The sequence below is a fragment of the Squalius cephalus genome (genome assembly GCF_949319135.1).
Source record: "Squalius cephalus genome assembly, chromosome: 21".
Lineage (NCBI taxonomy): Eukaryota > Metazoa > Chordata > Actinopteri > Cypriniformes > Leuciscidae > Squalius > Squalius cephalus.
Genome location: NC_137142.1, coordinates 9,899,012 through 10,043,190, shown reverse-complemented (window position 1 = coordinate 10,043,190; position 144,179 = coordinate 9,899,012).

The following is a 144,179-nucleotide window of genomic DNA, read 5'->3' as shown; positions in this document are numbered from 1 at the left end:
CAGAATGAGTATGTATAGAAAGACCAAGTTTCGAATACTCCTCGGGGACCTCTGAATAGCTGATTTATCATCAGAAAGAGTCTATAACTTTATATAGTTTGAAAAATTTTGAGGACCCTTGACCACAAATAAGTTCAAATGATCAGATATGGAAATCTATATGGGTTTTGAAGCATCAGAGGGAGTCTATGAGTATATATAGAAAACCCAAGATCGAGGACTCTTTGGCCAGAAATAAAGTTCAGGAGTTCAAAAGGGGACCCATGTATAGCTGATTTATCATCAAAAGGAGTCTATAACTTTATATAGTTTGAAACATTTTGAGGACACTTTGACCACAAATAAGTTCAAAAGGTCAGATATGGACATCTATATGGCTTATGAAGCATCAGAAGGCCATATGATGCTTATGAAAGCCATATAGATGTCTTTTGAAGCATCAGAGGGAGTCTATGAGTATATATAGAAAGCCCAAGATCGAGGACTCTTTGGCCAAAAATATGTTCAGGAGGTCAAAACCTTTGAATAGCTGATTTATCATCAAAAGAATTCTATAACTTTATATAGTTTGAAAAATGTTGAGGAGACATTGACCACAAATAAGTTCAAAAGGTCAGATATGGACATATATATGGCTTATGATGCATCAGAAGGAGTCTATCAGTATGTATAGAAAACCCAAGATCGAGGACTCTTTGCCCAGAAATGTGTTCAGGAGGTCAAAACCTCTGAATAGCTGATTTATCATCAAAAGGATTCGATAACTTTATATAGTTTGAAAAATTTTGAAGACACTTTGACCACAAATAAGTTCAAAAGGTCAGATATGGACATATATATATGGCTTATGAAGCATCAGAAGGAGTCTATGAGTATGTATAGAAAGCCCAAGACATCTATATGGCTTTTGAAGCATCAGAGGGAGTCTATGAGTATATACAGAAAGCCCAAGATAGAGGACTCTTTGGCGAGAAATATGTTCAGGAGGTCAAAAGGGGACCTCTGAATAGCTGATTTATCATCAAAAGAATTCTATAACTTTATATAGTTTGAAAAATTTTGAGGACACTTTGACCACAAATAAGTTCAAAAGGTCAGATATGGACATCTATATGGCTTATGAAGCATCAGAAGGAGTCTATGAGTATGTATAGAAAGCCCAATATCGAGGACTCTTTGGCCAGAAATATGTTCAGGAGGTCAAAAGGGGACCTCTGAATAGCAAAAGGAGTCTATAACTTTATATAGTTTGAAAAATTTTCAGGACACTTTGACCACAAATAAGTTCAAAAGGTCAGATATGGACATCTATATGGCTTATGAAGCATCAGAAGGAGTCTTTGAGTATGTATTTAAAGCCCAAGATCGAGGACTCTTTGGCCAGAAATATGTTCAGGAGGTCAAAAGGTGACCTCTGAATAGCTGATTTATCATCAAAAGAATTCTATAACTTTATATAGTTTGAAAAATTTTGAGGACACTTTGACCATAAATAAGTTCAAAAGGTCAGATATGGATATCTATATGGCTTATGAAGCATCAGAAGGAGTCTATGAGTATGTATAGAAAGCCCAATATCGAGGACTCTTTGGCCAGAAATATGTTCAGGAGGTCAAAAGGGGACCTCTGAATAGCAAAAGGAGTCTATAACTTTATATAGTTTGAAAAAGTTTCAGGACACTTTGACCACAAATAAGTTCAAAAGGTCAGATATGGACATCTATATGGCTTATGAAGCATCAGAAGGAGTCTTTGAGTATGTATTTAAAGCCCAAGATCGAGGACTCTTTGGCCAGAAATATGTTCAGGAGGTCAAAAGGGGACCTCTGAATAGCTGATTTATCATCAAAAGAATTCTATAACTTTATATAGTTTGAAAAATTTTGAGGACACTTTGACCATAAATAAGTTCAAAAGGTCAGATATGGATATCTATATGGCTTATGAAGCATCAGAAGGAGTCTATGAGTATGTATAGAAAGCCCAAGATCGAGGACTCTTTGGCCAGAAATATGTTCAGGAGGTCAAAACCTCTGAATAGCTGATTTATCATCAAAAGGATTCTATAACTTCATATAGTTTGAAAAATTTTGAGGACACTTTTACCACAAATAAGTTCAAAAGGTCAGATATGGACATATATATGGCTTATGAAGCATCAGAAGGAGTCTATGAGTATGTATAGAAAGCCCAAGGTCGAGGACTCTTTGGCCAGAAATATATTCCTTGGGTCAACAATGGACTTCTGTATGGTTGATGTAACATTAGAAAGAGTCAACGAGTATATATGGAAAGGTCAAGTTTCGAGTACTCCTTGGCCAGAAAAATATTCAGTATGTCAAATATGGACTTTTGTCAGGATGATATAACATCCGAAGATATCAGTCTGAATGTATTGTATTAATCTTTTAGGACTCTTAGGAAAAAAATATGTTCAGGAGGTCAAAAGGGGATCTCTGAATAGCTGATTTATCATCAAAAGGATTCTATAACTTTATATAGTTTGAAAAATTTTGAGGACACTTTGACCACAAATAAGTTCAAAAGGTCAGATATGGACATCTATATGATTTATGAAGCATCAGAAGGCGCATAGGAGTATGTCAATATGTTCAGAAGGTCAAAAGGGGACCTCTGAATAGCTGATTTATCATCAAAAGGATTCTATAACTTTATATAGTTTGACAATTTTTGAGTACACTTTGACCACAAATAAGTTCAAAAGGTCAGATTTGGACATATGGCTTATGAAGCATCAGAAGGAGTCTATGAGTATGTATAGACAGCCCAAGATCGAGGACTCTTTGGCCAGAAATATGTTTAGGAGGTCAATAGGGGACCTCTGTATAGCTGATTTATCATCAAAAGCAGTCTATAACTTTATATAGTTTGAAAAATTTTGAGGACACTTTGACCACAAATAAGTTCAAAAGGTCAGATATGGACATCTATATGGCTTATGAAGTATCAAAAGTATTCTATGAGTATTTATAGAAAGCCCAAGATCGACTCTTTGTCCAGAAATATTTTCAGGTGGTCAATTATGGACTTCTGTAAGGCTGATTTAACATCAGAAGTTTATAATAGTAAAAAACATTTTGAGGATTCTTTGGCCAAAAATATGTTCAATTGGTCTTATATGGACTACAGTCTGGCTGATATAACATCATGAGAAGTCTGTATAGTAGGAGAAATATGTATAGTAAGGTAAATGTTCAAGGTCTCTGGCCAGAAATATGTTCAGAATGTTAAATATGGACTTCTGTATGGCTGATTTAACATCAGAAGGAGTCTGTATTCGTTTATTGTAGACAACATCCTGTTGAGAACTCTTTTGTCAATGATTTATTATCAGAAGGAGACTTTAACTTTATATAGTTTGAAAAATTTTGAGGACACTTTGACCACAAATAAGTTCAAAAGGTCAGATATGGACATCTATATGGCTTATGAAGCATCAGAGGGAGTCTACGAGTATATATAGAAAGCCCAAGATCGAGGACTCTTTGGCCAGAAATATGTTCAGGAGGTCAAAAGGGGACCTCTGAATAGCTGATTTATCATCAAAAGGAGTCTATAACTTTATATAGTTGAAAAATTTTGAGGACACTTTGACCACAAATAAGTTCAAAAGGTCAGATATGGACATCTATATGGCTTATGAAGCATCAGAAGGAGTCTATGAGTATGTATAGAAAGCCCAAGATCGAGGACTCTTTGGCCAGAAATATGTTCAGGAGGTCAAAACCTCTGAATAGCTGATTTATCATCAAAAGAATTCTATAACTTCATATAGTTTGAAAAATTTTGAGGACACTTTTACCACAAATAAGTTCAAAAGGTCAGATATGGACATCTATATGGCTTATGAAGCATCAGAAGGAGTCTATGAGTATGTATAGAAAGCCCAAGGTCGAGGACTCTTTGGCCAGAAATATATTCCTTGGGTCAACAATGGACTTCTGTATGGTTGATGTAACATCAGAAAGAGTCAACGAGTATATATGGAAAGGTCAGGTTTCGAGTACTCCTTGGCCAGAAAAATATTCAGTATGTCAAATATGGACTTTTGTCAGGATGATATAACATCCGAAGATATCAGTCTGAATGTATTGTATTCATCTTTTAGGACTCTTTGGAAAAAAATATGTCCAGGAGGTCAAAAGGGGATCTCTGAATAGCTGATTTATCATCAAAAGGATTCTATAACTCTATATAGTTTGAAAAATTTTGAGGACACTTTGACCACAAATAAGTTCAAAAGGTCAGATATGGACATCTATATGATTTATGAAGCATCAGAAGTCGTCTAGGAGTATGTCAATATGTTCAGAAGGTCAAAAGGGGACCTCTGAATAGCTGATTTATTATCAAAAGGATTCTATAACTTTATATAGTTTGACCATTTTTGAGTACACTTTGACCACAAATAAGTTCAAAAGGTCAGATATGGACATATGGCTTATGAAGCATCAGAAGGAGTCTATGAGTATGTATAGACAGCCCAAGATCGAGGACTCTTTGGCCAGAAATATGTTTAGGAGGTCAATAGGGGACCTCTGTATAGCTGATTTATCATCAAAAGCAGTCTATAACTTTATATAGTTTGAAAAATTTTGAGGACACTTTGACCACAAATAAGTTCAAAAGGTCAGATATGGACATCTATATGGCTTATGAAGTATCAAAAGTATTCTGTGAGTATTTATAGAAAGCCCAAGATCGACTCTTTGTCCAGAAATATTTTCAGGTGGTCAATTATGGACTTCTGTAAGGCTGATTTAACATCAGAAGTTTATAATAGTAAAAAACATTTTGAGGATTCTTTGGCCAAAAATATGTTCAATTGGTCGTATATGGACTACAGTCTGGCTGATATAACATCATGAGAAGTCTGTATAGTAGGAGAAATATGTATAGTAAGATAAATGTTCAAGGTCTCTGGCCAGAAATATGTTCAGAATGTTAAATATGGACTTCTGTATGGCTGATTTAACATCAGAAGGAGTCTGTATTCGTTTATTGTAGACAACATCCTTTTGAGAACTCTTTTGTCAATGATTTATTATCAGAAGGAGACTATAACTTTATATAGTTTGAAAAATTTTGAGAACACTTTGACCAGAAATAAGTTCAAAAGGTAAGCCATACGCCATATAGATATCCATATCTGTATGGATATCTAGATGGCTTATGAAGCATCAGGAGTCAATGATGTATGTATAGAAATCGATGACTCTTTGGCCAGAAATATGTTACTTTGGTCAAATATGGATTTCTGTATGGCTGGATCAGGAGTCGAAGAGTATGTATAGAAAGATAACATCAGCTGACTGAATGTATAAGTAGATTAATTAATATGCAGTAAAGGAAAATCATTGCACTGGCTTTTGCTTTACAATGGACACAATTAACTCATTCCGTTGGACAACGATAGAATGCACTGAAGAATAAACATATAGATAATGCACTTTTCGCATTGCATTGCACACCAGAACTAACTCCTTCCCATGTTCATTAAAGAGATAACATTTATGTTGTTGCATTGCATTGCACAAACGATCTAACGTTGTCCACTGAACAATAACATATAGGCTATGCACTTCTTGGCTTGCATTGCACACTACAACTAATTCATTCCCATGTTCATTAAAGAGATAACATATGTTGTTGCATTGCATAAACGATCTATCGTTGTGCATCATTGAAGAAAAACATATGCACTTTTATCCCTGCATTGCACACCAGAACTAACTCCTTCCCATGTTCATTAAAGAGATAACATCTGTTGTTGCACAAACGATCTAACGTTGTGCAATGAAGAGTAACATAGGCCATGCACTTTTTGCATTGCATTGCATTGCACACCAGATCAAACTCCTTCCCATGTTCAGTAAAGAGATAATATGTTGCATTGCATTGCACAAACGATCTAACGTTGTAAATTGAAGAATAACATACAGGCTAAATGCATACATTGTATTGCATTGCACACCCGAACTAACTCCTTCACATGTTCATTAAAGATATAACATATGTTATGCAACATTGCATTGCTTTGCACAAACGATCTAACGATGTGCACTGAAGAATAACATTTATGCACTTTTGCATTGCATTGCACACCAGAACTAACTCCTTCCCATGTTCATTAAAGAGATAATATTTTGCATTGCATTGCACAAACGATTTAACGTTGTGCATTAAAGAATAACATATAGGCTAAATGCATGCACTGTATTGCATTGCACACCAGAACTAACTCCTTTCCATGTTCATTAAAGGGATAACTCATGTTGCATTGCATTGCATTGCCATTGCAGAAACGATCTAGCGTTGTGCATTGAAGAATAACATTTATGCACTTTTTGCATTGCATTGCACACCAGAACTAACTCCTTCCCATGTTCATTAAAGAGATAGCACATGTTGCATTGCATTGCATTGCATTGCAGAAACGATCTAACGTTGTGCACTGAAGAATAACATTTAGGGTATGCACTTTTGGCATTGCATTGCATTGCACACCAGATCTTACTCCTTCAAATGTTTCTTAAAGAGATAACATATAGGCCATGCACTTTTTGAATTGCATTGCACATTAGAACTAACTCCTTCAAATGTTCATTGAAGAGATAACATTTTGCATTGCATTGCGCAAACGATCTAACGTTGTGCATTGAAGAGAAACATAGACCATGCACTTTTTGCATTGCATTGAATTACACACCAGAACTAACTCTTTCCCATGTTCACTAAAGAGATAACATGTTGCATTGCACTGCATTGCATTGCAGAAACGATCTAATGTTGTGCACTGAATAATAACATTTATGCACTTTTTGCATTGCATTGCATTTGCACACCAGAACTCACTCCTTCAAATGTTAGAAAAGTTAGTTATGGTGTGCAATGCAATGCAAAAAGTGAATAGCCAATGTTACTCTTCAATGCAAAATCGTACTGAATACATACTGAATCGTTTGTGCATAACATATGTTATCTCTTTAATGAACATGGGAAGGAGTTAGTTCGGGTGTGCAATGCAATACAATGCATGCATTTAGCCTATATGTTATTCTTCAATGCACAACGTTATGCAATGCACAATGCAATGCAAAATGTTATCTCTTTAATAAGCATTTGAAGGTGTTAGTTCTGGTGTGCAATGCAATGCAATGCAAAAAGTGCATAAATGTTATTCAGTGCACAGCGTTAAATCGTTTGTGCAAAGCAATGCAATGTTATGCATAACATGTTATCTTTTTAATGAACATGGGAAGGAGTTAGTTCGGCTGTACATGCAACACAATCCATGCATTTAGCTATGTCAACTATGTCATTCTTCGATGCACAACGTTAGATCGTTTGTGCAATGCAATGCAAAATGTTATCTCTTTAATAAACATGGGAAGTAGTTAGTTCTGGAGTGCAATGCAATGCAATGCAAAAAGTGCGTAGCCTATATGTTACTCTTCAGTGCACAGCGTAAGATCGTTTGTGCAATGCAATGCAATGCAACATGTTATCCCTTTAATGAACATGGGAAGGAGTTAGTTCTGGTGTGCAATGCAATGCAAAGCAAAAAGTGAATAGCCTATGTTACTCTTCAATGCACAACGTTAGATCGTTTGTGCAAAACAATGAAATGTTGCATAACATATGTTATCTCTTCAATGAACATGGGAAGGAGTTAGTTCGGGTGTGCAATGCAATACAATGCATGCATTTAGCCTATATGTTAGTCTTCAATGCACAACGTTAGATCGTTTGTGCAATGCAATGCAAAATGTTATCTCTTTAATAAGCATTTGAAGGTGTTAGTTCTGGTGTGCAATGCAATGCAATGCAAAAAGTGCATAAATGTTATTCAGTGCACAGCGTTAAATCGTTTGTGCAGAGCAATGCAATGTTGCATAACATATGTCATCTTTTTAATGAACATGGGAAGGAGTTTGTTCGGCTGTACATGCAACACAATCCATGCATTTAGCTATGTCAACTATGTCATTCTTCGATGCACAACGTTAGATCGTTTGTGCAATGCAATGCAACATGTTATCTTTTTAATAAACATTTGAAGGAGTTAATTCTTGTGTGCAATGCAATGCAAAGCAATGCAAAAAATGCATGGCCTATGTTACTCTTCAATGCACAACGTTAGATCGTTTGTGCAATGCAAAATGTTATCTCTTTAATAAACATGGGAAGTAGTTAGTTCTGGAGTGCAATGCAAAAAATGCATAGCCTATATGTTATTCTTCAGTGCACAGCGTTAGATCGTTTGTGCAATGCAATGCAAAATGTTATCTCTTTAATAAACATGGGAAGGAGTTAGTTCTGGTGTGCAAATGCAATGCAAAGCAAAAAGTGAATAGCCTATGTTACTCTTCAATGCACAACGTTAGATCGTTTGTGCAAAACAATGAAATGTTGCATAACATATGTTATCTCTTCAATGAACATGGGAACGAGTTAGTTCGAGTGTGCAATGCAATACAATGCATGCATTTAGCCTATATGTTATTCTTCAATGCACAACGTTAGATCGTTTGTGCAATGCAATGCAAAATGTTATCTCTTTAATAAACATTTGAAGGAGTTAGTTCTGGTGTGCAATGCAATGCAAAAAATGCATAAATGTTATTCTTTAGTGCACAGTGTTAGATCGTTTGTGCAAAGCAATATAATGTTGCATAACATATGTTATCGTTTGTGCAATGCAATACAACATCATTGCACCTTATTTCTTTAAAGAAAATGGGAATGATTTAGTTCTGGTGTGCAATGCAATGCAAGAATTGCATAGCCTATATTATTCTTCAATGCACAACGTTAGATCGTTTGTGCAATGCAATGCAAAATGTTATCTCTTTAATAAACATTTGAAGCAGTTAGTTCTGGTGTGCAATGCAATGCAAAAAATGCATAAATGTTATTCTTTAGTGCACAGTGTTAGATCGTTTGTGCAAAGCAATATAATGTTGCATAACATATGTTATCGTTTGTGCAATGCAATACAACATCATTGCACCTTATTTCTTTAAAGAAAATGGGAATGATTTAGTTCTGGTGTGCAATGCAATGCAAGAATTGCATAGCCTATATTATTCTTCAATGCACAACGTTAGATCGTTTGTGCAATGCAATGCAAAATGTTATCTCTTTAATAAACATTTGAAGGAGTTAGTTCTGGTGTGCAATGCAATGCAAAAAATGCATAAATGTTATTCTTTAGTGCACAGTGTTAGATCGTTTGTGCAAAGCAATATAATGTTGCATAACATATGTTATCGTTTGTGCAATGCAATACAACATCATTGCACCTTATTTCTTTAAAGAAAATGGGAATGATTTAGTTCTGGTGTGCAATGCAATGCAATAATTGCATAGCCTATATTATTCTTCAATGCACAACGTTAGATCGTTTGTGCAATGCAATGCAAAATGTTATCTCTTTAATAAACATTTGAAGGAGTTAGTTCTGGTGTGCAATGCAATGCAAAAAGTGCAGCGTTAGGTCGATTGTTCAAAATTATGCAATGTTGCATAACATATGTTATCTCTTTACTGAACATGGGAAGGAGTTAGATCTGGTGTGCAATGCAATGCAAAAAGCGCATGGCTATGTTACTATTCAATGCACAACGTTAGATCGTTTGTGCAATGCAATGCAACAACATTGCAACATATCTCTTTAAAGAAAATGGGAATGAGTTAGTTCTTGTGTGCAATGCAATAAAAGAATTGCATAGCCTATATTATTCTTCAATGCACAACGTTAGATCGTTTGTTGCAATGCAATGCAAAATTTTATCTCTTTAATAAACATTTGAAGGAGTTAGTTCTGGTGTGCAATGCAATGCAATGCAAAAAGTGCATGGCCTATATGTTATTCTTCAGTGCACAACGTTAGATCGTTTGTGCAATGCAATGCAAAATGTTATCTCTTTAGTAAACATTTGAAGGAGTTAGTTCTGGTGTGCAATTCAATGCAATGCAAAAAGTGCATAGCCTATATGTTATTCTTCAGTGCACAGCGTTAGATCGTTTGTGCAGTACAATGCAATGCAACATGTTATCCCTTTAATGAACATGGGAAGGAGTTAGTTCTGGTGTGCAATGCATAAAGTGCATAGCGTGTATGTCATTCTTCAATGCACAACGTAAGATCGTTTGTGTAATGCAATGCAACAACACTTGTTATCTCTTTAAAGAACATGGGAATGAATTAGATCTACTGTGCAATGCAATGCAATCCAAGAAGTGCATATCCTATATGTTATTGTTCAGTGGACAACGTTAGATCCTTTGTGCAATGCATAAATGTTATATCTTTAATGAACATGGGAAGGAGTTAGTTCTGGTGTGCAATGCAATGCGAAAAGTGCTTCATCTATATGTTTATTCTTCAGTGCATTCTAACGTTGCCCAACGATAGAATGCACTGAAGAATAAACATATAGATAAAGCACTTTTCGCATTGCATTGCACACCAGAACTAACTCCGATAATTGTGTCCATTGTAAAGCAACAGCTTGTGCAATGATTTTCCTTCACTGCACATTAACCTACTTATTACATTCAGTAAATGATGTTAACTTTCTATAAATACTCTTCGACTCCTGATGTACGTAAGTACATGTTTGACCAAAGTAACATATTTCTGGCCAAACAGTCCTCGATTTCTATACATAATCGTTGACTCCTGATGCTTCATAAGTCAATATAGATATCCATACAGATATGGCTTATGGCTTACCTTTTGAAATTATTTCTGCTCAAAGGGTCCTCAAAATGTTTCAAACTATATAAAGTTATAGAATTCTTTTGATGATAAATCAGCTATTTAGAGGTCCCCTTTTGACCTCCTGAACATATTTCTCGCCAAAGAGTCCTCGATCTTGGGCTTTCTATACATATAGACTCCATATGATGCTTCATAAGCCATATATATGTCCTTATCTAACCTTTTGAACTTATTTGTGGTCAAAGTGTCCTCAAAATTTTTCAAACTATATAAAGTTATAGACTCTTTCTGATGATAAATCAGCTATTCAGAGGTCCCCTTTTGACCTACTGGACATATTTCTGGCCAAAGAGTCCTAAAAGATTAATACAATACATTCAGACTGATATCTTCGGATGTTATATCCTCCTGACAAAAGTCCATTTGACATACTGAATTTTTTTCTGGCCAAGGAGTATTCGAAACTTGGGCTTTCTATACATACTCGTTGACTCTTTCTGATGTTAGGTCAACCAGACAGAAGTCCATTTTTGACCCAAGGAATATATTTCTGGCCAAAGAGTCCTCGATCTTGGGCTTTCTATACATACTCATAGACTCCTTCTGATGCTTCATAAGCCATATATATGTCCATATCTGATCTTTTGAACTTATTTCTGGTCAAAGTGTCCTCAAAATTTTTCAAACTATATAAAGTTATAGACTCCTTTTGCTATTCAAAGGTCCCCTTTTGACCTCCTGAACATATTTCTGGCGAAAGAGTCCTCGATCTTGCGCTTTCTATACACACTCATAGACTCCTTCTGATGCTTCATAAGCCATATAGATGTCCATATCTGACCTTTTGAACTTATTTGTGGTCAAAGTGTCCTCAAAAATTTTCAAACTATATAAAGTTATAGACTCCTTTTGATGATAAATCAGTATTTCATGGGGCCCCTTTTGACCTCATGAACATATTTCTGGCCAAAGAGTCCTCGATCTTGGGCTTTCTATACATACTCATAGACTCCTTCTGATGCTTCATAAGCCATATAGATGTCCATATCTGACCTTTTGAACTTATTTGTGGTCAAAGTGTCCTCAAAATTTTTCAAACTATATAAAGTTATAGACTCCTTTTGCTATTCAGAGGTCCCCTTTTGACCTCCTCGATTTAGAGTCCTCGATCTTGGGCTTTCTATACATACTCATAGTCTCCTTCTGATGTTTCATAAGCCATATAGATGTCCATATCTGACCTTTTGAACTTATTTGTGGTCAAAGTGTCCTCAAAATTTTTCAAACTATATAAAGTTATAGACTCCTTTTGCTATTCAGAGGTCCCCTTTTGACCTCCTGAACATATTTCTGGCCAAAGAGTCCTCGATATTGGGCTTTTTATACATACTCATAGACTCCTTCTGATGCTTCATAAGCCATATAGATTTCCATATCTGACCTTTTGAACTTATTTGTGGTCAAAGTGTCCTCAAAATTTTTCAAACTATATAAAGTTATAGAATTCTTTTGATGATAAATCAGCTATTCAGAGGTCCCCTTTTGACCTCCTGAACATATTTCTCGCCAAAGAGTCCTCGATCTTGGGCTTCCTATATATACTCATAGACTCCCTCTGATGCTTCAAAAGCCATATAGATGTCTTGGGCTTTCTATACATACTCATAGACTCCTTCTGATGCTTCATAAGCCATATATATATGTCCATATCTGACCTTTTGAACTTATTTGTGGTCAAAGTGTCCTCAAAATTTTTCAAACTATATAAAGTTATAAAATTCTTTTGATGATAAATCAGCTATTCAGAGGTCCCCTTTTGACCTCCTGAACATATTTCTCGCCAAAGAGTCCTCGATCTTGGGCTTTCCTTACATACTCATAGACTACTTCTGATGCTTCATAAGCCATATAGATGTCCATATCTGACCTTTTGAACTTATTTGTGGTCAAAGTGTCCTCAAAATTTTTCAAACTATATAAAGTTATTGAATTCTTTTGATGATAAATCAGCTATTCAGAGGTCCGCTTTTGACCTCCTGAACATATTTCTCGCCAAAGAGTCGAGAAATATATAGATGTCCATATCTGACCTTTTGAACTTATTTTTGGTCAAAGTGTCCTCAAAAATTTTCAAACTATGTAAAGTTATAGACTCCTTTTGATGATAAATCAGTATTTCATGGGGCCCCTTTTGACCTCCTGAACATATTTCTGGCCAAAGAGTCCTCGATCTTGGGCTTTCTATACATACTCATAGACTCCTTCTGATGCTTCATAAGCCATATAGATGTCCATATCTGACCTTTTGAACTTATTTGTGGTCAAAGTGTCCTCAAAATTTTTCAAACTATATAAAGTTATAGACTCCTTTTGCTATTCAGAGGTCCCCTTTTGACCTCCTCGATTTAGAGTCCTCGATCTTGGGCTTTCTATACATACTCATAGTCTCCTTCTGATGTTTCATAAGCCATATAGATGTCCATATCTGACCTTTTGAACTTATTTGTGGTCAAAGTGTCCTCAAAATTTTTCAAACTATATAAAGTTATAGACTCCTTTTGCTATTCAGAGGTCCCCTTTTGACCTCCTGAACATATTTCTGGCCAAAGAGTCCTCGATCTTGGGCTTTCTATACATACTCATAGACTCCTTCTGATGCTTCATAAGCCATATAGATGTCCATATCTGACCTTTTGAACTTATTTGTGGTCAAAGTGTCCTCAAAAGTTTTCAAACTATATAAAGTTATTGAATTCTTTTGATGATAAATCAGCTATTCAGAGGTCCCCTTTTGACCTCCTGAACATATTTCTCGCCAAAGAGTCGAGAAATATATAGATGTCCATATCTGACCTTTTGAACTTATTTGTGGTCAAAGTGTCCTCAAAAATTTTCAAACTATATAAAGTTATAGACTCCTTTTGATGATAAATCAGTATTTCATGGGGCCCCTTTTGACCTCCTGAACATATTTCTGGCCAAAGAGTCCTCAATCTTGGGCTTTCTATATATACTCATAGACTCCCTCTGATGCTTCAAAATCCATATAGATGTCCATATCTGACCTTTTGAACTTATTTCTGGTCAAAGGGTCCTCAAAATTTTTCAAACTATATAAAGTTATAGAATTCTTTTTATGATAAATCAGCTCTTCAGAGGTCCCCTTTTGACCTCCTGAACATATTTCTGGCCAAAGAGTCCTCGATCTTGGGCTTTCTATACATACTCATAGACTCCTTCTGATGCTTCATAAGCCATATAGATGTCCATATCTGACCTTTTGAACTTATTTGTGGTCAAAGTGTCCTCAAAATTTTTCAAACTATATAAAGTTATAGACTCCTTTTGCTATTCAGAGGTCCCCTTTTGACCTCCTCGATTTAGAGTCCTCGATCTTGGGTTTGCTATACATACTCATAGACTCCTTCTGATGCTTCATAAGCCATATAGATGTCCATATCTGACCTTTTGAACTTATTTGTGGTCAAAGTGTCCTCAAAATTTTTCAAACTATATAAAGTTATAGACTCCTTTTGCTATTCAGAGGTCCCCTTTTGACCTCCTGAACATATTTCTGGCCAAAGAGTCCTCGATCTTGGGCTTTCTATAAATACTCATAGACTCCTTCTGATGCTTCATAAGCCATATAGATGTCCATATCTGACCTTTTGAACTTATTTGTGGTCAAAGTGTCCTCAAAATTTATCGAACTATATAAAGTTATAGACGCCTTTTGCTATTCAGAGGTCCCCCTTTTGACCTCCTGAACATATTTCTGGCCAAAGAGTCCTCGATCTTGGGCTTTCTATATATACTCATAAACTCCTTCTGATGCTTCATAAGCCATATAGATGTCCATATCTGACCTTTTGAACTTATTTGTGGTCAAAGTGTCCTCAAAATTTTTCAAACTATATAAAGTTATAGAATACTTTTGATGATAAATCAGCTATTCAGAGGTCCCCTTTTGACCTTCTGAACATATTGACATACTCCTAGACGACTTCTGATGCTTCATAAATCATATAGATGTCCATATCTGACCTTTTGAACTTATTTGTGGTCAAAGTGTCCTCAAAATCTTTCAAACTATATAGAGTTATAGAATCCTTTTGATGATAAATCAGCTATTCAGAGATCCCCTTTTGACCTCCTGGACATATTTATTTCCAAAGAGTCCTAAAAGATGAATACAATACATTCAGACTGATATCTTCGGATGTTATATCATCCTGACAAAAGTCCATATTTGACATACTGAATATTTTTCTGGCCAAGGAGTACTCGAAACCTGACCTTTCCATATATACTCGTTGACTCTTTCTGATGTTACATCAACCATACAGAAGTCCATTGTTGACCCAAGGAATATATTTCTGGCCAAAGAGTCCTCGACCTTGGGCTTTCTATACATACTCATAGACTCCTTCTGATGCTTCATAAGCCATATAGATGTCCATATCTGACCTTTTGAACTTATTTGTGGTAAAAGTGTCCTCAAAATTTTTCAAACTATATGAAGTTATAGAATCCTTTTGATGATAAATCAGCTATTCAGAGGTTTTGACCTCCTGAACATATTTCTGGCCAAAGAGTCCTCGATCTTGGGCTTTCTATACATACTCATAGACTCCTTCTGATGCTTCATAAGCCATATAGATGTCCATATCTGACCTTTTGAACTTATTTGTGGTCAAAGTGTCCTCAAAATTTTTCAACTATATAAAGTTATAGACTCCTTTTGATGATAAATCAGCTATTAAGAGGTCCCCTTTTGACCTCCTGAACATATTTCTGGCCAAAGAGTCCTCGATCTTGGGCTTTCTATATATACTCGTAGACTCCCTCTGATGCTTCAAAAGCCATATAGATGTCCATATCTGACCTTTTGAACTTATTTGTGGTCAAAGTGTCCTCAAAATTTTTCAAACTATATAAAGTTATAGTCTCCTTCTGATAATAAATCATTGACAAAAGAGTTCTCAACAGGATGTTGTCTACAATAAACGAATACAGACTCCTTCTGATGTTAAATCAGCCATACAGAAGTCCATATTTAACATTCTGAACATATTTCTGGCCAGAGACCTTGAACATTTACCTTACTATACATATTTCTCCTACTATACAGACTTCTCATGATGTTATATCAGCCAGACTGTAGTCCATATAAGACCAATTGAACATATTTTTGGCCAAAGAATCCTCAAAATGTTTTTTACTATTATAAACTTCTGATGTTAAATCAGCCTTACAGAAGTCCATAATTGACCACCTGAAAATATTTCTGGACAAAGAGTCGATCTTGGGCTTTCTATAAATACTCATAAAATACTTTTGATACTTCATAAGCCATATAGATGTCCATATCTGACCTTTTGAACTTATTTGTGGTCAAAGTGTCCTCAAAATTTTTCAAACTATATAAAGTTATAGACTGCTTTTGATGATAAATCAGCTATACAGAGGTCCCCTATTGACCTCCTAAACATATTTCTGGCCAAAGAGTCCTCGATCTTGGGCTGTCTATACATACTCATAGACTCCTTCTGATGCTTCATAAGCCATATGTCCATATCTGACCTTTTGAACTTATTTGTGGTCAAAGTGTACTCAAAAATTGTCAAACTATATAAAGTTATAGAATCCTTTTGATGATAAATCAGCTATTCAGAGGTCCCCTTTTGACCTTCTGAACATATTGACATACTCCTATGCGCCTTCTGATGCTTCATAAATCATATAGATGTCCATATCTGACCTTTTGAACTTATTTGTGGTCAAAGTGTCCTCAAAATTTTTCAAACTATATAAAGTTATAGAATCCTTTTGATGATAAATCAGCTATTCAGAGATCCCCTTTTGACCTCCTGAACATATTTTTTTCCAAAGAGTCCTAAAAGATTAATACAATACATTCAGACTGATATCTTCGGATGTTATATCATCCTGACAAAAGTCCATATTTGACATACTGAATATTTTTCTGGCCAAGGAGTACTCGAAACTTGACCTTTCCATATATACTCGTTGACTCTTTCTAATGTTACATCAACCATACAGAAGTCCATTGTTGACCCAAGGAATATATTTCTGGCCAAAGAGTCCTCGATCTTGGGGTTTCTATACATACTCATAGACTCCTTCTGATGCTTCATAAGCCATATAGATATCCATATCTGACCTTTTGAACTTATTTATGGTCAAAGTGTCCTCAAAATTTTTCAAACTATATAAAGTTATAGAATTCTTTTGATGATAAATCAGCTATTCAGAGGTCCCCTTTTGACCTCCTGAACATATTTCTGGCCAAAGAGTCCTCGATCTTGGGCTTTAAATACATACTCAAAGACTCCTTCTGATGCTTCATAAGCCATATAGATGTCCATATCTGACCTTTTGAACTTATTTGTGGTCAAAGTGTCCTGAAAATTTTTCAAACTATATAAAGTTATAGACTCCTTTTGCTATTCAGAGGTCCCCTTTTGACCTCCTGAACATATTTCTGGCCAAAGAGTCCTCGATCTTGGGCTTTCTATACATACTCATAGACTCCTTCTGATGCTTCATAAGCCATATAGATATCCATATCTGACCTTTTGAACTTATTTATGGTCAAAGTGTCCTCAAAATTTTTCAAACTATATAAAGTTATTGAATTCTTTTGATGATAAATCAGCTATTCAGAGGTCCCCTTTTGACCTCCTGAACATATTTCTGGCCAAAGAGTCCTCGATCTTGGGCTTTAAATACATACTCAAAGACTCCTTCTGATGCTTCATAAGCCATATAGATGTCCATATCTGACCTTTTGAACTTATTTGTGGTCAAAGTGTCCTGAAAATTTTTCAAACTATATAAAGTTATAGACTCCTTTTGCTATTCAGAGGTCCCCTTTTGACCTCCTGAACATATTTCTGGCCAAAGAGTCCTCGATATTGGGCTTTCTATACATACTCATAGACTCCTTCTGATGCTTCATAAGCCATATAGATGTCCATATCTGACCTTTTGAACTTATTTGTGGTCAAAGTGTCCTCAAAATTTTTCAAACTATATAAAGTTATAGAATTCTTTTGATGATAAATCAGCTATTCAGAGGTCCCCTTTTGACCTCCTGAACATATTTCTCGCCAAAGAGTCCTCTATCTTGGGCTTTCTGTATATACTCATAGACTCCCTCTGATGCTTCAAAAGCCATATAGATGTCTTGGGCTTTCTATACATACTCATAGACTCCTTCTGATGCTTCATAAGCCATATATATATGTCCATATCTGACCTTTTGAACTTATTTGTGGTCAAAGTGTCTTCAAAATTTTTCAAACTATATAAAGTTATCGAATCCTTTTGATGATAAATCAGCTATTCAGAGGTTTTGACCTCCTGAACATATTTCTGGGCAAAGAGTCCTCGATCTTGGGTTTTCTATACATACTGATAGACTCCTTCTGATGCATCATAAGCCATATATATGTCCATATCTGACCTTTTGAACTTATTTGTGGTCAATGTCTCCTCAAAATTTTTCAAACTATATAAAGTTATAGAATTCTTTTGATGATAAATCAGCTATTCAAAGGTTTTGACCTCCTGAACATATTTTTGGCCAAAGAGTCCTCGATCTTGGGCTTTCTATATATACTCATAGACTCCCTCTGATGCTTCAAAAGACATCTATATGGCTTTCATAAGCATCATATGGCCTTCTGATGCTTCATAAGCCATATAGATGTCCATATCTGACCTTTTGAACTTATTTGTGGTCAAAGTGTCCTCAAAATGTTTCAAACTATATAAAGTTATAGACTCCTTTTGATGATAAATCAGCTATACATGGGTCCCCTTTTGAACTCCTGAACTTTATTTCTGGCCAAAGAGTCCTCGATCTTGGGTTTTCTATATATACTCATAGACTCCCTCTGATGCTTCAAAACCCATATAGATTTCCATATCTGATCATTTGAACTTATTTGTGGTCAAGGGTCCTCAAAATTTTTCAAACTATATAAAGTTATAGACTCTTTCTGATGATAAATCAGCTATTCAGAGGTCCCCGAGGAGTATTCGAAACTTGGTCTTTCTATACATACTCATTCTGATGCTTCATAAGCATTATATATGTCCATATCTGACCTTTTGAACTTATTTGTTGTCAAAGTGTCCTCAAAATTTTTCAAACTATATAAAGTTATAGAATCCTTTTGATGATAAATCAGCTATTCAGAGGTTTTGACCTCCTGAACATATTTCTGGCCAAAGAGTCCTCGATCTTGGGCTTTCTATACATATTCATAGACTCCTTCTGATGCATCATAAGCCATACAGATGTCCATATCTGACCTTTTGAACTTATTTGTGGTCAAAGTGTCCTCAAAATTTTTCAAACTATATAAAGTTATAGATTCTCTCGATGATAAATCAGCTATTCAGAGGTCCCTTTTTTACCTCCTGAACATATTTCTGGCCAAAGAGTCCTCGATCTTGGGCTTTCTAAACATACTCATAGACTCCTTCTGATGCATCACAAGCCATATAGATGTCCATATTTGACCTTTTGAAATTATTTGTGTTCAAAGTGTCCTCAAAATCTTTCAAACTATATAAAGTTATAGAATTCTTTTGATGATAAATCAGCTATTCAGACGTGCTCTTTTGACCTCCTGAACATATCTCTGGCCAAAGAGTCCTCGATCTTGGGCTTTCTAAACATACTCATAGACTCCTTCTGATGCTTCATAAGCCATATAGATGTCCCTATCTGACCTTTTGAACTTATTTGTAGTCAAAGTGTCCTCAAAATTTTTTAAACTATATAAAGTTATAGACTCCTTTTGCTATTCAGAGGTCCCTTTTTGACCTCCTGAACATATTTCTAGCCAAAGAGTCCTCGATATTGGGCTTTCTATACATACTCATAGACTCCTTCTGATGCATCATATGCCATATATTTGTCCATATCTGATCTTTTGAACTTATTTATGGTCAAAGTGTCCTCAAAATTTTTCAAACTATATAAAGTTATAGAATTCTTTTGATGATAAATCAGCTATTCAGAGGTCCCCTTTTGACCTCCTGAACATATTTCTGGCCAAAGATTCCTCGATCTTGGGCTTTAAATACATACTCAAAGACTCCTTCTGATGCTTCATAAGCCATATAGATGTCCATATCTGACCTTTTGAACTTATTTGTGGTCAAAGTGTCCTGAAAAATTTTCAAACTATATAAAGTTATAGACTCCTTTTGCTATTCAGAGGTCCCCTTTTGACCTCCTGAACATATTTCTAGCCAAAGAGTCCTCGATATTGGGCTTTCTATAAATACTCATAGACTCCTTCTGATGCATCATATGCCATATAGATGTCCATATCTGATCTTTTGAACTTATTTATGGTCAAAGTGTCCTCAAAATTTTTCAAACTATATAAAGTTATAGAATTCTTTTGATGATAAATCAGCTATTCAGAGGTCCCCTTTTGACCTCCTGAACATATTTCTGGACAAAGAGTCCTCGATCTTGGGCTTTCTATACATACTCATAGACTCCCTCTGATGCATCATATGCCATATAGATGTCCATATCTGATCTTTTGAACTTATTTATGGTCAAAGTGTCCTCAAAATTTTTCAAACTATATAAAGTTATAGAATTCTTTTGATGATAAATCAGCTATTCAGGGGTCCCCTTTTGACCTCCTGAACATATTTCTGGCCAAAGAGTCCTCGATCTTGGGCTTTAAATATATACTCAAAGACTCCTTCTGATGCTTCATAAGCCATATAGATGTCCATATCTGACCTTTTGAACTTATTTGTGGTCAAAGTGTCCTCAAAATTTTTCAAACTATATAAAGTTATAGATTCTCTCGATGATAAATCAGCTATTCAGAGGTCCCTTTTTTACCTCCTGAACATATTTCTGGCCAAAGAGTCCTCGATCTTGGGCTTTCTAAACATACTCATAGACTCCTTCTGATGCATCACAAGCCATATAGATGTCCATATTTGACCTTTTGAAATTATTTGTGGTCAAAGTGTCCTCAAAATTTTTCAAACTATATAAAGTTATAGAATCCTTTTGATGATAAATCAGCTATTCAGAGGTCCCCTTTTGACCTCCTGAACATATTTTTTTCCAAAGAGTCCTAAAAGATTAATACTATACATTCAGACTGATATCTTCGGATGTTATATCATCCTGACAAAAGTCCATATTTGACATACTGAATATTTTTCTGGCCAAGGAGTACTCGAAACTTGACCTTTCCATATATACTCGTTGACTCTTTCTGATGTTACATCAACCATACAGAAGTCCATTGTTGACCCAAGGAATATATTTCTGGCCAAAGAGTCCTCGACCTTGGGCTTTCTATACATACTCATAGACTCCTTCTGATGCTTCATAAGCCATATAGATGTCCATATCTGACCTTTTGAAGTTATTTGTGGTCAAAGTGTCCTCAAAATTTTTCAAACTATATGAAGTTATAGATTCCTTTTGATGATAAATCAGCTATTCAGAGGTTTCCTTTTGACCTCCTGAACATATTCCTGGCCAAAGAGTCCTCGATCTTGGGCTTTCTATACATACTCATAGACTCCTTCTGATGCTTCATAAGCCATATAGATGTCCATATCTGACCTTTTGAACTTATTTGTGGTCAAAGTGTCCTCAAAATTTTTCAACTATATAAAGTTATAGACTCCTTTAGATGATAAATCAGCTATTCAGAGATCCCCTTTTGACCTCCTGAACATATTTCTGGCCAAAGAGTCCTAAAAGATTAATACTGATATCTTCAGACTGATATCTTCGGATGTTATATCCTCCTGACAAAAGTCCATTTGACATACTGAATTTTTTTCTGGCCAAGGAGTATTCGAAACTTGGGCTTTCTATACAAGCTCGTTGACTCTTTCTGATGTTAGGTCAACCAGACAGAAGTCCATTTTTGACCCAAGGAACATATTTCTGGCCAAAGAGTCCTCGATCTTGGGCTTTCTATACATACTCATAGACTCCTTCTGTTGCTTCATAAGCCATATATATGTCCATATCTGACCTTTTGAACTTATTTGTAGTCAAAGTGTCCTCAAAATTTTTCAAACTATATAAAGTTATAGAATTGTTTTTATGATAAATCAGCTATTCAGAGGTCCCCTTTTGACCTCCTGAATATATTTCTGGCCAAAGAGTCCTCGATCTTGGGCTTTCTATACATACTCATAGACTCCTTCTGATGCTTCATAAGCCATATAGATATCCATATCTGACCTTTTGAACTTATTTCTGGTCAAAGTGTCCTCAAAATTTTTCAAACTATATAAAGTTATAGAATCCTTTTGATGATAAATCAGCTATTCAGAGGTCCCCTTTTGACCTCCTGAACATATTTCTGGACAAAGAGTCCTCGATCTTGGGCTTTCTATACATACTCATAGACTCCTTCTGATGCTTCATAAGCCATATAGATGTCCATATCTGACCTTTTGAACTTATTTGTAGTCAAAGTGTCCTCAAAATTTTTTAAACTATATAAAGTTATAGACTCCTTTTGCTATTCAGAGGTCCCTTTTTGACCTCCTGAACATATTTCTAGCCAAAGAGTCCTCGATATTGGGCTTTCTATACATACTCATAGACTCCTTCTGATGCATCATATGCCATATATATGTCCATATCTGATCTTTTGAACTTATTTATGGTCAAAGTGTCCTCAAAATTTTTCAAACTATATAAAGTTATAGAATTCTTTTGATGATAAATCAGCTATTCAGAGGTCCCCTTTTGACCTCCTGAACATATTTCTGGTCAAAGATTCCTCGATCTTGGGCTTTAAATACATACTCAAAGACTCCTTCTGATGCTTCATAAGCCATATAGATGTCCATATCTGACCTTTTGAACTTATTTGTGGTCAAAGTGTCCTGAAAAATTTTCAAACTATATAAAGTTATAGACTCCTTTTGCTATTCAGAGGTCCCCTTTTGACCTCCTGAACATATTTCTAGCCAAAGAGTCCTCGATATTGGGCTTTCTATAAATACTCATAGACTCCTTCTGATGCATCATATGCCATATAGATGTCCATATCTGATCTTTTGAACTTATTTATGGTCAAAGTGTCCTCAAAATTTTTCAAACTATATAAAGTTATAGAATCCTTTTGATGATAAATCAGCTATTCAGAGGTCCCCTTTTGACCTCCTGAACATATTTCTGGACAAAGAGTCCTCGATCTTGGGCTTTCTATACATACTCATAGACTCCCTCTGATGCATCATATGCCATATAGATGTCCATATCTGATCTTTTGAACTTATTTATGGTCAAAGTGTCCTCAAAATTTTTCAAACTATATAAAGTTATAGAATTCTTTTGATGATAAATCAGCTATTCAGGGGTCCCCTTTTGACCTCCTGAACATATTTCTGGCCAAAGAGTCCTCGATCTTGGGCTTTAAATATATTCTCAAAGACGCCTTCTGATGCTTCATAAGCCATATAGATGTCCATATCTGACCTTTTGAACTTATTTGTGGTCAAAGTGTCCTGAAAATTTTTCAAACTATATAAATTTATAGACTCCTTTTGCTATTCAGAGGTCCCCTTTTGACCTCCTGAACATATTTCTGGCCAAAGAGTCCTCGATCTTGGGGTTTCTATACATACTCATAGACTCCTTCTGATGCTTCATAAGCCATATAGATATCCATATCTGACCTTTTGAACTTATTTCTGGTCAAAGTGTCCTCAAAATTTTTCAAACTATATAAAGTTATAGAATCCTTTTGATGATAAATCAGCTATTCAGAGGTCCCCTTTTGACCTCCTGAACATATTTCTGGACAAAGAGTCCTCGATCTTGGGCTTTCTATACATACTCATAGACTCCTTCTGATGCTTCATAAGCCATATAGATGTCCATATCTGACCTTTTGAACTTATTTGTAGTCAAAGTGTCCTCAAAATTTTTTAAACTATATAAAGTTATAGACTCCTTTTGCTATTCAGAGGTCCCTTTTTGACCTCCTGAACATATTTCTAGCCAAAGAGTCCTCGATATTGGGCTTTCTATACATACTCATAGACTCCTTCTGATGCATCATATGCCATATATTTGTCCATATCTGATCTTTTGAACTTATTTATGGTCAAAGTGTCCTCAAAATTTTTCAAACTATATAAAGTTATAGAATTCTTTTGATGATAAATCAGCTATTCAGAGGTCCCCTTTTGACCTCCTGAACATATTTCTGGCCAAAGATTCCTCGATCTTGGGCTTTAAATACATACTCAAAGACTCCTTCTGATGCTTCATAAGCCATATAGATGTCCATATCTGACCTTTTGAACTTATTTGTGGTCAAAGTGTCCTGAAAATTTTTCAAACTATATAAAGTTATAGACTCCTTTTGCTATTCAGAGGTCCCCTTTTGACCTCCTGAACATATTTCTAGCCAAAGAGTCCTCGATATTGGGCTTTCTATACATACTCATAGACTCCCTCTGATGCATCATATGCCATATAAGATGTCCATATCTGATCTTTTGAACTTATTTATGGTCAAAGTGTCCTCAAAATTTTTCAAACTATATAAAGTTATAGAATTCTTTTGATGATAAATCAGCTATTCAGAGGTCCCCTTTTGACCTCCTGAACATATTTCTGGCCAAAGAGTCCTCGATCTTGGGCTTTAAATACATACTAAAAGATTCCTTCTGATGCTTCATAAGCCATATAGATGTCCATATCTGACCTTTTGAACTTATTTGTGGTCAAAGTGTCCTGAAAATTTTTCAAACTATATAAAGTTATAGACTCCTTTTGCTATTCAGAGGTCCCCTATTGACCTCCTGAACATATTTCTGGCCAAAGAGTCCTCGATATTGGGCTTTCTATACATACTCATAGACTCCTTCTGATGCTTCATAAGCCATATAGATGTCCATATCTGACCTTTTGAACTTATTTATGGTCAAAGTGTCCTCAAAATTTTTCAAACTATATAAAGTTATAGAATTCTTTTGATGATAAATCAGCTATTCAGAGGTCCCCTTTTGACCTCCTGAACATATTTCTAGCCAAAGAGTCCTCGATATTGGGCTTTCTATACATACTCATAGACTCCTTCTGATGCAACATATGCCATATAGATGTCCATATCTGATCTTTTGAACTTATTTATGGTCAAAGTGTCCTCAAAATTTTTCAAACTATATAAAGTTATAGAATCCTTTTGATGATAAATCAGCTATTCAGAGGTCCCCTTTTGACCTCCTGAACATATTTCTGGACAAAGAGTCCTCGATCTTGGGCTTTCTATACATACTCATAGACTCCCTCTGATGCATCATATGCCATATAGATGTCCATATCTGACCTTTTGAACTTATTTGTGGTCAAAGTGTCCTGAAAATTTTTCAAACTATATAAAGTTATAGACTCCTTTTGCTATTCAGAGGTCCCCTTTTGACCTCCTGAACATATTTCTAGCCAAAGAGTCCTCGATATTGGGCTTTCTATACATACTCATAGACTCCTTCTGATGCATCATATGCCATATAGATGTCCATATCTGATCTTTTGAACTTATTTCTGGTCAAAGTGTCCTCAAAATTTTTCAAACTATATAAAGTTATAGAATCCTTTTGATGATAAATCAGCTATTCAGAGGTCCCCTTTTGACCTCCTGAACATATTTCTGGACAAAGAGTCCTCGATATTGGGCTTTCTATACATACTCATAGACTCCTTCTGATGCTTCATAAGCCATATAGATGTCCATATCTGATCTTTTGAACTTATTTCTGGTCAAAGTGTCCTCAAAATTTTTCAAACTATATAAAGTTATAGAATCCTTTTGATGATAAATCAGCTATTCAGAGGTCCCCTTTTGACCTCCTGAACATATTTCTCGACAAAGAGTCCTCGATCTGGGGCTTTCTATATATACTCATAGACTCCCTCTGATGCTTCAAACGCCATATAGATGTCTTGGGCTTTCTATACATACTCATAGACTCCTTCTGATGCTTCATAAGCCATGTATATATGTCCATATCTGACCTTTTGAACTTATTTGTGGTCAAAGTGTCTTCAAAATTTTTCAAACTATATAAAGTTATCGAATCCTTTTGATGATAAATCAGCTATTCAGAGGTTTTGACCTCCTGAACATATTTCTGGCCAAAGAGTCCTCGATCTTGGGCTTTCTATATATACTCATAGACTCCCTCTGATGCTTCAAAAGACATCTATATGGCTTTCATAAGCATCATATGGCCTTCTGATGCTTCATAAGACATATAGATGTCCATATCTGACGTTTTGAACTTATTTGTGGTCAAAGTGTCCTCAAAATTTTTCAAACTATATAAAGTTATAGACTCCTTTTGATGATAAATCAGCTATACATGGGTCCCCTTTTGAACTCCTGAACATATTTCTGGCCAAAGAGTCCTCAATCTTGGGCTTTCTATATATACTCATAGACTCCCTCTGATGCTTCAAAACCCATATAGATTTCCATATCTGATCATTTGAACTTATTTCTGGTCAAGGGTCCTCAACATTTTTCAAACTATATAAAGTTATAGACTCTTTCTGATGATAAATCAGCTATTCAGAGGTCCCCGAGGAGTAATCGAAACTTGGTCTTTCTATACATACTCCTTCTGATGCTTCATAAGCATTATATATGTCCATATCTGACCTTTTGAACTTATTTGTGGTCAAAGTGTCCTCAAAATTTTTCAAACTATATAAAGTTATAGAATTCTTTTGATGATAAATCAGCTATTTTGACCTCCTGAACATATTTCTGGCCAAAGAGTCCTCGATCTTTGCTTTCTATACATAGTCATAGACTCATTCTGATGCTTCATAAGCCATATAGATGTCCATATCTGACCTTTTGAACCTATTTGTGGTCAAAGTGTCGTCAAAATTTTTCAAAAAGAATTCTATAACTTTATGTAGTTTAAAACATTTTGAGGACCCTTTGACCACAAATAAGTTCAAAAGGTCAGATATGGACATATATATGGCTTATGAAGCATCAGAAGGAGTATGTATAGAAAGCCCTAGTTTCGAATACTCCTTGGCCAGAAAAAAATTCAGCGTGTCAAATATGGACTTTTGTCAGGAGGATATAACATCCGAAGATATCAGTCTGAATGTATTGTATTAATCTTTTAGGACTCTTTGGCCAGAAATATGTTCAGTAGGTAAAAAGGGGACCTCTGAATAGCTGATTTATCATCAGAAAGAGTCTATAACTTTATATAGTTTGAAAAATTTTGAGAACACTTTGACCACAAATAAGTTCAAAAGGTCAGATATGGACATCTATATGGGTTTTGAAGCATCAGACGGAGTCTATGAGTATATATAGAAAGCCCAAGATCGAGGACTCTTTGGCCAGAAATATGTTCAGGAGGTCAAAAGGGGACCCATGAATAGCTGATTTATCATCAAAAGGAGTCTATAACTTTATATAGTTTGAAAAATTTTAAGAACACTTTGACCACAAATAAGTTCAAAAGGTCAGATATGGACATCTATATGGCTTAAGATTCATCAGAAGGAGTCTAGTATGTATAGAAAGCCAAAGATCAAGGACTCTTTGGCCAGAAATATGTTCAAGATGTCAAAACCTCTAAAAAGCTGATTTATCATCAAAAGGATTCTATAACTTTATATAGTTTGAAATATTTTGAGGACACTTTGACCACAAATAAGTTCAAAAGATCAGATATGGACATCTATATAAATAATAATAATAATAATACATTTTATTTATGGCGCCTTTCTGGACACTCAAGGTCACCTCACAAAACATACTAGTACAATACATTTATAAATCAATGAAATTGTAAAAAAAAAACAATAATTACAGAGCATAAAATCAGGGTACATAACTAAAAACAAAATTAAGAACGGATTGATCATGTGTGATATGCCAGCTTAAAGAGATGAGTTTTCAGGCGGGATTTAAAAATAGAAAGTGAGTCAATATTACGGATATGGCATATGATGCATCAGAAGGAGTCTATGAGCATGTATAGAAAGCCCAAGATCGAGGACTCTTTGGCCAGAAATATGTTCAAGAGGTCAAAACCTCTAAAAAGCTGATTTATCATCAAAAGGATTCTATAACTTTATATAGTTTGAAAATTTTTGAGGACACTTTGACCACAAATAAGTTCAAAAGGTCAGATATGGACATCTATATATTTCTCGACACTTTGGCGAGAAATATGTTCAGGAGGTCAAAAGGGGACCTCTGAATAGCTGTTTTATCATCAAAAGAATTCAATAACTTTATATAGTTTGAAAAATTTTGAGGACACTTTGACCACAAATAAGTTCAAAAGGTCAGATATGGACATTGTGGTGGATTTTAATTAATCAACGTTAATTAATCAACTAACATTTGTTTTTCTTGCAGGAATAACATTCATATGCTTTTAATGTGTCAAAACTCTTTGGGGAAAAACTTGTGACTGAGTATGTGTCTATGGGTAAAAATAACATAGTTAGGGGAAGTAAAACTAGACAGTCTGTTAGAACAAATTAAGTCATCATTAAAACCTTGTGATAAGTAATCACAAGATCAAAGTTTGCTTTACCTAGTAACAGAGGGGTTTGCATATGAAGAACCAATCAAATAGTGGGGAAATTATGTAATGCAGCATGAAATTTATGCCATACCCTGATTCTATAAAAACTGTTGTATATGTGTTTTTCGGTGGGATTCTCAATGGAATTTGTCTGAGATCCTCCGGCCTTGTTTCTTGGGAGAGATTCCCTGAGAACTGCTCGGGAAGATCTCCTGGCCGTGATTAAAGCATTTAAAGAACATTTGCAGGTCTGTTTGTCAATTTATTCCTGCGCAGGAAGCTAGTTTAGGTAGGAAGCTAGTTTAGAAAACTAATTAGTTAGAGGAACAAGTTAGACTAGGTAAGATATCCAAGTGAGGACGTCGCCAGGAGACGAGACTCAGATATCAGGTGGGGACGTCGCCAGGAGACGAGACCCAGGTACCCAAGTGGGGACGTCGCCAGGAGACGAGACCCAGGTACAGATAGTTAGTTTAGGGAATAATCTACCCGAGTGGGGACGTCGCCAGTAGACGAGACCCAGATAGTTAGGTTTAGGGAAAAATATCCACGACAACATCTATATGGCTTATGAAGCATCAGAAGGAGTCTATGAGTGTGTATAGAAAGCCCAAGATCGAGGACTCTTTGGCCAGAAATATGTTCAGGAGGTCAAAAGGGGACCTCTGAATAGCAAAAGGAGTATATAACTTTATATAGTTTGAAAAAATTTGAGGACACTTTGACCACAAATAAGTTTAAAAGGTCAGATATGGACATCTTATATGGCTTATGAAGCATCAGAAGGAGTCTATGAGTATGTATAGAAAGCCCAAGATCGAGGACTCTAAATCCAGGAGGTCAAAAGGGGACCTCTGAATAGCAAAAGGGGTCTATAACTTTATATAGTTTGAAAAATTTTGAGGACACTTTGACCACAAATAAGTTCAAAAGGTCAGATATGGACATCTATATGGCTTATGAAGCATCAGAAGGAGTCTATGAGTATGTATAGAAACCCCAAGATCGAGGACTCTTTGGCCAGAAATATGTTCAGGAGTTCAAAAGGGGACATCTGAATAGCAAAAGGAGTCTATAACTTTATATAGTTCGAAAAATTTTGAGGACACTTTGACCACAAATAAGTTCAAAAGGTCAGATATGGACATCTACATGGCTTATGAAGCATCAGAAGGAGTCTATGAGTATGTATAGAAAGCCCAAGATCGAGGACTCTTTGGCCAGAAATATGTTCAGGAGGTCAAAAGGGGACCTCTGAATAGCAAAAGGAGTCTATAACTTTATATAGTTTGAAAAACTTTGAGGACACTTTGACCACAAATAAGTTCAAAAGGTCAGATATGGACATCTATATGGCTTATAAAGCATCAGAAGGAGTCTATGAGTATGTATAGAAAGCCCAAGACATCTATATGGCTTTTGAAGCATCAGAGGGAGTCTATGAGTATATATAGAAAGCCCAAGATCGAGGACTCTTTGGCAAAAAATATGTTCAGGAGGTCAAATGGGGACCTCTGAATAGCTGATTTATCATCAAAAGAATTCTATAACTTTATATAGTTTGAAAAATTTTGAGGACACTTTGACCACAAATAAGTTCAAAAGGTCAGATATGGTCATCTATATGGCTTATGAAGCATCAGAAGGAGTCTATGAGTGTGTATAGAAAGCCCAAGATCGAGGACTCTTTGGCCAGAAATATGTTCAGGAGGTCAAAAGGGGACCTCTGAATAGCAAAAGGAGTATATAACTTTATATAGTTTGAAAAAATTTGAGGACACTTTGACCACAAATAAGTTTAAAAGGTCAGATATGGACATCTTATATGGCTTATGAAGCATCAGAAGGAGTCTATGAGTATGTATAGAAAGCCCAAGATCGAGGACTCTAAATCCAGGAGGTCAAAAGGGGACCTCTGAATAGCAAAAGGGGTCTATAACTTTATATAGTTTGAAAAATTTTGAGGACACTTTGACCACAAATAAGTTCAAAAGGTCAGATATGGACATCTATATGGCTTATGAAGCATCAGAAGGAGTCTATGAGTATGTATAGAAACCCGAAGATCGAGGACTCTTTGGCCAGAAATATGTTCAGGAGGTCAAAAGGGGACCTCTGAATAGCAAAAGGAGTCTATAACTTTATATAGTTCGAAAAATTTTGAGGACACTTTGACCACAAATAAGTTCAAAAGGTCAGATATGGACATCTACATGGCTTATGAAGCATCAGAAGGAGTCTATGAGTATGTATAGAAAGCCCAAGATCGAGGACTCTTTGGCCAGAAATATGTTCAGGAGGTCAAAAGGGGACCTCTGAATAGCAAAAGGAGTCTATAACTTTATATAGTTTGAAAAACTTTGAGGACACTTTGACCACAAATAAGTTCAAAAGGTCAGATATGGACATCTATATGGCTTATGAAGCATCAGAAGGAGTCTATGAGTATGTATAGAAAGCCCAAGACATCTATATGGCTTATGAAGCATCAGAAGGAGTCTATGAGTATATATAGAAAGCCCAAGATCGAGGACTCTTTGGCCAAAAATATGTTCAGGAGGTCAAAACCTCTGAATAGCTGATTTATCATCAAAAGAATTCTATAACTTTATATAGTTTGAAAAATTTTGAGGAGACATTGACCACAAATAAGTTCAAAAGGTCAGATATGGACATATATATGGCTTATGATGCATCAGAAGGAGTCTATCAGTATGTATAGAAAGCCCAAGATCGAGGACTCTTTGGCCAGAAATATGTTCAGGAGGTCAAAACCTCTGAATAGCTGATTTGTCATCAAAAGTATTCGATAACTTTATATAGTTTGAAAAATTTTGAAGACACTTTGACCACAAATACGTTCAAAAGGTCAGATATGGACATATATATGGCTTATGAAGCATCAGAAGGAGTATGTATAGAAAGCCCTAGTTTCGAATACTCCTTGGCCAGAAAAAAATTCAGCGTGTCAAATATGGACTTTTGTCAGGAGGATATAACATCCGAAGATATCAGTCTGAATGTATTGTATTAATCTTTTAGGACTCTTTGGCCAGAAATATGTTCAGTAGGTCAAAAGGGGACCTCTGAATAGCTGATTTATCATCAGAAAGAGTCTATAACTTTACATAGTTTGAAAATTTTTGAGGACATTTTGACCACAAATAAGTTCAAAAGGTCAGTTATGGACATCTATATGGCTTATGAAGCATCAGAAGTAGTCTATGAGTATGTATAGAAAGCCCATGATCTAGGACTCTTTGGCCAGAAATATGTTCAGGAGGTCAAAAGGGGACCTCTGAATAGCTGATTTATCATCATAAGAATTCTATAACTTGATATAGTTTGAAAAATTTTGAGGACACTTTGACCACAAATAAGTTCAGAAGGTCAGATATGGACATATATATGGCTTATAAGGCATCAGAAGGAGTCTATGAGTATGTATAGAAAGCCCAAGATCGAGGACTCTTTGGCCAGAAATATGTTCAGGAGGTCAAAACCTCTGAAAAGCTGATTTATCATCAAAAGGATTCGATAACTTTATATAGTTTGAACAATTTTGAGGACACTTTGGCCCCAAATAAGTTCAAAAGGTCAGATATGGACATATATATATGGCTTATGAAGCATCAGAAGGAGTCTATGAGTATGTATAGAAAGCCCAATATCGAGGACTCTTTGGCCAGAAATATGTTCAGGAGGTCAAAAGGGGACCTCTGAATAGCAAAAGGAGTCTATAACTTTATATAGTTTGAAAAATTTTGAGGACACTTTGACCACAAATAAGTTCAAAAGGTCAGATATGGACATCTGTATGGCTTATGAAGCATCAGAAGGAGTCTATGAGTATGTAGAGAAAGCCCAAGATCGAGGACTCTTTGGCCAGAAATATGTTCAGGAGGTCAAAAGGGGCCCCATGAAATACTGATTCATCATCAAAAGGAGTCTATAACTTTATATAGTTTGAAAATTTTTGAGGACACTTTGACCACAAATAAGTTCAAAAGGTCAGATATGGACATCTATATATTTCTCGACTCTTTGGCGAGAAATATGTTCAGGAGGTCAAAATGGGACCTCTGAATAGCTGATTTATCATCAAAAGAATTCAATAACTTTATATAGTTTGAACAATTTTGAGGACACTTTGACCACAAATAAGTTCAAAAGGTCAGATATGGACATCTATATGGCTTATGAAGCATCAGAAGTAGTCTATGAGTATGTATAGAAAGCCCAAGATCGAGGACTCTTTGGCCAGAAATATGTTCAGGAGGTCAAAAGGGGACCTCTGAATAGCAAAAGGAGTCTATAACTTTATATAGTTTGAAAAATTCTGAGGACACTTTGACCACAAATAAGTTCAAAAGGTCAGATATGGACATCTATATGGCTTATGAAGCATCAAAAGGAGTCTATGAGTATACATAGAAAGCCCAAGATTGAGGACTCTAAATCGAGGAGGTCAAAAGGGGACCTCTGAATAGCAAAAGGAGTCTATAACTTTATATAGTTTGAAAAATTTTGAGGACACTTTGACCACAAATAAGTTCAAAAGGTCAGATATGGACATCTATATGGCTTATGAAGCATCAGAAGGAGTCTATGAGTATGTATAGAAAGCCCAAGATCGAGGACTCTTTGGCCAGAAATATGTTCAGGAGGTCAAAAGGGGACCTCTGAATAGCTGATTTATCATAAAAAGAATTCTATAACTTTATATAGTTTGAAAAATTTTGAGGACCCTTTGACCAGAAATAAGTTCAATAGGTCAGATATGGACATCTATATGGATTTTGAAGCATCAGAGGGATTCTATGAGTATATATAGAAAGCCCAAGATCGAGGACTCTTTGGCCAGAAATATGTTCAGGAGGTCAAAAGGGGCCCCATGAAATACTGATTTATCATCAAAAGGAGTCTATAACTTTATATAGTTTGAAAATTTTTGAGGACACTTTGACCACAAATAAGTTCAAAAGGTCAGATATGGACATCTATATATTTCTCGACACTTTGGCGAGAAATATGTTCAGGAGGTCAAAAGGGGACCTCTGAATAGCTGATTTATCATCAAAAGAATTCAATAACTTTATATAGTTTGAAAAATTTTGAGGACACTTTGACCACAAATAAGTTCAAAAGGTCAGATATGGACATCTATATGGCTTATGAAGCATCAGAAGGAGTTTATGAGTATATATAGAAAGCCCAAGATCGAGGACTCTTTGGCCAGAAATATGTTCAGGAGGTCAAAAGGGGGACCTCTGAATAGCAAAAGGCGTCTATAACTTTATATAGTTCGATAAATTTTGAGGACACTTTGACCACAAATAAGTTCAAAAGGTCAGATATGGACATCTATATGGCTTATGAAGCATCAGAAGGAGTCTATGAGTATTTATAGAAAGCCCAAGATCGAGGACTCTTTGGCCAGAAATATGTTCAGGAGGTCAAAAGGGGACCTCTGAATAGCAAAAGGAGTCTATAACTTTATATAGTTTGAAAAATTTTGAGGACACTTTGACCACAAATAAGTTCAAAAGGTCAGATATGGACATCTATATGGCTTATGAAGCATCAGAAGGAGTCTATGAGTATGTATAGCAAACCCAAGATCGAGGACTCTAAATCGAGGAGGTCAAAAGGGGACCTCTGAATAGCAAAAGGAGTCTATAACTTTATATAGTTTGAAAAATTTTGAGGACACTTTGACCACAAATAAGTTCAAAAGGTCAGATATGGACATCTATATGGCTTATGAAGCATCAGAAGGAGTCTATGAGTATGTATAGAAAGCCCAAGATCGAGGACTCTTTGGCCAGAAATATGTTCAGGAGGTCAAAAGGGGACCTCTGAAGAGCTGATTTATCATAAAAAGAATTCTATAACTTTATATAGTTTGAAAAATTTTGAGGACCCTTTGACCAGAAATAAGTTCAAAAGGTCAGATATGGACATCTATATGGATTTTGAAGCATCAGAGGGAGTCTATGAGTATATATAGAAAGCCCAAGATTGAGGACTCTTTGGCCAGAAATATGTTCAGGAGGTCAAAAGGGGCCCCATGAAATACTGATTTATCATCAAAAGGAGTCTATAACTTTATATAGTTTGAAAATTTTTGAGGACACTTTGACCACAAATAAGTTCAAAAGGTCAGATATGGACATCTATATATTTCTCGACTCTTTGGCGAGAAATATGTTCAGGAGGTCAAAAGGGGACCTCTGAATAGCTGATTTATCATCAAAAGAATTCAATAACTTTATATAGTTTGAAAACTTTTGAGGACACTTTGACCACAAATAAGTTCAAAAGGTCAGATATGGACATCTATATGGCTTATGAAGCATCAGAAGGAGTCTATGAGTATGTATAGAAAGCCCAAGATCGAGGACTCTTTGGCCAGAAATATGTTCAGGAGGTCAAAAGGGGACCTCTGAATAGCAAAAGGAGTCTATAACTTTATATAGTTTGAAAAATTTTGAGGACACTTTGACCACAAATAAGTTCAAAAGGTCAGATATGGACATCTATATGGCTTATGAAACATCAGAAGGAGACTATGAGTATGTATAGAAAGCCCAAGATCGAGGACTCTAAATCGAGGAGGTCAAAAGGGGACCTCTGAATAGCAAAAGGAGTCTATAACTTTATATAGTTTGAAAAATTTTGAGGACACTTTGACCACAAATAAGTTCAAAAGGTCAGATATGGACATCTATATGGCTTATGAAGCATCAGAAGGAGTCTATGAGTATGTATAGAAAGCCCAAGATCGAGGACTCTTTGGCCAGAAATATGTTCAGGAGGTCAAAAGGGGCCCCATGAAATACTGATTTATCATCAAAAGGAGTCTATAACTTTACATAGTTTGAAAATTTTTGAGGACACTTTGACCAAAAATAAGTTCAAAAGGTCAGATATGGACATCTATATATTTCTCGACTCTTTGGCGAGAAATATGTTCAGGAGGTCAAAAGCGGACCTCTGAATAGCTGATTTATCATCAAAAGAATTCAATAACTTTATATAGTTTGAAAAATTTTGAGGACACTTTGACCACAAATAAGTTCAAAAGGTCAGATATGGACATCTATATGGCTTATGAAGCATCAGAAGTAGTCTATGAGTATGTAAGGAAAGCCCAAGATCGAGGACTCTTTGGCGAGAAATATGTTCAGGAGGTCAAAAGGGGACCTCTGAATAGCTGATTTATCATCAAAAGAATTTTATAACTTTATATAGTTTGAAAAATTTTGAGGACACTTTGACCACAAATAAGTTCAAAAGGTCAGATATGGACATATATATATGGCTTATGAAGCATCAGAAGGAGTCTATGAGTATGTATAGAAAGCCCAAGACATCTATATGGCTTTTGAAGCATCAGAGGGAGTCTATGAGTATATATAGGAAGCCCAAGATCGAGGACTCTTTGGCGAGAAATATGTTCAGGAGGTCAAAAGGGGACCTCTGAATAGCTGATTTATCATCAAAAGAATTCTATAACTTTATATAGTTTGAAAAATTTTGAGGACACTTTGACCACAAATAAGTTCAAAAGGTCAGATATGGAAATCTATATGGCTTATGAAGCATCAGAAGGAGTCTATGAGTATGTATAAAAAGCCCAATATCGAGGACTCTTTGGCCAGAAATATGTTCAGGAGGTCAAAAGGGGACCTCTGAATAGCAAAAGGAGTCTATAACTTTATATAGTTTGAAAAATTTTGAGGACACTTTGACCACAAATAAGTTCAAAAGGTCAGATATGGACATCTATATGGCTTATGAAACATCAGAAGGAGACTATGAGTATGTATAGAAAGCCCAAGATCGAGGACTCTAAATCGAGGAGGTCAAAAGGGGACCTCTGAATAGCAAAAGGAGTCTATAACTTTATATAGTTTGAAAAATTTTGAGGACACTTTGACCACAAATAAGTTCAAAAGGTCAGATATGGACATCTATATGGCTTATGAAGCATCAGAAGGAGTCTATGAGTATGTATAGAAAGCCCAAGATCGAGGACTCTTTGGCCAGAAATATGTTCATGAGGTCAAAAGGGGCCCCATGAAATACTGATTTATCATCAAAAGGAGTCTATAACTTTATATAGTTTGAAAATTTTTGAGGACACTTTGACCACAAATAAGTTCAAAAGGTCAGATATGGACATCTATATGGCTTATGAAGCATCAGAAGGAGTCTATGAGTGTGTATAGAAAGCGCAAGATCGAGGACTCTTTCGCCAGAAATATGTTCAGGAGGTCAAAAGGGGACCTTTGAATAGCAAAAGGAGTCTATAACTTTATATAGTTTGAAAAATTTTGAGGACACTTTGACCAGAAATAAGTTCAAAAGATCAGATATGGACATATATATGGCTTATGAAGCATCAGAAGGAGTCTATGAGTATGTATAGAAAGCCCAAGATCGAGGACTCTTTGGCCAGAAATATATTCCTTGGGTCAAAAATGGACTTCTGTCTGGTTGACCTAACATCAGAAAGAGTCAACGAGTATGTATAGAAAGCCCAAGTTTCGAATACTCCTTGGCCAGAAAAAAATTCAGTATGTCAAATGGACTTTTGTCAGGAGGATATAACATCCGAAGATATCAGTCTGAATGTATTGTATTAATCTTTTAGGACTCTTTGGCCAGAAATATGTCCAGTAGGTCAAAAGGGGACCTCTGAATAGCTGATTTATCATCAGAAAGAGTCTATAACTTTATATAGTTTGAAAAATTTTGAGGACACTTTGACCACAAATAAGTTCAAAAGGTTAGATAAGGACATATATATGGCTTATGAAGCATCATATGGAGTCTATATGTATAGAAAGCCCAAGATCGAGGACTCTTTGGCGAGAAATATGTTCAGGAGGTCAAAAGGGGACCTCTAAATAGCTGATTTATCATCAAAAGAATTCTATAACTTTATATAGTTTGAAACATTTTGAGGACCCTTTGAGCAGAAATAATTTCAAAAGGTAAGCCATAAGCCATATCTGTATGGATATCTATATTGACTTATGAAGCATCAGGAGTCAACGATTATGTATAGAAATCGAGGACTGTTTGGCCAGAAATATGTTACTTTGGTCAAACATGTACTTACGTACATCAGGAGTCGAAGAGTATTTATAGAAAGTTAACATCATTTACTGAATGTAATAAGTAGGTTAATGTGCAGTGAAGGAAAATCATTGCACAAGCTGTTGCTTTACAATGGACACAATTATCGGAGTTAGTTCTGGTGTGCAATGCAATGCGAAAAGTGCTTTATCTATATGTTTATTCTTCAGTGCATTCTATCGTTGGGCAACGTTAGAATGCACTGAAGAATAAACATATAGATGAAGCACTTTTCGCATTGCATTGCACACCAGAACTAACTCCTTCCCATGTTCATTAAAGATATAACATTTATGCATTGCACAAAGGATCTAACGTTGTCCACTGAACAATAACATATAGGATATGCACTTCTTGGATTGCATTGCATTGCACAGTAGATCTAATTCATTCCCATGTTCTTTAAAGAGATAACAAGTGTTGTTGCATTGCATTACACAAACGATCTTACGTTGTGCATTGAAGAATGACATACACGCTATGCACTTTATGCATTGCACACCAGAACTAACTCCTTCCCATGTTCATTAAAGGGATAACATGTTGCATTGCATTGTACTGCACAAACGATCTAACGCTGTGCACTGAAGAATAACATATAGGCTATGCACTTTTTGCATTGCATTGAATTGCACACCAGAACTAACTCCTTCAAATGTTTACTAAAGAGATAACATTTTGCATTGCATTGCACAAACGATCTAACGTTGTGCACTGAAGAATAACATATAGGCCATGCACTTTTTGCATTGCATTGCATTGCACACCAGAACTAACTCCTTCAAATGTTTATTAAAGAGATAAAATTTTGCATTGCATTGCAACAAACGATCTAACGTTGTGCATTGAAGAATAATATAGGCTATGCAATTCTTTTATTGCATTGCACACAAGAACTAACTCATTCCCATTTTCTTTAAAGAGATATGTTGCAATGTTGTTGCATTGCATTGCACAAACGATCTAACGTTGTGCATTGAATAGTAACATAGCCATGCGCTTTTTGCATTGCATTGCACACCAGATCTAACTCCTTCCCATGTTCAGTAAAGAGATAACATATGTTATGCAACATTGCATAATTTTGAACAATCGACCTAACGCTGCACTTTTTGCATTGCATTGCACACCAGAACTAACTCCTTCAAATGTTTATTAAAGAGATAACATTTTGCATTGCATTGCACAAACGATCTAACGTTGTGCATTGAAGAATAATATAGGCTATGCAATTATTGCATTGCATTGCACACCAGAACTAAATCATTCCCATTTTCTTTAAAGAAATAAGGTGCAATGATGTTGTATTGCATTGCACAAACGATAACATATGTTATGCAACATTATATTGCTTTGCACAAACGATCTAACACTGTGCACTAAAGAATAACATTTATGCATTTTTTGCATTGCATTGCACACCAGAACTAACTCCTTCAAATGTTTATTAAAGAGATAACATTTTGCATTGCATTGCACAAACGATCTAACGTTGTGCATTGAAGAATAATATAGGCTATGCAATTCTTGCATTGCATTGCACACCAGAACTAAATCATTCCCATTTTCTTTAAAGAAATAAGGTGCAATGATGTTGTATTGCATTGCACAAACGATAACATATGTTATGCAACATTATATTGCTTTGCACAAACGATCTAACACTGTGCACTAAAGAATAACATTTATGCATTTTTTGCATTGCATTGCACACCAGAACTAACTGCTTCAAATGTTTATTAAAGAGATAACATTTTGCATTGCATTGCACAAACGATCTAACGTTGTGCATTGAAGAATAATATAGGCTATGCAATTCTTGCATTGCATTGCACACCAGAACTAAATCATTCCCATTTTCTTTAAAGAAATAAGGTGCAATGATGTTGTATTGCATTGCACAAACGATAACATATGTTATGCAACATTATATTGCTTTGCACAAACGATCTAACACTGTGCACTAAAGAATAACATTTATGCATTTTTTGCATTGCATTGCACACCAGAACTAACTCCTTCAAATGTTTATTAAAGAGATAACATTTTGCATTGCATTGCACAAACGATCTAACGTTGTGCATTGAAGAATAACATATAGGCTAAATGCATGCATTGTATTGCATTGCACACTCGAACTAACTCGTTCCCATGTTCATTGAAGAGATAACATATGTTATGCAACATTTCATTGTTTTGCACAAACGATCTAACGTTGTGCATTGAAGAGTAACATAGGCTATTCACTTTTTGCTTTGCATTGCATTTGCACACCAGAACTAACTCCTTCCCATGTTTATTAAAGAGATAACATTTTGCATTGCATTGCACAAACGATCTAACGCTGTGCACTGAAGAATAACATATAGGCTATGCATTTTTTGCATTGCACTCCAGAACTAACTACTTCCCATGTTTATTAAAGAGATAACATTTTGCATTGCACAAACGATCTAACGTTGTGCATTGAAGAGTAACATAGGCCATGCATTTTTTGCATTGCTTTGCATTGCATTGCACACAAGAATTAACTCCTTCAAATGTTTATTAAAAAGATAACATGTTGCATTGCATTGCACAAACGATCTAACGTTGTGCATCGAAGAATGACATAGTTGACATAGCTAAATGCATGGATTGTGTTGCATGTACAGCCGAACAAACTCCTTCCCATGTTCATTAAAAAGATGACATATGTTATGCAACATTGCATTGCTCTGCACAAACGATTTAACGCTGTGCACTGAATAACATTTATGCACTTTTTGCATTGCATTGCATTGCACACCAGAACTAACACCTTCAAATGCTTATTAAAGAGATAACATTTTGCATTGCATTGCACAAACGATCTAACGTTGTGCATTGAAGACTAACATATAGGCTAAATGCATGCATTGTATTGCATTGCACACCCGAACTAACTCCTTCCCATGTTCATTGAAGAGATAACATATGTTATGCAACATTTCATTGTTTTGCACAAACGATCTAACGTTGTGCATTGAAGAGTAACATAGGCTATTCACTTTTTGCTTTGCATTGCATTGCACACCAGAACTAACTCCTTCCCATGTTCATTAAAGGGATAACATGTTGCATTGCATTGCATTGCACAAACGATCTTACGCTGTGCACTGAAGAGTAACATATAGGCTACGCACTTTTTGCATTGCATTGCATTGCACTCCAGAACTAACTACTTCCCATGTTTATTAAAGAGATAACATTTTGCATTGCATTGCACAAACGATCTAACGTTGTGCATCGAAGAATGACATAGTTGACATAGCTAAATGCATGGATTGTGTTGCATGTACAGCCGAACTAACTCCTTCCCATGTTCATTAAAAAGATAACATGTTATGCATAACATTGCATTGCTTTGCACAAACGATTTAACGCTGTGCGCTGAATAACATTTATGCACTTTTTGCATTGCATTGCATTGCACACCAGAACTAACACCTTCAAATGCTTATTAAAGAGATAACATTTTGCATTGCATTGTGCATTGCATAACGTTGTGCATTGAAGAATAACATATAGGCTAAATGCATGCATTGTATTGCATTGCACACCCGAACTAACTCCTTCCCATGTTCATTAAAGAGATAACATATGTTATGCACAAACGATTCAGTATGTATTCAGTACGATTTTGCATTGAAGAGTAACATTGGCTATTCACTTTTTGCATTGCATTGCACACCATAACTAACTTTTCTAACATTTGAAGGAGTGAGTTCTGGTGTGCAAATGCAATGCAATGCAAAAAGTGCATAAATGTTATTATTCAGTGCACAACATTAGATCGTTTCTGCAATGCAATGCAGTGCAATGCAACATGTTATCTCTTTAGTGAACATGGGAAAGAGTTAGTTCTGGTGTGTAATTCAATGCAATGCAAAAAGTGCATGGTCTATGTTTCTCTTCAATGCACAACGTTAGATCGTTTGCGCAATGCAATGCAAAATGTTATCTCTTCAATGAACATTTGAAGGAGTTAGTTCTAATGTGCAATGCAATTCAAAAAGTGCATGGCCTATATGTTATCTCTTTAAGAAACATTTGAAGGAGTAAGATCTGGTGTGCAATGCAATGCAATGCCAAAAGTGCATACCCTAAATGTTATTCTTCAGTGCACAACGTTAGATCGTTTCTGCAATGCAATGCAATGCAATGCAACATGTGCTATCTCTTTAATGAACATGGGAAGGAGTTAGTTCTGGTGTGCAATGCAATGCAAAAAGTGCATAAATGTTATTCTTCAATGCACAACGCTAGATCGTTTCTGCAATGGCAATGCAATGCAATGCAACATGAGTTATCCCTTTAATGAACATGGAAAGGAGTTAGTTCTGGTGTGCAATGCAATACAGTGCATGCATTTAGCCTATATGTTATTCTTTAATGCACAACGTTAAATCGTTTGTGCAATGCAATGCAAAATATTATCTCTTTAATGAACATGGGAAGGAGTTAGTTCTGGTGTGCAATGCAATGCAAAAGTGCATAAATGTTATTCTTCAGTGCACATCGTTAGATCGTTTGTGCAAAGCAATGCAATGTTGCATAACATATGTTATATCTTTAATGAACATGTGAAGGAGTTAGTTCGGGTGTGCAATGCAATACAATGTATGCATTTAGCCTGTATGTTATTCTTCAATTTACAACGTTAGATCGTTTGTGCAATGCAATGCAACATATTATCTCTTTACTGAACATGGGAAGGAGTTTGATCTGGTGTGCAATGCAATGCAATGCAAAAAGTGCATGGCCTATGTTACTCTTCATTGCACAACGTTAGATCGTTTGTGCAACAACAGATGTTATCTCTTTAATGAACATGGGAAGGAGTTAGTTCTGGTGTGCAATGCAGGGATAAAAGTGCATATGTTTTTCTTCAATGATGCACAACGATAGATCGTTTATGCAATGCAACAACATATGTTATCTCTTTAATGAACATGGGAATGAATTAGTTGTAGTGTGCAATGCAAGCCAAGAAGTGCATAGCCTATATGTTATTGTTCAGTGGACAACGTTAGATCGTTTGTGCAATGCAATGCAACAACATAAATGTTATCTCTTTAATGAACATGGGAAGGAGTTAGTTCTGGTGTGCAATGCAATGCGAAAAGTGCATTATCTATATGTTTATTCTTCAGTGCATTCTATCGTTGTCCAACGGAATGAGTTAATTGTGTCCATTGTAAAGCAAAAGCCAGTGCAATGATTTTCCTTTACTGCATATTAATTAATCTACTTATACATTCAGTCAGCTGATGTTATCTTTCTATACATACTCTTCGACTCCTGATCCAGCCATACAGAAATCCATATTTGACCAAAGTAACATATTTCTGGCCAAAGAGTCATCGATTTCTATACATACATCATTGACTCCTGATGCTTCATAAGCCATCTAGATATCCATACAGATATGGATATCTATATGGCGTATGGCTTACCTTTTGAACTTATTTCTGGTCAAAGTGTTCTCAAAATTTTTCAAACTATATAAAGTTATAGTCTCCTTCTGATAATAAATCATTGACAAAAGAGTTCTCAAAAGGATGTTGTCTACAATAAACGAATACAGACTCCTTCTGATGTTAAATCAGCCATACAGAAGTCCATATTTAACATTCTGAACATATTTCTGGCCAGAGACCTTGAACATTTATCTTACTATACATATTTCTCCTACTATACAGACTTCTCATGATGTTATATCAGCCAGACTGTAGTCCATATACGACCAATTGAACATATTTTTGGCCAAAGAATCCTCAAAATGTTTTTTACTATTATAAACTTCTGATGTTAAATCAGCCTTACAGAAGTCCATAATTGACCACCTGAAAATATTTCTGGACAAAGAGTCGATCTTGGGCTTTCTATAAATACTCACAGAATACTTTTGATACTTCATAAGCCATATAGATGTCCATATCTGACCTTTTGAACTTATTTGTGGTCAAAGTGTCCTCAAAATTTTTCAAACTATATAAAGTTATAGACTGCTTTTGATGATAAATCAGCTATACAGAGGTCCCCTATTGACCTCCTAAACATATTTCTGGCCAAAGAGTCCTCGATCTTGGGCTGTCTATACATACTCATAGACTCCTTCTGATGCTTCATAAGCCATATGTCCATATCTGACCTTTTGAACTTATTTGTGGTCAAAGTGTACTCAAAAATGGTCAAACTATATAAAGTTATAGAATCCTTTTGATAATAAATCAGCTATTCAGAGGTCCCCTTTTGACCTTCTGAACATATTGACATACTCCTAGACGACTTCTGATGCTTCATAAATCATATAGATGTCCATATCTGACCTTTTGAACTTATTTGTGGTCAAAGTGTCCTCAAAATTTTTCAAACTATATAGAGTTATAGAATCCTTTTGATGATAAATCAGCTATTCAGAGATCCCCTTTTGACCTCCTGGACATATTTTTTTCCAAAGAGTCCTAAAAGATGAATACAATACATTCAGACTGATATCTTCGGATGTTATATCATCCTGACAAAAGTCCATATTTGACATACTGAATATTTTTCTGGCCAAGGAGTACTCGAAACCTGACCTTTCCATATATACTCGTTGACTCTTTCTGATGTTACATCAACCATACAGAAGTCCATTGTTGACCCAAGGAATATATTTCTGGCCAAAGAGTCCTCGACCTTGGGCTTTCTATACATACTCATAGACTCCTTCTGATGCTTCATAAGCCATATAGATGTCCATATCTGACCTTTTGAACTTATTTGTGGTAAAAGTGTCCTCAAAATTTTTCAAACTATATGAAGTTATAGAATTCTTTTGATGATAAATCAGCTATTCAGAGGTTTTGACCTCCTGAACATATTTCTGGCCAAAGAGTCCTCGATCTTGGGCTTTCTATACATACTCATAGACTCCTTCTGATGCTTCATAAGCCATATAGATGTCCATATCTGACCTTTTGAACTTATTTGTGGTCAAAGTGTCCTCAAAATTTTTCAACTATATAAAGTTATAGACTCCTTTTGATGATAAATCAGCTATTCAGAGGTCCCCTTTTGACCTCCTGAACATATTTCTGGCCAAAGAGTCCTCGATCTTGGGCTTTCTATATATACTCGTAGACTCCCTCTGATGCTTCATAAGCCATATAGATGTCCATATCTGACCTTTTGAACTTATTTGTGGTCAAAGTGTCCTCAAAATTTTTCAAACTATATAAAGTTAAAGTCTCCTTCTGATAATAAATCATTGACAAAAGAGTTCTCAACAGGATGTTGTCTACAATAAACGAATACAGACTCCTTCTGATGTTAAATCAGCCATACAGAAGTCCATATTTAACATTCTGAACATATTTCTGGCCAGAGACCTTGAACATTTACCTTACTATACATATTTCTCCTACTATACAGACTTCTCATGATGTTATATCAGCCAGACTGTAGTCCATATAAGACCAATTGAACATATTTTTGGCCAAAGAATCCTCAAAATGTTTTTTACTATTATAAACTTCTGATGTTAAATCAGCCTTACAGAAGTCCATAATTGACCACCTGAAAATATTTCTGGACAAAGAGTCGATCTTGGGCTTTCTATAAATACTCATAGAATACTTTTGATACTTCATAAGCCATATAGATGTCCATATCTGACCTTTTGAACTTATTTGTGGTCAAAGTGTCCTCAAAATTTTTCAAACTATATAAAGTTATAGACTGCTTTTGATGATAAATCAGCTATACAGAGGTCCCCTATTGACCTCCTAAACATATTTCTGGCCAAAGAGTCCTCGATCTTGGGCTGTCTATACATACTCATAGACTCCTTCTGATGCTTCATAAGCCATATGTCCAAATCTGACCTTTTGAACTTATTTGTGGTCAAAGTGTACTCAAAAATTGTCAAACTATATAAAGTTATAGAATCCTTTTGATGATAAATCAGCTATTCAGAGGTCCCCTTTTGACCTTCTGAACATATTGACATACTCCTATGCGCCTTCTGATGCTTCATAAATCATATAGATGTCCATATCTGACCTTTTGAACTTATTTGTGGTCAAAGTGTCCTCAAAATTTTTCAAACTATATAAAGTTATAGAATCCTTTTGATGATAAATCAGCTATTCAGAGATCCCCTTTTGACCTCCTGAACATATTTTTTTCCTAAGAGTCCTAAAAGATTAATACAATACATTCAGACTGATATCTTCGGATGTTATATCATCCTGACAAAAGTCCATATTTGACATACTGAATATTTTTCTGGCCAAGGAGTACTCGAAACTTGACCTTTCCATATATACTCGTTGACTCTTTCTAATGTTACATCAACCATACAGAAGTCCATTGTTGACCCAAGGAATATATTTCTGGCCAAAGAGTCCTCGACCTTGGGCTTTCTATACATACTCATAGACTCCTTCTGATGCTTCATAAGCCATATATATGTCCATATCTGACCTTTTGAACTTATTTGTGGTAAAAGTGTCCTCAAAATTTTTCAAACTATATGAAGTTATAGAATCCTTTTGATGATAAATCAGCTATTCAGAGGTTTTGACCTCCTGAACATATTTCTGGCCAAAGAGTCCTCGATCTTGGGCTTTCTATACATACTCATAGACTCCTTCTGATGCTTCATAAGCCATATAGATATCCATATCTGACCTTTTGAACTTATTTATGGTCAAAGTGTCCTCAAAATTTTTCAAACTATATAAAGTTATAGAATTCTTTTGATGATAAATCAGCTATTCAGAGGTCCCCTTTTGACCTCCTGAACATATTTCTGGCCAAAGAGTCCTCGATCTTGGGCTTTAAATACATACTCAAAGACTCCTTCTGATGCTTCATAAGCCATATAGATGTCCATATCTGACCTTTTGAACTTATTTGTGGTCAAAGTGTCCTGAAACTTTTTCAAACTATATAAAGTTATAGACTCCTTTTGCTATTCAGAGGTCCCCTTTTGACCTCCTGAACATATTTCTGGCCAAAGAGTCCTCGATATTGGGCTTTCTATACATACTCATAGACTCCTTCTGATGCTTCATAAGCCATATAGATATCCATATCTGACCTTTTGAACTTATTTATGGTCAAAGTGTCCTCAAAATTTTTCAAACTATATAAAGTTATAGAATTCTTTTGATGATAAATCAGCTATTCAGAGGTCACCTTTTGACCTCCTGAACATATTTCTGGCCAAAGAGTCCTCGATCTTGGGCTTTAAATACATACTCAAAGACTCCTTCTGATGCTTCATAAGCCATATAGATGTCCATATCTGACCTTTTGAACTTATTTGTGGTCAAAGTGTCCTGAAAATTTTTCAAACTATATAAAGTTATAGACTCCTTTTGCTATTCAGAGGTCCCCTTTTGACCTCCTGAACATATTTCTGGCCAAAGAGTCCTCGATATTGGGCTTTCTATACATACTCATAGACTCCTTCTGATGCTTCATAAGCCATATAGATGTCCATATCTGACCTTTTGAACTTATTTGTGGTCAAAGTGTCCTCAAAATTTTTCAAACTATATAAAGTTATAGAATTCTTTTGATGATAAATCAGCTATTCAGAGGTCCCCTTTTGACCTCCTGAACATATTTCTCGCCAAAGAGTCCTCTATCTTGGGCTTTCTGTATATACTCATAGACTCCCTCTGATGCTTCAAAAGCCATATAGATGTCTTGGGCTTTCTATACATACTCATAGACTCCTTCTGATGCTTCATAAGCCATATATATATGTCCATATCTGACCTTTTGAACTTATTTGTGGTCAAAGTGTCTTCAAAATTTTTCAAACTATATAAAGTTATCGAATCCTTTTGATGATAAATCAGCTATTCAGAGGTTTTGACCTCCTGAACACATTTCTGGGCAAAGAGTCCTCGATCTTGGGTTTTCTATACATACTGATAGACTCCTTCTGATGCATCATAAGCCATATATATGTCCATATCTGACCTTTTGAACTTATTTGTGGTCAATGTCTCCTCAACATTTTTCAAACTATATAAAGTTATAGAATTCTTTTGATGATAAATCAGCTATTCAAAGGTTTTGACCTCCTGAACATATTTTTGGCCAAAGAGTCCTCGATCTTGGGCTTTCTATATATACTCATAGACTCCCTCTGATGCTTCAAAAGACATCTATATGGCTTTCATAAGCATCATATGGCCTTCTGATGCTTCATAAGCCATATAGATGTCCATATCTGACCTTTTGAACTTATTTGTGGTCAAAGTGTCCTCAAAATGTTTCAAACTATATAAAGTTATAGACTCCTTTTGATGATAAATCAGCTATACATGGGTCCCCTTTTGAACTCCTGAACTTTATTTCTGGCCAAAGAGTCCTCGATCTTGGGTTTTCTATATATACTCATAGACTCCCTCTGATGCTTCAAAACCCATATAGATTTCCATATCTGATCATTTGAACTTATTTGTGGTCAAGGGTCCTCAAAATTTTTCAAACTATATAAAGTTATAGACTCTTTCTGATGATAAATCAGCTATTCAGAGGTCCCCGAGGAGTATTCGAAACTTGGTCTTTCTATACATACTCATTCTGATGCTTCATAAGCATTATATATGTCCATATCTGACCTTTTGAACTTATTTGTTGTCAAAGTGTCCTCAAAATTTTTCAAACTATATAAAGTTATAGAATCCTTTTGATGATAAATCAGCTATTCAGAGGTTTTGACCTCCTGAACATATTTCTGGCCAAAGAGTCCTCGATCTTGGGCTTTCTATACATATTCATAGACTCCTTCTGATGCATCATAAGCCATACAGATGTCCATATCTGACCTTTTGAACTTATTTGTGGTCAAAGTGTCCTCAAAATTTTTCAAACTATATAAAGTTATAGATTCTCTCGATGATAAATCAGCTATTCAGAGGTCCCTTTTTTACCTCCTGAACATATTTCTGGCCAAAGAGTCCTCGATCTTGGGCTTTCTAAACATACTCATAGACTCCTTCTGATGCATCACAAGCCATATAGATGTCCATATTTGACCTTTTGAAATTATTTGTGGTCAAAGTGTCCTCAAAATTTTTCAAACTATATAAAGTTATAGAATCCTTTTGATGATAAATCAGCTATTCAGAGGTCCCCTTTTGACCTCCTGAACATATTTTTTTCCAAAGAGTCCTAAAAGATTAATACTATACATTCAGACTGATATCTTCGGATGTTATATCATCCTGACAAAAGTCCATATTTGACATACTGAATATTTTTCTGGCCAAGGAGTACTCGAAACTTGACCTTTCCATATATACTCGTTGACTCTTTCTGATGTTACATCAACCATACAGAAGTCCATTGTTGACCCAAGGAATATATTTCTGGCCAAAGAGTTCTCGACCTTGGGCTTTCTATACATACTCATAGACTCCTTCTGATGCTTCATAAGCCATATAGATGTCCATATCTGACCTTTTGAAGTTATTTGTGGTCAAAGTGTCCTCAAAATTTTTCAAACTATATGAAGTTATAGAATCCTTTTGATGATAAATCAGCTATTCAGAGGTTTCCTTTTGACCTCCTGAACATATTCCTGGCCAAAGAGTCCTCGATCTTGGGCTTTCTATACATACTCATAGACTCCTTCTGATGCTTCATAAGCCATATAGATGTCCATATCTGACCTTTTGAAGTTATTTGTGGTCAAAGTGTCCTCAAAATTTTTCAAACTATATGAAGTTATAGAATCCTTTTGATGATAAATCAGCTATTCAGAGGTTTCCTTTTGACCTCCTGAACATATTCCTGGCCAAAGAGTCCTCGATCTTGGGCTTTCTATACATACTCATAGACTCCTTCTGATGCTTCATAAGCCATATAGATGTCCATATCTGACCTTTTGAACTTATTTGTGGTCAAAGTGTCCTCAAAATTTTTCAACTATATAAAGTTATAGACTCCTTTAGATGATAAATCAGCTATTCAGAGATCCCCTTTTGACCTCCTGAACATATTTCTGGCCAAAGAGTCCTAAAAGATTAATACTGATATCTTCAGACTGATATCTTCGGATGTTATATCCTCCTGACAAAAGTCCATTTGACATACTGAATTTTTTTCTGGCCAAGGAGTATTCGAAACTTGGGCTTTCTATACAAGCTCGTTGACTCTTTCTGATGTTAGGTCAACCAGACAGAAGTCCATTTTTGACCCAAGGAACATATTTCTGGCCAAAGAGTCCTCGATCTTGGGCTTTCTATACATACTCATAGACTCCTTCTGTTGCTTCATAAGCCATATATATGTCCATATCTGACCTTTTGAACTTATTTGTAGTCAAAGTGTCCTCAAAATTTTTCAAACTATATAAAGTTATAGAATTGTTTTTATGATAAATCAGCTATTCAGAGGTCCCCTTTTGACCTCCTGAATATATTTCTGGCCAAAGAGTCCTCGATCTTGGGCTTTCTATACATACTCATAGACTCCTTCTGATGCTTCATAAGCCATATAGATATCCATATCTGACCTTTTGAACTTATTTCTGGTCAAAGTGTCCTCAAAATTTTTCAAACTATATAAAGTTATAGAATCCTTTTGATGATAAATCAGCTATTCAGAGGTCCCCTTTTGACCTCCTGAACATATTTCTGGACAAAGAGTCCTCGATCTTGGGCTTTCTATACATACTCATAGACTCCTTCTGATGCTTCATAAGCCATATAGATGTCCATATCTGACCTTTTGAACTTATTTGTAGTCAAAGTGTCCTCAAAATTTTTTAAACTATATAAAGTTATAGACTCCTTTTGCTATTCAGAGGTCCCTTTTTGACCTCCTGAACATATTTCTAGCCAAAGAGTCCTCGATATTGGGCTTTCTATACATACTCATAGACTCCTTCTGATGCATCATATGCCATATATTTGTCCATATCTGATCTTTTGAACTTATTTATGGTCAAAGTGTCCTCAAAATTTTTCAAACTATATAAAGTTATAGAATTCTTTTGATGATAAATCAGCTATTCAGAGGTCCCCTTTTGACCTCCTGAACATATTTCTGGCCAAAGATTCCTCGATCTTGGGCTTTAAATACATACTCAAAGACTCCTTCTGATGCTTCATAAGCCATATAGATGTCCATATCTGACCTTTTGAACTTATTTGTGGTCAAAGTGTCCTGAAAAATTTTCAAACTATATAAAGTTATAGACTCCTTTTGCTATTCAGAGGTCCCCTTTTGACCTCCTGAACATATTTCTAGCCAAAGAGTCCTCGATATTGGGCTTTCTATAAATACTCATAGACTCCTTCTGATGCATCATATGCCATATAGATGTCCATATCTGATCTTTTGAACTTATTTATGGTCAAAGTGTCCTCAAAATTTTTCAAACTATATAAAGTTATAGAATTCTTTTGATGATAAATCAGCTATTCAGAGGTCCCCTTTTGACCTCCTGAACATATTTCTGGACAAAGAGTCCTCGATCTTGGGCTTTCTATACATACTCATAGACTCCCTCTGATGCATCATATGCCATATAGATGTCCATATCTGATCTTTTGAACTTATTTATGGTCAAAGTGTCCTCAAAATTTTTCAAACTATATAAAGTTATAGAATTCTTTTGATGATAAATCAGCTATTCAGGGGTCCCCTTTTGACCTCCTGAACATATTTCTGGCCAAAGAGTCCTCGATCTTGGGCTTTAAATATATACTCAAAGACTCCTTCTGATGCTTCATAAGCCATATAGATGTCCATATCTGACCTTTTGAACTTATTTGTGGTCAAAGTGTCCTCAAAATTTTTCAAACTATATAAAGTTATAGATTCTCTCGATGATAAATCAGCTATTCAGAGGTCCCTTTTTTACCTCCTGAACATATTTCTGGCCAAAGAGTCCTCGATCTTGGGCTTTCTAAACATACTCATAGACTCCTTCTGATGCATCACAAGCCATATAGATGTCCATATTTGACCTTTTGAAATTATTTGTGGTCAAAGTGTCCTCAAAATTTTTCAAACTATATAAAGTTATAGAATCCTTTTGATGATAAATCAGCTATTCAGAGGTCCCCTTTTGACCTCCTGAACATATTTTTTTCCAAAGAGTCCTAAAAGATTAATACTATACATTCAGACTGATATCTTCGGATGTTATATCATCCTGACAAAAGTCCATATTTGACATACTGAATATTTTTCTGGCCAAGGAGTACTCGAAACTTGACCTTTCCATATATACTCGTTGACTCTTTCTGATGTTACATCAACCATACAGAAGTCCATTGTTGACCCAAGGAATATATTTCTGGCCAAAGAGTCCTCGACCTTGGGCTTTCTATACATACTCATAGACTCCTTCTGATGCTTCATAAGCCATATAGATGTCCATATCTGACCTTTTGAAGTTATTTGTGGTCAAAGTGTCCTCAAAATTTTTCAAACTATATGAAGTTATAGATTCCTTTTGATGATAAATCAGCTATTCAGAGGTTTCCTTTTGACCTCCTGAACATATTCCTGGCCAAAGAGTCCTCGATCTTGGGCTTTCTATACATACTCATAGACTCCTTCTGATGCTTCATAAGCCATATAGATGTCCATATCTGACCTTTTGAACTTATTTGTGGTCAAAGTGTCCTCAAAATTTTTCAACTATATAAAGTTATAGACTCCTTTAGATGATAAATCAGCTATTCAGAGATCCCCTTTTGACCTCCTGAACATATTTCTGGCCAAAGAGTCCTAAAAGATTAATACTGATATCTTCAGACTGATATCTTCGGATGTTATATCCTCCTGACAAAAGTCCATTTGACATACTGAATTTTTTTCTGGCCAAGGAGTATTCGAAACTTGGGCTTTCTATACAAGCTCGTTGACTCTTTCTGATGTTAGGTCAACCAGACAGAAGTCCATTTTTGACCCAAGGAACATATTTCTGGCCAAAGAGTCCTCGATCTTGGGCTTTCTATACATACTCATAGACTCCTTCTGTTGCTTCATAAGCCATATATATGTCCATATCTGACCTTTTGAACTTATTTGTAGTCAAAGTGTCCTCAAAATTTTTCAAACTATATAAAGTTATAGAATTGTTTTTATGATAAATCAGCTATTCAGAGGTCCCCTTTTGACCTCCTGAATATATTTCTGGCCAAAGAGTCCTCGATCTTGGGCTTTCTATACATACTCATAGACTCCTTCTGATGCTTCATAAGCCATATAGATATCCATATCTGACCTTTTGAACTTATTTCTGGTCAAAGTGTCCTCAAAATTTTTCAAACTATATAAAGTTATAGAATCCTTTTGATGATAAATCAGCTATTCAGAGGTCCCCTTTTGACCTCCTGAACATATTTCTGGACAAAGAGTCCTCGATCTTGGGCTTTCTATACATACTCATAGACTCCTTCTGATGCTTCATAAGCCATATAGATGTCCATATCTGACCTTTTGAACTTATTTGTAGTCAAAGTGTCCTCAAAATTTTTTAAACTATATAAAGTTATAGACTCCTTTTGCTATTCAGAGGTCCCTTTTTGACCTCCTGAACATATTTCTAGCCAAAGAGTCCTCGATATTGGGCTTTCTATACATACTCATAGACTCCTTCTGATGCATCATATGCCATATATATGTCCATATCTGATCTTTTGAACTTATTTATGGTCAAAGTGTCCTCAAAATTTTTCAAACTATATAAAGTTATAGAATTCTTTTGATGATAAATCAGCTATTCAGAGGTCCCCTTTTGACCTCCTGAACATATTTCTGGCCAAAGATTCCTCGATCTTGGGCTTTAAATACATACTCAAAGACTCCTTCTGATGCTTCATAAGCCATATAGATGTCCATATCTGACCTTTTGAACTTATTTGTGGTCAAAGTGTCCTGAAAAATTTTCAAACTATATAAAGTTATAGACTCCTTTTGCTATTCAGAGGTCCCCTTTTGACCTCCTGAACATATTTCTAGCCAAAGAGTCCTCGATATTGGGCTTTCTATAAATACTCATAGACTCCTTCTGATGCATCATATGCCATATAGATGTCCATATCTGATCTTTTGAACTTATTTATGGTCAAAGTGTCCTCAAAATTTTTCAAACTATATAAAGTTATAGAATTCTTTTGATGATAAATCAGCTATTCAGAGGTCCCCTTTTGACCTCCTGAACATATTTCTGGACAAAGAGTCCTCGATCTTGGGCTTTCTATACATACTCATAGACTCCCTCTGATGCATCATATGCCATATAGATGTCCATATCTGATCTTTTGAACTTATTTATGGTCAAAGTGTCCTCAAAATTTTTCAAACTATATAAAGTTATAGAATTCTTTTGATGATAAATCAGCTATTCAGGGGTCCCCTTTTGACCTCCTGAACATATTTCTGGCCAAAGAGTCCTCGATCTTGGGCTTTAAATATATTCTCAAAGACGCCTTCTGATGCTTCATAAGCCATATAGATGTCCATATCTGACCTTTTGAACTTATTTGTGGTCAAAGTGTCCTGAAAATTTTTCAAACTATATAAAGTTATAGACTCCTTTTGCTATTCAGAGGTCCCCTTTTGACCTCCTGAACATATTTCTGGCCAAAGAGTCCTCGATCTTGGGGTTTCTATACATACTCATAGACTCCTTCTGATGCTTCATAAGCCATATAGATATCCATATCTGACCTTTTGAACTTATTTCTGGTCAAAGTGTCCTCAAAATTTTTCAAACTATATAAAGTTATAGAATCCTTTTGATGATAAATCAGCTATTCAGAGGTCCCCTTTTGACCTCCTGAACATATTTCTGGACAAAGAGTCCTCGATCTTGGGCTTTCTATACATACTCATAGACTCCTTCTGATGCTTCATAAGCCATATAGATGTCCATATCTGACCTTTTGAACTTATTTGTAGTCAAAGTGTCCTCAAAATTTTTTAAACTATATAAAGTTATAGACTCCTTTTGCTATTCAGAGGTCCCTTTTTGACCTCCTGAACATATTTCTAGCCAAAGAGTCCTCGATATTGGGCTTTCTATACATACTCATAGACTCCTTCTGATGCATCATATGCCATATATTTGTCCATATCTGATCTTTTGAACTTATTTATGGTCAAAGTGTCCTCAAAATTTTTCAAACTATATAAAGTTATAGAATTCTTTTGATGATAAATCAGCTATTCAGAGGTCCCCTTTTGACCTCCTGAACATATTTCTGGCCAAAGATTCCTCGATCTTGGGCTTTAAATACATACTCAAAGACTCCTTCTGATGCTTCATAAGCCATATAGATGTCCATATCTGACCTTTTGAACTTATTTGTGGTCAAAGTGTCCTGAAAATTTTTCAAACTATATAAAGTTATAGACTCCTTTTGCTATTCAGAGGTCCCCTTTTGACCTCCTGAACATATTTCTAGCCAAAGAGTCCTCGATATTGGGCTTTCTATACATACTCATAGACTCCCTCTGATGCATCATATGCCATATAAGATGTCCATATCTGATCTTTTGAACTTATTTATGGTCAAAGTGTCCTCAAAATTTTTCAAACTATATAAAGTTATAGAATTCTTTTGATGATAAATCAGCTATTCAGAGGTCCCCTTTTGACCTCCTGAACATATTTCTGGCCAAAGAGTCCTCGATCTTGGGCTTTAAATACATACTAAAAGATTCCTTCTGATGCTTCATAAGCCATATAGATGTCCATATCTGACCTTTTGAACTTATTTGTGGTCAAAGTGTCCTGAAAATTTTTCAAACTATATAAAGTTATAGACTCCTTTTGCTATTCAGAGGTCCCCTATTGACCTCCTGAACATATTTCTAGCCAAAGAGTCCTCGATATTGGGCTTTCTATACATACTCATAGACTCCTTCTGATGCTTCATAAGCCATATAGATGTCCATATCTGACCTTTTGAACTTATTTGTGGTCAAAGTGTCCTCAAAATTTTTCAAACTATATAAAGTTATAGAATTCTTTTGATGATAAATCAGCTATTCAGAGGTCCCCTTTTGACCTCCTGAACATATTTCTAGCCAAAGAGTCCTCGATATTGGGCTTTCTATACATACTCATAGACTCCTTCTGATGCAACATATGCCATATAGATGTCCATATCTGATCTTTTGAACTTATTTATGGTCAAAGTGTCCTCAAAATTTTTCAAACTATATAAAGTTATAGAATCCTTTTGATGATAAATCAGCTATTCAGAGGTCCCCTTTTGACCTCCTGAACATATTTCTGGACAAAGAGTCCTCGATCTTGGGCTTTCTATACATACTCATAGACTCCCTCTGATGCATCATATGCCATATAGATGTCCATATCTGACCTTTTGAACTTATTTGTGGTCAAAGTGTCCTGAAAATTTTTCAAACTATATAAAGTTATAGACTCCTTTTGCTATTCAGAGGTCCCCTTTTGACCTCCTGAACATATTTCTAGCCAAAGAGTCCTCGATATTGGGCTTTCTATACATACTCATAGACTCCTTCTGATGCATCATATGCCATATAGATGTCCATATCTGATCTTTTGAACTTATTTCTGGTCAAAGTGTCCTCAAAATTTTTCAAACTATATAAAGTTATAGAATCCTTTTGATGATAAATCAGCTATTCAGAGGTCCCCTTTTGACCTCCTGAACATATTTCTGGACAAAGAGTCCTCGATATTGGGCTTTCTATACATACTCATAGACTCCTTCTGATGCTTCATAAGCCATATAGATGTCCATATCTGATCTTTTGAACTTATTTCTGGTCAAAGTGTCCTCAAAATTTTTCAAACTATATAAAGTTATAGAATCCTTTTGATGATAAATCAGCTATTCAGAGGTCCCCTTTTGACCTCCTGAACATATTTCTGGCCAAAGAGTCCTCGATATTGGGCTTTCTATACATACTCATAGACTCCTTCTGATTCTTCATAAGCCATATAGATGTCCATATCTGACCTTTTGAACTTATTTGTGGTCAAAGTGTCCTCAAAATTTTTCTAACTGTATAAAGTTATAGAATTCTTTTGATGATAAATCAGCTATTCAGAGGTCCCCTTTTGACCTCCTGAACATATTTCTCGACAAAGAGTCCTCGATCTGGGGCTTTCTATATATACTCATAGACTCCCTCTGATGCTTCAAACGCCATATAGATGTCTTGGGCTTTCTATACATACTCATAGACTCCTTCTGATGCTTCATAAGCCATGTATATATGTCCATATCTGACCTTTTGAACTTATTTGTGGTCAAAGTGTCTTCAAAATTTTTCAAACTATATAAAGTTATCGAATCCTTTTGATGATAAATCAGCTATTCAGAGGTTTTGACCTCCTGAACATATTTCTGGCCAAAGAGTCCTCGATCTTGGGCTTTCTATATATACTCATAGACTCCCTCTGATGCTTCAAAAGACATCTATATGGCTTTCATAAGCATCATATGGCCTTCTGATGCTTCATAAGACATATAGATGTCCATATCTGACCTTTTGAACTTATTTGTGGTCAAAGTGTCCTCAAAATTTTTCAAACTATATAAAGTTATAGACTCCTTTTGATGATAAATCAGCTATACATGGGTCCCCTTTTGAACTCCTGAACATATTTCTGGCCAAAGAGTCCTCAATCTTGGGCTTTCTATATATACTCATAGACTCCCTCTGATGCTTCAAAACCCATATAGATTTCCATATCTGATCATTTGAACTTATTTCTGGTCAAGGGTCCTCAACATTTTTCAAACTATATAAAGTTATAGACTCTTTCTGATGATAAATCAGCTATTCAGAGGTCCCCGAGGAGTATTCGAAACTTGGTCTTTCTATACATACTCCTTCTGATGCTTCATAAGCATTATATATGTCCATATCTGACCTTTTGAACTTATTTGTGGTCAAAGTGTCCTCAAAATTTTTCAAACTATATAAAGTTATAGAATTCTTTTGATGATAAATCAGCTATTTTGACCTCCTGAACATATTTCTGGCCAAAGAGTCCTCGATCTTTGCTTTCTATACATAGTCATAGACTCATTCTGATGCTTCATAAGCCATATAGATGTCCATATCTGACCTTTTGAACCTATTTGTGGTCAAAGTGTCGTCAAAATTTTTCAAAAAGAATTCTATAACTTTATGTAGTTTAAAACATTTTGAGGACCCTTTGACCACAAATAAGTTCAAAAGGTCAGATATGGACATATATATGGCTTATGAAGCATCAGAAGGAGTATGTATAGAAAGCCCTAGTTTCGAATACTCCTTGGCCAGAAAAAAATTCAGCGTGTCAAATATGGACTTTTGTCAGGAGGATATAACATCCGAAGATATCAGTCTGAATGTATTGTATTAATCTTTTAGGACTCTTTGGCCAGAAATATGTTCAGTAGGTAAAAAGGGGACCTCTGAATAGCTGATTTATCATCAGAAAGAGTCTATAACTTTATATAGTTTGAAAAATTTTGAGAACACTTTGACCACAAATAAGTTCAAAAGGTCAGATATGGACATCTATATGGGTTTTGAAGCATCAGACGGAGTCTATGAGTATATATAGAAAGCCCAAGATCGAGGACTCTTTGGCCAGAAATATGTTCAGGAGGTCAAAAGGGGACCCATGAATAGCTGATTTATCATCAAAAGGAGTCTATAACTTTATATAGTTTGAAAAATTTTAAGAACACTTTGACCACAAATAAGTTCAAAAGGTCAGATATGGACATCTATATGGCTTAAGATTCATCAGAAGGAGTCTAGTATGTATAGAAAGCCAAAGATCAAGGACTCTTTGGCCAGAAATATGTTCAAGATGTCAAAACCTCTAAAAAGCTGATTTATCATCAAAAGGATTCTATAACTTTATATAGTTTGAAATATTTTGAGGACACTTTGACCACAAATAAGTTCAAAAGATCAGATATGGACATCTATATAAATAATAATAATAATAATACATTTTATTTATGGCGCCTTTCTGGACACTCAAGGTCACCTCACAAAACATGCTAGTACAATACATTTATAAATCAATGAAATTGTAAAAAAAAAACAATAATTACAGAGCATAAAATCAGGGTACATAACTAAAAACAAAATTAAGAACGGATTGATCATGTGTGATATGCCAGCTTAAAGAGATGAGTTTTCAGGCGGGATTTAAAAATAGAAAGTGAGTCAATATTACGGATATGGCATATGATGCATCAGAAGGAGTCTATGAGCATGTATAGAAAGCCCAAGATCGAGGACTCTTTGGCCAGAAATATGTTCAAGAGGTCAAAACCTCTAAAAAGCTGATTTATCATCAAAAGGATTCTATAACTTTATATAGTTTGAAAATTTTTGAGGACACTTTGACCACAAATAAGTTCAAAAGGTCAGATATGGACATCTATATATTTCTCGACACTTTGGCGAGAAATATGTTCAGGAGGTCAAAAGGGGACCTCTGAATAGCTGTTTTATCATCAAAAGAATTCAATAACTTTATATAGTTTGAAAAATTTTGAGGACACTTTGACCACAAATAAGTTCAAAAGGTCAGATATGGACATTGTGGTGGATTTTAATTAATCAACGTTAATTAATCAACTAACATTTGTTTTTCTTGCAGGAATAACATTCATATGCTTTTAATGTGTCAAAACTCTTTGGGGAAAAACTTGTGACTGAGTATGTGTCTATGGGTAAAAATAACATAGTTAGGGGAAGTAAAACTAGACAGTCTGTTAGAACAAATTAAGTCATCATTAAAACCTTGTGATAAGTAATCACAAGATCAAAGTTTGCTTTACCTAGTAACAGAGGGGTTTGCATATGAAGAACCAATCAAATAGTGGGGAAATTATGTAATGCAGCATGAAATTTATGCCATACCCTGATTCTATAAAAACTGTTGTATATGTGTTTTTCGGTGGGATTCTCAATGGAATTTGTCTGAGATCCTCCGGCCTTGTTTCTTGGGAGAGATTCCCTGAGAACTGCTCGGGAAGATCTCCTGGCCGTGATTAAAGCATTTAAAGAACATTTGCAGGTCTGTTTGTCAATTTATTCCTGCGCAGGAAGCTAGTTTAGGTAGGAAGCTAGTTTAGAAAACTAATTAGTTAGAGGAACAAGTTAGACTAGGTAAGATATCCAAGTGAGGACGTCGCCAGGAGACGAGACTCAGATATCAGGTGGGGACGTCGCCAGGAGACGAGACCCAGGTACCCAAGTGGGGACGTCGCCAGGAGACGAGACCCAGGTACAGATAGTTAGTTTAGGGAATAATCTACCCGAGTGGGGACGTCGCCAGTAGACGAGACCCAGATAGTTAGGTTTAGGGAAAAATATCCACGACAACATCTATATGGCTTATGAAGCATCAGAAGGAGTCTATGAGTGTGTATAGAAAGCCCAAGATCGAGGACTCTTTGGCCAGAAATATGTTCAGGAGGTCAAAAGGGGACCTCTGAATAGCAAAAGGAGTATATAACTTTATATAGTTTGAAAAAATTTGAGGACACTTTGACCACAAATAAGTTTAAAAGGTCAGATATGGACATCTTATATGGCTTATGAAGCATCAGAAGGAGTCTATGAGTATGTATAGAAAGCCCAAGATCGAGGACTCTAAATCCAGGAGGTCAAAAGGGGACCTCTGAATAGCAAAAGGGGTCTATAACTTTATATAGTTTGAAAAATTTTGAGGACACTTTGACCACAAATAAGTTCAAAAGGTCAGATATGGACATCTATATGGCTTATGAAGCATCAGAAGGAGTCTATGAGTATGTATAGAAACCCCAAGATCGAGGACTCTTTGGCCAGAAATATGTTCAGGAGTTCAAAAGGGGACCTCTGAATAGCAAAAGGAGTCTATAACTTTATATAGTTCGAAAAATTTTGAGGACACTTTGACCACAAATAAGTTCAAAAGGTCAGATATGGACATCTACATGGCTTATGAAGCATCAGAAGGAGTCTATGAGTATGTATAGAAAGCCCAAGATCGAGGACTCTTTGGCCAGAAATATGTTCAGGAGGTCAAAAGGGGACCTCTGAATAGCAAAAGGAGTCTATAACTTTATATAGTTTGAAAAACTTTGAGGACACTTTGACCACAAATAAGTTCAAAAGGTCAGATATGGACATCTATATGGCTTATAAAGCATCAGAAGGAGTCTATGAGTATGTATAGAAAGCCCAAGACATCTATATGGCTTTTGAAGCATCAGAGGGAGTCTATGAGTATATATAGAAAGCCCAAGATCGAGGACTCTTTGGCAAAAAATATGTTCAGGAGGTCAAATGGGGACCTCTGAATAGCTGATTTATCATCAAAAGAATTCTATAACTTTATATAGTTTGAAAAATTTTGAGGACACTTTGACCACAAATAAGTTCAAAAGGTCAGATATGGTCATCTATATGGCTTATGAAGCATCAGAAGGAGTCTATGAGTGTGTATAGAAAGCCCAAGATCGAGGACTCTTTGGCCAGAAATATGTTCAGGAGGTCAAAAGGGGACCTCTGAATAGCAAAAGGAGTATATAACTTTATATAGTTTGAAAAAATTTGAGGACACTTTGACCACAAATAAGTTTAAAAGGTCAGATATGGACATCTTATATGGCTTATGAAGCATCAGAAGGAGTCTATGAGTATGTATAGAAAGCCCAAGATCGAGGACTCTAAATCCAGGAGGTCAAAAGGGGACCTCTGAATAGCAAAAGGGGTCTATAACTTTATATAGTTTGAAAAATTTTGAGGACACTTTGACCACAAATAAGTTCAAAAGGTCAGATATGGACATCTATATGGCTTATGAAGCATCAGAAGGAGTCTATGAGTATGTATAGAAACCCCAAGATCGAGGACTCTTTGGCCAGAAATATGTTCAGGAGGTCAAAAGGGGACCTCTGAATAGCAAAAGGAGTCTATAACTTTATATAGTTCGAAAAATTTTGAGGACACTTTGACCACAAATAAGTTCAAAAGGTCAGATATGGACATCTACATGGCTTATGAAGCATCAGAAGGAGTCTATGAGTATGTATAGAAAGCCCAAGATCGAGGACTCTTTGGCCAGAAATATGTTCAGGAGGTCAAAAGGGGACCTCTGAATAGCAAAAGGAGTCTATAACTTTATATAGTTTGAAAAACTTTGAGGACACTTTGACCACAAATAAGTTCAAAAGGTCAGATATGGACATCTATATGGCTTATGAAGCATCAGAAGGAGTCTATGAGTATGTATAGAAAGCCCAAGACATCTATATGGCTTATGAAGCATCAGAAGGAGTCTATGAGTATATATAGAAAGCCCAAGATCGAGGACTCTTTGGCCAAAAATATGTTCAGGAGGTCAAAACCTCTGAATAGCTGATTTATCATCAAAAGAATTCTATAACTTTATATAGTTTGAAAAATTTTGAGGAGACATTGACCACAAATAAGTTCAAAAGGTCAGATATGGACATATATATGGCTTATGATGCATCAGAAGGAGTCTATCAGTATGTATAGAAAGCCCAAGATCGAGGACTCTTTGGCCAGAAATATGTTCAGGAGGTCAAAACCTCTGAATAGCTGATTTGTCATCAAAAGTATTCGATAACTTTATATAGTTTGAAAAATTTTGAAGACACTTTGACCACAAATAAGTTCAAAAGGTCAGATATGGACATATATATGGCTTATGAAGCATCAGAAGGAGTATGTATAGAAAGCCCTAGTTTCGAATACTCCTTGGCCAGAAAAAAATTCAGCGTGTCAAATATGGACTTTTGTCAGGAGGATATAACATCCGAAGATATCAGTCTGAATGTATTGTATTAATCTTTTAGGACTCTTTGGCCAGAAATATGTTCAGTAGGTCAAAAGGGGACCTCTGAATAGCTGATTTATCATCAGAAAGAGTCTATAACTTTATATAGTTTGAAAATTTTTGAGGACATTTTGACCACAAATAAGTTCAAAAGGTCAGATATGGACATCTATATGGCTTATGAAGCATCAGAAGTAGTCTATGAGTATGTATAGAAAGCCCATGATCTAGGACTCTTTGGCCAGAAATATGTTCAGGAGGTCAAAAGGGGACCTCTGAATAGCTGATTTATCATCATAAGAATTCTATAACTTGATATAGTTTGAAAAATTTTGAGGACACTTTGACCACAAATAAGTTCAGAAGGTCAGATATGGACATATATATGGCTTATAAGGCATCAGAAGGAGTCTATGAGTATGTATAGAAAGCCCAAGATCGAGGACTCTTTGGCCAGAAATATGTTCAGGAGGTCAAAACCTCTGAAAAGCTGATTTATCATCAAAAGGATTCGATAACTTTATATAGTTTGAACAATTTTGAGGACACTTTGGCCCCAAATAAGTTCAAAAGGTCAGATATGGACATATATATATGGCGTATGAAGCATCAGAAGGAGTCTATGAGTATGTATAGAAAGCCCAATATCGAGGACTCTTTGGCCAGAAATATGTTCAGGAGGTCAAAAGGGGACCTCTGAATAGCAAAAGGAGTCTATAACTTTATATAGTTTGAAAAATTTTGAGGACACTTTGACCACAAATAAGTTCAAAAGGTCAGATATGGACATCAATATGGCTTATGAAGCATCAGATGGAGTCTATGAGTATGTATAGAAAGCCCAAGATCGAGGACTCTTTGGCCAGAAATATGTTCAGGAGGTCAAAAAGGGACCTCTGAATAGCTGATTTATCTTAAAAAGAATTCTATAACTTTATATAGTTTGAAAAATTTTGAGGACACTTTGACCACAAATAAGTTCAAAAGGTCAGATATGGACATCTGTATGGCTTATGAAGCATCAGAAGGAGTCTATGAGTATGTAGAGAAAGCCCAAGATCGAGGACTCTTTGGCCAGAAATATGTTCAGGAGGTCAAAAGGGGCCCCATGAAATACTGATTCATCATCAAAAGGAGTCTATAACTTTATATAGTTTGAAAATTTTTGAGGACACTTTGACCACAAATAAGTTCAAAAGGTCAGATATGGACATCTATATATTTCTCGACTCTTTTGCGAGAAATATGTTCAGGAGGTCAAAATGGGACCTCTGAATAGCTGATTTATCATCAAAAGAATTCAATAACTTTATATAGTTTGAACAATTTTGAGGACACTTTGACCACAAATAAGTTCAAAAGGTCAGATATGGACATCTATATGGCTTATGAAGCATCAGAAGTAGTCTATGAGTATGTATAGAAAGCCCAAGATCGAGGACTCTTTGGCCAGAAATATGTTCAGGAGGTCAAAAGGGGACCTCTGAATAGCAAAAGGAGTCTATAACTTTATATAGTTTGAAAAATTCTGAGGACACTTTGACCACAAATAAGTTCAAAAGGTCAGATATGGACATCTATATGGCTTATGAAGCATCAAAAGGAGTCTATGAGTATACATAGAAAGCCCAAGATTGAGGACTCTAAATCGAGGAGGTCAAAAGGGGACCTCTGAATAGCAAAAGGAGTCTATAACTTTATATAGTTTGAAAAATTTTGAGGACACTTTGACCACAAATAAGTTCAAAAGGTCAGATATGGACATCTATATGGCTTATGAAGCATCAGAGGGAGTCTATGAGTATGTATAGAAAGCCCAAGATCGAGGACTCTTTGGCCAGAAATATGTTCAGGAGGTCAAAAGGGGACCTCTGAATAGCTGATTTATCATAAAAAGAATTCTATAACTTTATATAGTTTGAAAAATTTTGAGGACCCTTTGACCAGAAATAAGTTCAATAGGTCAGATATGGACATCTATATGGATTTTGAAGCATCAGAGGGATTCTATGAGTATATATAGAAAGCCCAAGATCGAGGACTCTTTGGCCAGAAATATGTTCAGGAGGTCAAAAGGGGCCCCATGAAATACTGATTTATCATCAAAAGGAGTCTATAACTTTATATAGTTTGAAAATTTTTGAGGACACTTTGACCACAAATAAGTTCAAAAGGTCAGATATGGACATCTATATATTTCTCGACACTTTGGCGAGAAATATGTTCAGGAGGTCAAAAGGGGACCTCTGAATAGCTGATTTATCATCAAAAGAATTCAATAACTTTATATAGTTTGAAAAATTTTGAGGACACTTTGACCACAAATAAGTTCAAAAGGTCAGATATGGACATCTATATGGCTTATGAAGCATCAGAAGGAGTTTATGAGTATATATAGAAAGCCCAAGATCGAGGACTCTTTGGCCAGAAATATGTTCAGGAGGTCAAAAGGGGGACCTCTGAATAGCAAAAGGCGTCTATAACTTTATATAGTTCGATAAATTTTGAGGACACTTTGACCACAAATAAGTTCAAAAGGTCAGATATGGACATCTATATGGCTTATGAAGCATCAGAAGGAGTCTATGAGTATTTATAGAAAGCCCAAGATCGAGGACTCTTTGGCCAGAAATATGTTCAGGAGGTCAAAAGGGGACCTCTGAATAGCAAAAGGAGTCTATAACTTTATATAGTTTGAAAAATTTTGAGGACACTTTGACCACAAATAAGTTCAAAAGGTCAGATATGGACATCTATATGGCTTATGAAGCATCAGAAGGAGTCTATGAGTATGTATAGCAAACCCAAGATCGAGGACTCTAAATCGAGGAGGTCAAAAGGGGACCTCTGAATAGCAAAAGGAGTCTATAACTTTATATAGTTTGAAAAATTTTGAGGACACTTTGACCACAAATAAGTTCAAAAGGTCAGATATGGACATCTATATGGCTTATGAAGCATCAGAAGGAGTCTATGAGTATGTATAGAAAGCCCAAGATCGAGGACTCTTTGGCCAGAAATATGTTCAGGAGGTCAAAAGGGGACCTCTGAAGAGCTGATTTATCATAAAAAGAATTCTATAACTTTATATAGTTTGAAAAATTTTGAGGACCCTTTGACCAGAAATAAGTTCAAAAGGTCAGATATGGACATCTATATGGATTTTGAAGCATCAGAGGGAGTCTATGAGTATATATAGAAAGCCCAAGATTGAGGACTCTTTGGCCAGAAATATGTTCAGGAGGTCAAAAGGGGCCCCATGAAATACTGATTTATCATCAAAAGGAGTCTATAACTTTATATAGTTTGAAAATTTTTGAGGACACTTTGACCACAAATAAGTTCAAAAGGTCAGATATGGACATCTATATATTTCTCGACTCTTTGGCGAGAAATATGTTCAGGAGGTCAAAAGGGGACCTCTGAATAGCTGATTTATCATCAAAAGAATTCAATAACTTTATATAGTTTGAAAACTTTTGAGGACACTTTGACCACAAATAAGTTCAAAAGGTCAGATATGGACATCTATATGGCTTATGAAGCATCAGAAGGAGTCTATGAGTATGTATAGAAAGCCCAAGATCGAGGACTCTTTGGCCAGAAATATGTTCAGGAGGTCAAAAGGGGACCTCTGAATAGCAAAAGGAGTCTATAACTTTATATAGTTTGAAAAATTTTGAGGACACTTTGACCACAAATAAGTTCAAAAGGTCAGATATGGACATCTATATGGCTTATGAAACATCAGAAGGAGACTATGAGTATGTATAGAAAGCCCAAGATCGAGGACTCTAAATCGAGGAGGTCAAAAGGGGACCTCTGAATAGCAAAAGGAGTCTATAACTTTATATAGTTTGAAAAATTTTGAGGACACTTTGACCACAAATAAGTTCAAAAGGTCAGATATGGACATCTATATGGCTTATGAAGCATCAGAAGGAGTCTATGAGTATGTATAGAAAGCCCAAGATCGAGGACTCTTTGGCCAGAAATATGTTCAGGAGGTCAAAAGGGGCCCCATGAAATACTGATTTATCATCAAAAGGAGTCTATAACTTTATATAGTTTGAAAATTTTTGAGGACACTTTGACCAAAAATAAGTTCAAAAGGTCAGATATGGACATCTATATATTTCTCGACTCTTTGGCGAGAAATATGTTCAGGAGGTCAAAAGCGGACCTCTGAATAGCTGATTTATCATCAAAAGAATTCAATAACTTTATATAGTTTGAAAAATTTTGAGGACACTTTGACCACAAATAAGTTCAAAAGGTCAGATATGGACATCTATATGGCTTATGAAGCATCAGAAGTAGTCTATGAGTATGTAAGGAAAGCCCAAGATCGAGGACTCTTTGGCGAGAAATATGTTCAGGAGGTCAAAAGGGGACCTCTGAATAGCTGATTTATCATCAAAAGAATTTTATAACTTTATATAGTTTGAAAAATTTTGAGGACACTTTGACCACAAATAAGTTCAAAAGGTCAGATATGGACATATATATATGGCTTATGAAGCATCAGAAGGAGTCTATGAGTATGTATAGAAAGCCCAAGACATCTATATGGCTTTTGAAGCATCAGAGGGAGTCTATGAGTATATATAGGAAGCCCAAGATCGAGGACTCTTTGGCGAGAAATATGTTCAGGAGGTCAAAAGGGGACCTCTGAATAGCTGATTTATCATCAAAAGAATTCTATAACTTTATATAGTTTGAAAAATTTTGAGGACACTTTGACCACAAATAAGTTCAAAAGGTCAGATATGGAAATCTATATGGCTTATGAAGCATCAGAAGGAGTCTATGAGTATGTATAAAAAGCCCAATATCGAGGACTCTTTGGCCAGAAATATGTTCAGGAGGTCAAAAGGGGACCTCTGAATAGCAAAAGGAGTCTATAACTTTATATAGTTTGAAAAATTTTGAGGACACTTTGACCACAAATAAGTTCAAAAGGTCAGATATGGACATCTATATGGCTTATGAAACATCAGAAGGAGACTATGAGTATGTATAGAAAGCCCAAGATCGAGGACTCTAAATCGAGGAGGTCAAAAGGGGACCTCTGAATAGCAAAAGGAGTCTATAACTTTATATAGTTTGAAAAATTTTGAGGACACTTTGACCACAAATAAGTTCAAAAGGTCAGATATGGACATCTATATGGCTTATGAAGCATCAGAAGGAGTCTATGAGTATGTATAGAAAGCCCAAGATCGAGGACTCTTTGGCCAGAAATATGTTCATGAGGTCAAAAGGGGCCCCATGAAATACTGATTTATCATCAAAAGGAGTCTATAACTTTATATAGTTTGAAAATTTTTGAGGACACTTTGACCACAAATAAGTTCAAAAGGTCAGATATGGACATCTATATGGCTTATGAAGCATCAGAAGGAGTCTATGAGTGTGTATAGAAAGCGCAAGATCGAGGACTCTTTCGCCAGAAATATGTTCAGGAGGTCAAAAGGGGACCTTTGAATAGCAAAAGGAGTCTATAACTTTATATAGTTTGAAAAATTTTGAGGACACTTTGACCACAAATAAGTTCAAAAGGTCAGATATGGACATCTATATGGCTTATGAAGCATCAGAAGGAGTCTATGAGTATGTATAGAAAGCCCAAGATCGAGGACTCTTTGGCCAGAAATATGTTCAGGAGGTCAAAAGGGGACCTCTGAATAGCTGATTTATCATCAAAAGAATTCTATAACTTTATATAGTTTGAAAAATTTTGAGGACACTTTGACCACAAATAAGTTCAAAAGGTCAGATATGGACATATATATATGGCTTATGAAGCATCAGAAGGAGTCTATGAGTATGTATATAAAGCCCAAGACATCTATATGGCTTTTGAAGCATCAGAGGGAGTCTATGAGTATATATAGGAAGCCCTAGATCGAGGACTCTTTGGCGAGAAATATGTTCAGGAGGTCAAAAGGGGGACCTCTGAATATCTGATTTATCATCAAAAGAATTCTATAACTTCATATAGTTTGAAAAATTTTGAGGACACTTTGACTACAAATAAGTTCAAAAGGTCAGATATGGACATATATATGGCTTATGAAGCATCAGAAGGAGTCCATGAGTATGTATAGAAAGCCCAAGATCGAGGACTCTTTGGCCAGAAATATATTCCTTGTGTCAAAAATGGACTTCTGTCTGGTTGACCTAACATCAGAAAGAGTCAACGACTATGTATAGAAAGCGCAAGTTTCGAAAACTCCTTGGCCAGAAAAAAATTCAGTATGTCAATTGGACTTTTGTCAGGAGGATATTACATCCGAAGATATCAGTCTGAATGTATTGTATTAATCTTTTAGGACTCTTTGGCCAGAAATATGTCCAGTAGGTCAAAAGGGGACCTCTGAATAGCTGATTTATCATCAGAAAGAGTCTATAACTTTATATAGTTTCAAAAATTTTGAGGCCACTTTGACCACAAATAAGTTCAAAAGATCAGATATGGACATCTATATGGCATATGATGCATCAGCAGGAGTCTATGAGCATGTATAGAAAGCCCAAGACAGAGGACTCTTTGGCCAGAAATATGTTCAAGAGGTCAAAACCTCTAAAAAGCTGATTTATCATCAAAAGGATTCTATAACTTTATATAGTTTGAAAAATTTTGAGGACACTTTGACCACAAATAAGTTCAAAACGTCAGATAAGGACATCTATATGGCTTATGAAGCATCAGAAGAAGTCTATGAGTATGTATAGAAAGCCCAAGATCGAGGACTCTTTTTCGAGAAATATGTTCAGGAGGTCAAAAGGGGACCTCTGAATAGCTGATTTATCATCAAAAGGATTCTATAACTTTATATAGTTTGAAAAATTTTGAGGACACTTTGACCAGAAATAAGTTCAAAAGGTCAGATATGGATATCTATATGGCTTATGAAGCATCAGAAGGAGTCTAATGAGTATGTATAGAAAGCCCAAGATCGAGGACTCTTTGGCCAGAAATATGTTCAGGAGGTCAAAAGGGGACCTCTGAATAGCTGATTTATCATAAAAACAATTCTATAACTTTATATAGTTTGAAAATTTTTGAGGACACTTTGACTACATATAAGTTCAAAAGGTCAGATATGGACATATATATGGCTTATGAAGCATCAGAAGGAGTCTATGAGTATGTATAGAAAGCCCAAGATCGAGGACTCTTTGGCCAGAAATATATTCCTTGGGTCAAAAATGGACTTCTGTCTGGTTGACCTAACATCAGAAAGAGTCAACGAGTATGTATAGAAAGCCCAAGTTTCGAATACTCCTTGGCCAGAAAAAAATTCAGTATGTCAAATGGACTTTTGTCAGGAGGATATAACATCCGAAGATATCAGTCTGAATGTATTGTATTAATCTTTTAGGACTCTTTGGCCAGAAATATGTCCAGTAGGTCAAAAGGGGACCTCTGAATAGCTGATTTATCATCAGAAAGAGTCTATAACTTTATATAGTTTGAAAAATTTTGAGGACACTTTGACCACAAATAAGTTCAAAAGGTTAGATAAGGACATATATATGGCTTATGAAGCATCATATGGAGTCTATATGTATAGAAAGCCCAAGATCGAGGACTCTTTGGCGAGAAATATGTTCAGGAGGTCAAAAGGGGACCTCTAAATAGCTGATTTATCATCAAAAGAATTCTATAACTTTATATAGTTTGAAACATTTTGAGGACCCTTTGAGCAGAAATAATTTCAAAAGGTAAGCCATAAGCCATATCTGTATGGATATCTATATTGACTTATGAAGCATCAGGAGTCAACGATTATGTATAGAAATCGAGGACTGTTTGGCCAGAAATATGTTACTTTGGTCAAACATGTACTTACGTACATCAGGAGTCGAAGAGTATTTATAGAAAGTTAACATCATTTACTGAATGTAATAAGTAGGTTAATGTGCAGTGAAGGAAAATCATTGCACAAGCTGTTGCTTTACAATGGACACAATTATCGGAGTTAGTTCTGGTGTGCAATGCAATGCGAAAAGTGCTTTATCTATATGTTTATTCTTCAGTGCATTCTATCGTTGGGCAACGTTAGAATGCACTGAAGAATAAACATATAGATGAAGCACTTTTCGCATTGCATTGCACACCAGAACTAACTCCTTCCCATGTTCATTAAAGATATAACATTTATGCATTGCACAAAGGATCTAACGTTGTCCACTGAACAATAACATATAGGATATGCACTTCTTGGATTGCATTGCATTGCACAGTAGATCTAATTCATTCCCATGTTCTTTAAAGAGATAACAAGTGTTGTTGCATTGCATTACACAAACGATCTTACGTTGTGCATTGAAGAATGACATACACGCTATGCACTTTATGCATTGCACACCAGAACTAACTCCTTCCCATGTTCATTAAAGGGATAACATGTTGCATTGCATTGTACTGCACAAACGATCTAACGCTGTGCACTGAAGAATAACATATAGGCTATGCACTTTTTGCATTGCATTGAATTGCACACCAGAACTAACTCCTTCAAATGTTTACTAAAGAGATAACATTTTGCATTGCATTGCACAAACGATCTAACGTTGTGCACTGAAGAATAACATATAGGCCATGCACTTTTTGCATTGCATTGCATTGCACACCAGAACTAACTCCTTCAAATGTTTATTAAAGAGATAAAATTTTGCATTGCATTGCAACAAACGATCTAACGTTGTGCATTGAAGAATAATATAGGCTATGCAATTCTTTTATTGCATTGCACACAAGAACTAACTCATTCCCATTTTCTTTAAAGAGATAAGTTGCAATGTTGTTGCATTGCATTGCACAAACGATCTAACGTTGTGCATTGAATAGTAACATAGCCATGCGCTTTTTGCATTGCATTGCACACCAGATCTAACTCCTTCCCATGTTCAGTAAAGAGATAACATATGTTATGCAACATTGCATAATTTTGAACAATCGACCTAACGCTGCACTTTTTGCATTGCATTGCACACCAGAACTAACTCCTTCAAATGTTTATTAAAGAGATAACATTTTGCATTGCATTGCACAAACGATCTAACGTTGTGCATTGAAGAATAATATAGGCTATGCAATTATTGCATTGCATTGCACACCAGAACTAAATCATTCCCATTTTCTTTAAAGAAATAAGGTGCAATGATGTTGTATTGCATTGCACAAACGATAACATATGTTATGCAACATTATATTGCTTTGCACAAACGATCTAACACTGTGCACTAAAGAATAACATTTATGCATTTTTTGCATTGCATTGCACACCAGAACTAACTCCTTCAAATGTTTATTAAAGAGATAACATTTTGCATTGCATTGCACAAACGATCTAACGTTGTGCATTGAAGAATAATATAGGCTATGCAATTCTTGCATTGCATTGCACACCAGAACTAAATCATTCCCATTTTCTTTAAAGAAATAAGGTGCAATGATGTTGTATTGCATTGCACAAACGATAACATATGTTATGCAACATTATATTGCTTTGCACAAACGATCTAACACTGTGCACTAAAGAATAACATTTATGCATTTTTTGCATTGCATTGCACACCAGAACTAACTCCTTCAAATGTTTATTAAAGAGATAACATTTTGCATTGCATTGCACAAACGATCTAACGTTGTGCATTGAAGAATAACATATAGGCTAAATGCATGCATTGTATTGCATTGCACACTCGAACTAACTCGTTCCCATGTTCATTGAAGAGATAACATATGTTATGCAACATTTCATTGTTTTGCACAAACGATCTAACGTTGTGCATTGAAGAGTAACATAGGCTATTCACTTTTTGCTTTGCATTGCATTTGCACACCAGAACTAACTCCTTCCCATGTTTATTAAAGAGATAACATTTTGCATTGCATTGCACAAACGATCTAACGCTGTGCACTGAAGAATAACATATAGGCTATGCATTTTTTGCATTGCACTCCAGAACTAACTACTTCCCATGTTTATTAAAGAGATAACATTTTGCATTGCACAAACGATCTAACGTTGTGCATTGAAGAGTAACATAGGCCATGCATTTTTTGCATTGCTTTGCATTGCATTGCACACAAGAATTAACTCCTTCAAATGTTTATTAAAAAGATAACATGTTGCATTGCATTGCACAAACGATCTAACGTTGTGCATCGAAGAATGACATAGTTGACATAGCTAAATGCATGGATTGTGTTGCATGTACAGCCGAACAAACTCCTTCCCATGTTCATTAAAAAGATGACATATGTTATGCAACATTGCATTGCTCTGCACAAACGATTTAACGCTGTGCACTGAATAACATTTATGCACTTTTTGCATTGCATTGCATTGCACACCAGAACTAACACCTTCAAATGCTTATTAAAGAGATAACATTTTGCATTGCATTGCACAAACGATCTAACGTTGTGCATTGAAGACTAACATATAGGCTAAATGCATGCATTGTATTGCATTGCACACCCGAACTAACTCCTTCCCATGTTCATTGAAGAGATAACATATGTTATGCAACATTTCATTGTTTTGCACAAACGATCTAACGTTGTGCATTGAAGAGTAACATAGACTATTCACTTTTTGCTTTGCATTGCATTGCACACCAGAACTAACTCCTTCCCATGTTCATTAAAGGGATAACATGTTGCATTGCATTGCATTGCACAAACGATCTTACGCTGTGCACTGAAGAATAACATATAGGCTACGCACTTTTTGCATTGCATTGCATTGCACTCCAGAACTAACTACTTCCCATGTTTATTAAAGAGATAACATTTTGCATTGCATTGCACAAACGATCTAACGTTGTGCATCGAAGAATGACATAGTTGACATAGCTAAATGCATGGATTGTGTTGCATGTACAGCCGAACTAACTCCTTCCCATGTTCATTAAAAAGATAACATGTTATGCAACATTGCATTGCTTTGCACAAACGATTTAACGCTGTGCACTGAATAACATTTATGCACTTTTTGCATTGCATTGCATTGCACACCAGAACTAACACCTTCAAATGCTTATTAAAGAGATAACATTTTGCATTGCATTGTGCATTGCATAACGTTGTGCATTGAAGAATAACATATAGGCTAAATGCATGCATTGTATTGCATTGCACACCCGAACTAACTCCTTCCCATGTTCATTAAAGAGATAACATATGTTATGCACAAACGATTCAGTATGTATTCAGTACGATTTTGCATTGAAGAGTAACATTGGCTATTCACTTTTTGCATTGCATTGCACACCATAACTAACTTTTCTAACATTTGAAGGAGTGAGTTCTGGTGTGCAAATGCAATGCAATGCAAAAAGTGCATAAATGTTATTATTTAGTGCACAACATTAGATCGTTTCTGCAATGCAATGCAGTGCAATGCAACATGTTATCTCTTTAGTGAACATGGGAAAGAGTTAGTTCTGGTGTGTAATTCAATGCAATGCAAAAAGTGCATGGTCTATGTTTCTCTTCAATGCACAACGTTAGATCGTTTGCGCAATGCAATGCAAAATGTTATCTCTTCAATGAACATTTGAAGGAGTTAGTTCTAATGTGCAATGCAATTCAAAAAGTGCATGGCCTATATGTTATCTCTTTAAGAAACATTTGAAGGAGTAAGATCTGGTGTGCAATGCAATGCAATGCCAAAAGTGCATACCCTAAATGTTATTCTTCAGTGCACAACGTTAGATCGTTTCTGCAATGCAATGCAATGCAATGCAACATGTGCTATCTCTTTAATGAACATGGGAAGGAGTTAGTTCTGGTGTGCAATGCAATGCAAAAAGTGCATAAATGTTATTCTTCAATGCACAACGCTAGATCGTTTCTGCAATGGCAATGCAATGCAATGCAACATGAGTTATCCCTTTAATGAACATGGAAAGGAGTTAGTTCTGGTGTGCAATGCAATACAGTGCATGCATTTAGCCTATATGTTATTCTTTAATGCACAACGTTAAATCGTTTGTGCAATGCAATGCAAAATATTATCTCTTTAATGAACATGGGAAGGAGTTAGTTCCGGTGTGCAATGCAATGCAAAAGTGCATAAATGTTATTCTTCAGTGCACATCGTTAGATCGTTTGTGCAAAGCAATGCAATGTTGCATAACATATGTTATATCTTTAATGAACATGTGAAGGAGTTAGTTCGGGTGTGCAATGCAATACAATGTATGCATTTAGCCTGTATGTTATTCTTCAATTTACAACGTTAGATCGTTTGTGCAATGCAATGCAACATATTATCTCTTTACTGAACATGGGAAGGAGTTTGATCTGGTGTGCAATGCAATGCAATGCAAAAAGTGCATGGCCTATGTTACTCTTCATTGCACAACGTTAGATCGTTTGTGCAACAACAGATGTTATCTCTTTAATGAACATGGGAAGGAGTTAGTTCTGGTGTGCAATGCAGGGATAAAAGTGCATATGTTTTTCTTCAATGATGCACAACGATAGATCGTTTATGCAATGCAACAACATATGTTATCTCTTTAATGAACATGGGAATGAATTAGTTGTAGTGTGCAATGCAAGCCAAGAAGTGCATAGCCTATATGTTATTGTTCAGTGGACAACGTTAGATCGTTTGTGCAATGCAATGCAACAACATAAATGTTATCTCTTTAATGAACATGGGAAGGAGTTAGTTCTGGTGTGCAATGCAATGCGAAAAGTGCATTATCTATATGTTTATTCTTCAGTGCATTCTATCGTTGTCCAACGGAATGAGTTAATTGTGTCCATTGTAAAGCAAAAGCCAGTGCAATGATTTTCCTTTACTGCATATTAATTAATCTACTTATACATTCAGTCAGCTGATGTTATCTTTCTATACATACTCTTCGACTCCTGATCCAGCCATACAGAAATCCATATTTGACCAAAGTAACATATTTCTGGCCAAAGAGTCATCGATTTCTATACATACATCATTGACTCCTGATGCTTCATAAGCCATCTAGATATCCATACAGATATGGATATCTATATGGCGTATGGCTTACCTTTTGAACTTATTTCTGGTCAAAGTGTTCTCAAAATTTTTCAAACTATATAAAGTTATAGTCTCCTTCTGATAATAAATCATTGACAAAAGAGTTCTCAAAAGGATGTTGTCTACAATAAACGAATACAGACTCCTTCTGATGTTAAATCAGCCATACAGAAGTCCATATTTAACATTCTGAACATATTTCTGGCCAGAGACCTTGAACATTTATCTTACTATACATATTTCTCCTACTATACAGACTTCTCATGATGTTATATCAGCCAGACTGTAGTCCATATACGACCAATTGAACATATTTTTGGCCAAAGAATCCTCAAAATGTTTTTTACTATTATAAACTTCTGATGTTAAATCAGCCTTACAGAAGTCCATAATTGACCACCTGAAAATATTTCTGGACAAAGAGTCGATCTTGGGCTTTCTATAAATACTCACAGAATACTTTTGATACTTCATAAGCCATATAGATGTCCATATCTGACCTTTTGAACTTATTTGTGGTCAAAGTGTCCTCAAAATTTTTCAAACTATATAAAGTTATAGACTGCTTTTGATGATAAATCAGCTATACAGAGGTCCCCTATTGACCTCCTAAACATATTTCTGGCCAAAGAGTCCTCGATCTTGGGCTGTCTATACATACTCATAGACTCCTTCTGATGCTTCATAAGCCATATGTCCATATCTGACCTTTTGAACTTATTTGTGGTCAAAGTGTACTCAAAAATGGTCAAACTATATAAAGTTATAGAATCCTTTTGATGATAAATCAGCTATTCAGAGGTCCCCTTTTGACCTTCTGAACATATTGACATACTCCTAGACGACTTCTGATGCTTCATAAATCATATAGATGTCCATATCTGACCTTTTGAACTTATTTGTGGTCAAAGTGTCCTCAAAATTTTTCAAACTATATAGAGTTATAGAATCCTTTTGATGATAAATCAGCTATTCAGAGATCCCCTTTTGACCTCCTGGACATATTTTTTTCCAAAGAGTCCTAAAAGATGAATACAATACATTCAGACTGATATCTTCGGATGTTATATCATCCTGACAAAAGTCCATATTTGACATACTGAATATTTTTCTGGCCAAGGAGTACTCGAAACCTGACCTTTCCATATATACTCGTTGACTCTTTCTGATGTTACATCAACCATACAGAAGTCCATTGTTGACCCAAGGAATATATTTCTGGCCAAAGAGTCCTCGACCTTGGGCTTTCTATACATACTCATAGACTCCTTCTGATGCTTCATAAGCCATATAGATGTCCATATCTGACCTTTTGAACTTATTTGTGGTAAAAGTGTCCTCAAAATTTTTCAAACTATATGAAGTTATAGAATCCTTTTGATGATAAATCAGCTATTCAGAGGTTTTGACCTCCTGAACATATTTCTGGCCAAAGAGTCCTCGATCTTGGGCTTTCTATACATACTCATAGACTCCTTCTGATGCTTCATAAGCCATATAGATGTCCATATCTGACCTTTTGAACTTATTTGTGGTCAAAGTGTCCTCAAAATTTTTCAACTATATAAAGTTATAGACTCCTTTTGATGATAAATCAGCTATTCAGAGGTCCCCTTTTGACCTCCTGAACATATTTCTGGCCAAAGAGTCCTCGATCTTGGGCTTTCTATATATACTCGTAGACTCCCTCTGATGCTTCAAAAGCCATATAGATGTCCATATCTGACCTTTTGAACTTATTTGTGGTCAAAGTGTCCTCAAAATTTTTAAAACTATATAAAGTTAAAGTCTCCTTCTGATAATAAATCATTGACAAAAGAGTTCTCAACAGGATGTTGTCTACAATAAACGAATACAGACTCCTTCTGATGTTAAATCAGCCATACAGAAGTCCATATTTAACATTCTGAACATATTTCTGGCCAGAGACCTTGAACATTTACCTTACTATACATATTTCTCCTACTATACAGACTTCTCATGATGTTATATCAGCCAGACTGTAGTCCATATAAGACCAATTGAACATATTTTTGGCCAAAGAATCCTCAAAATGTTTTTTACTATTATAAACTTCTGATGTTAAATCAGCCTTACAGAAGTCCATAATTGACCACCTGAAAATATTTCTGGACAAAGAGTCGATCTTGGGCTTTCTATAAATACTCATAGAATACTTTTGATACTTCATAAGCCATATAGATGTCCATATCTGACCTTTTGAACTTATTTGTGGTCAAAGTGTCCTCAAAATTTTTCAAACTATATAAAGTTATAGACTGCTTTTGATGATAAATCAGCTATACAGAGGTCCCCTATTGACCTCCTAAACATATTTCTGGCCAAAGAGTCCTCGATCTTGGGCTGTCTATACATACTCATAGACTCCTTCTGATGCTTCATAAGCCATATGTCCAAATCTGACCTTTTGAACTTATTTGTGGTCAAAGTGTACTCAAAAATTGTCAAACTATATAAAGTTATAGAATCCTTTTGATGATAAATCAGCTATTCAGAGGTCCCCTTTTGACCTTCTGAACATATTGACATACTCCTATGCGCCTTCTGATGCTTCATAAATCATATAGATGTCCATATCTGACCTTTTGAACTTATTTGTGGTCAAAGTGTCCTCAAAATTTTTCAAACTATATAAAGTTATAGAATCCTTTTGATGATAAATCAGCTATTCAGAGATCCCCTTTTGACCTCCTGAACATATTTTTTTCCTAAGAGTCCTAAAAGATTAATACAATACATTCAGACTGATATCTTCGGATGTTATATCATCCTGACAAAAGTCCATATTTGACATACTGAATATTTTTCTGGCCAAGGAGTACTCGAAACTTGACCTTTCCATATATACTCGTTGACTCTTTCTAATGTTACATCAACCATACAGAAGTCCATTGTTGACCCAAGGAATATATTTCTGGCCAAAGAGTCCTCGACCTTGGGCTTTCTATACATACTCATAGACTCCTTCTGATGCTTCATAAGCCATATATATGTCCATATCTGACCTTTTGAACTTATTTGTGGTAAAAGTGTCCTCAAAATTTTTCAAACTATATGAAGTTATAGAATCCTTTTGATGATAAATCAGCTATTCAGAGGTTTTGACCTCCTGAACATATTTCTGGCCAAAGAGTCCTCGATCTTGGGCTTTCTATACATACTCATAGACTCCTTCTGATGCTTCATAAGCCATATAGATATCCATATCTGACCTTTTGAACTTATTTATGGTCAAAGTGTCCTCAAAATTTTTCAAACTATATAAAGTTATAGAATTCTTTTGATGATAAATCAGCTATTCAGAGGTCCCCTTTTGACCTCCTGAACATATTTCTGGCCAAAGAGTCCTCGATCTTGGGCTTTAAATACATACTCAAAGACTCCTTCTGATGCTTCATAAGCCATATAGATGTCCATATCTGACCTTTTGAACTTATTTGTGGTCAAAGTGTCCTGAAACTTTTTCAAACTATATAAAGTTATAGACTCCTTTTGCTATTCAGAGGTCCCCTTTTGACCTCCTGAACATATTTCTGGCCAAAGAGTCCTCGATATTGGGCTTTCTATACATACTCATAGACTCCTTCTGATGCTTCATAAGCCATATAGATATCCATATCTGACCTTTTGAACTTATTTATGGTCAAAGTGTCCTCAAAATTTTTCAAACTATATAAAGTTATAGAATTCTTTTGATGATAAATCAGCTATTCAGAGGTCACCTTTTGACCTCCTGAACATATTTCTGGCCAAAGAGTCCTCGATCTTGGGCTTTAAATACATACTCAAAGACTCCTTCTGATGCTTCATAAGCCATATAGATGTCCATATCTGACCTTTTGAACTTATTTGTGGTCAAAGTGTCCTGAAAATTTTTCAAACTATATAAAGTTATAGACTCCTTTTGCTATTCAGAGGTCCCCTTTTGACCTCCTGAACATATTTCTGGCCAAAGAGTCCTCGATATTGGGCTTTCTATACATACTCATAGACTCCTTCTGATGCTTCATAAGCCATATAGATGTCCATATCTGACCTTTTGAACTTATTTGTGGTCAAAGTGTCCTCAAAATTTTTCAAACTATATAAAGTTATAGAATTCTTTTGATGATAAATCAGCTATTCAGAGGTCCCCTTTTGACCTCCTGAACATATTTCTCGCCAAAGAGTCCTCTATCTTGGGCTTTCTGTATATACTCATAGACTCCCTCTGATGCTTCAAAAGCCATATAGATGTCTTGGGCTTTCTATACATACTCATAGACTCCTTCTGATGCTTCATAAGCCATATATATATGTCCATATCTGACCTTTTGAACTTATTTGTGGTCAAAGTGTCTTCAAAATTTTTCAAACTATATAAAGTTATCGAATCCTTTTGATGATAAATCAGCTATTCAGAGGTTTTGACCTCCTGAACACATTTCTGGGCAAAGAGTCCTCGATCTTGGGTTTTCTATACATACTGATAGACTCCTTCTGATGCATCATAAGCCATATATATGTCCATATCTGACCTTTTGAACTTATTTGTGGTCAATGTCTCCTCAAAATTTTTCAAACTATATAAAGTTATAGAATTCTTTTGATGATAAATCAGCTATTCAAAGGTTTTGACCTCCTGAACATATTTTTGGCCAAAGAGTCCTCGATCTTGGGCTTTCTATATATACTCATAGACTCCCTCTGATGCTTCAAAAGACATCTATATGGCTTTCATAAGCATCATATGGCCTTCTGATGCTTCATAAGCCATATATATGTCCATATCTGACCTTTTGAACTTATTTGTGGTCAAAGTGTCCTCAAAATGTTTCAAACTATATAAAGTTATAGACTCCTTTTGATGATAAATCAGCTATACATGGGTCCCCTTTTGAACTCCTGAACTTTATTTCTGGCCAAAGAGTCCTCGATCTTGGGTTTTCTATATATACTCATAGACTCCCTCTGATGCTTCAAAACCCATATAGATTTCCATATCTGATCATTTGAACTTATTTGTGGTCAAGGGTCCTCAAAATTTTTCAAACTATATAAAGTTATAGACTCTTTCTGATGATAAATCAGCTATTCAGAGGTCCCCGAGGAGTATTCGAAACTTGGTCTTTCTATACATACTCATTCTGATGCTTCATAAGCATTATATATGTCCATATCTGACCTTTTGAACTTATTTGTTGTCAAAGTGTCCTCAAAATTTTTCAAACTATATAAAGTTATAGAATCCTTTTGATGATAAATCAGCTATTCAGAGGTTTTGACCTCCTGAACATATTTCTGGCCAAAGAGTCCTCGATCTTGGGCTTTCTATACATATTCATAGACTCCTTCTGATGCATCATAAGCCATACAGATGTCCATATCTGACCTTTTGAACTTATTTGTGGTCAAAGTGTCCTCAAAATTTTTCAAACTATATAAAGTTATAGATTCTCTCGATGATAAATCAGCTATTCAGAGGTCCCTTTTTTACCTCCTGAACATATTTCTGGCCAAAGAGTCCTCGATCTTGGGCTTTCTAAACATACTCATAGACTCCTTCTGATGCATCACAAGCCATATAGATGTCCATATTTGACCTTTTGAAATTATTTGTGGTCAAAGTGTCCTCAAAATTTTTCAAACTATATAAAGTTATAGAATCCTTTTGATGATAAATCAGCTATTCAGAGGTCCCCTTTTGACCTCCTGAACATATTTTTTTCCAAAGAGTCCTAAAAGATTAATACTATACATTCAGACTGATATCTTCGGATGTTATATCATCCTGACAAAAGTCCATATTTGACATACTGAATATTTTTCTGGCCAAGGAGTACTCGAAACTTGACCTTTCCATATATACTCGTTGACTCTTTCTGATGTTACATCAACCATACAGAAGTCCATTGTTGACCCAAGGAATATATTTCTGGCCAAAGAGTCCTCGACCTTGGGCTTTCTATACATACTCATAGACTCCTTCTGATGCTTCATAAGCCATATAGATGTCCATATCTGACCTTTTGAAGTTATTTGTGGTCAAAGTGTCCTCAAAATTTTTCAAACTATATGAAGTTATAGAATCCTTTTGATGATAAATCAGCTATTCAGAGGTTTCCTTTTGACCTCCTGAACATATTCCTGGCCAAAGAGTCCTCGATCTTGGGCTTTCTATACATACTCATAGACTCCTTCTGATGCTTCATAAGCCATATAGATGTCCATATCTGACCTTTTGAAGTTATTTGTGGTCAAAGTGTCCTCAAAATTTTTCAAACTATATGAAGTTATAGAATCCTTTTGATGATAAATCAGCTATTCAGAGGTTTCCTTTTGACCTCCTGAACATATTCCTGGCCAAAGAGTCCTCGATCTTGGGCTTTCTATACATACTCATAGACTCCTTCTGATGCTTCATAAGCCATATAGATGTCCATATCTGACCTTTTGAACTTATTTGTGGTCAAAGTGTCCTCAAAATTTTTCAACTATATAAAGTTATAGACTCCTTTAGATGATAAATCAGCTATTCAGAGATCCCCTTTTGACCTCCTGAACATATTTCTGGCCAAAGAGTCCTAAAAGATTAATACTGATATCTTCAGACTGATATCTTCGGATGTTATATCCTCCTGACAAAAGTCCATTTGACATACTGAATTTTTTTCTGGCCAAGGAGTATTCGAAACTTGGGCTTTCTATACAAGCTCGTTGACTCTTTCTGATGTTAGGTCAACCAGACAGAAGTCCATTTTTGACCCAAGGAACATATTTCTGGCCAAAGAGTCCTCGATCTTGGGCTTTCTATACATACTCATAGACTCCTTCTGTTGCTTCATAAGCCATATATATGTCCATATCTGACCTTTTGAACTTATTTGTAGTCAAAGTGTCCTCAAAATTTTTCAAACTATATAAAGTTATAGAATTGTTTTTATGATAAATCAGCTATTCAGAGGTCCCCTTTTGACCTCCTGAATATATTTCTGGCCAAAGAGTCCTCGATCTTGGGCTTTCTATACATACTCATAGACTCCTTCTGATGCTTCATAAGCCATATAGATATCCATATCTGACCTTTTGAACTTATTTCTGGTCAAAGTGTCCTCAAAATTTTTCAAACTATATAAAGTTATAGAATCCTTTTGATGATAAATCAGCTATTCAGAGGTCCCCTTTTGACCTCCTGAACATATTTCTGGACAAAGAGTCCTCGATCTTGGGCTTTCTATACATACTCATAGACTCCTTCTGATGCTTCATAAGCCATATAGATGTCCATATCTGACCTTTTGAACTTATTTGTAGTCAAAGTGTCCTCAAAATTTTTTAAACTATATAAAGTTATAGACTCCTTTTGCTATTCAGAGGTCCCTTTTTGACCTCCTGAACATATTTCTAGCCAAAGAGTCCTCGATATTGGGCTTTCTATACATACTCATAGACTCCTTCTGATGCATCATATGCCATATATTTGTCCATATCTGATCTTTTGAACTTATTTATGGTCAAAGTGTCCTCAAAATTTTTCAAACTATATAAAGTTATAGAATTCTTTTGATGATAAATCAGCTATTCAGAGGTCCCCTTTTGACCTCCTGAACATATTTCTGGCCAAAGATTCCTCGATCTTGGGCTTTAAATACATACTCAAAGACTCCTTCTGATGCTTCATAAGCCATATAGATGTCCATATCTGACCTTTTGAACTTATTTGTGGTCAAAGTGTCCTGAAAAATTTTCAAACTATATAAAGTTATAGACTCCTTTTGCTATTCAGAGGTCCCCTTTTGACCTCCTGAACATATTTCTAGCCAAAGAGTCCTCGATATTGGGCTTTCTATAAATACTCATAGACTCCTTCTGATGCATCATATGCCATATAGATGTCCATATCTGATCTTTTGAACTTATTTATGGTCAAAGTGTCCTCAAAATTTTTCAAACTATATAAAGTTATAGAATTCTTTTGATGATAAATCAGCTATTCAGAGGTCCCCTTTTGACCTCCTGAACATATTTCTGGACAAAGAGTCCTCGATCTTGGGCTTTCTATACATACTCATAGACTCCCTCTGATGCATCATATGCCATATAGATGTCCATATCTGATCTTTTGAACTTATTTATGGTCAAAGTGTCCTCAAAATTTTTCAAACTATATAAAGTTATAGAATTCTTTTGATGATAAATCAGCTATTCAGGGGTCCCCTTTTGACCTCCTGAACATATTTCTGGCCAAAGAGTCCTCGATCTTGGGCTTTAAATATATACTCAAAGACTCCTTCTGATGCTTCATAAGCCATATAGATGTCCATATCTGACCTTTTGAACTTATTTGTGGTCAAAGTGTCCTCAAAATTTTTCAAACTATATAAAGTTATAGATTCTCTCGATGATAAATCAGCTATTCAGAGGTCCCTTTTTTACCTCCTGAACATATTTCTGGCCAAAGAGTCCTCGATCTTGGGCTTTCTAAACATACTCATAGACTCCTTCTGATGCATCACAAGCCATATAGATGTCCATATTTGACCTTTTGAAATTATTTGTGGTCAAAGTGTCCTCAAAATTTTTCAAACTATATAAAGTTATAGAATCCTTTTGATGATAAATCAGCTATTCAGAGGTCCCCTTTTGACCTCCTGAACATATTTTTTTCCAAAGAGTCCTAAAAGATTAATACTATACATTCAGACTGATATCTTCGGATGTTATATCATCCTGACAAAAGTCCATATTTGACATACTGAATATTTTTCTGGCCAAGGAGTACTCGAAACTTGACCTTTCCATATATACTCGTTGACTCTTTCTGATGTTACATCAACCATACAGAAGTCCATTGTTGACTCAAGGAATATATTTCTGGCCAAAGAGTCCTCGACCTTGGGCTTTCTATACATACTCATAGACTCCTTCTGATGCTTCATAAGCCATATAGATGTCCATATCTGACCTTTTGAAGTTATTTGTGGTCAAAGTGTCCTCAAAATTTTTCAAACTATATGAAGTTATAGATTCCTTTTGATGATAAATCAGCTATTCAGAGGTTTCCTTTTGACCTCCTGAACATATTCCTGGCCAAAGAGTCCTCGATCTTGGGCTTTCTATACATACTCATAGACTCCTTCTGATGCTTCATAAGCCATATAGATGTCCATATCTGACCTTTTGAACTTATTTGTGGTCAAAGTGTCCTCAAAATTTTTCAACTATATAAAGTTATAGACTCCTTTAGATGATAAATCAGCTATTCAGAGATCCCCTTTTGACCTCCTGAACATATTTCTGGCCAAAGAGTCCTAAAAGATTAATACTGATATCTTCAGACTGATATCTTCGGATGTTATATCCTCCTGACAAAAGTCCATTTGACATACTGAATTTTTTTCTGGCCAAGGAGTATTCGAAACTTGGGCTTTCTATACAAGCTCGTTGACTCTTTCTGATGTTAGGTCAACCAGACAGAAGTCCATTTTTGACCCAAGGAACATATTTCTGGCCAAAGAGTCCTCGATCTTGGGCTTTCTATACATACTCATAGACTCCTTCTGTTGCTTCATAAGCCATATATATGTCCATATCTGACCTTTTGAACTTATTTGTAGTCAAAGTGTCCTCAAAATTTTTCAAACTATATAAAGTTATAGAATTGTTTTTATGATAAATCAGCTATTCAGAGGTCCCCTTTTGACCTCCTGAATATATTTCTGGCCAAAGAGTCCTCGATCTTGGGCTTTCTATACATACTCATAGACTCCTTCTGATGCTTCATAAGCCATATAGATATCCATATCTGACCTTTTGAACTTATTTCTGGTCAAAGTGTCCTCAAAATTTTTCAAACTATATAAAGTTATAGAATCCTTTTGATGATAAATCAGCTATTCAGAGGTCCCCTTTTGACCTCCTGAACATATTTCTGGACAAAGAGTCCTCGATCTTGGGCTTTCTATACATACTCATAGACTCCTTCTGATGCTTCATAAGCCATATAGATGTCCATATCTGACCTTTTGAACTTATTTGTAGTCAAAGTGTCCTCAAAATTTTTTAAACTATATAAAGTTATAGACTCCTTTTGCTATTCAGAGGTCCCTTTTTGACCTCCTGAACATATTTCTAGCCAAAGAGTCCTCGATATTGGGCTTTCTATACATACTCATAGACTCCTTCTGATGCATCATATGCCATATATATGTCCATATCTGATCTTTTGAACTTATTTATGGTCAAAGTGTCCTCAAAATTTTTCAAACTATATAAAGTTATAGAATTCTTTTGATGATAAATCAGCTATTCAGAGGTCCCCTTTTGACCTCCTGAACATATTTCTGGCCAAAGATTCCTCGATCTTGGGCTTTAAATACATACTCAAAGACTCCTTCTGATGCTTCATAAGCCATATAGATGTCCATATCTGACCTTTTGAACTTATTTGTGGTCAAAGTGTCCTGAAAAATTTTCAAACTATATAAAGTTATAGACTCCTTTTGCTATTCAGAGGTCCCCTTTTGACCTCCTGAACATATTTCTAGCCAAAGAGTCCTCGATATTGGGCTTTCTATAAATACTCATAGACTCCTTCTGATGCATCATATGCCATATAGATGTCCATATCTGATCTTTTGAACTTATTTATGGTCAAAGTGTCCTCAAAATTTTTCAAACTATATAAAGTTATAGAATTCTTTTGATGATAAATCAGCTATTCAGAGGTCCCCTTTTGACCTCCTGAACATATTTCTGGACAAAGAGTCCTCGATCTTGGGCTTTCTATACATACTCATAGACTCCCTCTGATGCATCATATGCCATATAGATGTCCATATCTGATCTTTTGAACTTATTTATGGTCAAAGTGTCCTCAAAATTTTTCAAACTATATAAAGTTATAGAATTCTTTTGATGATAAATCAGCTATTCAGGGGTCCCCTTTTGACCTCCTGAACATATTTCTGGCCAAAGAGTCCTCGATCTTGGGCTTTAAATATATTCTCAAAGACGCCTTCTGATGCTTCATAAGCCATATAGATGTCCATATCTGACCTTTTGAACTTATTTGTGGTCAAAGTGTCCTGAAAATTTTTCAAACTATATAAAGTTATAGACTCCTTTTGCTATTCAGAGGTCCCCTTTTGACCTCCTGAACATATTTCTGGCCAAAGAGTCCTCGATCTTGGGGTTTCTATACATACTCATAGACTCCTTCTGATGCTTCATAAGCCATATAGATATCCATATCTGACCTTTTGAACTTATTTCTGGTCAAAGTGTCCTCAAAATTTTTCAAACTATATAAAGTTATAGAATCCTTTTGATGATAAATCAGCTATTCAGAGGTCCCCTTTTGACCTCCTGAACATATTTCTGGACAAAGAGTCCTCGATCTTGGGCTTTCTATACATACTCATAGACTCCTTCTGATGCTTCATAAGCCATATAGATGTCCATATCTGACCTTTTGAACTTATTTGTAGTCAAAGTGTCCTCAAAATTTTTTAAACTATATAAAGTTATAGACTCCTTTTGCTATTCAGAGGTCCCTTTTTGACCTCCTGAACATATTTCTAGCCAAAGAGTCCTCGATATTGGGCTTTCTATACATACTCATAGACTCCTTCTGATGCATCATATGCCATATATTTGTCCATATCTGATCTTTTGAACTTATTTATGGTCAAAGTGTCCTCAAAATTTTTCAAACTATATAAAGTTATAGAATTCTTTTGATGATAAATCAGCTATTCAGAGGTCCCCTTTTGACCTCCTGAACATATTTCTGGCCAAAGATTCCTCGATCTTGGGCTTTAAATACATACTCAAAGACTCCTTCTGATGCTTCATAAGCCATATAGATGTCCATATCTGACCTTTTGAACTTATTTGTGGTCAAAGTGTCCTGAAAATTTTTCAAACTATATAAAGTTATAGACTCCTTTTGCTATTCAGAGGTCCCCTTTTGACCTCCTGAACATATTTCTAGCCAAAGAGTCCTCGATATTGGGCTTTCTATACATACTCATAGACTCCCTCTGATGCATCATATGCCATATAAGATGTCCATATCTGATCTTTTGAACTTATTTATGGTCAAAGTGTCCTCAAAATTTTTCAAACTATATAAAGTTATAGAATTCTTTTGATGATAAATCAGCTATTCAGAGGTCCCCTTTTGACCTCCTGAACATATTTCTGGCCAAAGAGTCCTCGATCTTGGGCTTTAAATACATACTAAAAGATTCCTTCTGATGCTTCATAAGCCATATAGATGTCCATATCTGACCTTTTGAACTTATTTGTGGTCAAAGTGTCCTGAAAATTTTTCAAACTATATAAAATTATAGACTCCTTTTGCTATTCAGAGGTCCCCTATTGACCTCCTGAACATATTTCTGGCCAAAGAGTCCTCGATATTGGGCTTTCTATACATACTCATAGACTCCTTCTGATGCTTCATAAGCCATATAGATGTCCATATCTGACCTTTTGAACTTATTTATGGTCAAAGTGTCCTCAAAATTTTTCAAACTATATAAAGTTATAGAATTCTTTTGATGATAAATCAGCTATTCAGAGGTCCCCTTTTGACCTCCTGAACATATTTCTAGCCAAAGAGTCCTCGATATTGGGCTTTCTATACATACTCATAGACTCCTTCTGATGCAACATATGCCATATAGATGTCCATATCTGATCTTTTGAACTTATTTATGGTCAAAGTGTCCTCAAAATTTTTCAAACTATATAAAGTTATAGAATCCTTTTGATGATAAATCAGCTATTCAGAGGTCCCCTTTTGACCTCCTGAACATATTTCTGGACAAAGAGTCCTCGATCTTGGGCTTTCTATACATACTCATAGACTCCCTCTGATGCATCATATGCCATATAGATGTCCATATCTGACCTTTTGAACTTATTTGTGGTCAAAGTGTCCTGAAAATTTTTCAAACTATATAAAGTTATAGACTCCTTTTGCTATTCAGAGGTCCCCTTTTGACCTCCTGAACATATTTCTAGCCAAAGAGTCCTCGATATTGGGCTTTCTATACATACTCATAGACTCCTTCTGATGCATCATATGCCATATAGATGTCCATATCTGATCTTTTGAACTTATTTCTGGTCAAAGTGTCCTCAAAATTTTTCAAACTATATAAAGTTATAGAATCCTTTTGATGATAAATCAGCTATTCAGAGGTCCCCTTTTGACCTCCTGAACATATTTCTGGACAAAGAGTCCTCGATATTGGGCTTTCTATACATACTCATAGACTCCTTCTGATGCTTCATAAGCCATATAGATGTCCATATCTGATCTTTTGAACTTATTTCTGGTCAAAGTGTCCTCAAAATTTTTCAAACTATATAAAGTTATAGAATCCTTTTGATGATAAATCAGCTATTCAGAGGTCCCCTTTTGACCTCCTGAACATATTTCTCGACAAAGAGTCCTCGATCTGGGGCTTTCTATATATACTCATAGACTCCCTCTGATGCTTCAAACGCCATGTCTTGGGCTTTCTATACATACTCATAGACTCCTTCTGATGCTTCATAAGCCATGTATATATGTCCATATCTGACCTTTTGAACTTATTTGTGGTCAAAGTGTCTTCAAAATTTTTCAAACTATATAAAGTTATCGAATCCTTTTGATGATAAATCAGCTATTCAGAGGTTTTGACCTCCTGAACATATTTCTGGCCAAAGAGTCCTCGATCTTGGGCTTTCTATATATACTCATAGACTCCCTCTGATGCTTCAAAAGACATCTATATGGCTTTCATAAGCATCATATGGCCTTCTGATGCTTCATAAGACATATAGATGTCCATATCTGACCTTTTGAACTTATTTGTGGTCAAAGTGTCCTCAAAATTTTTCAAACTATATAAAGTTATAGACTCCTTTTGATGATAAATCAGCTATACATGGGTCCCCTTTTGAACTCCTGAACATATTTCTGGCCAAAGAGTCCTCAATCTTGGGCTTTCTATATATACTCATAGACTCCCTCTGATGCTTCAAAACCCATATAGATTTCCATATCTGATCATTTGAACTTATTTCTGGTCAAGGGTCCTCAACATTTTTCAAACTATATAAAGTTATAGACTCTTTCTGATGATAAATCAGCTATTCAGAGGTCCCCGAGGAGTATTCGAAACTTGGTCTTTCTATACATACTCCTTCTGATGCTTCATAAGCATTATATATGTCCATATCTGACCTTTTGAACTTATTTGTGGTCAAAGTGTCCTCAAAATTTTTCAAACTATATAAAGTTATAGAATTCTTTTGATGATAAATCAGCTATTTTGACCTCCTGAACATATTTCTGGCCAAAGAGTCCTCGATCTTTGCTTTCTATACATAGTCATAGACTCATTCTGATGCTTCATAAGCCATATAGATGTCCATATCTGACCTTTTGAACCTATTTGTGGTCAAAGTGTCGTCAAAATTTTTCAAAAAGAATTCTATAACTTTATGTAGTTTAAAACATTTTGAGGACCCTTTGACCACAAATAAGTTCAAAAGGTCAGATATGGACATATATATGGCTTATGAAGCATCAGAAGGAGTATGTATAGAAAGCCCTAGTTTCGAATACTCCTTGGCCAGAAAAAAATTCAGCGTGTCAAATATGGACTTTTGTCAGGAGGATATAACATCCGAAGATATCAGTCTGAATGTATTGTATTAATCTTTTAGGACTCTTTGGCCAGAAATATGTTCAGTAGGTAAAAAGGGGACCTCTGAATAGCTGATTTATCATCAGAAAGAGTCTATAACTTTATATAGTTTGAAAAATTTTGAGAACACTTTGACCACAAATAAGTTCAAAAGGTCAGATATGGACATCTATATGGGTTTTGAAGCATCAGACGGAGTCTATGAGTATATATAGAAAGCCCAAGATCGAGGACTCTTTGGCCAGAAATATGTTCAGGAGGTCAAAAGGGGACCCATGAATAGCTGATTTATCATCAAAAGGAGTCTATAACTTTATATAGTTTGAAAAATTTTAAGAACACTTTGACCACAAATAAGTTCAAAAGGTCAGATATGGACATCTATATGGCTTAAGATTCATCAGAAGGAGTCTAGTATGTATAGAAAGCCAAAGATCAAGGACTCTTTGGCCAGAAATATGTTCAAGATGTCAAAACCTCTAAAAAGCTGATTTATCATCAAAAGGATTCTATAACTTTATATAGTTTGAAATATTTTGAGGACACTTTGACCACAAATAAGTTCAAAAGATCAGATATGGACATCTATATAAATAATAATAATAATAATACATTTTATTTATGGCGCCTTTCTGGACACTCAAGGTCACCTCACAAAACATGCTAGTACAATACATTTATAAATCAATGAAATTGTAAAAAAAAAACAATAATTACAGAGCATAAAATCAGGGTACATAACTAAAAACAAAATTAAGAACGGATTGATCATGTGTGATATGCCAGCTTAAAGAGATGAGTTTTCAGGCGGGATTTAAAAATAGAAAGTGAGTCAATATTACGGATATGGCATATGATGCATCAGAAGGAGTCTATGAGCATGTATAGAAAGCCCAAGATCGAGGACTCTTTGGCCAGAAATATGTTCAAGAGGTCAAAACCTCTAAAAAGCTGATTTATCATCAAAAGGATTCTATAACTTTATATAGTTTGAAAATTTTTGAGGACACTTTGACCACAAATAAGTTCAAAAGGTCAGATATGGACATCTATATATTTCTCGACACTTTGGCGAGAAATATGTTCAGGAGGTCAAAAGGGGACCTCTGAATAGCTGTTTTATCATCAAAAGAATTCAATAACTTTATATAGTTTGAAAAATTTTGAGGACACTTTGACCACAAATAAGTTCAAAAGGTCAGATATGGACATTGTGGTGGATTTTAATTAATCAACGTTAATTAATCAACTAACATTTGTTTTTCTTGCAGGAATAACATTCATATGCTTTTAATGTGTCAAAACTCTTTGGGGAAAAACTTGTGACTGAGTATGTGTCTATGGGTAAAAATAACATAGTTAGGGGAAGTAAAACTAGACAGTCTGTTAGAACAAATTAAGTCATCATTAAAACCTTGTGATAAGTAATCACAAGATCAAAGTTTGCTTTACCTAGTAACAGAGGGGTTTGCATATGAAGAACCAATCAAATAGTGGGGAAATTATGTAATGCAGCATGAAATTTATGCCATACCCTGATTCTATAAAAACTGTTGTATATGTGTTTTTCGGTGGGATTCTCAATGGAATTTGTCTGAGATCCTCCGGCCTTGTTTCTTGGGAGAGATTCCCTGAGAACTGCTCGGGAAGATCTCCTGGCCGTGATTAAAGCATTTAAAGAACATTTGCAGGTCTGTTTGTCAATTTATTCCTGCGCAGGAAGCTAGTTTAGGTAGGAAGCTAGTTTAGAAAACTAATTAGTTAGAGGAACAAGTTAGACTAGGTAAGATATCCAAGTGAGGACGTCGCCAGGAGACGAGACTCAGATATCAGGTGGGGACGTCGCCAGGAGACGAGACCCAGGTACCCAAGTGGGGACGTCGCCAGGAGACGAGACCCAGGTACAGATAGTTAGTTTAGGGAATAATCTACCCGAGTGGGGACGTCGCCAGTAGACGAGACCCAGATAGTTAGGTTTAGGGAAAAATATCCACGACAACATCTATATGGCTTATGAAGCATCAGAAGGAGTCTATGAGTGTGTATAGAAAGCCCAAGATCGAGGACTCTTTGGCCAGAAATATGTTCAGGAGGTCAAAAGGGGACCTCTGAATAGCAAAAGGAGTATATAACTTTATATAGTTTGAAAAAATTTGAGGACACTTTGACCACAAATAAGTTTAAAAGGTCAGATATGGACATCTTATATGGCTTATGAAGCATCAGAAGGAGTCTATGAGTATGTATAGAAAGCCCAAGATCGAGGACTCTAAATCCAGGAGGTCAAAAGGGGACCTCTGAATAGCAAAAGGGGTCTATAACTTTATATAATTTGAAAAATTTTGAGGACACTTTGACCACAAATAAGTTCAAAAGGTCAGATATGGACATCTATATGGCTTATGAAGCATCAGAAGGAGTCTATGAGTATGTATAGAAACCCCAAGATCGAGGACTCTTTGGCCAGAAATATGTTCAGGAGTTCAAAAGGGGACCTCTGAATAGCAAAAGGAGTCTATAACTTTATATAGTTCGAAAAATTTTGAGGACACTTTGACCACAAATAAGTTCAAAAGGTCAGATATGGACATCTACATGGCTTATGAAGCATCAGAAGGAGTCTATGAGTATGTATAGAAAGCCCAAGATCGAGGACTCTTTGGCCAGAAATATGTTCAGGAGGTCAAAAGGGGACCTCTGAATAGCAAAAGGAGTCTATAACTTTATATAGTTTGAAAAACTTTGAGGACACTTTGACCACAAATAAGTTCAAAAGGTCAGATATGGACATCTATATGGCTTATAAAGCATCAGAAGGAGTCTATGAGTATGTATAGAAAGCCCAAGACATCTATATGGCTTTTGAAGCATCAGAGGGAGTCTATGAGTATATATAGAAAGCCCAAGATCGAGGACTCTTTGGCAAAAAATATGTTCAGGAGGTCAAATGGGGACCTCTGAATAGCTGATTTATCATCAAAAGAATTCTATAACTTTATATAGTTTGAAAAATTTTGAGGACACTTTGACCACAAATAAGTTCAAAAGGTCAGATATGGTCATCTATATGGCTTATGAAGCATCAGAAGGAGTCTATGAGTGTGTATAGAAAGCCCAAGATCGAGGACTCTTTGGCCAGAAATATGTTCAGGAGGTCAAAAGGGGACCTCTGAATAGCAAAAGGAGTATATAACTTTATATAGTTTGAAAAAATTTGAGGACACTTTGACCACAAATAAGTTTAAAAGGTCAGATATGGACATCTTATATGGCTTATGAAGCATCAGAAGGAGTCTATGAGTATGTATAGAAAGCCCAAGATCGAGGACTCTAAATCCAGGAGGTCAAAAGGGGACCTCTGAATAGCAAAAGGGGTCTATAACTTTATATAGTTTGAAAAATTTTGAGGACACTTTGACCACAAATAAGTTCAAAAGGTCAGATATGGACATCTATATGGCTTATGAAGCATCAGAAGGAGTCTATGAGTATGTATAGAAACCCCAAGATCGAGGACTCTTTGGCCAGAAATATGTTCAGGAGGTCAAAAGGGGACCTCTGAATAGCAAAAGGAGTCTATAACTTTATATAGTTCGAAAAATTTTGAGGACACTTTGACCACAAATAAGTTCAAAAGGTCAGATATGGACATCTACATGGCTTATGAAGCATCAGAAGGAGTCTATGAGTATGTATAGAAAGCCCAAGATCGAGGACTCTTTGGCCAGAAATATGTTCAGGAGGTCAAAAGGGGACCTCTGAATAGCAAAAGGAGTCTATAACTTTATATAGTTTGAAAAACTTTGAGGACACTTTGACCACAAATAAGTTCAAAAGGTCAGATATGGACATCTATATGGCTTATGAAGCATCAGAAGGAGTCTATGAGTATGTATAGAAAGCCCAAGACATCTATATGGCTTATGAAGCATCAGAAGGAGTCTATGAGTATATATAGAAAGCCCAAGATCGAGGACTCTTTGGCCAAAAATATGTTCAGGAGGTCAAAACCTCTGAATAGCTGATTTATCATCAAAAGAATTCTATAACTTTATATAGTTTGAAAAATTTTGAGGAGACATTGACCACAAATAAGTTCAAAAGGTCAGATATGGACATATATATGGCTTATGATGCATCAGAAGGAGTCTATCAGTATGTATAGAAAGCCCAAGATCGAGGACTCTTTGGCCAGAAATATGTTCAGGAGGTCAAAACCTCTGAATAGCTGATTTGTCATCAAAAGTATTCGATAACTTTATATAGTTTGAAAAATTTTGAAGACACTTTGACCACAAATAAGTTCAAAAGGTCAGATATGGACATATATATGGCTTATGAAGCATCAGAAGGAGTATGTATAGAAAGCCCTAGTTTCGAATACTCCTTGGCCAGAAAAAAATTCAGCGTGTCAAATATGGACTTTTGTCAGGAGGATATAACATCCGAAGATATCAGTCTGAATGTATTGTATTAATCTTTTAGGACTCTTTGGCCAGAAATATGTTCAGTAGGTCAAAAGGGGACCTCTGAATAGCTGATTTATCATCAGAAAGAGTCTATAACTTTATATAGTTTGAAAATTTTTGAGGACATTTTGACCACAAATAAGTTCAAAAGGTCAGATATGGACATCTATATGGCTTATGAAGCATCAGAAGTAGTCTATGAGTATGTATAGAAAGCCCATGATCTAGGACTCTTTGGCCAGAAATATGTTCAGGAGGTCAAAAGGGGACCTCTGAATAGCTGATTTATCATCATAAGAATTCTATAACTTGATATAGTTTGAAAAATTTTGAGGACACTTTGACCACAAATAAGTTCAGAAGGTCAGATATGGACATATATATGGCTTATAAGGCATCAGAAGGAGTCTATGAGTATGTATAGAAAGCCCAAGATCGAGGACTCTTTGGCCAGAAATATGTTCAGGAGGTCAAAACCTCTGAAAAGCTGATTTATCATCAAAAGGATTCGATAACTTTATATAGTTTGAACAATTTTGAGGACACTTTGGCCCCAAATAAGTTCAAAAGGTCAGATATGGACATATATATATGGCTTATGAAGCATCAGAAGGAGTCTATGAGTATGTATAGAAAGCCCAATATCGAGGACTCTTTGGCCAGAAATATGTTCAGGAGGTCAAAAGGGGACCTCTGAATAGCAAAAGGAGTCTATAACTTTATATAGTTTGAAAAATTTTGAGGACACTTTGACCACAAATAAGTTCAAAAGGTCAGATATGGACATCAATATGGCTTATGAAGCATCAGATGGAGTCTATGAGTATGTATAGAAAGCCCAAGATCGAGGACTCTTTGGCCAGAAATATGTTCAGGAGGTCAAAAAGGGACCTCTGAATAGCTGATTTATCTTAAAAAGAATTCTATAACTTTATATAGTTTGAAAAATTTTGAGGACACTTTGACCACAAATAAGTTCAAAAGGTCAGATATGGACATCTGTATGGCTTATGAAGCATCAGAAGGAGTCTATGAGTATGTAGAGAAAGCCCAAGATCGAGGACTCTTTGGCCAGAAATATGTTCAGGAGGTCAAAAGGGGCCCCATGAAATACTGATTCATCATCAAAAGGAGTCTATAACTTTATATAGTTTGAAAATTTTTGAGGACACTTTGACCACAAATAAGTTCAAAAGGTCAGATATGGACATCTATATATTTCTCGACTCTTTGGCGAGAAATATGTTCAGGAGGTCAAAATGGGACCTCTGAATAGCTGATTTATCATCAAAAGAATTCAATAACTTTATATAGTTTGAACAATTTTGAGGACACTTTGACCACAAATAAGTTCAAAAGGTCAGATATGGACATCTATATGGCTTATGAAGCATCAGAAGTAGTCTATGAGTATGTATAGAAAGCCCAAGATCGAGGACTCTTTGGCCAGAAATATGTTCAGGAGGTCAAAAGGGGACCTCTGAATAGCAAAAGGAGTCTATAACTTTATATAGTTTGAAAAATTCTGAGGACACTTTGACCACAAATAAGTTCAAAAGGTCAGATATGGACATCTATATGGCTTATGAAGCATCAAAAGGAGTCTATGAGTATACATAGAAAGCCCAAGATTGAGGACTCTAAATCGAGGAGGTCAAAAGGGGACCTCTGAATAGCAAAAGGAGTCTATAACTTTATATAGTTTGAAAAATTTTGAGGACACTTTGACCACAAATAAGTTCAAAAGGTCAGATATGGACATCTATATGGCTTATGAAGCATCAGAGGGAGTCTATGAGTATGTATAGAAAGCCCAAGATCGAGGACTCTTTGGCCAGAAATATGTTCAGGAGGTCAAAAGGGGACCTCTGAATAGCTGATTTATCATAAAAAGAATTCTATAACTTTATATAGTTTGAAAAATTTTGAGGACCCTTTGACCAGAAATAAGTTCAATAGGTCAGATATGGACATCTATATGGATTTTGAAGCATCAGAGGGATTCTATGAGTATATATAGAAAGCCCAAGATCGAGGACTCTTTGGCCAGAAATATGTTCAGGAGGTCAAAAGGGGCCCCATGAAATACTGATTTATCATCAAAAGGAGTCTATAACTTTATATAGTTTGAAAATTTTTGAGGACACTTTGACCACAAATAAGTTCAAAAGGTCAGATATGGACATCTATATATTTCTCGACACTTTGGCGAGAAATATGTTCAGGAGGTCAAAAGGGGACCTCTGAATAGCTGATTTATCATCAAAAGAATTCAATAACTTTATATAGTTTGAAAAATTTTGAGGACACTTTGACCACAAATAAGTTCAAAAGGTCAGATATGGACATCTATATGGCTTATGAAGCATCAGAAGGAGTTTATGAGTATATATAGAAAGCCCAAGATCGAGGACTCTTTGGCCAGAAATATGTTCAGGAGGTCAAAAGGGGGACCTCTGAATAGCAAAAGGCGTCTATAACTTTATATAGTTCGATAAATTTTGAGGACACTTTGACCACAAATAAGTTCAAAAGGTCAGATATGGACATCTATATGGCTTATGAAGCATCAGAAGGAGTCTATGAGTATTTATAGAAAGCCCAAGATCGAGGACTCTTTGGCCAGAAATATGTTCAGGAGGTCAAAAGGGGACCTCTGAATAGCAAAAGGAGTCTATAACTTTATATAGTTTGAAAAATTTTGAGGACACTTTGACCACAAATAAGTTCAAAAGGTCAGATATGGACATCTATATGGCTTATGAAGCATCAGAAGGAGTCTATGAGTATGTATAGCAAACCCAAGATCGAGGACTCTAAATCGAGGAGGTCAAAAGGGGACCTCTGAATAGCAAAAGGAGTCTATAACTTTATATAGTTTGAAAAATTTTGAGGACACTTTGACCACAAATAAGTTCAAAAGGTCAGATATGGACATCTATATGGCTTATGAAGCATCAGAAGGAGTCTATGAGTATGTATAGAAAGCCCAAGATCGAGGACTCTTTGGCCAGAAATATGTTCAGGAGGTCAAAAGGGGACCTCTGAAGAGCTGATTTATCATAAAAAGAATTCTATAACTTTATATAGTTTGAAAAATTTTGAGGACCCTTTGACCAGAAATAAGTTCAAAAGGTCAGATATGGACATCTATATGGATTTTGAAGCATCAGAGGGAGTCTATGAGTATATATAGAAAGCCCAAGATTGAGGACTCTTTGGCCAGAAATATGTTCAGGAGGTCAAAAGGGGCCCCATGAAATACTGATTTATCATCAAAAGGAGTCTATAACTTTATATAGTTTGAAAATTTTTGAGGACACTTTGACCACAAATAAGTTCAAAAGGTCAGATATGGACATCTATATATTTCTCGACTCTTTGGCGAGAAATATGTTCAGGAGGTCAAAAGGGGACCTCTGAATAGCTGATTTATCATCAAAAGAATTCAATAACTTTATATAGTTTGAAAACTTTTGAGGACACTTTGACCACAAATAAGTTCAAAAGGTCAGATATGGACATCTATATGGCTTATGAAGCATCAGAAGGAGTCTATGAGTATGTATAGAAAGCCCAAGATCGAGGACTCTTTGGCCAGAAATATGTTCAGGAGGTCAAAAGGGGACCTCTGAATAGCAAAAGGAGTCTATAACTTTATATAGTTTGAAAAATTTTGAGGACACTTTGACCACAAATAAGTTCAAAAGGTCAGATATGGACATCTATATGGCTTATGAAACATCAGAAGGAGACTATGAGTATGTATAGAAAGCCCAAGATCGAGGACTCTAAATCGAGGAGGTCAAAAGGGGACCTCTGAATAGCAAAAGGAGTCTATAACTTTATATAGTTTGAAAAATTTTGAGGACACTTTGACCACAAATAAGTTCAAAAGGTCAGATATGGACATCTATATGGCTTATGAAGCATCAGAAGGAGTCTATGAGTATGTATAGAAAGCCCAAGATCGAGGACTCTTTGGCCAGAAATATGTTCAGGAGGTCAAAAGGGGCCCCATGAAATACTGATTTATCATCAAAAGGAGTCTATAACTTTATATAGTTTGAAAATTTTTGAGGACACTTTGACCAAAAATAAGTTCAAAAGGTCAGATATGGACATCTATATATTTCTCGACTCTTTGGCGAGAAATATGTTCAGGAGGTCAAAAGCGGACCTCTGAATAGCTGATTTATCATCAAAAGAATTCAATAACTTTATATAGTTTGAAAAATTTTGAGGACACTTTGACCACAAATAAGTTCAAAAGGTCAGATATGGACATCTATATGGCTTATGAAGCATCAGAAGTAGTCTATGAGTATGTAAGGAAAGCCCAAGATCGAGGACTCTTTGGCGAGAAATATGTTCAGGAGGTCAAAAGGGGACCTCTGAATAGCTGATTTATCATCAAAAGAATTTTATAACTTTATATAGTTTGAAAAATTTTGAGGACACTTTGACCACAAATAAGTTCAAAAGGTCAGATATGGACATATATATATGGCTTATGAAGCATCAGAAGGAGTCTATGAGTATGTATAGAAAGCCCAAGACATCTATATGGCTTTTGAAGCATCAGAGGGAGTCTATGAGTATATATAGGAAGCCCAAGATCGAGGACTCTTTGGCGAGAAATATGTTCAGGAGGTCAAAAGGGGACCTCTGAATAGCTGATTTATCATCAAAAGAATTCTATAACTTTATATAGTTTGAAAAATTTTGAGGACACTTTGACCACAAATAAGTTCAAAAGGTCAGATATGGAAATCTATATGGCTTATGAAGCATCAGAAGGAGTCTATGAGTATGTATAAAAAGCCCAATATCGAGGACTCTTTGGCCAGAAATATGTTCAGGAGGTCAAAAGGGGACCTCTGAATAGCAAAAGGAGTCTATAACTTTATATAGTTTGAAAAATTTTGAGGACACTTTGACCACAAATAAGTTCAAAAGGTCAGATATGGACATCTATATGGCTTATGAAACATCAGAAGGAGACTATGAGTATGTATAGAAAGCCCAAGATCGAGGACTCTAAATCGAGGAGGTCAAAAGGGGACCTCTGAATAGCAAAAGGAGTCTATAACTTTATATAGTTTGAAAAATTTTGAGGACACTTTGACCACAAATAAGTTCAAAAGGTCAGATATGGACATCTATATGGCTTATGAAGCATCAGAAGGAGTCTATGAGTATGTATAGAAAGCCCAAGATCGAGGACTCTTTGGCCAGAAATATGTTCATGAGGTCAAAAGGGGCCCCATGAAATACTGATTTATCATCAAAAGGAGTCTATAACTTTATATAGTTTGAAAATTTTTGAGGACACTTTGACCACAAATAAGTTCAAAAGGTCAGATATGGACATCTATATGGCTTATGAAGCATCAGAAGGAGTCTATGAGTGTGTATAGAAAGCGCAAGATCGAGGACTCTTTCGCCAGAAATATGTTCAGGAGGTCAAAAGGGGACCTTTGAATAGCAAAAGGAGTCTATAACTTTATATAGTTTGAAAAATTTTGAGGACACTTTGACTACAAATAAGTTCAAAAGGTCAGATATGGACATCTATATGGCTTATGAAGCATCAGAAGGAGTCTATGAGTATGTATAGAAAGCCCAAGATCGAGGACTCTTTGGCCAGAAATATGTTCAGGAGGTCAAAAGGGGACCTCTGAATAGCTGATTTATCATCAAAAGAATTCTATAACTTTATATAGTTTGAAAAATTTTGAGGACACTTTGACCACAAATAAGTTCAAAAGGTCAGATATGGACATATATATATGGCTTATGAAGCATCAGAAGGAGTCTATGAGTATGTATATAAAGCCCAAGACATCTATATGGCTTTTGAAGCATCAGAGGGAGTCTATGAGTATATATAGGAAGCCCTAGATCGAGGACTCTTTGGCGAGAAATATGTTCAGGAGGTCAAAAGGGGGACCTCTGAATAGCTGATTTATCATCAAAAGAATTCTATAACTTCATATAGTTTGAAAAATTTTGAGGACACTTTGACTACAAATAAGTTCAAAAGGTCAGATTTGGACATATATATGGCTTATGAAGCATCAGAAGGAGTCCATGAGTATGTATAGAAAGCCCAAGATCGAGGACTCTTTGGCCAGAAATATATTCCTTGTGTCAAAAATGGACTTCTGTCTGGTTGACCTAACATCAGAAAGAGTCAACGACTATGTATAGAAAGCGCAAGTTTCGAAAACTCCTTGGCCAGAAAAAAATTCAGTATGTCAATTGGACTTTTGTCAGGAGGATATTACATCCGAAGATATCAGTCTGAATGTATTGTATTAATCTTTTAGGACTCTTTGGCCAGAAATATGTCCAGTAGGTCAAAAGGGGACCTCTGAATAGCTGATTTATCATCAGAAAGAGTCTATAACTTTATATAGTTTCAAAAATTTTGAGGCCACTTTGACCACAAATAAGTTCAAAAGATCAGATATGGACATCTATATGGCATATGATGCATCAGCAGGAGTCTATGAGCATGTATAGAAAGCCCAAGATCGAGGACTCTTTGGCCAGAAATATGTTCAAGAGGTCAAAACCTCTAAAAAGCTGATTTATCATCAAAAGGATTCTATAACTTTATATAGTTTGAAAAATTTTGAGGACACTTTGACCACAAATAAGTTCAAAACGTCAGATAAGGACATCTATATGGCTTATGAAGCATCAGAAGAAGTCTATGAGTATGTATAGAAAGCCCAAGATCGAGGACTCTTTTTCGAGAAATATGTTCAGGAGGTCAAAAGGGGACCTCTGAATAGCTGATTTATCATCAAAAGGATTCTATAACTTTATATAGTTTGAAAAATTTTGAGGACACTTTGACCAGAAATAAGTTCAAAAGGTCAGATATGGATATCTATATGGCTTATGAAGCATCAGAAGGAGTCTAATGAGTATGTATAGAAAGCCCAAGATCGAGGACTCTTTGGCCAGAAATATGTTCAGGAGGTCAAAAGGGGACCTCTGAATAGCTGATTTATCATAAAAACAATTCTATAACTTTATATAGTTTGAAAATTTTTGAGGACACTTTGACTACATATAAGTTCAAAAGGTCAGATATGGACATATATATGGCTTATGAAGCATCAGAAGGAGTCTATGAGTATGTATAGAAAGCCCAAGATCGAGGACTCTTTGGCCAGAAATATATTCCTTGGGTCAAAAATGGACTTCTGTCTGGTTGACCTAACATCAGAAAGAGTCAACGAGTATGTATAGAAAGCCCAAGTTTCGAATACTCCTTGGCCAGAAAAAAATTCAGTATGTCAAATGGACTTTTGTCAGGAGGATATAACATCCGAAGATATCAGTCTGAATGTATTGTATTAATCTTTTAGGACTCTTTGGCCAGAAATATGTCCAGTAGGTCAAAAGGGGACCTCTGAATAGCTGATTTATCATCAGAAAGAGTCTATAACTTTATATAGTTTGAAAAATTTTGAGGACACTTTGACCACAAATAAGTTCAAAAGGTTAGATAAGGACATATATATGGCTTATGAAGCATCATATGGAGTCTATATGTATAGAAAGCCCAAGATCGAGGACTCTTTGGCGAGAAATATGTTCAGGAGGTCAAAAGGGGACCTCTAAATAGCTGATTTATCATCAAAAGAATTCTATAACTTTATATAGTTTGAAACATTTTGAGGACCCTTTGAGCAGAAATAATTTCAAAAGGTAAGCCATAAGCCATATCTGTATGGATATCTATATTGACTTATGAAGCATCAGGAGTCAACGATTATGTATAGAAATCGAGGACTGTTTGGCCAGAAATATGTTACTTTGGTCAAACATGTACTTACGTACATCAGGAGTCGAAGAGTATTTATAGAAAGTTAACATCATTTACTGAATGTAATAAGTAGGTTAATGTGCAGTGAAGGAAAATCATTGCACAAGCTGTTGCTTTACAATGGACACAATTATCGGAGTTAGTTCTGGTGTGCAATGCAATGCGAAAAGTGCTTTATCTATATGTTTATTCTTCAGTGCATTCTATCGTTGGGCAACGTTAGAATGCACTGAAGAATAAACATATAGATGAAGCACTTTTCGCATTGCATTGCACACCAGAACTAACTCCTTCCCATGTTCATTAAAGATATAACATTTATGCATTGCACAAAGGATCTAACGTTGTCCACTGAACATATAGGATATGCACTTCTTGGATTGCATTGCATTGCACAGTAGATCTAATTCATTCCCATGTTCTTTAAAGAGATAACAAGTGTTGTTGCATTGCATTACACAAACGATCTTACGTTGTGCATTGAAGAATGACATACACGCTATGCACTTTATGCATTGCACACCAGAACTAACTCCTTCCCATGTTCATTAAAGGGATAACATGTTGCATTGCATTGTACTGCACAAACGATCTAACGCTGTGCACTGAAGAATAACATATAGGCTATGCACTTTTTGCATTGCATTGAATTGCACACCAGAACTAACTCCTTCAAATGTTTACTAAAGAGATAACATTTTGCATTGCATTGCACAAACGATCTAACGTTGTGCACTGAAGAATAACATATAGGCCATGCACTTTTTGCATTGCATTGCATTGCACACCAGAACTAACTCCTTCAAATGTTTATTAAAGAGATAAAATTTTGCATTGCATTGCAACAAACGATCTAACGTTGTGCATTGAAGAATAATATAGGCTATGCAATTCTTTTATTGCATTGCACACAAGAACTAACTCATTCCCATTTTCTTTAAAGAGATAAGTTGCAATGTTGTTGCATTGCATTGCAAAAACGATCTAACGTTGTGCATTGAATAGTAACATAGCCATGCGCTTTTTGCATTGCATTGCACACCAGATCTAACTCCTTCCCATGTTCAGTAAAGAGATAACATATGTTATGCAACATTGCATAATTTTGAACAATCGACCTAACGCTGCACTTTTTGCATTGCATTGCACACCAGAACTAACTCCTTCAAATGTTTATTAAAGAGATAACATTTTGCATTGCATTGCACAAACGATCTAACGTTGTGCATTGAAGAATAATATAGGCTATGCAATTATTGCATTGCATTGCACACCAGAACTAAATCATTCCCATTTTCTTTAAAGAAATAAGGTGCAATGATGTTGTATTGCATTGCACAAACGATAACATATGTTATGCAACATTATATTGCTTTGCACAAACGATCTAACACTGTGCACTAAAGAATAACATTTATGCATTTTTTGCATTGCATTGCACACCAGAACTAACTCCTTCAAATGTTTATTAAAGAGATAACATTTTGCATTGCATTGCACAAACGATCTAACGTTGTGCATTGAAGAATAATATAGGCTATGCAATTCTTGCATTGCATTGCACACCAGAACTAAATCATTCCCATTTTCTTTAAAGAAATAAGGTGCAATGATGTTGTATTGCATTGCACAAACGATAACATATGTTATGCAACATTATATTGCTTTGCACAAACGATCTAACACTGTGCACTAAAGAATAACATTTATGCATTTTTTGCATTGCATTGCACACCAGAACTAACTCCTTCAAATGTTTATTAAAGAGATAACATTTTGCATTGCATTGCACAAACGATCTAACGTTGTGCATTGAAGAATAACATATAGGCTAAATGCATGCATTGTATTGCATTGCACACTCGAACTAACTCGTTCCCATGTTCATTGAAGAGATAACATATGTTATGCAACATTTCATTGTTTTGCACAAACGATCTAACGTTGTGCATTGAAGAGTAACATAGGCTATTCACTTTTTGCTTTGCATTGCATTTGCACACCAGAACTAACTCCTTCCCATGTTTATTAAAGAGATAACATTTTGCATTGCATTGCACAAACGATCTAACGCTGTGCACTGAAGAATAACATATAGGCTATGCATTTTTTGCATTGCACTCCAGAACTAACTACTTCCCATGTTTATTAAAGAGATAACATTTTGCATTGCACAAACGATCTAACGTTGTGCATTGAAGAGTAACATAGGCCATGCATTTTTTGCATTGCTTTGCATTGCATTGCACACAAGAATTAACTCCTTCAAATGTTTATTAAAAAGATAACATGTTGCATTGCATTGCACAAACGATCTAACGTTGTGCATCGAAGAATGACATAGTTGACATAGCTAAATGCATGGATTGTGTTGCATGTACAGCCGAACAAACTCCTTCCCATGTTCATTAAAAAGATGACATATGTTATGCAACATTGCATTGCTCTGCACAAACGATTTAACGCTGTGCACTGAATAACATTTATGCACTTTTTGCATTGCATTGCATTGCACACCAGAACTAACACCTTCAAATGCTTATTAAAGAGATAACATTTTGCATTGCATTGCACAAACGATCTAACGTTGTGCATTGAAGACTAACATATAGGCTAAATGCATGCATTGTATTGCATTGCACACCCGAACTAACTCCTTCCCATGTTCATTGAAGAGATAACATATGTTATGCAACATTTCATTGTTTTGCACAAACGATCTAACGTTGTGCATTGAAGAGTAACATAGACTATTCACTTTTTGCTTTGCATTGCATTGCACACCAGAACTAACTCCTTCCCATGTTCATTAAAGGGATAACATGTTGCATTGCATTGCATTGCACAAACGATCTTACGCTGTGCACTGAAGAATAACATATAGGCTACGCACTTTTTGCATTGTATTGCATTGCACTCCAGAACTAACTACTTCCCATGTTTATTAAAGAGATAACATTTTGCATTGCATTGCACAAACGATCTAACGTTGTGCATCGAAGAATGACATAGTTGACATAGCTAAATGCATGGATTGTGTTGCATGTACAGCCGAACTAACTCCTTCCCATGTTCATTAAAAAGATAACATGTTATGCAACATTGCATTGCTTTGCACAAACGATTTAACGCTGTGCACTGAATAACATTTATGCACTTTTTGCATTGCATTGCATTGCACACCAGAACTAACACCTTCAAATGCTTATTAAAGAGATAACATTTTGCATTGCATTGTGCATTGCATAACGTTGTGCATTGAAGAATAACATATAGGCTAAATGCATGCATTGTATTGCATTGCACACCCGAACTAACTCCTTCCCATGTTCATTAAAGAGATAACATATGTTATGCACAAACGATTCAGTATGTATTCAGTACGATTTTGCATTGAAGAGTAACATTGGCTATTCACTTTTTGCATTGCATTGCACACCATAACTAACTTTTCTAACATTTGAAGGAGTGAGTTCTGGTGTGCAAATGCAATGCAATGCAAAAAGTGCATAAATGTTATTATTCAGTGCACAACATTAGATCGTTTCTGCAATGCAATGCAGTGCAATGCAACATGTTATCTCTTTAGTGAACATGGGAAAGAGTTAGTTCTGGTGTGTAATTCAATGCAATGCAAAAAGTGCATGGTCTATGTTTCTCTTCAATGCACAACGTTAGATCGTTTGCGCAATGCAATGCAAAATGTTATCTCTTCAATGAACATTTGAAGGAGTTAGTTCTAATGTGCAATGCAATTCAAAAAGTGCATGGCCTATATGTTATCTCTTTAAGAAACATTTGAAGGAGTAAGATCTGGTGTGCAATGCAATGCAATGCCAAAAGTGCATACCCTAAATGTTATTCTTCAGTGCACAACGTTAGATCGTTTCTGCAATGCAATGCAATGCAATGCAACATGTGCTATCTCTTTAATGAACATGGGAAGGAGTTAGTTCTGGTGTGCAATGCAATGCAAAAAGTGCATAAATGTTATTCTTCAATGCACAACGCTAGATCGTTTCTGCAATGGCAATGCAATGCAATGCAACATGAGTTATCCCTTTAATGAACATGGAAAGGAGTTAGTTCTGGTGTGCAATGCAATACAGTGCATGCATTTAGCCTATATGTTATTCTTTAATGCACAACGTTAAATCGTTTGTGCAATGCAATGCAAAATATTATCTCTTTAATGAACATGGGAAGGAGTTAGTTCCGGTGTGCAATGCAATGCAAAAGTGCATAAATGTTATTCTTCAGTGCACATCGTTAGATCGTTTGTGCAAAGCAATGCAATGTTGCATAACATATGTTATATCTTTAATGAACATGTGAAGGAGTTAGTTCGGGTGTGCAATGCAATACAATGTATGCATTTAGCCTGTATGTTATTCTTCAATTTACAACGTTAGATCGTTTGTGCAATGCAATGCAACATATTATCTCTTTACTTAACATGGGAAGGAGTTTGATCTGGTGTGCAATGCAATGCAATGCAAAAAGTGCATGGCCTATGTTACTCTTCATTGCACAACGTTAGATCGTTTGTGCAACAACAGATGTTATCTCTTTAATGAACATGGGAAGGAGTTAGTTCTGGTGTGCAATGCAGGGATAAAAGTGCATATGTTTTTCTTCAATGATGCACAACGATAGATCGTTTATGCAATGCAACAACATATGTTATCTCTTTAATGAACATGGGAATGAATTAGTTGTAGTGTGCAATGCAAGCCAAGAAGTGCATAGCCTATATGTTATTGTTCAGTGGACAACGTTAGATCGTTTGTGCAATGCAATGCAACAACATAAATGTTATCTCTTTAATGAACATGGGAAGGAGTTAGTTCTGGTGTGCAATGCAATGCGAAAAGTGCATTATCTATATGTTTATTCTTCAGTGCATTCTATCGTTGTCCAACGGAATGAGTTAATTGTGTCCATTGTAAAGCAAAAGCCAGTGCAATGATTTTCCTTTACTGCATATTAATTAATCTACTTATACATTCAGTCAGCTGATGTTATCTTTCTATACATACTCTTCGACTCCTGATCCAGCCATACAGAAATCCATATTTGACCAAAGTAACATATTTCTGGCCAAAGAGTCATCGATTTCTATACATACATCATTGACTCCTGATGCTTCATAAGCCATCTAGATATCCATACAGATATGGATATCTATATGGCGTATGGCTTACCTTTTGAACTTATTTCTGGTCAAAGTGTTCTCAAAATTTTTCAAACTATATAAAGTTATAGTCTCCTTCTGATAATAAATCATTGACAAAAGAGTTCTCAAAAGGATGTTGTCTACAATAAACGAATACAGACTCCTTCTGATGTTAAATCAGCCATACAGAAGTCCATATTTAACATTCTGAACATATTTCTGGCCAGAGACCTTGAACATTTATCTTACTATACATATTTCTCCTACTATACAGACTTCTCATGATGTTATATCAGCCAGACTGTAGTCCATATACGACCAATTGAACATATTTTTGGCCAAAGAATCCTCAAAATGTTTTTTACTATTATAAACTTCTGATGTTAAATCAGCCTTACAGAAGTCCATAATTGACCACCTGAAAATATTTCTGGACAAAGAGTCGATCTTGGGCTTTCTATAAATACTCACAGAATACTTTTGATACTTCATAAGCCATATAGATGTCCATATCTGACCTTTTGAACTTATTTGTGGTCAAAGTGTCCTCAAAATTTTTCAAACTATATAAAGTTATAGACTGCTTTTGATGATAAATCAGCTATACAGAGGTCCCCTATTGACCTCCTAAACATATTTCTGGCCAAAGAGTCCTCGATCTTGGGCTGTCTATACATACTCATAGACTCCTTCTGATGCTTCATAAGCCATATGTCCATATCTGACCTTTTGAACTTATTTGTGGTCAAAGTGTACTCAAAAATGGTCAACCTATATAAAGTTATAGAATCCTTTTGATGATAAATCAGCTATTCAGAGGTCCCCTTTTGACCTTCTGAACATATTGACATACTCCTAGACGACTTCTGATGCTTCATAAATCATATAGATGTCCATATCTGACCTTTTGAACTTATTTGTGGTCAAAGTGTCCTCAAAATTTTTCAAACTATATAGAGTTATAGAATCCTTTTGATGATAAATCAGCTATTCAGAGATCCCCTTTTGACCTCCTGGACATATTTTTTTCCAAAGAGTCCTAAAAGATGAATACAATACATTCAGACTGATATCTTCGGATGTTATATCATCCTGACAAAAGTCCATATTTGACATACTGAATATTTTTCTGGCCAAGGAGTACTCGAAACCTGACCTTTCCATATATACTCGTTGACTCTTTCTGATGTTACATCAACCATACAGAAGTCCATTGTTGACCCAAGGAATATATTTCTGGCCAAAGAGTCCTCGACCTTGGGCTTTCTATACATACTCATAGACTCCTTCTGATGCTTCATAAGCCATATAGATGTCCATATCTGACCTTTTGAACTTATTTGTGGTAAAAGTGTCCTCAAAATTTTTCAAACTATATGAAGTTATAGAATCCTTTTGATGATAAATCAGCTATTCAGAGGTTTTGACCTCCTGAACATATTTCTGGCCAAAGAGTCCTCGATCTTGGGCTTTCTATACATACTCATAGACTCCTTCTGATGCTTCATAAGCCATATAGATGTCCATATCTGACCTTTTGAACTTATTTGTGGTCAAAGTGTCCTCAAAATTTTTCAACTATATAAAGTTATAGACTCCTTTTGATGATAAATCAGCTATTCAGAGGTCCCCTTTTGACCTCCTGAACATATTTCTGGCCAAAGAGTCCTCGATCTTGGGCTTTCTATATATACTCGTAGACTCCCTCTGATGCTTCAAAAGCCATATAGATGTCCATATCTGACCTTTTGAACTTATTTGTGGTCAAAGTGTCCTCAAAATTTTTAAAACTATATAAAGTTAAAGTCTCCTTCTGATAATAAATCATTGACAAAAGAGTTCTCAACAGGATGTTGTCTACAATAAACGAATACAGACTCCTTCTGATGTTAAATCAGCCATACAGAAGTCCATATTTAACATTCTGAACATATTTCTGGCCAGAGACCTTGAACATTTACCTTACTATACATATTTCTCCTACTATACAGACTTCTCATGATGTTATATCAGCCAGACTGTAGTCCATATAAGACCAATTGAACATATTTTTGGCCAAAGAATCCTCAAAATGTTTTTTACTATTATAAACTTCTGATGTTAAATCAGCCTTACAGAAGTCCATAATTGACCACCTGAAAATATTTCTGGACAAAGAGTCGATCTTGGGCTTTCTATAAATACTCATAGAATACTTTTGATACTTCATAAGCCATATAGATGTCCATATCTGACCTTTTGAACTTATTTGTGGTCAAAGTGTCCTCAAAATTTTTCAAACTATATAAAGTTATAGACTGCTTTTGATGATAAATCAGCTATACAGAGGTCCCCTATTGACCTCCTAAACATATTTCTGGCCAAAGAGTCCTCGATCTTGGGCTGTCTATACATACTCATAGACTCCTTCTGATGCTTCATAAGCCATATGTCCAAATCTGACCTTTTGAACTTATTTGTGGTCAAAGTGTACTCAAAAATTGTCAAACTATATAAAGTTATAGAATCCTTTTGATGATAAATCAGCTATTCAGAGGTCCCCTTTTGACCTTCTGAACATATTGACATACTCCTATGCGCCTTCTGATGCTTCATAAATCATATAGATGTCCATATCTGACCTTTTGAACTTATTTGTGGTCAAAGTGTCCTCAAAATTTTTCAAACTATATAAAGTTATAGAATCCTTTTGATGATAAATCAGCTATTCAGAGATCCCCTTTTGACCTCCTGAACATATTTTTTTCCTAAGAGTCCTAAAAGATTAATACAATACATTCAGACTGATATCTTCGGATGTTATATCATCCTGACAAAAGTCCATATTTGACATACTGAATATTTTTCTGGCCAAGGAGTACTCGAAACTTGACCTTTCCATATATACTCGTTGACTCTTTCTAATGTTACATCAACCATACAGAAGTCCATTGTTGACCCAAGGAATATATTTCTGGCCAAAGAGTCCTCGACCTTGGGCTTTCTATACATACTCATAGACTCCTTCTGATGCTTCATAAGCCATATATATGTCCATATCTGACCTTTTGAACTTATTTGTGGTAAAAGTGTCCTCAAAATTTTTCAAACTATATGAAGTTATAGAATCCTTTTGATGATAAATCAGCTATTCAGAGGTTTTGACCTCCTGAACATATTTCTGGCCAAAGAGTCCTCGATCTTGGGCTTTCTATACATACTCATAGACTCCTTCTGATGCTTCATAAGCCATATAGATATCCATATCTGACCTTTTGAACTTATTTATGGTCAAAGTGTCCTCAAAATTTTTCAAACTATATAAAGTTATAGAATTCTTTTGATGATAAATCAGCTATTCAGAGGTCCCCTTTTGACCTCCTGAACATATTTCTGGCCAAAGAGTCCTCGATCTTGGGCTTTAAATACATACTCAAAGACTCCTTCTGATGCTTCATAAGCCATATAGATGTCCATATCTGACCTTTTGAACTTATTTGTGGTCAAAGTGTCCTGAAACTTTTTCAAACTATATAAAGTTATAGACTCCTTTTGCTATTCAGAGGTCCCCTTTTGACCTCCTGAACATATTTCTGGCCAAAGAGTCCTCGATATTGGGCTTTCTATACATACTCATAGACTCCTTCTGATGCTTCATAAGCCATATAGATATCCATATCTGACCTTTTGAACTTATTTATGGTCAAAGTGTCCTCAAAATTTTTCAAACTATATAAAGTTATAGAATTCTTTTGATGATAAATCAGCTATTCAGAGGTCACCTTTTGACCTCCTGAACATATTTCTGGCCAAAGAGTCCTCGATCTTGGGCTTTAAATACATACTCAAAGACTCCTTCTGATGCTTCATAAGCCATATAGATGTCCATATCTGACCTTTTGAACTTATTTGTGGTCAAAGTGTCCTGAAAATTTTTCAAACTATATAAAGTTATAGACTCCTTTTGCTATTCAGAGGTCCCCTTTTGACCTCCTGAACATATTTCTGGCCAAAGAGTCCTCGATATTGGGCTTTCTATACATACTCATAGACTCCTTCTGATGCTTCATAAGCCATATAGATGTCCATATCTGACCTTTTGAACTTATTTGTGGTCAAAGTGTCCTCAAAATTTTTCAAACTATATAAAGTTATAGAGTTCTTTTGATGATAAATCAGCTATTCAGAGGTCCCCTTTTGACCTCCTGAACATATTTCTCGCCAAAGAGTCCTCTATCTTGGGCTTTCTGTATATACTCATAGACTCCCTCTGATGCTTCAAAAGCCATATAGATGTCTTGGGCTTTCTATACATACTCATAGACTCCTTCTGATGCTTCATAAGCCATATATATATGTCCATATCTGACCTTTTGAACTTATTTGTGGTCAAAGTGTCTTCAAAATTTTTCAAACTATATAAAGTTATCGAATCCTTTTGATGATAAATCAGCTATTCAGAGGTTTTGACCTCCTGAACACATTTCTGGGCAAAGAGTCCTCGATCTTGGGTTTTCTATACATACTGATAGACTCCTTCTGATGCATCATAAGCCATATATATGTCCATATCTGACCTTTTGAACTTATTTGTGGTCAATGTCTCCTCAAAATTTTTCAAACTATATAAAGTTATAGAATTCTTTTGATGATAAATCAGCTATTCAAAGGTTTTGACCTCCTGAACATATTTTTGGCCAAAGAGTCCTCGATCTTGGGCTTTCTATATATACTCATAGACTCCCTCTGATGCTTCAAAAGACATCTATATGGCTTTCATAAGCATCATATGGCCTTCTGATGCTTCATAAGCCATATAGATGTCCATATCTGACCTTTTGAACTTATTTGTGGTCAAAGTGTCCTCAAAATGTTTCAAACTATATAAAGTTATAGACTCCTTTTGATGATAAATCAGCTATACATGGGTCCCCTTTTGAACTCCTGAACTTTATTTCTGGCCAAAGAGTCCTCGATCTTGGGTTTTCTATATATACTCATAGACTCCCTCTGATGCTTCAAAACCCATATAGATTTCCATATCTGATCATTTGAACTTATTTGTGGTCAAGGGTCCTCAAAATTTTTCAAACTATATAAAGTTATAGACTCTTTCTGATGATAAATCAGCTATTCAGAGGTCCCCGAGGAGTATTCGAAACTTGGTCTTTCTATACATACTCATTCTGATGCTTCATAAGCATTATATATGTCCATATCTGACCTTTTGAACTTATTTGTTGTCAAAGTGTCCTCAAAATTTTTCAAACTATATAAAGTTATAGAATCCTTTTGATGATAAATCAGCTATTCAGAGGTTTTGACCTCCTGAACATATTTCTGGCCAAAGAGTCCTCGATCTTGGGCTTTCTATACATATTCATAGACTCCTTCTGATGCATCATAAGCCATACAGATGTCCATATCTGACCTTTTGAACTTATTTGTGGTCAAAGTGTCCTCAAAATTTTTCAAACTATATAAAGTTATAGATTCTCTCGATGATAAATCAGCTATTCAGAGGTCCCTTTTTTACCTCCTGAACATATTTCTGGCCAAAGAGTCCTCGATCTTGGGCTTTCTAAACATACTCATAGACTCCTTCTGATGCATCACAAGCCATATAGATGTCCATATTTGACCTTTTGAAATTATTTGTGGTCAAAGTGTCCTCAAAATTTTTCAAACTATATAAAGTTATAGAATCCTTTTGATGATAAATCAGCTATTCAGAGGTCCCCTTTTGACCTCCTGAACATATTTTTTTCCAAAGAGTCCTAAAAGATTAATACTATACATTCAGACTGATATCTTCGGATGTTATATCATCCTGACAAAAGTCCATATTTGACATACTGAATATTTTTCTGGCCAAGGAGTACTCGAAACTTGACCTTTCCATATATACTCGTTGACTCTTTCTGATGTTACATCAACCATACAGAAGTCCATTGTTGACCCAAGGAATATATTTCTGGCCAAAGAGTCCTCGACCTTGGGCTTTCTATACATACTCATAGACTCCTTCTGATGCTTCATAAGCCATATAGATGTCCATATCTGACCTTTTGAAGTTATTTGTGGTCAAAGTGTCCTCAAAATTTTTCAAACTATATGAAGTTATAGAATCCTTTTGATGATAAATCAGCTATTCAGAGGTTTCCTTTTGACCTCCTGAACATATTCCTGGCCAAAGAGTCCTCGATCTTGGGCTTTCTATACATACTCATAGACTCCTTCTGATGCTTCATAAGCCATATAGATGTCCATATCTGACCTTTTGAACTTATTTGTGGTCAAAGTGTCCTCAAAATTTTTCAACTATATAAAGTTATAGACTCCTTTAGATGATAAATCAGCTATTCAGAGATCCCCTTTTGACCTCCTGAACATATTTCTGGCCAAAGAGTCCTAAAAGATTAATACTGATATCTTCAGACTGATATCTTCGGATGTTATATCCTCCTGACAAAAGTCCATTTGACATACTGAATTTTTTTCTGGCCAAGGAGTATTCGAAACTTGGGCTTTCTATACAAGCTCGTTGACTCTTTCTGATGTTAGGTCAACCAGACAGAAGTCCATTTTTGACCCAAGGAACATATTTCTGGCCAAAGAGTCCTCGATCTTGGGCTTTCTATACATACTCATAGACTCCTTCTGTTGCTTCATAAGCCATATATATGTCCATATCTGACCTTTTGAACTTATTTGTAGTCAAAGTGTCCTCAAAATTTTTCAAACTACTGTATATAAAGTTATAGAATTGTTTTTATGATAAATCAGCTATTCAGAGGTCCCCTTTTGACCTCCTGAATATATTTCTGGCCAAAGAGTCCTCGATCTTGGGCTTTCTATACATACTCATAGACTCCTTCTGATGCTTCATAAGCCATATAGATATCCATATCTGACCTTTTGAACTTATTTCTGGTCAAAGTGTCCTCAAAATTTTTCAAACTATATAAAGTTATAGAATCCTTTTGATGATAAATCAGCTATTCAGAGGTCCCCTTTTGACCTCCTGAACATATTTCTGGACAAAGAGTCCTCGATCTTGGGCTTTCTATACATACTCATAGACTCCTTCTGATGCTTCATAAGCCATATAGATGTCCATATCTGACCTTTTGAACTTATTTGTAGTCAAAGTGTCCTCAAAATTTTTTAAACTATATAAAGTTATAGACTCCTTTTGCTATTCAGAGGTCCCTTTTTGACCTCCTGAACATATTTCTAGCCAAAGAGTCCTCGATATTGGGCTTTCTATACATACTCATAGACTCCTTCTGATGCATCATATGCCATATATTTGTCCATATCTGATCTTTTGAACTTATTTATGGTCAAAGTGTCCTCAAAATTTTTCAAACTATATAAAGTTATAGAATTCTTTTGATGATAAATCAGCTATTCAGAGGTCCCCTTTTGACCTCCTGAACATATTTCTGGCCAAAGATTCCTCGATCTTGGGCTTTAAATACATACTCAAAGACTCCTTCTGATGCTTCATAAGCCATATAGATGTCCATATCTGACCTTTTGAACTTATTTGTGGTCAAAGTGTCCTGAAAAATTTTCAAACTATATAAAGTTATAGACTCCTTTTGCTATTCAGAGGTCCCCTTTTGACCTCCTGAACATATTTCTAGCCAAAGAGTCCTCGATATTGGGCTTTCTATAAATACTCATAGACTCCTTCTGATGCATCATATGCCATATAGATGTCCATATCTGATCTTTTGAACTTATTTATGGTCAGTGTCCTCAAAATTTTTCAAACTATATAAAGTTATAGAATTCTTTTGATGATAAATCAGCTATTCAGAGGTCCCCTTTTGACCTCCTGAACATATTTCTGGACAAAGAGTCCTCGATCTTGGGCTTTCTATACATACTCATAGACTCCCTCTGATGCATCATATGCCATATAGATGTCCATATCTGATCTTTTGAACTTATTTATGGTCAAAGTGTCCTCAAAATTTTTCAAACTATATAAAGTTATAGAATTCTTTTGATGATAAATCAGCTATTCAGGGGTCCCCTTTTGACCTCCTGAACATATTTCTGGCCAAAGAGTCCTCGATCTTGGGCTTTAAATATATACTCAAAGACTCCTTCTGATGCTTCATAAGCCATATAGATGTCCATATCTGACCTTTTGAACTTATTTGTGGTCAAAGTGTCCTCAAAATTTTTCAAACTATATAAAGTTATAGATTCTCTCGATGATAAATCAGCTATTCAGAGGTCCCTTTTTTACCTCCTGAACATATTTCTGGCCAAAGAGTCCTCGATCTTGGGCTTTCTAAACATACTCATAGACTCCTTCTGATGCATCACAAGCCATATAGATGTCCATATTTGACCTTTTGAAATTATTTGTGGTCAAAGTGTCCTCAAAATTTTTCAAACTATATAAAGTTATAGAATCCTTTTGATGATAAATCAGCTATTCAGAGGTCCCCTTTTGACCTCCTGAACATATTTTTTTCCAAAGAGTCCTAAAAGATTAATACTATACATTCAGACTGATATCTTCGGATGTTATATCATCCTGACAAAAGTCCATATTTGACATACTGAATATTTTTCTGGCCAAGGAGTACTCGAAACTTGACCTTTCCATATATACTCGTTGACTCTTTCTGATGTTACATCAACCATACAGAAGTCCATTGTTGACCCAAGAAATATATTTCTGGCCAAAGAGTCCTCGACCTTGGGCTTTCTATACATACTCATAGACTCCTTCTGATGCTTCATAAGCCATATAGATGTCCATATCTGACCTTTTGAAGTTATTTGTGGTCAAAGTGTCCTCAAAATTTTTCTAACTATATGAAGTTATAGAATCCTTTTGATGATAAATCAGCTATTCAGAGGTTTCCTTTTGACCTCCTGAACATATTCCTGGCCAAAGAGTCCTCGATCTTGGGCTTTCTATACATACTCATAGACTCCTTCTGATGCTTCATAAGCCATATAGATGTCCATATCTGACCTTTTGAACTTATTTGTGGTCAAAGTGTCCTCAAAATTTTTCAACTATATAAAGTTATAGACTCCTTTAGATGATAAATCAGCTATTCAGAGATCCCCTTTTGACCTCCTGAACATATTTCTGGCCAAAGAGTCCTAAAAGATTAATACTGATATCTTCAGACTGATATCTTCGGATGTTATATCCTCCTGACAAAAGTCCATTTGACATACTGAATTTTTTTCTGGCCAAGGAGTATTCGAAACTTGGGCTTTCTATACAAGCTCGTTGACTCTTTCTGATGTTAGGTCAACCAGACAGAAGTCCATTTTTGACCCAAGGAACATATTTCTGGCCAAAGAGTCCTCGATCTTGGGCTTTCTATACATACTCATAGACTCCTTCTGTTGCTTCATAAGCCATATATATGTCCATATCTGACCTTTTGAACTTATTTGTAGTCAAAGTGTCCTCAAAATTTTTCAAACTATATAAAGTTATAGAATTGTTTTTATGATAAATCAGCTATTCAGAGGTCCCCTTTTGACCTCCTGAACATATTTCTGGACAAAGAGTCCTCGATCTTGGGCTTTCTATACATACTCATAGACTCCTTCTGATGCTTCATAAGCCATATAGATGTCCATATCTGACCTTTTGAACTTATTTGTAGTCAAAGTGTCCTCAAAATTTTTTAAACTATATAAAGTTATAGACTCCTTTTGCTATTCAGAGGTCCCTTTTTGACCTCCTGAACATATTTCTAGCCAAAGAGTCCTCGATATTGGGCTTTCTATACATACTCATAGACTCCTTCTGATGCATCATATGCCATATATATGTCCATATCTGATCTTTTGAACTTATTTATGGTCAAAGTGTCCTCAAAATTTTTCAAACTATATAAAGTTATAGAATTCTTTTGATGATAAATCAGCTATTCAGAGGTCCCCTTTTGACCTCCTGAACATATTTCTGGCCAAAGATTCCTCGATCTTGGGCTTTAAATACATACTCAAAGACTCCTTCTGATGCTTCATAAGCCATATAGATGTCCATATCTGACCTTTTGAACTTATTTGTGGTCAAAGTGTTCTGAAAAATTTTCAAACTATATAAAGTTATAGACTCCTTTTGCTATTCAGAGGTCCCCTTTTGACCTCCTGAACATATTTCTAGCCAAAGAGTCCTCGATATTGGGCTTTCTATAAATACTCATAGACTCCTTCTGATGCATCATATGCCATATAGATGTCCATATCTGATCTTTTGAACTTATTTATGGTCAAAGTGTCCTCAAAATTTTTCAAACTATATAAAGTTATAGAATCCTTTTGATGATAAATCAGCTATTCAGAGGTCCCCTTTTGACCTCCTGAACATATTTCTGGACAAAGAGTCCTCGATCTTGGGCTTTCTATACATACTCATAGACTCCCTCTGATGCATCATATGCCATATAGATGTCCATATCTGATCTTTTGAACTTATTTATGGTCAAAGTGTCCTCAAAATTTTTCAAACTATATAAAGTTATAGAATTCTTTTGATGATAAATCAGCTATTCAGGGGTCCCCTTTTGACCTCCTGAACATATTTCTGGCCAAAGAGTCCTCGATCTTGGGCTTTAAATATATTCTCAAAGACGCCTTCTGATGCTTCATAAGCCATATAGATGTCCATATCTGACCTTTTGAACTTATTTGTGGTCAAAGTGTCCTGAAAATTTTTCAAACTATATAAAGTTATAGACTCCTTTTGCTATTCAGAGGTCCCCTTTTGACCTCCTGAACATATTTCTGGCCAAAGAGTCCTCGATCTTGGGGTTTCTATACATACTCATAGACTCCTTCTGATGCTTCATAAGCCATATAGATATCCATATCTGACCTTTTGAACTTATTTCTGGTCAAAGTGTCCTCAAAATTTTTCAAACTATATAAAGTTATAGAATCCTTTTGATGATAAATCAGCTATTCAGAGGTCCCCTTTTGACCTCCTGAACATATTTCTGGACAAAGAGTCCTCGATCTTGGGCTTTCTATACATACTCATAGACTCCTTCTGATGCTTCATAAGCCATATAGATGTCCATATCTGACCTTTTGAACTTATTTGTAGTCAAAGTGTCCTCAAAATTTTTTAAACTATATAAAGTTATAGACTCCTTTTGCTATTCAGAGGTCCCTTTTTGACCTCCTGAACATATTTCTAGCCAAAGAGTCCTCGATATTGGGCTTTCTATACATACTCATAGACTCCTTCTGATGCATCATATGCCATATATTTGTCCATATCTGATCTTTTGAACTTATTTATGGTCAAAGTGTCCTCAAAATTTTTCAAACTATATAAAGTTATAGAATTCTTTTGATGATAAATCAGCTATTCAGAGGTCCCCTTTTGACCTCCTGAACATATTTCTGGCCAAAGATTCCTCGATCTTGGGCTTTAAATACATACTCAAAGACTCCTTCTGATGCTTCATAAGCCATATAGATGTCCATATCTGACCTTTTGAACTTATTTGTGGTCAAAGTGTCCTGAAAATTTTTCAAACTATATAAAGTTATAGACTCCTTTTGCTATTCAGAGGTCCCCTTTTGACCTCCTGAACATATTTCTAGCCAAAGAGTCCTCGATATTGGGCTTTCTATACATACTCATAGACTCCCTCTGATGCATCATATGCCATATAAGATGTCCATATCTGATCTTTTGAACTTATTTATGGTCAAAGTGTCCTCAAAATTTTTCAAACTATATAAAGTTATAGAATTCTTTTGATGATAAATCAGCTATTCAGAGGTCCCCTTTTGACCTCCTGAACATATTTCTGGCCAAAGAGTCCTCGATCTTGGGCTTTAAATACATACTAAAAGATTCCTTCTGATGCTTCATAAGCCATATAGATGTCCATATCTGACCTTTTGAACTTATTTGTGGTCAAAGTGTCCTGAAAATTTTTCAAACTATATAAAGTTATAGACTCCTTTTGCTATTCAGAGGTCCCCTATTGACCTCCTGAACATATTTCTGGCCAAAGAGTCCTCGATATTGGGCTTTCTATACATACTCATAGACTCCTTCTGATGCTTCATAAGCCATATAGATGTCCATATCTGACCTTTTGAACTTATTTGTGGTCAAAGTGTCCTCAAAATTTTTCAAACTATATAAAGTTATAGAATTCTTTTGATGATAAATCAGCTATTCAGAGGTCCCCTTTTGACCTCCTGAACATATTTCTAGCCAAAGAGTCCTCGATATTGGGCTTTCTATACATACTCATAGACTCCTTCTGATGCAACATATGCCATATAGATGTCCATATCTGATCTTTTGAAATTATTTATGGTCAAAGTGTCCTCAAAATTTTTCAAACTATATAAAGTTATAGAATCCTTTTGATGATAAATCAGCTATTCAGAGGTCCCCTTTTGACCTCCTGAACATATTTCTGGACAAAGAGTCCTCGATCTTGGGCTTTCTATACATACTCATAGACTCCCTCTGATGCATCATATGCCATATAGATGTCCATATCTGACCTTTTGAACTTATTTGTGGTCAAAGTGTCCTGAAAATTTTTCAAACTATATAAAGTTATAGACTCCTTTTGCTATTCAGAGGTCCCCTTTTGACCTCCTGAACATATTTCTAGCCAAAGAGTCCTCGATATTGGGCTTTCTATACATACTCATAGACTCCTTCTGATGCATCATATGCCATATAGATGTCCATATCTGATCTTTTGAACTTATTTCTGGTCAAAGTGTCCTCAAAATTTTTCAAACTATATAAAGTTATAGAATCCTTTTGATGATAAATCAGCTATTCAGAGGTCCCCTTTTGACCTCCTGAACATATTTCTGGACAAAGAGTCCTCGATATTGGGCTTTCTATACATACTCATAGACTCCTTCTGATGCTTCATAAGCCATATAGATGTCCATATCTGATCTTTTGAACTTATTTCTGGTCAAAGTGTCCTCAAAATTTTTCAAACTATATAAAGTTATAGAATCCTTTTGATGATAAATCAGCTATTCAGAGGTCCCCTTTTGACCTCCTGAACATATTTCTGGCCAAAGAGTCCTCGATATTGGGCTTTCTATACATACTCATAGACTCCTTCTGATTCTTCATAAGCCATATAGATGTCCATATCTGACCTTTTGAACTTATTTGTGGTCAAAGTGTCCTCAAAATTTTTCTAACTGTATAAAGTTATAGAATTCTTTTGATGATAAATCAGCTATTCAGAGGTCCCCTTTTGACCTCCTGAACATATTTCTCGACAAAGAGTCCTCGATCTGGGGCTTTCTATATATACTCATAGACTCCCTCTGATGCTTCAAACGCCATATAGATGTCTTGGGCTTTCTATACATACTCATAGACTCCTTCTGATGCTTCATAAGCCATGTATATATATCCATATCTGACCTTTTGAACTTATTTGTGGTCAAAGTGTCTTCAAAATTTTTCAAACTATATAAAGTTATCGAATCCTTTTGATGATAAATCAGCTATTCAGAGGTTTTGACCTCCTGAACATATTTCTGGCCAAAGAGTCCTCGATCTTGGGCTTTCTATATATACTCATAGACTCCCTCTGATGCTTCAAAAGACATCTATATGGCTTTCATAAGCATCATATGGCCTTCTGATGCTTCATAAGACATATAGATGTCCATATCTGACCTTTTGAACTTATTTGTGGTCAAAGTGTCCTCAAAATTTTTCAAACTATATAAAGTTATAGACTCCTTTTGATGATAAATCAGCTATACATGGGTCCCCTTTTGAACTCCTGAACATATTTCTGGCCAAAGAGTCCTCAATCTTGGGCTTTCTATATATACTCATAGACTCCCTCTGATGCTTCAAAACCCATATAGATTTCCATATCTGATCATTTGAACTTATTTCTGGTCAAGGGTCCTCAACATTTTTCAAACTATATAAAGTTATAGACTCTTTCTGATGATAAATCAGCTATTCAGAGGTCCCCGAGGAGTATTCGAAACTTGGTCTTTCTATACATACTCCTTCTGATGCTTCATAAGCATTATATATGTCCATATCTGACCTTTTGAACTTATTTGTGGTCAAAGTGTCCTCAAAATTTTTCAAACTATATAAAGTTATAGAATTCTTTTGATGATAAATCAGCTATTTTGACCTCCTGAACATATTTCTGGCCAAAGAGTCCTCGATCTTTGCTTTCTATACATAGTCATAGACTCATTCTGATGCTTCATAAGCCATATAGATGTCCATATCTGACCTTTTGAACCTATTTGTGGTCAAAGTGTCGTCAAAATTTTTCAAAAAGAATTCTATAACTTTATGTAGTTTAAAACATTTTGAGGACCCTTTGACCACAAATAAGTTCAAAAGGTCAGATATGGACATATATATGGCTTATGAAGCATCAGAAGGAGTATGTATAGAAAGCCCTAGTTTCGAATACTCCTTGGCCAGAAAAAAATTCAGCGTGTCAAATATGGACTTTTGTCAGGAGGATATAACATCCGAAGATATCAGTCTGAATGTATTGTATTAATCTTTTAGGACTCTTTGGCCAGAAATATGTTCAGTAGGTAAAAAGGGGACCTCTGAATAGCTGATTTATCATCAGAAAGAGTCTATAACTTTATATAGTTTGAAAAATTTTGAGAACACTTTGACCACAAATAAGTTCAAAAGGTCAGATATGGACATCTATATGGGTTTTGAAGCATCAGACGGAGTCTATGAGTATATATAGAAAGCCCAAGATCGAGGACTCTTTGGCCAGAAATATGTTCAGGAGGTCAAAAGGGGACCCATGAATAGCTGATTTATCATCAAAAGGAGTCTATAACTTTATATAGTTTGAAAAATTTTAAGAACACTTTGACCACAAATAAGTTCAAAAGGTCAGATATGGACATCTATATGGCTTAAGATTCATCAGAAGGAGTATGTATAGAAAGCCAAAGATCGAGGACTCTTTGGCCAGAAATATGTTCAAGATGTCAAAACCTCTAAAAAGCTGATTTATCATCAAAAGGATTCTATAACTTTATATAGTTTGAAAAATTTTGAGGACACTTTGACCACAAATAAGTTCAAAAGATCAGATATGGACATCTATATAAATAATAATAATAATAATACATTTTATTTATGGCGCCTTTCTGGACACTCAAGGTCACCTCACAAAACATACTAGTACAATACATTTATAAATCAATGAAATTGTAAAAAAAAAAAAATAATTACAGAGCATAAAATCAGGGTACATAACTAAAAACAAAATTAAGAACGGATTGATCATGTGTGATATGCCAGCTTAAAGAGATGAGTTTTCAGGCGGGATTTAAAAATAGAAAGTGAGTCAATATTACGGATATGGCATATGATGCATCAGAAGGAGTCTATGAGCATGTATAGAAAGCCCAAGATCGAGGACTCTTTGGCCAGAAATATGTTCAAGAGGTCAAAACCTCTAAAAAGCTGATTTATCATCAAAAGGATTCTATAACTTTATATAGTTTGAAAATTTTTGAGGACACTTTGACCACAAATAAGTTCAAAAGGTCAGATATGGACATCTATATATTTCTCGACACTTTGGCGAGAAATATGTTCAGGAGGTCAAAAGGGGACCTCTGAATAGCTGTTTTATCATCAAAAGAATTCAATAACTTTATATAGTTTGAAAAATTTTGAGGACACTTTGACCACAAATAAGTTCAAAAGGTCAGATATGGACATTGTGGTGGATTTTAATTAATCAACGTTAATTAATCAACTAACATTTGTTTTTCTTGCAGGAATAACATTCATATGCTTTTAATGTGTCAAAACTCTTTGGGGAAAAACTTGTGACTGAGTATGTGTCTATGGGTAAAAATAACATAGTTAGGGGAAGTAAAACTAGACAGTCTGTTAGAACAAATTAAGTCATCATTAAAACCTTGTGATAAGTAATCACAAGATCAAAGTTTGCTTTACCTAGTAACAGAGGGGTTTGCATATGAAGAACCAATCAAATAGTGGGGAAATTATGTAATGCAGCATGAAATTTATGCCATACCCTGATTCTATAAAAACTGTTGTATATGTGTTTTTCGGTGGGATTCTCAATGGAATTTGTCTGAGATCCTCCGGCCTTGTTTCTTGGGAGAGATTCCCTGAGAACTGCTCGGGAAGATCTCCTGGCCGTGATTAAAGCATTTAAAGAACATTTGCAGGTCTGTTTGTCAATTTATTCCTGCGCAGGAAGCTAGTTTAGGTAGGAAGCTAGTTTAGAAAACTAATTAGTTAGAGGAACAAGTTAGACTAGGTAAGATATCCAAGTGAGGACGTCGCCAGGAGACGAGACTCAGATATCAGGTGGGGACGTCGCCAGGAGACGAGACCCAGGTACCCAAGTGGGGACGTCGCCAGGAGACGAGACCCAGGTACAGATAGTTAGTTTAGGGAATAATCTACCCGAGTGGGGACGTCGCCAGTAGACGAGACCCAGATAGTTAGGTTTAGGGAAAAATATCCACGACAACATCTATATGGCTTATGAAGCATCAGAAGGAGTCTATGAGTGTGTATAGAAAGCCCAAGATCAAGGACTCTTTGGCCAGAAATATGTTCAGGAGGTCAAAAGGGGACCTCTGAATAGCAAAAGGAGTATATAACTTTATATAGTTTGAAAAAATTTGAGGACACTTTGACCACAAATAAGTTTAAAAGGTCAGATATGGACATCTTATATGGCTTATGAAGCATCAGAAGGAGTCTATGAGTATGTATAGAAAGCCCAAGATCGAGGACTCTAAATCCAGGAGGTCAAAAGGGGACCTCTAAATAGCAAAAGGGGTCTATAACTTTATATAGTTTGAAAAATTTTGAGGACACTTTGACCACAAATAAGTTCAAAAGGTCAGATATGGACATCTATATGGCTTATGAAGCATCAGAAGGAGTCTATGAGTATGTATAGAAACCCCAAGATCGAGGACTCTTTGGCCAGAAATATATTCCTTGGGTCAAAAATGGACTTCTGTCTGGTTGACCTAACATCAGAAAGAGTCAACGAGTATGTATAGAAAGCCCAAGTTTCGAATACTCCTTGGCCAGAAAAAAATTCAGTATGTCAAATGGACTTTTGTCAGGAGGATATAACATCCGAAGATATCAGTCTGAATGTATTGTATTAATCTTTTAGGACTCTTTGGCCAGAAATATGTTCAGGAGGTCAAAAGGGGACCTCTGAATAGCTGATTTATCATTAAAAGAATTCTATAACTTTATATAGTTTGAAAAATTTTGAGGACACTTTGACCACAAATAAGTTCAAAAGGTCAGATATGGACATCTATATGGCTTATGAAGCATCAGAAGGAGTCTGTGAGTATGTATAGAAAGCCCAAGATCGAGGACTCTTTGGCCAGAAATATGTTCAGGAGGTCAAAAGGGGACCTCTGAATAGCTGATTTATCATAAAAAGAATTCTATAACTTTATATAGTTTGAAAAATTTTGAGGACCCTTTGACCAGAAATAAGTTCAAAAGGTCAGATATGGACATCTATATGGATTTTGAAGCATCAGAGGGAGTCTATGAGTGTGTATAGAAAGCCCAAGATCGAGGACTCTTTGGCCAGAAATATGTTCAGGAGGTCAAAAGGGGACCTCTGAATAGCTGTTTTATCATCAAAAGAATTCAATAACTTTATATAGTTTGAAAAATTTTGAGGACACTTTGACCACAAATAAGTTCAAAAGGTCAGATATGGACATATATGGCTTATGAAGCATCAGAAGGAGTCTATGAGTGTGTATAGAAAGCCCAAGATCGAGGACTCTTTGGCCAGAAATATGTTCAGGAGGTCAAAAGGGGACCTCTGAATAGCAAAAGGAGTATATAACTTTATATAGTTTGAAAAAATTTGAGGACACTTTGACCACAAATAAGTTTAAAAGGTCAGATATGGACATCTTATATGGCTTATGAAGCATCAGAAGGAGTCTATGAGTATGTATAGAAAGCCCAAGATCGAGGACTCTAAATCCAGGAGGTCAAAAGGGGACCTCTGAATAGCAAAAGGGGTCTATAACTTTATATAGTTTGAAAAATTTTGAGGACACTTTGACCACAAATAAGTTCAAAAGGTCAGATATGGACATCTATATGTCTTATGAAGCATCAGAAGGAGTCTATGAGTATGTATAGAAACCCCAAGATCGAGGACTCTTTGGCCAGAAATATGTTCAGGAGGTCAAAAGGGGACCTCTGAATAGCAAAAGGAGTCTATAACTTTATATAGTTCGAAAAATTTTGAGGACACTTTGACCACAAATAAGTTCAAAAGGTCAGATATGGACATCTACATGGCTTATGAAGCATCAGAAGGAGTCTATGAGTATGTATAGAAAGCCCAAGATCGAGGACTCTTTGGCCAGAAATATGTTCAGGAGGTCAAAAGGGGACCTCTGAATAGCAAAAGGAGTCTATAACTTTATATAGTTTGAAAAACTTTGAGGACACTTTGACCACAAATAAGTTCAAAAGGTCAGATATGGACATCTATATGGCTTATGAAGCATCAGAAGGAGTCTATGAGTATGTATAGAAAGCCCAAGACATCTATATGGCTTTTGAAGCATCAGAGGGAGTCTATGAGTATATATAGAAAGCCCAAGATCGAGGACTCTTTGGCGAGAAATATGTTCAGGAGGTCAAAAGGGGACCTCTGAATAGCTGATTTATCATCAAAAGAATTCTATAACTTTATATAGTTTGAAAAATTTTGAGGACACTTTGACCACAAATAAGTTCAAAAGGTCAGATATGGACATCTATATGGCTTATGAAGCATCAGAAGGAGTCTATGAGTGTGTATAGAAAGCCCAAGATCGAGGACTCTTTGGCCAGAAATATGTTCAGGAGGTCAAAAGGGGACCTCTGAATAGCAAAAGGAGTATATAACTTTATATAGTTTGAAAAAATTTGAGGACACTTTGACCACAAATAAGTTTAAAAGGTCAGATATGGACATCTTATATGGCTTATGAAGCATCAGAAGGAGTCTATGAGTATGTATAGAAAGCCCAAGATCGAGGACTCTAAATCCAGGAGGTCAAAAGGGGACCTCTGAATAGCAAAAGGGGTCTATAACTTTATATAGTTTGAAAAATTTTGAGGACACTTTGACCACAAATAAGTTCAAAAGGTCAGATATGGACATCTATATGGCTTATGAAGCATCAGAAGGAGTCTATGAGTATGTATAGAAACCCCAAGATCGAGGACTCTTTGGCCAGAAATATGTTCAGGAGGTCAAAAGGGGACCTCTGAATAGCAAAAGGAGTCTATAACTTTATATAGTTCGAAAAATTTTGAGGACACTTTGACCACAAATAAGTTCAAAAGGTCAGATATGGACATCTACATGGCTTATGAAGCATCAGAAGGAGTCTATGAGTATGTATAGAAAGCCCAAGATCGAGGACTCTTTGGCCAGAAATATGTTCAGGAGGTCAAAAGGGGACCTCTGAATAGCAAAAGGAGTCTATAACTTTATATAGTTTGAAAAACTTTGAGGACACTTTGACCACAAATAAGTTCAAAAGGTCAGATATGGACATCTATATGGCTTATGAAGCATCAGAAGGAGTCTATGAGTATGTATAGAAAGCCCAAGACATCTATATGGCTTATGAAGCATCAGAAGGAGTCTATGAGTATATATAGAAAGCCCAAGATCGAGGACTCTTTGGCCAAAAATATGTTCAGGAGGTCAAAACCTCTGAATAGCTGATTTATCATCAAAAGAATTCTATAACTTTATATAGTTTGAAAAATTTTGAGGAGACATTGACCACAAATAAGTTCAAAAGGTCAGATATGGACATATATATGGCTTATGATGCATCAGAAGGAGTCTATCAGTATGTATAGAAAGCCCAAGATCGAGGACTCTTTGGCCAGAAATATGTTCAGGAGGTCAAAACCTCTGAATAGCTGATTTGTCATCAAAAGTATTCGATAACTTTATATAGTTTGAAAAATTTTGAAGACACTTTGACCACAAATAAGTTCAAAAGGTCAGATATGGACATATATATGGCTTATGAAGCATCAGAAGGAGTATGTATAGAAAGCCCTAGTTTCGAATACTCCTTGGCCAGAAAAAAATTCAGCGTGTCAAATATGGACTTTTGTCAGGAGGATATAACATCCGAAGATATCAGTCTGAATGTATTGTATTAATCTTTTAGGACTCTTTGGCCAGAAATATGTTCAGTAGGTCAAAAGGGGACCTCTGAATAGCTGATTTATCATCAGAAAGAGTCTATAACTTTATATAGTTTGAAAATTTTTGAGGACATTTTGACCACAAATAAGTTCAAAAGGTCAGATATGGACATCTATATGGCTTATGAAGCATCAGAAGTAGTCTATGAGTATGTATAGAAAGCCCATGATCTAGGACTCTTTGGCCAGAAATATGTTCAGGAGGTCAAAAGGGGACCTCTGAATAGCTGATTTATCATCATAAGAATTCTATAACTTGATATAGTTTGAAAAATTTTGAGGACACTTTGACCACAAATAAGTTCAGAAGGTCAGATATGGACATATATATGGCTTATAAGGCATCAGAAGGAGTCTATGAGTATGTATAGAAAGCCCAAGATCGAGGACTCTTTGGCCAGAAATATGTTCAGGAGGTCAAAACCTCTGAAAAGCTGATTTATCATCAAAAGGATTCGATAACTTTATATAGTTTGAACAATTTTGAGGACACTTTGGCCCCAAATAAGTTCAAAAGGTCAGATATGGACATATATATATGGCTTATGAAGCATCAGAAGGAGTCTATGAGTATGTATAGAAAGCCCAATATCGAGGACTCTTTGGCCAGAAATATGTTCAGGAGGTCAAAAGGGGACCTCTGAATAGCAAAAGGAGTCTATAACTTTATATAGTTTGAAAAATTTTGAAGACACTTTGACCACAAATAAGATCAAAAGGTCAGATATGGACATCAATATGGCTTATGAAGCATCAGATGGAGTCTATGAGTATGTATAGAAAGCCCAAGATCGAGGACTCTTTGGCCAGAAATATGTTCAGGAGGTCAAAAAGGGACCTCTGAATAGCTGATTTATCTTAAAAAGAATTCTATAACTTTATATAGTTTGAAAAATTTTGAGGACACTTTGACCACAAATAAGTTCAAAAGGTCAGATATGGACATCTGTATGGCTTATGAAGCATCAGAAGGAGTCTATGAGTATGTAGAGAAAGCCCAAGATCGAGGACTCTTTGGCCAGAAATATGTTCAGGAGGTCAAAAGGGGCCCCATGAAATACTGATTCATCATCAAAAGGAGTCTATAACTTTATATAGTTTGAAAATTTTTGAGGACACTTTGACCACAAATAAGTTCAAAAGGTCAGATATGGACATCTATATATTTCTCGACTCTTTGGCGAGAAATATGTTCAGGAGGTCAAAATGGGACCTCTGAATAGCTGATTTATCATCAAAAGAATTCAATAACTTTATATAGTTTGAACAATTTTGAGGACACTTTGACCACAAATAAGTTCAAAAGGTCAGATATGGACATCTATATGGCTTATGAAGCATCAGAAGTAGTTTATGAGTATATATAGAAAGCCCAAGATCGAGGACTCTTTGGCCAGAAATATGTTCAGGAGGTCAAAAGGGGACCTCTGAATAGCAAAAGGAGTCTATAACTTTATATAGTTTGAAAAATTTTGAGGACACTTTGACCACAAATAAGTTCAAAAGGTCAGATATGGACATCTATATGGCTTATGAAGCATCAGAAGGAGTCTATGAGTATGTATAGCAAACCCAAGATCGAGGACTCTAAATCGAGGAGGTCAAAAGGGGACCTCTGAATAGCAAAAGGAGTCTATAACTTTATATAGTTTGAAAAATTTTGAGGACACTTTGACCACAAATAAGTTCAAAAGGTCAGATATGGACATCTATATGGCTTATGAAGCATCAGAAGGAGTCTATGAGTATGTATAGAAAGCCCAAGATCGAGGACTCTTTGGCCAGAAATATGTTCAGGAGGTCAAAAGGGGACCTCTGAATAGCTGATTTATCATAAAAAGAATTCTATAACTTTATATAGTTTGAAAAATTTTGAGGACCCTTTGACCAGAAATAAGTTCAAAAGGTCAGATATTGACATCTATATGGATTTTGAAGCATCAGAGGGAGTCTATGAGTATATATAGAAAGCCCAAGATTGAGGACTCTTTGGCCAGAAATATGTTCAGGAGGTCAAAAGGGGCCCCATGAAATACTGATTTATCATCAAAAGGAGTCTATAACTTTATATAGTTTGAAAATTTTTGAGGACACTTTGACCACAAATAAGTTCAAAAGGTCAGATATGGACATCTATATATTTCTCGACTCTTTGGCGAGAAATATGTTCAGGAGGTCAAAAGGGGACCTCTGAATAGCTGATTTATCATCAAAAGAATTCAATAACTTTATATAGTTTGAAAACTTTTGAGGACACTTTGACCACAAATAAGTTCAAAAGGTCAGATATGGACATCTATATGGCTTATGAAGCATCAGAAGGAGTCTATGAGTATGTATAGAAAGCCCAAGATCGAGGACTCTTTGGCCAGAAATATGTTCAGGAGGTCAAAAGGGGACCTCTGAATAGCAAAAGGAGTCTATAACTTTATATAGTTTGAAAAATTTTGAGGACACTTTGACCACAAATAAGTTCAAAAGGTCAGATATGGACATCTATATGGCTTATGAAACATCAGAAGGAGACTATGAGTATGTATAGAAAGCCCAAGATCGAGGACTCTAAATCGAGGAGGTCAAAAGGGGACCTCTGAATAGCAAAAGGAGTCTATAACTTTATATAGTTTGAAAAATTTTGAGGACACTTTGACCACAAATAAGTTCAAAAGGTCAGATATGGACATCTATATGGCTTATGAAGCATCAGAAGGAGTCTATGAGTATGTATATAAAGCCCAAGATCGAGGACTCTTTGGCCAGAAATATGTTCAGGAGGTCAAAAGGGGCCCCATGAAATACTGATTTATCATCAAAAGGAGTCTATAACTTTATATAGTTTGAAAATTTTTGAGGACACTTTGACCACAAATAAGTTCAAAAGGTCAGATATGGACATCTATATATTTCTCGACTCTTTGGCGAGAAATATGTTCAGGAGGTCAAAAGGGGACCTCTGAATAGCTGATTTATCATCAAAAGAATTCAATAACTTTATGTAGTTTGAAAACTTTTGAGGACACTTTGACCACAAATAAGTTCAAAAGGTCAGATATGGACATCTATATGGCTTATGAAGCATCAGAAGGAGTCTATGAGTATGTATAGAAAGCCCAAGATCGAGGACTCTTTGGCCAGAAATATGTTCAGGAGGTCAAAAGGGGACCTCTGAATAGCAAAAGGAGTCTATAACTTTATATAGTTTGAAAAATTTTGAGGACACTTTGACCACAAATAAGTTCAAAAGGTCAGATATGGACATCTATATGGCTTATGAAACATCAGAAGGAGACTATGAGTATGTATAGAAAGATCAAGATCGAGGACTCTAAATCGAGGAGGTTAAAAGGGGACCTCTGAATAGCAAAAGTAGTCTATAACTTTATATAGTTTGAAAAATTTTGAGGACACTTTGACCACAAATAAGTTCAAAAGGTCAGATATGGACATCTATATGGCTTATGAAGCATCAGAAGGAGTCTATGAGTATGTATAGAAAGCCCAAGATCGAGGACTCTTTGGCCAGAAATATGTTCAGGAGGTCAAAAGGGGCCCCATGAAATACTGATTTATCATCAAAAGGAGTCTATAACTTTATATAGTTTGAAAATTTTTGAGGACACTTTGACCACAAATAAGTTCAAAAGGTCAGATATGGACATCTATATGGCTTATGAAGCATCAGAAGGAGTCTATGAGTGTGTATAGAAAGCGCAAGATCGAGGACTCTTTCGCCAGAAATATGTTCAGGAGGTCAAAAGGGGACCTTTGAATAGCAAAAGGAGTCTATAACTTTATATAGTTTGAAAAATTTTGAGGACACTTTGACCACAAATAAGTTCAAAAGGTCAGATATGGACATCTATATGGCTTATGAAGCATCAGAAGGAGTCTATGAGTATGTATAGAAAGCCCAAGATCGAGGACTCTTTGGCCAGAAATATGTTCAGGAGGTCAAAAGGGGACCTCTGAATAGCTGATTTATCATCAAAAGAATTCTATAACTTTATATAGTTTGAAAAATTTTGAGGACACTTTGACCACAAATAAGTTCAAAAGGTCAGATATGGACATATATATATGGCTTATGAAGCATCAGAAGGAGTCTATGAGTATGTATAGAAAGCCCAAGACATCTATATGGCTTTTGAAGCATCAGAGGGAGTCTATGAGTATATATAGGAAGCCCTAGATCGAGGACTCTTTGGCGAGAAATATGTTCAGGAGGTCAAAAGGGGGACCTCTGAATAGCTGATTTATCATCAAAAGAATTCTATAACTTTATATAGTTTGAAAAATTTTGAGGACACTTTGACTACAAATAAGTTCAAAAGGTCAGATATGGACATATATATGGCTTATGAAGCATCAGAAGGAGTCCATGAGTATGTATAGAAAGCCCAAGATCGAGGACTCTTTGGCCAGAAATATATTCCTTGGGTCAAAAATGGACTTCTGTCTGGTTGACCTAACATCAGAAAGAGTCAACGAGTATGTATAGAAAGCGCAAGTTTCGAAAACTCCTTGGCCAGAAAAAAATTCAGTATGTCAATTGGACTTTTGTCAGGAGGATATTACATCCGAAGATATCAGTCTGAATGTATTGTATTAATCTTTTAGGACTCTTTGGCCAGAAATATGTCCAGTAGGTCAAAAGGGGACCTCTGAATAGCTGATTTATCATCAGAAAGAGTCTATAACTTTATATAGTTTCAAAAATTTTGAGGCCACTTTGACCACAAATAAGTTCAAAAGATCAGATATGGACATCTATATGGCATATGATGCATCAGCAGGAGTCTATGAGCATATATAGAAAGCCCAAGATCGAGGACTCTTTGGCCAGAAATATGTTCAAGAGGTCAAAACCTCTAAAAAGCTGATTTATCATCAAAAGGATTCTATAACTTTATATAGTTTGAAAAATTTTGAGGACACTTTGACCACAAATAAGTTCAAAACGTCAGATAAGGACATCTATATGGCTTATGAAGCATCAGAAGAAGTCTATGAGTATGTATAGAAAGCCCAAGATCGAGGACTCTTTGGCGAGAAATATGTTCAGGAGGTCAAAAGGGGACCTCTGAATAGCTGATTTATCATCAAAAGGATTCTATAACTTTATATAGTTTGAAAAATTTTGAGGACACTTTGACCAGAAATAAGTTCAAAAGGTCAGATATGGATATCTATATGGCTTATGAAGCATCAGAAGGAGTCTAATGAGTATGTATAGAAAGCCCAAGATCGAGGACTCTTTGGCCAGAAATATGTTCAGGAGGTCAAAAGGGGACCTCTGAATAGCTGATTTATCATAAAAACAATTCTATAACTTTATATAGTTTGAAAATTTTTGAGGACACTTTGACTACATATAAGTTCAAAAGGTCAGATATGGACATATATATGGCTTATGAAGCATCAGAAGGAGTCTATGAGTATGTATAGAAAGCCCAAGATCGAGGACTCTTTGGCCAGAAATATATTCCTTGGGTCAAAAATGGACTTCTGTCTGGTTGACCTAACATCAGAAAGAGTCAACGAGTATGTATAGAAAGCCCAAGTTTCGAATACTCCTTGGCCAGAAAAAAATTCAGTATGTCAAATGGACTTTTGTCAGGAGGATATAACATCCGAAGATATCAGTCTGAATGTATTGTATTAATCTTTTAGGACTCTTTGTCCAGAAATATGTCCAGTAGGTCAAAAGTGGACCTCTGAATAGCTGATTTATCATCAGAAAGAGTCTATAACTTTATATAGTTTGAAAAATTTTGAGGACACTTTGACCACAAATAAGTTCAAAAGGTTAGATAAGGACATATATATGGCTTATGAAGCATCATATGGAGTCTATATGTATAGAAAGCCCAAGATCGAGGACTCTTTGGCGAGAAATATGTTCAGGAGGTCAAAAGGGGACCTCTAAATAGCTGATTTATCATCAAAAGAATTCTATAACTTTATATAGTTTGAAACATTTTGAGGACCCTTTGAGCAGAAATAATTTCAAAAGGTAAGCCATAAGCCATATCTGTATGGATATCTATATTGGCTTATGAAGCATCAGGAGTCAACGAGTATGTATAGAAATCGAGGACTGTTTGGCCAGAAATATGTTACTTTGGTCAAACATGTACATCAGGAGTCGAAGAGTATTTATAGAAAGTTAACATCATTTACTGAATGTAATAAGTAGGTTAATGTGCAGTGAAGGAAAATCATTGCACAAGCTGTTGCTTTACAATGGACACAATTATCGGAGTTAGTTCTGGTGTGCAATGCAATGCGAAAAGTGCTTTATCTATATGTTTATTCTTCAGTGCATTCTATCGTTGGGCAACGTTAGAATGCACTGAAGAATAAACATATAGATGAAGCACTTTTCGCATTGCATTGCACACCAGAACTAACTCCTTCCCATGTTCATTAAATATATAACATTTATGCATTGCACAAAGGATCTAACGTTGTCCACTGAACAATAACATATAGGATATGCACTTCTTGGATTGCATTGCATTGCACAGTAGATCTAATTCATTCCCATGTTCATTAAAGAGATAACAAGTGTTGTTGCATTGCATTACACAAACGATCTTACGTTGTGCATTGAAGAATGACATACAGGCTATGCACTTTATGCATTGCACACCAGAACTAACTCCTTCCCATGTTCATTAAAGGGATAACATGTTGCATTGCATTGTACTGCACAAACGATCTAACGCTGTGCACTGAAGAATAACATATAGGCTATGCACTTTTTGCATTGCATTGAATTGCACACCAGAACTAACTCCTTCAAATGTTTACTAAAGAGATAACATTTTGCATTGCATTGCACAAACGATCAGTTTGTGCACTGAAGAATAACATATAGGCCATGCACTTTTTGCATTGCATTGCATTGCACACCAGAACTAACTCCTTCAAATGTTTATTAAAGAGATAACATTTTGCATTGCATTGCAACAAACGATCTAACGTTGTGCATTGAAGAATAATATAGGCTATGCAATTCTTTTATTGCATTGCACACAAGAACTAACTCATTCCCATTTTCTTTAAAGAGATAAGTTGCAATGTTGTTGCATTGCATTGCACAAACGATCTAACGTTGTGCATTGAATAGTAACATAGCCATGCGCTTTTTGCATTGCATTGCACACCAGATCTAACTCCTTCCCATGTTCAGTAAAGAGATAACATATGTTATGCAACATTGCATAATTTTGAACAATCGACCTAACGCTGCACTTTTTGCATTGCATTGCACACCAGAACTAACTCCTTCAAATGTTTATTAAAGAGATAACATTTTGCATTGCATTGCACAAACGATCTAACGTTGTGCATTGAAGAATAACATATAGACTAAATGGACTAAACATTGTATTGCATTGCACACCCGAACTAACTCCTTCCCATGTTCATTAAAGAGATAACATATGTTATGCAACATTTCATTGTTTTGCAGAAACGATCTAACGTTGTGCACTGAATAACATTTATGCACTTTTTGCATTGTATTGCATTGCACACCAGAACTAACTCCTTCAAATGTTTAATAAAGAGATAACATTTTGCATTGCATTGCACAAACGATCTAACGTTGTGCATTGAAGAATAATATAGGCTATGCAATTCTTGCATTGCATTGCACACCAGAACTAAATCATTCCCATTTTCTTTAAAGAAATAAGGTGCAATGATGTTGTATTGCATTGCACAAACGATAACATATGTTATGCAACATTATATTGCTTTGCACAAACGATCTAACACTGTGCACTAAAGAATAACATTTATGCATTTTTTGCATTGCATTGCACACCAGAACTAACTCCTTCAAATGTTTATTAAAGAGATAACATTTTGCATTGCATTGCACAAACGATCTAACGTTGTGCATTGAAGAATAATATAGGCTATGCAATTCTTGCATTGCATTGCACACCAGAACTAAATCATTCCCATTTTCTTTAAAGAAATAAGGTGCAATGATGTTGTATTGCATTGCACAAACGATAACATATGTTATGCAACATTATATTGCTTTGCACAAACGATCTAACACTGTGCACTAAAGAATAACATTTATGCATTTTTTGCATTGCATTGCACACCAGAACTAACTCCTTCAAATGTTTATTAAAGAGATAACATTTTGCATTGCATTGCACAAACGATCTAACGTTGTGCATTGAAGAATAACATATAGGCTAAATGCATGCATTGTATTGCATTGCACACTCGAACTAACTCGTTCCCATGTTCATTGAAGAGATAACATATGTTATGCAACATTTCATTGTTTTGCACAAACGATCTAACGTTGTGCATTGAAGAGTAACATAGGCTATTCACTTTTTGCTTTGCATTGCATTTGCACACCAGAACTAACTCCTTCCCATGTTTATTAAAGAGATAACATTTTGCATTGCATTGCACAAATGATCTAACGCTGTGCACTGAAGAATAACATATAGGCTATGCATTTTTTGCATTGCACTCCAGAACTAACTACTTCCCATGTTTATTAAAGAGATAACATTTTGCATTGCACAAACGATCTAACGTTGTGCATTGAAGAGTAACATAGGCCATGCATTTTTTGCATTGCTTTGCATTGCATTGCACACAAGAATTAACTCCTTCAAATGTTTATTAAAAAGATAACATGTTGCATTGCATTGCACAAACGATCTAACGTTGTGCATCGAAGAATGACATAGTTGACAGCTAAATGCATGGATTGTGTTGCATGTACAGCCGAACAAACTCCTTCCCATGTTCATTAAAAAGGTGACATATGTTATGCAACATTGCATTGCTCTGCACAAACGATTTAACGCTGTGCACTGAATAACATTTATGCACTTTTTGCATTGCATTGCATTGCACACCAGAACTAACACCTTCAAATGCTTATTAAAGAGATAACATTTTGCATTGCATTGCACAAACGATCTAACGTTGTGCATTGAAGACTAACATATAGGCTAAATGCATGCATTGTATTGCATTGCACACCCGAACTAACTCCTTCCCATGTTCATTGAAGAGATAACATATGTTATGCAACATTTCATTGTTTTGCACAAACGATCTAACGTTGTGCATTGAAGAGTAACATAGGCTATTCACTTTTTGCTTTGCATTGCATTGCACACCAGAACTAACTCCTTCCCATGTTCATTAAAGGGATAACATGTTGCATTGCATTGCATTGCACAAACGATCTTACGCTGTGCACTGAAGAATAACATATAGGCTACGCACTTTTTGCATTGCATTGCATTGCACTCCAGAACTAACTACTTCCCATGTTTATTAAAGAGATAACATTTTGCATTGCATTGCACAAACGATCTAACGTTGTGCATCGAAGAATGACATAGTTGACATAGCTAAATGCATGGATTTTTTGCATTTACAGCCGAACTAACTCCTTCCCATGTTCATTAAAAAGATAACATGTTATGCAACATTGCATTGCTTTGCACAAACGATTTAACGCTGTGCACTGAATAACATTTATGCACTTTTTGCATTGCATTGCATTGCACACCAGAACTAACACCTTCAAATGCTTATTAAAGAGATAACATTTTGCATTGCATTGTGCATTGCATAACGTTGTGCATTGAAGAATAACATATAGGCTAAATGCATGCATTGTATTGCATTGCACACCCGAACTAACTCCTTCCCATGTTCATTAAAGAGATAACATATGTTATGCACAAACGATTCAGTATGTATTCAGTACGATTTTGCATTGAAGAGTAACATTGGCTATTCACTTTTTGCATTGCATTGCACACCATAACTAACTTTTCTAACATTTGAAGGAGTGAGTTCTGGTGTGCAAAAGCAATGCAATGCAAAAAGTGCATAAATGTTATTATTCAGTGCACAACATTAGATCGTTTCTGCAATGCAATGCAGTGCAATGCAACATGTTATCTCTTTAGTGAACATGGGAAAGAGTTAGTTCTGGTGTGTAATTCAATGCAATGCAAAAAGTGCATGGTCTATGTTTCTCTTCAATGCACAACGTTAGATCGTTTGCGCAATGCAATGCAAAATGTTATCTCTTCAATGAACATTTGAAGGAGTTAGTTCTAATGTGCAATGCAATTCAAAAAGTGCATGGCCTATATGTTATCTCTTTAAGAAACATTTGAAGGAGTAAGATCTGGTGTGCAATGCAATGCAATGCCAAAAGTGCATACCCTAAATGTTATTCTTCAGTGCACAACGTTAGATCGTTTCTGCAATGCAATGCAATGCAATGCAACATGTGCTATCTCTTTAATGAACATGGGAAGGAGTTAGTTCTGGTGTGCAATGCAATGCAAAAAGTGCATAAATGTTATTCTTCAATGCACAACGCTAGATCGTTTCTGCAATGGCAATGCAATGCAATGCAACATGAGTTATCCCTTTAATGAACATGGAAAGGAGTTAGTTCTGGTGTGCAATGCAATACAGTGCATGCATTTAGCCTATATGTTATTCTTTAATGCACAACGTTAAATCGTTTGTGCAATGCAATGCAAAATATTATCTCTTTAATGAACATGGGAAGGAGTTAGTTCTGGTGTGCAATGCAATGCAAAAGTGCATAAATGTTATTCTTCAGTGCACATCGTTAGATCGTTTGTGCAAAGCAATGCAATGTTGCATAACATATGTTATATCTTTAATGAACATGTGAAGGAGTTAGTTCGGGTGTGCAATGCAATACAATGTATGCATTTAGCCTGTATGTTATTCTTCAATTTACAACGTTAGATCGTTTGTGCAATGCAATGCAACATATTATCTCTTTACTGAACATGGGAAGAAGTTTGATCTGGTGTGCAATGCAATGCAATGCAAAAAGTGCATGGCCTATGTTACTCTTCATTGCACAACGTTAGATCATTTGTGCAACAACAGATGTTATCTCTTTAATGAACATGGGAAGGAGTTAGTTCTGGTGTGCAATGCAGGGATAAAAGTGCATATGTTTTTCTTCAATGATGCACAACGATAGATCGTTTATGCAATGCAACAACATATGTTATCTCTTTAATGAACATGGGAATGAATTAGTTGTAGTGTGCAATGCAAGCCAAGAAGTGCATAGCCTATATGTTATTGTTCAGTGGACAACGTTAGATCGTTTGTGCAATGCAATGCAACAACATAAATGTTATCTCTTTAATGAACATGGGAAGGAGTTAGTTCTGGTGTGCAATGCAATGCGAAAAGTGCATTATCTATATGTTTATTCTTCAGTGCATTCTATCGTTGTCCAACGGAATGAGTTAATTGTGTCCATTGTAAAGCAAAAGCCAGTGCAATGATTTTCCTTTACTGCATATTAATTAATCTACTTATACATTCAGTCAGCTGATGTTATCTTTCTATACATACTCTTCGACTCCTGATCCAGCCATACAGAAATCCATATTTGACCAAAGTAACATATTTCTGGCCAAAGAGTCATCGATTTCTATACATACATCATTGACTCCTGATGCTTCATAAGCCATCTAGATATCCATACAGATATGGATATCTATATGGCGTATGGCTTACCTTTTGAACTTATTTCTGGTCAAAGTGTTCTCAAAATTTTTCAAACTATATAAAGTTATAGTCTCCTTCTGATAATAAATCATTGACAAAAGAGTTCTCAAAAGGATGTTGTCTACAATAAACGAATACAGACTCCTTCTAATGTTAAATCAGCCATACAGAAGTCCATATTTAACATTCTGAACATATTTCTGGCCAGAGACCTTGAACATTTATCTTACTATACATATTTCTCCTACTATACAGACTTCTCATGATGTTATATCAGCCACACTGTAGTCCATATACGACCAATTGAACATATTTTTGGCCAAAGAATCCTCAAAATGTTTTTTACTATTATAAACTTCTGATGTTAAATCAGCCTTACAGAAGTCCATAATTGACCACCTGAAAATATTTCTGGACAAAGAGTCGATCTTGGGCTTTCTATAAATACTCACAGAATACTTTTGATACTTCATAAGCCATATAGATGTCCATATCTGACCTTTTGAACTTATTTGTGGTCAAAGTGTCCTCAAAATTTTTCAAACTATATAAAGTTATAGACTGCTTTTGATGATAAATCAGCTATACAGAGGTCCCCTATTGACCTCCTAAACATATTTCTGGCCAAAGAGTCCTCGATCTTGGGCTGTCTATACATACTCATAGACTCCTTCTGATGCTTCATAAGCCATATGTCCAAATCTGACCTTTTGAACTTATTTGTGGTCAAAGTGTACTCAAAAATGGTCAAACTATATAAAGTTATAGAATCCTTTTGATGATAAATCAGCTATTCAGAGGTCCCCTTTTGACCTTCTGAACATATTGACATACTCCTAGACGACTTCTGATGCTTCATAAATCATATAGATGTCCATATCTGACCTTTTGAACTTATTTGTGGTCAAAGTGTCCTCAAAATTTTTCAAACTATATAGAGTTATAGAATCCTTTTGATGATAAATCAGCTATTCAGAGATCCCCTTTTGACCTCCTGGACATATTTTTTTCCAAAGAGTCCTAAAAGATGAATACAATACATTCAGACTGATATCTTCGGATGTTATATCATCCTGACAAAAGTCCATATTTGACATACTGAATATTTTTCTGGCCAAGGAGTACTCGAAACCTGACCTTTCCATATATACTCGTTGACTCTTTCTGATGTTACATCAACCATACAGAAGTCCATTGTTGACCCAAGGAATATATTTCTGGCCAAAGAGTCCTCGACCTTGGGCTTTCTATACATACTCATAGACTCCTTCTGATGCTTCATAAGCCATATAGATGTCCATATCTGACCTTTTGAACTTATTTGTGGTAAAAGTGTCCTCAAAATTTTTCAAACTATATGAAGTTATAGAATCCTTTTGATGATAAATCAGCTATTCAGAGGTTTTGACCTCCTGAACATATTTCTGGCCAAAGAGTCCTCGATCTTGGGCTTTCTATACATACTCATAGACTCCTTCTGATGCTTCATAAGCCATATAGATGTCCATATCTGACCTTTTGAACTTATTTGTGGTCAAAGTGTCCTCAAAATTTTTCAACTATATAAAGTTATAGACTCCTTTTGATGATAAATCAGCTATTCAGAGGTCCCCTTTTGACCTCCTGAACATATTTCTGGCCAAAGAGTCCTCGATCTTGGGCTTTCTATATATACTCGTAGACTCCCTCTGATGCTTCAAAAGCCATATAGATGTCCATATCTGACCTTTTGAACTTATTTGTGGTCAAAGTGTCCTCAAAATTTTTCAAACTATATAAAGTTATAGTCTCCTTCTGATAATAAATCATTGACAAAAGAGTTCTCAACAGGATGTTGTCTACAATAAACGAATACAGACTCCTTCTGATGTTAAATCAGCCATACAGAAGTCCATATTTAACATTCTGAACATATTTCTGGCCAGAGACCTTGAACATTTACCTTACTATACATATTTCTCCTACTATACAGACTTCTCATGATGTTATATCAGCCAGACTGTAGTCCATATAAGACCAATTGAACATATTTTTGGCCAAAGAATCCTCAAAATGTTTTTTACTATTATAAACTTCTGATGTTAAATCAGCCTTACAGAAGTCCATAATTGACCACCTGAAAATATTTCTGGACAAAGAGTCGATCTTGGGCTTTCTATAAATACTCATAGAATACTTTTGATACTTCATAAGCCATATAGATGTCCATATCTGACCTTTTGAACTTATTTGTGGTCAAAGTGTCCTCAAAATTTTTCAAACTATATAAAGTTATAGACTGCTTTTGATGATAAATCAGCTATACAGAGGTCCCCTATTGACCTCCTAAACATATTTCTGGACAAAGAGTCCTCGATCTTGGGCTGTCTATACATACTCATAGAATCCTTCTGATGCTTCATGAGCCATATGTCCATATCTGACCTTTTGAACTTATTTGTGGTCAAAGTGTACTCAAAAATTGTCAAACTATATAAAGTTATAGAATCCTTTTGATGATAAATCAGCTATTCAGAGGTCCCCTTTTGACCTTCTGAACATATTGACATACTCCTATGCGCCTTCTGATGCTTCATAAATCATATAGATGTCCATATCTGACCTTTTGAACTTATTTGTGGTCAAAGTGTCCTCAAAATTTTTCAAACTATATAAAGTTATAGAATCCTTTTGATGATAAATCAGCTATTCAGAGATCCCCTTTTGACCTCCTGAACATATTTTTTTCCAAAGAGTCCTAAAAGATTAATACAATACATTCAGACTGATATCTTCGGATGTTATATCATCCTGACAAAAGTCCATATTTGACATACTGAATATTTTTCTGGCCAAGGAGTACTCGAAACTTGACCTTTCCATATATACTCGTTGACTCTTTCTAATGTTACATCAACCATACAGAAGTCCATTGTTGACCCAAGGAATATATTTCTGGCCAAAGAGTCCTCGACCTTGGGCTTTCTATACACACTCATAGACTCCTTCTGATGCTTCATAAGCCATATAGATGTCCATATCTGACCTTTAGAACTTATTTGTGGTAAAAGTGTCCTCAAAATTTTTCAAACTATATGAAGTTATAGAATCCTTTTGATGATAAATCAGCTATTCAGAGGTTTTGACCTCCTGAACATATTTCTGGCCAAAGAGTCCTCGATCTTGGGCTTTCTATACATACTCATAGACTCCTTCTGATGCTTCATAAGCCATATAGATATCCATATCTGACCTTTTGAACTTATTTATGGTCAAAGTGTCCTCAAAATTTTTCAAACTATATAAAGTTATAGAATTCTTTTGATGATAAATCAGCTATTCAGAGGTCCCCTTTTGACCTCCTGAACATATTTCTGGCCAAAGAGTCCTCGATCTTGGGCTTTAAATACATACTCAAAGACTCCTTCTGATGCTTCATAAGCCATATAGATGTCCATATCTGACCTTTTGAACTTATTTGTGGTCAAAGTGTCCTGAAAATTTTTCAAACTATATAAAGTTATAGACTCCTTTTGCTATTCAGAGGTCCCCTTTTGACCTCCTGAACATATTTCTGGCCAAAGAGTCCTCGATATTGGGCTTTCTATACATACTCATAGACTCCTTCTGATGCTTCATAAGCCATATAGATGTCCATATCTGACCTTTTGAACTTATTTGTGGTCAAAGTGTCCTCAAAATTTTTCAAACTATATAAAGTTATAGAATTCTTATGATGATAAATCAGCTATTCAGAGGTCCCCTTTTGACCTCCTGAACATATTTCTCGCCAAAGAGTCCTCTATCTTGGTCTTTCTGTATATACTCATAGACTCCTTCTGATGCTTCATAAGCCATATAGATGTCCATATCTGACCTTTTGAACTTATTTGTGGTCAAAGTGTCCTCAAAATTTTTCAAACTATATAAAGTTATAGAATTCTTTTGATGATAAATCAGCTATTCAGGGGTCCCCTTTTGACCTCCTGAACATATTTCTGGCCAAAGAGTCCTCGATCTTGGGCTTTCTATACATATTCATAGACTCCTTCTGATGCATCATAAGCCATACAGATGTCCATATCTGACCTTTTGAACTTATTTGTGGTCAAAGTGTCCTGAAACTTTTTCAAACTATATAAAGTTATAGACTCCTTTTGCTATTCAGAGGTCCCCTTTTGACCTCCTGAACATATTTCTGGCCAAAGAGTCCTCGATATTGGGCTTTCTATACATACTCATAGACTCCTTCTGATGCTTCATAAGCCATATAGATATCCATATCTGACCTTTTGAACTTATTTGTGGTCAAAGTGTCCTCAAAATTTTTCAAACTATATAAAGTTATAGAATTTTTTTGATGATAAATCAGCTATTCAGAGGTCCCCTTTTGACCTCCTGAACATATTTCTGGCCAAAGAGTCCTCGATCTTGGGCTTTAAATACATAATCAAAGACTCCTTCTGATGCTTCATAAGCCATATAGATGTCCATATCTGACCTTTTGAACTTATTTGTGGTCAAAGTGTCCTGAAAATTTTTCAAACTATATAAAGTTATAGACTCCTTTTGCTATTCAGAGGTCCCCTTTTGACCTCCTGAACAGATGTTCAGAGGTTTTGACCTCCTGAACATATTTCTGGCCAAAGAGTCCTCGATCTTGGGCTTTCTATACATATTCATAGACTCCTTCTGATGCAT